Here is a 121,896-nt window from a genome sequence, read left to right on the forward strand (position 1 = left end):
GAACTGCTGTAAGAAGACTGAGTAAAAGCTGTTCCTTCAATGCTGCTTCTGGCTCCTTGAAGAGGAAATAGAGAGAGGCCAAGGAGCCAGGTAACGGCAAAGGCCAAGAGCTGCACTGCAGCAGCTGAGAGATGTGAAGGGGGCATGTATGTGCCCTGTTGTGCCAAATGACTCCCCAAAATGGCAGCCTCACAGGAGAACCATGGCTGCAAAGGAGCTGCCAAAGAAAGGATGAAAAAAGGTAGGCAACAAATCCAACCTGGACTGTGCCTTCGTCCCCACCAGCCATCCAGGCCTGGCAGGCAGCAATGAAGACATTGGTGCGATTCAAGCAGCACTCCAGCAAATGGCTTCACACTTTCAAGGCTGAGTGGCATGCAGTGGCAAATGATGCCATGACTGAGGCTGTGCGTGGAGTTGTTACATACATGGCTGGTTTGGCATGAAAATTTGTCATTTAAACTAACAAGTAATGACTGCATTTAGTAGATACTGCTTCTTTCCTTTAGATGAACATCTGACGCTTGGCAAGTTTGCATGAAGCTCAAGGATGGCCAGCAATGAGCACACACAGAGGCTGTTTCCTGCACACCTCTGCCATGGTTAATCTCTCTGCAGGTCCACCAAGGCTTTATCAGAGGCTTTCTTTCACTTTATTCTCAAAGGATGTTTTTATTAGGTTTCTGATAAAAATATTGAGCTGTGAGAAATTAGAGAATGAAAAGGCAGTTTCAAGAAAATCAACCTGGCTTGCACTGCCAGCTAGCCTGTTAGTGAGTGATTGAAAATAACCCAAACAACAGCAGGGGAAAAAACCCAAACAAACCAAAAACAGAAGGAAAAAGGAAGGTAACAGTGAGAGGAAAGTCCATGGGAGACTTCATGAGCTCTGTTCCCAGACACCTGTCATGAATGTGAGCAGGCTCAGGTTGGTCTCAGGAATGAAACCCTGCAGGTCTGTGGTGATGACAAACCCCCTGCTACGGGCCAGAAGATGATACTGACACAACTCATTACATTTCTGCTTCTCAGTAAGTCCATTGTTGGCTTTAATGAATAAGTGATGTTTTGAAATGATAAACACTGGGCAGCAAACTTCCCATTTTATGGTGTGATGAACAAGCCAAGGTTTCAGGCAAGCAGTAAAAGGCCTGTAACACATTGTTTCAGATTTCATTCGAGTGGGAGGCACTTCTCAGAACCAGCTTGAAAGTTTCTTTCACCTCCACCCCCAAAATGGAGATAAGGTTTCCACAGACTAAGCAGTATTATCTCTAAAGCAAGACAGTGCCTGCTGCATTGTTGGTAGTTTATTATCACAGGGAAATAGTGTGTGTTAGGAAATGTAAAAACACCTATGAACTTTTTCACTGCTAATCCAGCTAGACACAAAGTATTCCTTTGCATGTTTATCCTGCAGTGTGTGTCTTTACTCTCCCTTCTCCTCCCTGAGTACCAAAGTCTTATCTGCCCACACTTGCTTATGTTTCCAGGCAGGACCCTCGCATCTTTGAACATGCAATTATGAGCTTCCCATAGGAAACCAAAACCAGGGAGTGAGACCAGCATAAAATAAGTTTAATCTCAAAATATATCTTTCTAGGGACTGCCACAAAATAGTGCAATTATTTTTTGCGTTGAATTCAAGTCTCCCATCAAAAGATAAATGAAGCTGCCACAAAATTTCTCTTCTAACGTAGCAGAATGACATCAAAGACTGTCAGGACTTTGTTGCACAGTATGGTTGGCCTTGCGGGAGATTACACAGCAACATGGTAGAGTTAGAAAAACTTAGGTTTGAAAGCACTTACTAGTTCCTACTTGACAATGTTAATTTTTTTTCAAAGGCTTGACAGTTGGTGCTCTTTTCTGTGCCTCAGAGACAAAGAAAATTGAAGGTTTAACAGCCCTCAGCCAGGCTTTTATGAGTCTAAAGGCCGAAAGTAATGTCTGGCACAGATTATTTAACTAGACTAAAAGGGAAATGAATTCCCTCTGAGACAGGGAATTTGATTTACTATTTCCTTAGGGCTGTTGGTAGAATTGTGATCATGAGAGCCTGCTCTGATATGTGATGCCACAGGAGGCATTGCCAGTCTTGCATCTTGGTAGAGCAGACTGATAGTCACGGATAGTGCTTTTCCTGCCTGTCAGAAGGAACAGAAAGGACACAAAGGACTTTTTTCCCTAGAGGACTTTTCCAAGGCTTCAGTCACAGCTTGGTGTCTCTATCTCTCTTTTATGGAATCTGTTTTCCCAAGGTGAAGCCAAGCCTTTGAAAAGGAGCAGAAACCAAGAATAATTCAGACAAGGTGTGAGTGATGCTAGTAGGTTCTGGGAAGGCTCTGGAGGGCAGGAAGCCTTTCTCTATTCCCAAAGAAACATATCCATGCTGAAGAAAAGTACTTATGAATCCAGGTTGCTTCTGAAGTCCTCAAAGATTCATCATTTTGCCTTCTCCTATTGCACATCTCCTTTCCTGTAACTGTGATCTTCCTACAGCCCCTCTTGTTATCCTGACTTGCAACTCCAAGGGAATTTACAGGGTGCTAACATTAATGTCTATGTGCAACACCCCAGTTAGATACCGATGGGAACACCCATATGAAATAAGTAACTGCTTCTGAGGGTAACAACATCTGTGTGTGGTTATTTGTTTGGCTGCACTGGCTGAAGCTTCAGCTGCTAACTCAGCAGGCTGTACACAGCATTGTCTTTTCAGTTTGTGCTAGCTGCAATTCAGGCTGTTCATAATCTAGTGAGCTATATGAGGCTTGAATCATGGCTATTTGGAACCACCTCTCTCTCCACATACTGTTACAGGAGATAAGGGGAGATGATCTTGCTGACAGTTCCCTTATTTAGTAATGAGTGGCAGGGATTTGCAGTGGAGACTTGTACCAAATCCATTATTTATTAAGCTATTACTTAGGATCCAGAATGGGTGTATTTATTTGTAGACAAGTTTGTGAACATCATAATTGCTGTTCTAACATATGCTGGTGCATCAAAGTCAATGCTAGCGGGATTCTTTGGTTTTAAATTAGGAACAAAATGTCCCCTAAAAGCTAAGCAGTGAGCCATCTTATTATCCTCTTTCCTCAATATGACAGCATTGAGAGAACACTCTGACCAAGCTGAGGGGCAGCCAAATATAATTTATGGCTTGTTTTAGACTGATTTGTTGACTTCATGAAAGGTCCTGTCAAAAAGAATAGTCCCTTGAGTCCTAACAATGATAACAGTTGCGTCAGTGCTGAAAAACTCTTGGATAACAGTAAGCCTATCCTGTGAAATCTTTAAGTGCCTGAACACTCCCTACATCTGTATAGTGAAACTGGGGTTGGGCTCTCCTTGGCCCAGAGAAACTGAAGTCCAGTGAATCTAGCTCTGCAGCCTGGCATCGGTATGCAGCCGGAGCCCTTTGCAGGCTTCACAATCATGCTGGACTAGAAAAGACCTGGCCCTTAAGAAGAAGGTCTTTAGCAAAACTCAAAATGAATCAGGGGAGGAGGAGAAAGTCTTACAAACTGCTGGGACTGCAGGTCTGGGAGATTAGACCAAGGTCCTGATACAAGCTCAGACAAAGTAGATCAACAGCCTCATGTCCTTCACAACAGTATTTTCTTGATCAAGGTCTGGGTTTTTGTGAAACCAAGAGGAAATAATTGTATTAAAAAATAGTGTCTTGTTCCTTCCTTTTAACATAGAACAGGAATTCAATCTATTTTGTAGAGATAAAAAAAAAGAAAATGAAGTACTTTAAGCTACAGTATCTGTTTGGTACATTTTTTTGTGGAGAAGTTGTACCAAGTATTAACAAGCTGAAACTAGAGCCATTAAAACAAGAGAAATCTCTGTCATTTGCATCAGGCTGAGTGCATTTTGACACACATCCTCAACAACGACCAGAGTTTCTTTTCACCACCTAAACAGTAATAATGCAGTGCAAGCCACACAGTCAGGTTCTGTGAACAAAGCAGATCTCACTTATTTCATGGTAGGTACATCTGGGCAGAAGATGCAGTGCATAGTTTGGTCTATTTGTTGAACCAGAACAGAAGACTGGATTTTAGTCCCATTAAAACTACTCATTGTTGAACTGCTTTTTCCTCTTGGAGATAAAACTATTCTGTTTATAGTTGTGGGTGTGTGTTTTGGTATTTTTTTAATCTAAAGGTTATTTCTTTATAGTGCACATTCCACAGATAACAGGAAGGGAGAGTGGTTACCATGTGGTTGCAGTTCTGGAAACTGGCAATACAAACTGCAACTGAGGATTCTACATTTTATTGTCTCCCATCAGTCTTTGTGTTACACCTGCATGGACTGGAAGATACTGCAACAAATTTAAAAAATATTTCTATTATTTATCAGTTACATAAACTTGGTTGACCTCAGGAATCATAGAGTGCAGTGGTTTGGAAAGGACCTCTAGAGGTCAGTTAGTCCAACCCTACCCTGCAGTCAGCAGGGACATCCCCAACTAGCTCAGGTTGCTCAGAACCCCATCAACCCTGACTTTGAATGTCTCCAGGGATGGGCCCTCCACCACCTCCCTGGGCAACCTGTTCCAGTGTGATACTAAAGACCACCTTTGTAATGTCCAGTTTAAAACCATTGTCCTTTGTCCTATTGCTACATGCCTTGTAAACAATTCCCCTTCAAATTTCTTGTTGGCCCCCTTCAGGTACTGGAAGGTGATTATCAAGATCTCCTCAAAGCCTTCTCTTCTCCACAGCAGACAACCCCAATGCTCTGAACCTGTTTTCACAGGAGTAGTGCTCTAACTCTCTGATCATTTTTGTGACTCTCCTCTGGACCCTCTCCATCAAGTCCATGTCCTTCTTGTGTTGAGGGCCCCAGAGCCGAACACAGTACTTGAGGTGAGGTCTCACCAGAGCAGAGTGTCAGAATCACCTGTTTCAATCTGCTGGTCATGCTTCTTTTGGTATAATCCAGGATGCAATTTGCCTTCTGGGCTGCAAGTATGCATTGTTGGCTTATACCAAGCTTTTCATCCACTAGCGCCTCCAAGTCCTTTTCTACAGGGCTGCTCTTTATCTCATCACCTGCCCGTATTCATGAGGATTGTCCTCATCCAGGTGAAAGACTTTGCACTTGGCCTTGCTGAACCTCATCAAGTTCACCTGGGCCCACTTCTCCAGCTTGTTCAGGTCCCTCTGGATGACATGCCACCCCTCTGCCACACTGATCGCACCATTAAACTTGGAGTCATCTACAAACTTGCTGAAGGTACATTCAATCCCACTATGCTGTTGAAGAAGACATTAAACAGCACTGCTCACAGTATAGACCCCTGAGGGACAACACTTGTCACCCATCTCCATCTGGACATCGAGCCATTAACCGCTACTCACTGTATGTGACCATACAGCCAATGCATCAAACAGTCCACCCATCAAATCTCTATCTTTCAACATCACAGAGAAGGATGTTGTAGAAGCCTGTGTTAAAGGTGAACTATGTCTCTAGCCAAAGCACCACAATGATAACAATCCTATTAGAATTTGTTTTAATGATTCTCTTGATGGTACGAGAACCAGATTACCCCTATCTCACCTGCTACAGCTTGTGAAAAGGAACAGTTATGGAGAAATCTTTTATTATTGTTAAAATCATATCTCTGAACTGTAACTGTATCACTTTATGTAGTAGCATTTAATAATTCAATATGTGAACTTTGAATCTGTATTCCTTTTATACTAGGTCTTGAAACTAGTGTAATTAATTAAGGCACAGGAAAGCATTTTCCATAATCAACCCTTTGGACAAACCTAGGTATGAATGTGCCTTCTGTATGCAGAATGTTTTCAACAACCTTTTTCTAGAGTACACTTAGTGCAACTTGCTTGTAAGAGCCTTGCTAGGCCAGAACATTAGGCACTGCATTCCAGTCACACTTCCCCCATCACCGCTGCCTTCAATGAATTATTTGGTTCTGTGCAACAGAGCAAAAGGCTAAAGCATACAAACAGTTCTGCAAGTTGTTGTTACCTTTGTTTTGAAATCACAAAATCTCTTTAAGAGGCAGGTTCTGATGTTCCTTGGGAGAGTTAGGTGGCTGAGGCCGCATGAGCAGGGCGGACTTGTCTGGGTTCACAGGGGAGAAAGGAGTAGGTAGTACTAGCAGAGCTTGTTGTGGAGCCCAACGTGGGCTTGGAGTAGAGAACAAAGCAGGAGTTCTGGAGTCTTTAAAAAGGACGCCAGGGAGTCCAAAGCTGATGCCGCCTTAGGGACTGCAAGGTTTTCTGTTAAACGCAGGGTTTTTTATTCTTGGGCTCACGTTTCCTAGCCGAGAGGCTCTCGCTTTTCCTGCAGGCAGTCTGGGGGCGGCCGCCTGCCCCACCGCGGCCTTCCGAGGAAGGTCTGTCGGAGCCTTCACCAGGGCCTATCTCACAAAGCTACCCCTTGCCGCCGGAGGTGCCAGGAGCACAGCGGCCGCACCGACCGCGGCAGCTCCCCACAACATGGCGGAGCAGGCTGCCCTGTCGGCCCATCGCTCACGGGCACCGCCCGCCCCCTGCCTCAGCGAGCCCCTCTCTACCTGCTCGGAGGCCGCCTCTATGATCAGGGGCGAGGCGGCAGGGGCGGGCGGGGCCGCGCCAGGCCACGCTACTGACGGAGGCCGCGGGGCGTGGCCGAGCCGGCGGAGGGGGGCGTGGCGTGGCGGGCAGGGCGCTCCGGCTGGCAGTTGGAGACTCCCCTTTGTGTCTGGAGCCGGGAGCGGCGCTGGTGCCGTGGGGCTGGGCGGGAGGGGGCGCGAGCCGCGGCGGCCCCGCGGCCCTCGCCCGCAGCTGGCGGCAGGCAGGGGAAGGAGGCGGAGCGGCGTAGAGCTGCGGGGAAGGCGCTGGCAGCGTGGAGAGGTTGAGCCGTTCCCCGGCCGTGATCGGAGACCTGAAGGATAAGGCCAGACCAAGCAGGGGCTGCTGGCGCTGTGGAAAGTTAGGGAGGAAGGCGGAGGAGGGGGGAGCACCTTTCCCCCCGTGTGGGGAAGGGCCTCCGCCGTGCTCTCGCCCGCGGAGCGGAGCCGGCTGCCCTCGTAGCTGAAGCCGCCGAGGAGGGGCCTCGCCTCCCGCCGCCCCGCGCTCCGGGCTCCACCTTTGTCGGGGTGGCCTGGGGTGGTGTCGCTTCTGTGGTGGGGGGCGGGAGGCTGGGGGTGCGCGATTGAGACCGCCCGGCGGGGGAGACAGATGGGCCGACATGCAGCCGCAGCCCTCGCCGTGAGAGCAGACGGGGTCGCGTCTCGCCGCGGTGGAACTGAGGGGATCGCCGTCGCCTTCCTGAGTGCATGAGGCAGCGAGGAGGGGCGACGAGAACACAGAGACCTTTAACGGGATGGGACGCGGCTCTTCACTAAGCCCGTAGAGATCGATATTCGTGCTGCGGTCAGCCGGCGGGGCTGCTCTGACTGACGTTGCTGTAGACGCGCACTCGCGTCTGGATATGTTTCCTTCTCACCCGGGTTGTTTCTTCGATATCGTGAAGCTGCGTGGGAAATAAGCTTGGTTCCCAGCTCAGTCGGGAGCGTGCCGCCGTTCCCCGCAGGGGGGAGATGCCTCGGGGCTGGGAAGCAGGAGCAGACGCTTCCCCGGTGTCCGCGGAGCGCTGCCGGCTCCCGAGACATGAAGGCAGGCGGGTGTAATGGAGTAAGAGCGAAGACGGCTCCTCTCATCTACCATTTGCCCTTCCAGACGGGATTGTAAACCGAGAGAGCAGAGGAAGGCTGTGCGAAAGAAGGAAGAAATTCCCCTCGTCGGTCTTTTCTTTTTTTTTCTCCTCCTCTTGCCTCGATCCTTGGCTTCCCCAGGTATGACTGCCTCACTGCAGCACCTTGTGCTGGTGCTCTTGCTCTCCAGTGCCACCCTGCTGCTCAGCACTGCGGCTGGTAAGTAGCCAGTGGGTGTAACGAACTAGCCATTTTGGCACAGGGAAAGGGGGTGGGGTCCGCTGGTATTTGGGCACATCTGTGTCTTCTTAAAAAGTGGTGTGCGTCTGCTTCAGCGGTGAAGCCCGATAAAAGTTATGAAATCCCGATACGTTAAGCATATCGGAGAATAAAATCTGCTTTATTGTGTAAATGAGCTTGACCTGCATTCACGATTTATGCTTTGCCGTGCTCTACTTCTCTTGTCTAATTTATTTCAGTTTTGGAAAAATATATAATCTTTCTATTTTGCATACCTCGCCCTTCGTAAGGTAATGCAGGGATTTTTAATATATATTTTAATTGTCAGCAAAGCTATGCCTGTTTTGCTGTGGGATCTTTGGGCACAGCCATTTTTAATTCTATCAGCATCAGTGCTTTTAGGGGCCTGAAACATGCACTGCAGTTTTATATCAGTCTGACTATAATGTGTATTTTTTTTTTCGTGGAGGGGAGATCTGAAGCAAAAAGACTCAGCTATTGTCACTTGAGATTATAGCACAGTAACAGCAGTGTTCAGGAGTACCAGAAGATCTCGAAGAGTACTTATTTTTTCTTTTTTTTAAACAAGAAGTTGGAAATATATTTAAGAGCATTTTTACTCATATTTTAGAACACCGTAGACCTTTTTTAAATTGTGCTTGGGAGCTCTGTGTCAGACACATAGAATGTTTGGCCATGATGTTGGAAGAGAGATGTGTATTGTTCTGGCATCCTTTGGTTTTCTGTCATGGTGACAGATTAGCATGTTGGAGCCTTCTAAGTGTTACCCAGCTTTGTTAGGCACTAATACCAATTTTTGCAGTGTACATTTTTCAGCGGTTTTGGATGGCTCTGGTCTCTTTTTTTTTTTTTTAATTAATCAGGATCAAATTTGCCATGCTTCTTGTTTTTTAGTGTTGTTTTGTACCCACGTGTATAATTCATAAATGAATCTTTGTAAGAAAGAGGCTGCATTGTGCTAAGATGACCTAAAAAAGCTGATGGTAGTTTTCATATTACATTTCAGTAGGGTCTTATAATTGTATTGTTTGTCAAAGTTGAAGATGCTTGCTGTAATTACTAGGAAATTCCATTAAATTATGCATGTTTAGGCAGTTTCTTCATCACTCTGACTGCACAGTCCCTGATTTTCTCGTTTCTGCTTCTTAAGAGGTCTCTTTCACGAATATATTTAAATGAAAAGATTGATGTCGCCTATATCATTCTGACCTTTGACTGCCATTATTTTAGATTGATGCCTGCAACGTGTCTCTCTGGTAGTTTCTGAGGAGTGGGTTTGGTTTTTTTTTCTTATCTTTTTTTTTTTCCTGGAAGAAGGGACTTCTGAAGGTCAGAAATCTTTGTGTTAAAGCACACAGGAATCAAGAATCCTTAGCATCTCAACTTTTCTTTCAAATACAATTCTTTTTTGGAAGTATAGGGTTTTTTTGTCTCCTTTTGTGAAAACTTCAGTAGACTGGTATTTTCTCTACCCAAATGAAGAAGGGTTGCTGAAGGAGTAAGTACAGATTTAAACCAGGCCAGGGGCCGGGCAGGTGCCATGCAAGCCCATTTGCACCGTTTTGCCAATTCACCCCAATCCAGACTTGGCAACAGCATTCCCAGTATTTCAGTTCTGGTTGTGCCTTGTTAAAAGGGTTTTAATAACGCCAGCTTGTTTGGTCGGTTTGTGAATTAGAACCTATTTTCCAGTCATTATTTATTTCTTATTTGTGAAATTTTAACAATCCATGCTTTAAAAAACCTTGGTCATAATCGTCTGTAAAACTGATTTAGACGTTTAAGCTGGAGTTAATGTAATGGTTGATTTTAGTTTTACACTGCTTTTCAGTAAAAAAAAAAGTCTATACATGGGGAAGCTACACTAATGTGTAATTCTGCCCTTTTATGTTCATGAAAGAACCAACACTCTTTCTTCTTTTCCCCTCCCCCAAAGCATGAACTGTACACTCCCATCAGAGTGCAAATGCTGCCTTTATATCTTTGAAATCCCCTATTAATTCTTACATTTGATTAGTGAATGGAAACTATATCTCAGCAGTGTGTAGAATTGTGTGTTTATAAATTCACAGTCGTGACATCAGAGGCAGATACTTCCACAGCAAGTTTGTAAGTTTCAGTCTGGAGGAGAATATGTGGACCTTCTTAGAGCTCCACAAAGAGGAGGATACTGAATGGGCAGGAAAGATGTAAAAATGTATAAAGGTGATCACAAAAAAAATCTTACAGTGGGGTTAAAGATGAGAATTTCCCTCATAATCTGGAATACAAATGAAGGTGTTTTTTTCCTTTGTTTTTATGATGGAATATGTAAAAATGATTCAGCCTCCCTAGATTGAGAATTATTTGCTGATTATTTAGGAGAAAATATTACTTCCTCCTGAAAGTCCAGATCTTAACAAGTAACTGGCAACTCTATATTTAAACCATATATTGGTCCTTGGACACCAAGGACATTTGACCAATACTAGTATTAGCTAAAAATATGAGGTATTGGAAAATAATGGTTTATGCTACTTTCTTCTTTATTTCTCAAGTAACTTGAAATACCTCTTTTTATATCTTCCATTTAAAAGAAATTTGCCTGTTTGGTGAAACTTTGAGGTATTTGCTAATATTGATAAAGAATTTTGGGTATTCATACTGATTTTAAAGATAGAATCTTTACTCATTTCACTTGCTTGCTTTCTGTGATATGCCATACTAAATCACTTCTCCCTCTTTATACATATTGAGGGTAGACAGCATTCCATTGTCTAATGTGTAAATTATTTGCAGAAACCATAAAGTGAAAATTAAAGTGAGCAATAACCATTTTTTAAGGAGTCTTTCCATTAGTCAGTATCTGTGTGGTTCAGCAGGACTGCTGTGTGAATGGAATTGGATAGAGACTGAAGAATTTGTTTTTAATGATTGTGTGAATTATTAACTAAAATGAGTGAACCAAATTATCTTTTTCCAGTTCTGTATTGCCAGTTAAAGTTACTTTTTAATGTCTCAATGTAGTTTGTTTGAAATATGAATTGTGACATGAAAGAGGCCTCTTAAGGCCTCTTTTGGCTATCCAACTCAATTCAGTGTTTTAAATTAGTAACAGTGTCTTGCATATTAAACAGGCTTTATAAAACCCATCTGCACCCCAATTTATGCTTCTTTACTAGAGCTATACCAATTCTTTATGTAATCTAAAAATACAATTTAGTTTTCTGTCTGAGAGCTGTCTCAGAAATACTAGCCTAGCAGATGGAAAGAGACTGTGGGCTTGAGGGGCATGATTGGTATGCTTGATGGATAACCACACATACAAGTGCAGCCTGTATGCCAGACCAGGGCTTCCTTAACTGTCTAGTTATGTAAAGAAATAATGTAGCTGTTAAAGCACCAGATCCTGCACAGACCCTGCTGAGAAGAGTCTTTTTTTCCATTAGGTAAATCAGCCTGCATGAACCTCTGTGATATTTCAGCAAAGGTTCCAGTTTCCAAACATACTTCAGTATTTCTGTACTGCACTGTATGGTGTAGACATGACCTGGTAGGAAATGGAAGCTGAACTCGTCTGGTGGCCGAGGAGTCCAAATTTCAAGCCCTGAGACATTACACAGATACCTTGTTTCAGTATGAAATGGTTTCTTATAATTATTCCTAGGATAAACTTGTATAAAGTGGTTGTTTTGACAGCTCTGTAACACACATTATGAAATTCTTTAAAAATTAATTTCTTCTTGTTCCCTCCACCTTTTTCTATTCCATGAAGTATTTCTCACTAGTCTGTGTAGTCAGCGTCATTGTTTTCTTGACAGATTGCACCTTCTCCTGCCATTCTCAGCAGATGGATGAGAAAGTTGATATATCAGGTTCTTCTGAAATGTTTTATTCTTAACAAAAGAGCGCATGGCTTACTGTCACTTAGGTTAAATTTTGTTTGAACTCAGTCTAGCTGTGCCATGAACATGTGCTGTCCTTTTCTGAGCAGAATCTAACTTTCCCAGCCAGGGTGGTGTGTAAACAGTGTGTCAGGTTTCATTTGGAACAAAATGTTTATGTCCTGAATAAAACAAGCTTGATGATGCTTTGTATTGGGTAGGACAGGAATCTGTGCAGCTTACAGGCAGTGTTAAGCATTGCTTTTATTAAGTCTGTAGACTTAGTGGAGCTGCTTCACTGCTTGAGTTTGTATTTTAAAATAAGTGAAATAGAAGAACTGTTCTCCAAAACAGCAACATTTCAGTATTCAAACTGATTTGTGGCTCTTTTTGTTTTTTCTCTCTCTTCTGAAGCATAAGTTCACAGAACTGTGGTGCTGGAAATGACTTGTCTTCTGTTTCCTTTGTGGTCCGGTTGTATAAGTACAGTGAGCAATCTTTGTCTAACATCTCTGAACTTTCCAGTGAAGAGAGAGTTCACAACCTGTCTAGGTAGTCCATCCTGTTACAGTGATTTAATTAGAATCTTTTTCATAATGCAACAGTAGTATTTTTTATTTATTTAAATTTCTGTTCTAATGCAAGATTGTTTAAGATATGCCTTAATTAATATGTGGCAATTCAGCTGAATGTAGAGGATGGAGAGTTTCAAGCTTGGCTGCAGTAGTTTGCAGTGGGAAGTTTGAGATTATGATCAATGTTTTCAGAAATGAAAAAATATTATTTGAAAAAACTGGCTTTGAAAACTTTTATGTGCTTCCTAATATTTTAATTTCTGATGATGCTCTCTTGACTTGAGGGGTCTGTTAATTGCAAAGCTGGGCTGAGCAGCAGGAGCGGAATCTGATAGGAGGGTTCAGTCTGAGTGTGTGACCATGAGGAAGAAAGGCCAATAGGATGGGAGAGTTTTGAAAGGATGAATGATTCAATCTGATTTGCAGTGAGATGAGATCCAAGGCATGTTAGACAGCCAGACAGAGATGGTGTCTTAACATTTGTCAGACTTGTTTGGAGAGTAAGTGCTTGTGTGGTGGAATGAACTTGCACTGGGAGAGAGAAAGAAAGCATAGTTTGTAAGTAGTAGTTTTGAATACTTCTGTTTTTTTTCGCGTGAGAACCTGAGAGCTCTATGCATTTAGATAATGCCTTTACCTTCTTCCTCCCTGTCCTTGCATCTCCTAAGTTTGGAAACCACAAGGTTTTTGGGTAATGATGGTGTTTAAGTCTTTGAGATGTGTTAGTTTTGTCAGTTGCCTTCTTGAATATGCATCAAATAATGTTTTTTCCTTTGAACTTTAAAGGTGTCTACCTTCTGCATCTCTCCACTTTCTATTTTCTCTTTTGTTTCCTCTTTCCGTGAGAGATGGAGTGAAAAATAGGCTCTATGGATTCCTACTGCTTTCTGTGAACACTTAAGTCTCCACCATGAAATTTCTGAAACTGCTGGTCTGCATCAACCACATCTATGACAATGACAAAAGTCTCAAGAAATACTAATGTGCTACTGTTTCCGTGAAAATTAGGAACTGAATAGAGGAGAAAATTCCAAGGTAGAGATATCCCAAGGGGAAAGTGGTGCAAAACTCGGCCCAAGTAATGATCTTTGCTTAAAACTGTCTGCCCAGTCAGTGCAGAGATGCTGGCAAATGTGTTGGTGTCTATGCTGTTCTGGACAAAACACAATATATTTTGTCTTCTGTTCACTTGGCATGCTGTAGGAGATCTGGGGGAGAATTTGGAATCCCTTTTGTGGAAAGGATGGGAGCAGAGTAAGAAATGTGAGAGAAAGGGCATGTTTATGGACAATTACCTTGCTGCTTGGGGAACAACTTGTGTTTCTAAAAACATGTAGTAAGCATTTTTTATAGTTTCTTTAACTGAACTTTCAAAACAGTGCCCCAATCACTTTACCAAATGGCTGTCATCCATTTACAGTTTCAGTGTATATGAGTAGCGTATACTTTATGATATGCCTTGTTTTTCCTTGCTTTCAAAGCTGAATTTCATGGAATATCTCCAGGGAGATGAGGCCCTAACACGTCCCTGGGCACCCTCTTCCAGTGTTCCACCACCCTCATAGTAATGAACCTGTTCCTAACATCTGGTCTACTCTTCCCTAGTTTGAAGCCATCATCCCTCCTTCTATTGCCACAGGTCTTTGTGAACAGTCTCTCACCATCCTTCTTGTAGGCCCCCTTCAGGTACTGGAAGGCTGCAATTAGATCTCCCTGGAGCCTCCTCTTCTCCAGGCTGAACAACTCTTAACTCCCTCAGCCTGTCATTGTAGCAGAGGTGCTCCAATCCCCTGATCATTTTTGTGGAGCTCCTTTGGACCCACTGTCCTGTGTATACACTTAGCTTTAGTTCAGAAATTCTACACATTAAAAATTCTGTATTATCTTTTGTAAGTGGTGCTGAAACCTGCACTTTTCCTGTGCATTAGATGTGCATGAATTCCAAGATGTAACTCTTTTTGTTACATCTTGGAATTCATGCACATCTAATGAAATGCATGTGTGGTGGGTTGGAAACTTCTCTCCCTCCCTTCAATCCTCCCCTCACCCCAATAACATTTACCAGACCAGCTCAAATGGTTTGAAAGTGAGATAAAGCTATATTTTATAGCAAACTAAATGTACAATCATATATACAAAATATATTTACATGTATTTACAGTTATATATAATTTAGAAGTTAGAGAGAAATCCACTCTCCCCCACACCCCAGACAAAGAGAAAGCCCAGAAGGGGTAAACACCCCACCTTCTTCTCTCCTCCCAGATAGAAAACCAGCAAGATCTTGAGTGCTATCTGGTCAGTCAAGGTTACCCTTCAGTCGTGCACAGAGAAGCAGTGGAGGAGGTGGAAGGCAGACCAATGAATGATACAGACTTTATCATTATTTTTCTTTCACAACTGATGCTATAACATATTTACATTCTGCACTGAATTTTCAGGAAAGTCCCAGTTTCTCTTAGTGGAATTTTCCAATAAGTCTCAAACTACTATGGCATGAGAAGTAGTTTCATTATTTGTATTAAGCAGGAGTAATGGAAAGACATGTACTGTCATCTTCTGAGTTGAAGTGGCAGACAGTGAGAGCTAGTGATGTAGTGAACTTCCAAGCTGCTGTACTGACTTGTTATAGGGAAGTGGTCTAGCTAAACTCTTACGTGTAGCTGATACTGATAAAGCTGATGCTATGTTTATGTTCCTTTGTCCTACAACATGTACTTTTTCTGGTTTAAGTTTTAAGCAGGATATATGTAAGAAAATATGGGTAAGAGGTGCCTTTTTTTTTTTTTTTTTTTTTTGAGGAACATGACTGAAAGTATAATCACAGGTCATGTATGTTAATTGGGCTCCCTAATTCATGCAGTAGAGAATGCTGCACTCAATATCAAAGTATTGGGCGTTGGCAGTGGCATCTCTCAAGCTCGTCATTCTTGGTGTGAATTACATTTCCCTCTGCATAAGTCACAAAGGTCAGTTTCACCTGGTGTGAAAAGCTTTGGCGTAGTTCAGTGACAAGGACTGACTAAATAGGCTGTACTGCTCTTTCCTTATCAGACTTAGTCAGTTTGGCATGGTTTCTATTAAAAAGTTTTATTTCTGCAGCTAAAGCAGTGTGGGTATAGACACTTAGTTACAGAACTCCTAGACCATTCATAGTAGAGAACCTTCATTAGATTTTCTGAGAATTCAAGCTAATCTGCAATCCTTTGGTTTTCCCAAATATGTTAGACTTGGCAAACATGTATCAGGAAAAATAATGGGTCATGTCACTGTCAAGCTATTTTCTGTACTAATGGTTGCATTAAACCATCTCATGGAGTATGTTTAGTTGTCCACTGCTAAAAAGTGTTTGCTTCTTTTTAGTCATTGAGTGCTTCTGTTGTAGTTAGTTTGCTACTGAAGCTACTTGAAAATTAATCCTTCCTTCTGTTGCTATCTTTCAGAGAGAAGTCAGTAAAACCTATGTAGTTGTGAGGGCTTTGTGTTCCTATGCCTTCTAAGTTGCAAAAAATCTTGGTGCAGACATACTATACACTGTAGATACGTGCTGTGTGCAGTGAAGTTTGCCAGTCCTTTTATTTGTTTAAAACCTAAACACTAGAAACTATTTTTCTATATTTGTTTACAGAGAAGGGATGCTCTTACCTGAGGATTAGGATTTTTTTTCTGATTACAGATTCTTAAATATAAATTTTCATTATATTTAGCTTTCTGAGCTATAAATGATATGTAGAGCCAATACAGTAAGCTGAGAAAAAATAAACTCGTAGCAGAATTGTAGAACCTTTCTTTTCAGTTAATCTGTGGCACCACCATATATATGCAAAGCAGGCACTTAGTCCAAGAACAATCTTCTTGTATTAAAATAATTTCAACTGCAATCAGAGAAGGATAAAAGGAAACATGTAATGAAGTTTGTCTGGATGCCACCATGGTGCTGACTTCTTATGTTTGCATGTTTAAAGTTCTTTTCCTTTATTTTCGTCTGCAGTGGCCCAGACCAGGGAGCTGTAGCTGAAGCAGCTGCCATGATTCAAATAGTCACACAGGCCTGGGCTTTGCCAGCTGTAACAGGAGACAAGTGCTGGGTCAGGGCACACACTCCTGTCTCACAGGGCTTGCTGCTGGTATTTGAGTAGGACTCAGCTGAGAAGTGGAAGAACTTGTTCTAGCCTTTTGTGCTGTTCTTTCTCTGTGTTGTGGACTGGGATGAATGACTCTGTGAATCTAAATGAGTGAAAAAAAAAGATGTAGAAGCAATAAAGTAAATAATTTCTTATGCCCACTGCAGCAATATTTGGATGTCTCTGAAGACTTTTAAAAATCATTTGTAGAGTGTATGCAAATCCCTGATCCTAGCATGAATTGCATAGATACAATGAAAATTATTCGTAATGTATGTATATATATATGTGTGTGTGTGTGTGTATCTGTCTGTGCATATATCCTGATGTACTTGATATGTTACCAAAATTGAAGCTTATCAATCTGCTTACCTGTTACAACCTGGTATTTTAATATTAGCACATTGGATGGGCTTAATTTCAAAAAAGACCTTAGAAACAGCTTATTCTACGTGACAGGTAAACCTTGCACTTCTGACTTGCATCCAGGTTCTACTAGGACCTGTTAAATGATTTCTCTTACACTGAGATGGATCTGATCCCATTAAGTTTTGAGTTAAATTTACACTGTAGCAGTTAATACTGTTGCAGCAGAACACAGTTTGGCCACAGTTGTTTGGTGCTATTTTAGCTAAGAATTTGATATCTAGTAAATATTTTTTTTCCTGAACTTCTCAGTACAAACATACAAATATCTTAAATGGCAAATAGAGGGACTTTCTTTGCTTTCATTGTTTCCTTTTGCAGAAGTAATACCTTTAATGAAGCTGTCAGAAAATTTTACTTCCCTTATTTTAAGTAGAGGAATAGGATGTTTTTGTACAAACCAAACAAAGCCCTAATTATGATTTCGCTAATCTGCATGAAGATTATATAGTACTACTTAAAACTGAAAATGTGGCCTTTGGGCACAGGAATATGCAGTCCAGATGTGGCATAATATAGTTAATGAATTAAAAAAAGAAGGGGGCAAGGTGTGTAAAATAAGAAAGACTTAGTGATATAATAATCCAAACAGTTTAATAGTCTCACTTTAGGAATGCAAGAGTGTTTTCTTCTTCCTTTGTGCAGGGAATAAAAAATGCCAGTCAAAGCAGTGAAGTCTTAAGAGACTTAAGTAATAAGTGGTGTTGTAATGTATGAGGTTGGTAGGTACATTCTGAGCAGAATTCACTTCACTGGAGAAAACTAGAGGCATTTAAGAGGGAATGCAGTAAAAGGGGTGTTTAATGGGTCCTACGAAGTAGTGTAAGAGTTATATGTGAAAGCAACAGTTCACAAGTCTTGTATTTTGAAGCAATCTTCAAAATCAAGTCTTTCATCTTGGGACCAGTGAAGGCCTACAAAGGGAAACAGATAAAGTGTTACCGCGCACAGCAACTTGATTTTCTCAGCTTGTTTTGGAAGGGTGGTAAAAGGGTTGGTAACAAAAGAGCAGAGTTGTGAAGAAGTAAGGCATGCAGAAAAACAAATAAAGTTTGGGGTTTGCATTTCGACACAATGATAAAAACCAGGAGTGTGAACAGAGCTGGTGATCCTACAGTAAAGGCTAAGAAGACAGGTGGGAAAGAAGACAAGTGGAAAAGACAAAAAGCTCCACAGTTAATATTCTTGTTAAAAACTGAGGGACCTATTGGGAAGAACGGTGAATTGTGTCTAGTATGGGGACAATGTGTGTTACACTCTTCCTCCTTTTGTATGTCCTACTACAGAAAGAAGCTTGCACTAGCTGAGTAAGAAAGTATCTGAAATTGCCAGTAAATCCAGAGTATGTCCCCCAGAATTGTCTCAGCTGCACTGTGCATTGCTAGTACCCATCAAAACAGCTGAAATAAATTTTTGTTTGAACTGCTGAGTGTAAAAAAAACAGATGAGAACTAAAATTCTAACTTCTAAATAACATTTTGGTGTGGCAGATAATGCCACACAAATATTTTTATACAAAGAACATAATGAAATAAAAATTTACGTAAAATCTCAGTCCTTATGCCTTTACCTGCTTGCATTTGCCTAGGACTAATCTTCAGTAAAATTTTTGCTAAATGTTTGTGAAAGTCATTGCAGTGTCTTAGGTAATGCTTAATTTAATAATGGAATGGTTGTGGAGATTTCAAAGTAGTGCTTAGGTTTTAGTGTTGCCTTACTACTAACAGGAGGAGACATAGCTCTTCTTTGCTGGCAGGTTGCATGTATTTGTTATGCATATGATATCTCTTCTGCCAACTTCAAATCTTAAAAGGTAGTTAAGTCTATAATTTCAGACATCAGGATCCGACAGTGCTGTTACATCACTTCCAGTCTCCCTGCAATATATTTGTATGTGTAACACAAAAAAAAATCAAACTGAAGACATCATCAGCCCTTAGCCAGGCTTCCAATAGAATTTAGTCAAGATAACTGTAATTAATTAATTTCTTACTGTATCGGCCAACTTTTCTGCATCTAATCATTGAATGCAAAGTGAACAGTTTTGTGAATGTTCTGTATTTAAATGGAAATTTAAACCAATAACTTTTTTTTCTGTGCTAAAGTGATGCCAGCTTTGAGATTCTCAACATTAATAGATTGATTTCCTCCCCCCAGTGTTTTTGTGTTCATGCTCTGTACTTAAAACCAGAGTCACTTTGGGAAGATGAAGTCAGTACAGTTATATTCACTTTTCAGATGATTAATATACAAGATGCTGGTGTAATCCCACCGCCTTTCTAGTCTTCCAATGTTCTGAGTTCTTTATTCATTTATACAAACTTACAGTTCTTTGAAATTGACACAGATTTTGGAGGTGTGGCATTGCAGTGAGTCTATAAGGAAACACTGAGAAGTAAGCCTATTGCAGTATCCTTGCCTGTGCAGATAAAAATGGACATCCTGGTTGGATGTTTACCAGTGTTATTATAGGACAAAGTATTTGTTATTTCCTAGGTTTGCCCATCCTTCTCTACCCTTGGTTTTTAAGATGTTTAGAATAATCATGTAATGAATTTACCTTTTACATTACTGACATGAAGTTTCAACATATAATTGCAACTAAATAAGTTAAAATAATTTAGGAATGCCACATGCAAACACTTACTACTTTTAGCTGAAATACATAATAACAAATGAGGATGATGTATGCAATAGAATCTGGTAGTAAATTCCTTTGTGGTAATTATATAAAGCGTTTAGTTTCAGTGCTTAATTGATAATAGTGGCACTTGCATCAGTTCTGCGAGGTGTGGGGATATGAAGTGCAGAGGTAACTGCATTCCATCAAGTTTCAGTTCGGACAGGCAGGAAAGCATCATTCATCCAGTACCAAATAAGGCTAATCACCTTAAAAGTGACCTTACAGCTAAAGAATGTGATGTGGTGGGCACACAAAAAGGCAAGCCAAGCTCTTGGTATGATCATCAGCAATATTCTTCCTAGAGTTAAGGATCTTGACTAAAAAGGATGCTGAATGGATTGCAGAATGTTGTTTTCTTCTCATTTTATAGGGGGTGGTACTTTTTGAAATAAATGGTTGAATTAAGTGCAAGTTACTTTTAATTGAAGGAAAAACTTGTTACCTAATTGAGGTGGGAGGAAGTTTGAAGTACTCTCTTATAGCAAAAATTATTATTGTTCATCTCCCTCTTTTAGCTGAAGAGTAGTAGAGTGAGCTTTGACTTTTTCAAACAAGGTTTCCAAGGAAAAGACTGCTTTTTTTTTTTTTCCTTAAAGAGGATGTCTGCTTTGTAAGGTATACCAGTATTCAAAAGTAAAGTGATGTAGCACAAGCACAGTACAGTTTAATTCTTCTGCACTTATTAGCTTGATTTATATGTAAAAACTGCAAGAGTTAGTTGGGAAGGGTTGCTAAGGGGAAAACCAGCAGAGCTACTGAGGGAAGTGTTGAAAAGTATTTTCATTTTTTTTTTGTTGATTTGTGGCACAAGCAGTGAGATCTACCTTGACAGCTTCAGGATAAATGTTAAGGACTCATGATCAAAGAGGTGTAAAGGAACAGGACTAGTTCAGATTGAAACTAGTTTGCCAACGGCTTTGCTTTGATTGCCTATGTCTATGCTCCTAACCTACCAGAGGTGTAGGTTAACTCTTGGAAAGAAGTGGTGACCATGTACATGAAAAGTTGCTGCAGGATAAATTAAGGAAGTTCCCATTGTAGTGTCATACTATGGTTATCATTCTCTCTCCGTTGTCAGTTGTTCTGCCTGATGAGAATCTTCCCACAGTTTAAGATCTGAGTGGAGCACTTAAGGGAAGCTGCAAGTGGGTGGAATTATGGTTGGGTTTTTTTTTTTTCACTAGCAGAACCGGAATTACCTAAAAGCAGAGCATTAAAATAAATATTAAAGCAGTCATATTAATCTCTAAATGTCACTATTATAACTATCTGTCTGACCTTAATTCAGTTGCTTTGTGCGTAACTGTGACAGTGTTATAAATTGTTTTCCTTTGCAGGATCTCTGCCTTATTTGCCAGAAAAAGGAGTAGTTTCAAGGTCTTGCAGAGTACAGACTTCTGCAGTTGCAGACTTTCCTCCTACTCTCTTCTTCTTCTTGGATGCTATATCCCCCAAACTGGATATTCTCTCTTCTTAATTTTCACTTCCCTTATTTCAGTTACTACAAAAGACATAATTTCAGCTTGAACATTGCTATTTTATGCATTTATTTGCCTTAAGAAAAAGACATGAATTGTATCATGTTACTAAAAAGGGTTTTTTGATAAGTGCATGGATCAAATGAGATGCATAAAGGAAGTGCAAAAGACTGAAGTTTATTCTTCCCTAAAGGAAGGCTTACCTTCCCTGACTCATCTGGTATGCTCTCTAAAAGTGAGGCTTTTTTATTTTTATACTTTTATTGTTTTGCAGAACACAAACTCTGAGGATCTTGACTGACAGATGGCAGATCCTCTATGAATGTATAATTTGCTCTGGGGAAAATTCAGTGAGGCAATATTGCAGGCAGTATAGGATAGTTATTGCCTGTTTAAATTTAGCTCAGTATAGCCCATGAGAGGTGGCTCATCTAGTAAACTTTTAAACAGGCATAGGCTTGAGTGAGAAATTAAGTGATTTCGTTTATATCTCTGTGTGTATATGTAATTATTTTGGAAGAATCACTTGAAACTTTGATTAGGATTTGGGGAGGGAGATCAGCTAGATAATTTTTTTGTGAAGGGCTATTTCAATCCTTGGGAAATATGTAAGTTCCATGCCACAGATTTCTGAACTATTTCTCCTGTAGTGCATTTTATTATAGGGTTTCAGGACTTCTGAAGTCTATTTCCTCAGTATGTGTAGAAGAAAACCAAAATTATTCTCAGTGTTGTCATCTGCTGTATGGTGGGAGAGAGAGGGTGTGACAGTTCATAAAGAAAGTCATCATGCTCTCCTGGAGGTCTCTGTCTAGTCATTAGTGTGATAGCAGATACCTTTCCTCCTTCTGATAGAATTATTTTGAATTGTTTAGAGTTGCATTGTGCAAGGCTGATGACATTAGGCCTTGGAAGTTAGCTAAGAACTACTGCAGCCTTTGCTTGCTTTGCCCTTCCTATCCTTCCGGGTTTTATTCACCAAATGTATACAAATGTGAATACAAAGACTGTCCTCAACTCCAATGTCTGATTTGAGGAAAAAGATAAGAGTTCCTCTCTCTTCTCCCATACCTGGCATGTGGTAGCATTTTTCCAGCTCTGTTAAGGAGTGCGGGAGACTTGTAGCATGTGCTAATAAACCTCTCACAGCTTTAAAATAAACACAATTTCGAGTCAGAGTTAAGTAGGTTTTTAGCAAGGATACTTATAGAAATTTCTCTTCATTGGTCCACCAAATATTTGCTTTTGGTCATCAGCAGCTGGTAAACCATACAATACTGTCTGTCATTACAGATGCCTGTGCTTGAGTTAAATTGTCTCAAGTGCAAATGATTACACCAAGTAGCAGCGCTTAAGCAGCACAATCGAACTGTTGGGGTGAGAGCTGTGCAAGCTTCGCATTTGGGAGCACCAGCCCCAGCAGCATTCAAACGCCAGCAGCTTAAACGTGGATTTTCTGACTGGCCTGCTGGTTCGTGTTCAGGGCCTTACCTAATTCAGGCTTGCTATTTCTGTGTGAAGCAGAAATAAATTCATTCAAAGGTAAGGTTGCCTGCTGCCCTTCAGGGCAGAGGTTGGCTTGAGAGCAGTATAGGAAGCAGTATCTACCTTTGAACCTGTGCTGGAGACAGTGTTGTTGCGTGCTGCAAGCCCAGAGTTTTTGTCAAAGCAGCTGGGGGAAAAGGAAATAGTAGTTATGGCTGCTACGTAAGATGAAGAAAGGAAATGGGAGCCTCCCTCCAGTGCAGCCACTAAGCAATATAGTTAAAAATAGCCACTTTTCCCTTGTAAGCAGTTGTCTAAGTTGCCTTAAATGTTGTTGTTTCTTGGGAGCTGGAGACAAGTATTTAAGTCCCCGGATTTTCTGTTCTGAGGCACCAGTTGTGTTTTGAGAACTTGTGCTGTGCCACTGACTGCTTCAGTACAGATGCTGAGAAGGAGAGGGGAAAAAAAAAGGCGAAAAGAAGAAAGCATTGAGTCCTAACTGTAGTGAGGGAAAGCATCAGGGTACTTAGCAATTACATAGACAACGGATGGAAGAAGCTGTTGCTTAGCATGCCACCAGAAAAGAGGAGCAGATCTCTGGTTTGCTGACTCCTGCTCCGTTGTTGTCCACTTCACCATTTTGTGTTTCTTTCGTTACAATCACAGAGTTTTTCTGAGACATCTAATAACTGAGAGCTGCTTGGAAAAGCATTGTACTTATTAAAAATACACTCGTGCAGAGAAGTTCCAAGCAGCAGTGATTTTATTGCAAAATACACAACTATTAGAGGTACCAGTTGTTTTTTTTTTAATGAAATTTTGTTTTCAGAAGGTTTAGAAATGTGTTTTTTAATTTCTTACCATTGTTAGCTGCTCTGTTGCAACTCTGTGCAAATAGTTCAAAAGAAGCAGCATTTGCATTTGAAGTATATTTCGGAGTGGTTTACCTTGTTTTTTACCCTGCAGCTTTTTGAATTCTGCTCTAGTTCAGTGTTTTGGCTTTTTTTTAAATAATTATGCCCGACCTCTCAATTTCTTCAACTATAACCTCAGGCAGGCCACAGATTCCAAATATCTATTGTTTTGTCTCCTCCTCTTTGACCTGCAAGCTTAATTAACAGCTACGACAGCTCAGCAACTGATTTTTTCTGTTAGGGTGTACAATTGGCCAACTACATGAATATATTTTAGTGATTGAGTAAAGATGTGCTTATCTTCATAGGCACATGGTGGATCTTCCTTATTTTAGATGAAAGTGAATTTCTAATCTTAAAATATATCTTTCTCTAAATTAGCAAATCCAAATGTCTATATTCTGACATGCCTTTGTTGCAGTTCTTGGAAACAGCAGGAAACTAGAACATTCTCAAGGTAATGTGGCTGCTTGCTTTTAAAAAAATGTATCTATTTCCCATATTTAAAAAGTGTAGGGACTTGAGAACACTGCAGAAATTCCATTACCCTTTTTTCCGTCTTTGTGTTGCTGTTTTTTCACCTTTTTTTTTTCTCTTTCATCTTTCAAATGTTCTCCACATACCTGTTTTACCTGTGTAGGAGAGAAGAAGTAATTTGAGCCATAGCATTATCCAATTATGTTGCTGGAATGTTTTGGTGAATTATACTAGTATATGTAAAATTACTCTGAGCCCTGCCTTGTGTGTAGATTGTAAGAAACTCCTACACAAAGGACATACAAAGGAGCATATGAAACTCAGAGCATTTTCTGTGAATCCTTTCTGAAGCTATTAATTTTTCACATCTCATGTAGAGAGTTTAGTGTGAGGAAATCCAGTGGGCTGCTACCTGAGAATCAAAAAAAGTGGATTCTATCAATTTACTGAGATACTGCAAGTTTGCTAGCCCACTTCAATAAATAAGCTATACCTACTGTGAAGGATCTTTAAGATAGCTGTGCCTCCTTTTTTCTTGCAATAACTTACTTCCATTCCATTCCTATTTCTAACAATCATTATTTTTGCTAATAGTGAGTCAAGAAAAGACTGGATGGGGCACTTAGTGCCATGGTCTAGTTGATTGGATAGGGCTGGGTGCTAGGTTGGACTGGATGATCTTGGAGGTCTCTTCCAACCTGGTTGATTCTATGATTCTTTGTAAGTTTTGTTAAGGCTTATTGTGAGAGAAAGAGAGAGAAGGTTGATTATGATCTTAAATTTGGTAACTTGGGGATTAGGAGGCAACATTTTAAGTCCTCTTTGGACAGCTGTAACTTTTTAGCATCCAAGTTTCAAAAAGGGGGATGTAGTGTTATTAAATTCCTGAATTAAAATAGGCTAGTTGCCAAACCATACACTTACTGCCATGTTAAAATCACTATGAATGGACCATATGCTGAACTACAGTTTCCTTACTGAGGGAGAAATATACTAAGGAGGTGCAGATTTCAAACTGTATTAATGAAAAGGAGTAGAATTAGAAGTGTCTCAATCTGTTGTGGCATACAGATGAAACAGAGGAATGCTATAGTATTGGTTTATACCTGAAAAGATCTGTAACAGAAAAAGTTGAGTAATTTACTGCTTGAAAGCAGTGAAGAAGTGCTAGTGAGATGCAAGAATGCTGATAACATTTCTTTTTTCTTTCCTAATTTTCCTCCTTTGCTAAATGACTGAAGTTCTAGGTACTAGATTGATGTGGAGAATGAATCCTTCTCACAAGAACTGTGTAACGAAGACCTCTTTAAGCATACAAAAATAAAGACAAAATCAAGCAAACAAAAAAAGCCCAAATTAGTTGCTGGATAAGGTTGAGAAGAGGAGTTTTCTGCTTAAAGACTTTGTAGATTTCGTAGTAAATCTCAGTAGTTGGCTTTGGATATTAGCCTGACACATGCACACAGTTTGCGTCTCTGACATGGTACGAATAGATTCCTTCTCTCAGGTTTGTTTCCCTTGTGTGTACTTCTGTTTGCTACCAAACACAGAAGAATCTGCAGAGAAACGATTAATCTTACAATTTTTGTTTGTTGGTGTAATTCTCTGAATATTACTGAATGCAAATATAATCTAGGCTATTGAAGTAGCTGAACTGTCTCTTAAAACCTGACGTTTGAAGCATTGGAATCTCTCTGTTCAGTTAAATAGCATACTCTACATAGATCTCCATGTAGTCCTTTCTCCTATGAAAGGTTAACTCTTTCCAAGGATAGGCACTTTCTTTACTGAGCTGTCTGCAAGCTTTAGCTTTCTTTAGTATACACATTCCCAGCTTCTGATATCCTCATGAATGCTAAAGAGTAACAGAATTCTTAGTCAGTCTTACTCTGAGTCCCAGATAACATGCAGGGAATATATCCTGTGCAAACTGGAATGTGTTACTAATTTTTCTGATGAGGAATTAAGGCATGGAGTGGCTTGCCTGAAGTCAGATTTGATCATCTTTGGTGGAATACTGCTTGATTTCTGCACTTGTAGACTTACCCTGTAGCCACTGGATTTTTTTTTCTTTTTAAATAATTTCTGCCCAAGTAATTTAATCCTATAGGACAAGAATTTATTTCAGCTTCATTTTTGAAATTGTTGCTTGTCTTGCTGGGAGATCAGTTCCATAAATGTGTGTTGCTACCAATTTTAGAATCTGTCTGGGTTTGCATAGACTTTCTCTCTTAAAGTGTTGAGCTTTCTACTGTGATGCTGATTTTTCTTAGACCACGTGGCATATATTACCAGTATTTTGGGGCAAATAAGAAGAGCATTTGGAGACATTCTTAGAATTTTGAGATTTAATTCCAGTGATTACTAGGAAAGACACTGTAAAGAGTCCAGAGGAACAAGGGAGAAAACATTGAAAAATCAGTCTCACAGGCTGTCTTACATCCAGATGCCCTGATTAGAGCTGCCTACAATAAAGATTTGGAAACAGTAAATTAAAAAAAATCCCCTGAACCTCAAACTCAAAACTATATATAGAAAACATGATGTAAAAAAAAAATATAATCTTGCTGTAGGCTTAGAACCTAGCAGTTTATTTCCTACTGTTTCTTACTACAAGAATATATATATATTTTAAAGTACAACATTATGACAGGAATCATAGAATAAATGCCAGGTACATAGAGGAAGAACAAAAAACAAACGGTGGTGGTGGTGGTGAGGACGACTCCCTACCAACCTGCTTCTATAAAGCAGAGTTAATCTTTATTGGAGACTACAAGCACTTGGAGTCTCTCTTTTCTGTTTCAGTTGCATCTTCTTCCTGGCTTTTGGTCTTACCATTTGGTTTTGTCCTCCTTTGCTGTTGTCTGTTTCTCGGAGCAGTGGCATCACTGCTGTTTTCTCCGCTAGCCTGTGTTCTGTCTTCTCTCTGCTTATCACATAGTACTTTGGCTTCTCTCTATTTTGTGTGTTTCTAAGCAAGGAGCTTAGGAAAGAGTCGTGGTTTTAATTCCAGTTTTAGCAGAGTGGAAAGGAGGAGAAGAAACTGAAGGTAAGTTCTCTCAGCTCATTCATAAAGCAGTGGAAGCACGTTTGTACCTGCCTATGGAAGCAGCATGTGCATCAATCTAATGTCATGGAGGGACTGTAGAGCATGTTAAGTGCCGCTGGTCTGTGAAAACTTGAGTTTCCAAAAAATCTCTTCTGAAGTGTTTCAGAGGCCTATAATTTTGGTACTTTGTCAAGAAAATGAGCAATCCTCCCTCTATTCCTCTTCCACTTCCCCAGAAGAAAAAAAAAGAGCTAGCCACAAACCACCCAAAAGCCACGCCCTTGGGATGAGGCAGCCTGTCTGCCACATCTTAAATTCGTCTTCTTCCAGTTTTAGAATTTGTCAACAGAATACTTTCAAAAACTATTTTAATATAGACTTCAAAAGCTGTTTTTTTCTGGTTTTACTCTCGGGCATGACAGCAGCATTTTAGCAGAATCTAGGTTTCACTTCGAAGTGAAACGGGAGAAAAAAATACTTGCTCTATGAAGTCTGTTACCACACTGATAGTTTGGCAGATGCCTTAAACAACTGAAAATAAAGTTGTTCTAAAGTGTGTCAGGTCCTTAATTACATGCAAAGTTCCAGGCTTGGTTATAATAAATGTAATTATTCTCTCCCCTCTCAATTTAAAAGTAAATATAAATAATGTCAACCTAAATGTCCCTCAGTGCTGTCCTTAATTGGCTAGCATTGAAAAGATGGCTAACAATCCAATTAGTTTAGAAGAGGTTCTATAACTTGAATTTCAAGTTATGTGTATGAACATACTGAGCTGAAATAATGTAAAGATAAACTAGAACTTGTGGTGGTGATCAATTTAACAAAGCCAAATTGTGATAAAAAGCCACTGATAAATGAGACCTACTGTGCTAATGCAAATATTTATAACCTGTTTGACCTGAATTGCCATTGTGTCTTCCACTCTTGCAATTTTGATGAAATTTTTGCTTCTGATCAGGTTTGTCTTGTAACATTATTAATGGACATTTTAAAATAAACACCATGCTCTGTAAAATAATTTCATGGGATTTGCAGGGAAACATCTGTAACTCCTTGCAAAAGTGTTTTGGAGAAGGTAAGCAATCCAATGATGCAGTGAGTGTTCACATCACTGCTCTTGTGCAGTTTGTCCACACTCCTAATACTTCTCAAAGAGGCTGCTGGCTGTCGAGGACAGTGTTGTAGTGACTTTGTGCTTTCTGCTCTATAATCAGAAGAGCTTGTATTCAGATGAGTGTTTTTAATGACTCATTCACAAGTCGCATGTCTTCATGCAGAGCATAAACTTCACAGCTGCACGTGCTCTGGGTTTTACAGTTGTGCTTTCAAATAACAAAACCTCACATCCCTGTGGAGAGAGTATTTTCGTGTTCTCTCTTTGGGACTGCCCTAGTGGCACAAGCTGTGTGTCTGACAATTAGTTTTACATATGAAACATAATTCTAAAGGCCTTTACAGGAAGAGTAAAAGTTTATCATCCTTCCTTTTGTGAAGATAGCAGTACAGTTTCTAATAACTCAGACAGGTGAAGGGGTGCAGTTGGCTAGTGGGGATGAGGTACTTCCTTGCCTCCTCCATGTTTTTAACGGTCTGCATGAGGCAGTTTAGCTTTCCAAGAGACCCAGCATGAGGTTTGATGTTCCTTTATTGGCTTGAGACAGTTTTCTTTGGATATGAGATGTGACGAGTCTCAAAAGGATTATGAAAGATTGGCTCAAGACATGAAACAGGAAAGAATGTCCCCTCTCCTTGCTTTATTGGCATATCCCATTTGCAGCTTACATTTGCAGTGGCTGTGAAGTAAGTTAACCCTTCTGGAAGTTTCACCTCCATCTTGATGAAACATTCGGTGGTTCCTGCAGCAAGCGGAGACCTGCTCCAGATCTGCCAGACGTTGCCTCAGGGCCACTGATAGGGCTCTGACTGTTGTGAGGGATTCTGGTTAAGTGGACGTTTTGACACACATGTGTTAAATTCCCTGATGCTACAGCTCCAGTCACTATTTATGATGAAATCATGTAACCAGTAAATTATTTACAGAGGCAGAGCTAGACTGGCAGAGATGCCCTCATTGTGAAGTGAGAGCTCCCTAAAGCAAGGAAACAATAGGGAGCAGAATTAGAGCAGAATTTAAATGAAGTAAAGATTTTGTGGCAGCCAGCTGGAAGGCCAGATCGGCTTTTCTGAAGTACTGCTGTGTTTGCCTTCCAGGGCTACAGTACCAGATAATGAAGCTTGCAGAGCTTTCTGGTTTTGTCTATAAGGTGACTGAAATGCATGATCAATACAACATCTTCTAGTAATTGCAAGTATACTTTTCCTTATCAAGAACTTGGAATAGATTTACAGATCCCCTTCTCAAGTGTTATTAACAAGGCCATGGAGGGAAGGCCACTTCTGTTCAAGTGGAGTTCATTTAGAAAGGGAGTATGCTGATCACACTTGGAGTGGCCGAAATACTGTATTTAAAACAACAGCAACAAAATTGCAGTTCTCTCTCTCTACTTTCAAAACGTACTCCCACCCCAGACAAAAACCTGTGGACAGACTTGTTAGCAGACTAAGAAGTTCTGCTTTGACTCTGATGCATGGATTATACAGACCTCCCAGGTGCCTGCTCAGTCTGAGCAGAACCTGGAGCAGAGCTATCTGTCTTGGATGGGTATACAGGAGAGACCTAGCAGAAAGCAGTAACTATTTTAAAGAGAAATGTCAGATTTTTTATTTCAGTTTTCTGTGTATTCTTCTTTTCAGTAACCACAAACTTGAATTTAATATCTAGTATCCTTACTGGCTTTAGGTTATGTCAGTACATCTTTGTAAACAGTCTGTGGAAGTTTTTAGGTGTGCAGCTGAAGTTAACTTTGATATCACATATTTAATAATATTTATTGCTGTAACTGAGTTGCTTGTTTTTATAAGGTTTACAGTGGTTATGGACATGATACATTTTTCAAAGGTTTTGTGAACTGAGATTTTTTTAAATTTCTTTTTTCACCTTCCTCTGTAATGGCTACTGAAACGTGCAGACAAACTCTTCTGTACCTTTCTAAATATTCTTCATAAATGATATTTATGAAGCTTGCCTTATTTTCCTAATCTGTAACTCTTTACTGTGATGTCTTTGTGATTTCATTAAAAGCAAGCCATTCTTGCACAGGATGAGCTGGTTTCAGAGTTAATACATACCACAACAAGAAATAATGGGGTTTTTTTCTGACTTTTTGTGGCTTATGTTTCGGGTAAGACTAGTTAGTCAGTTTGTAACAGATCTGTGTGAATTACCATTTTGTGAGTGAATTTCCTGTCTGTAGAATTTTTAACAGCTGCAGGTGAACAGTTTTCATTGATTATCGTGAAAGGCCTGGAACACAAACCCTATGAGGAGAGGCTGAGGGAGCTGGGGTTGTTTAGCCTAGAGAAAAGGAGGCTCAGGGGTGACCTCACTGCTGTCTACAACTACCTGAAGGGACATTGTAGCCAGGTAGGGGGTGGCCTCTTCTCCCAGGCAACCAGCAATAGAACAAAGGGACACAGTCTCAAGTTGTGCCAGGGAAAGTATAGGCTGGATGTTAGGAGGAAGTTCTTCACAGAGAGAGTGATTTCCCATTGGAATGGGCTGCCCAGGGAGGTGGTGGAGGCACCGTCCCTGGGGGTCTTCCAAAAAAAGGCTGGATGAGGCACTTAGTGCCATGGTCTAGTTGACTGGATGGGGCTGGGGGATAGGTTGGACTGGATGATCTTGGAGGTCTCTTCCAACCTGGTTGATTCTATGATTATAGACAATGCTATTTCATCATAGCCAGAAAGTACTTTTTAAATACTTTCCTTTATAGATAGTCATCTGATGGAGCAGAGTTTCCGTCATTTCAGTAGCTAAGAAATGTAATCTCAGTTTCTGATGCTCTTGTAACAGGTAGGGCAGAGTGAAAATTTCAGAACTGGTATGTAAGCTAGACAGCTAATTAGAGGCAAAGGTTAATTTTCCACTGGCATTAACTTGATGTGGAATGGTGTTTGACAGTGTCAGTGCTGGCATACTGGTTTGGGAATTGTGTTCCTCTGATACCATTAGTACCTTTTTTGTTTTAGTGAGCAGTTTGTCTTGGTAGAACAGGTACATTGTTAACTTGAGTAGCCCATGAGATGGTCTGTTATCCTATTCCAGAAGGTTTAATATACAATTTTGGCTTCACTACTTCTGGATAGAATAAATACATTCTTGCTGTCTTCTCTCTCTCTCCCTACCCCAAAACTCTTTCCCCCCTCCCCTTTTTTTTTTTTTCTTCTAATTTCAAGTAGAAGTAATTTCTCTGTGGAGATGGTATTTAATGTGATTTTAAAGATGCAAACCATGGATACAGAATGATTTTTCACAGGCTTGCTTTTTATGAAAAGTCTGCAAGTAATGATATTTGAGGTTTGGTCAGTGGATGTTCTTGGAGGTAGGGAGAAGCAGATTAGGGATCTTTTTGTACTTGTCTTCAGTTATTTGTCACATTCCCACAAGTATCTTAAGGTGGCAGGCAGGGGATTGCAGTTAGTAGGGCTGATGATTTAGACATCCTTCTATAGAACCAATCCATTAGGATATCTCTCTTCCAGTTTCTGTCCTGCTCCTAGCTATGTATTCTTTCCTCTCCTGTGTACTCATCTGGAACTCCTCATTAAGCATCTTTAATAACCTGGCAGCAATTTAAATTTGTGGAGCTGCTGACCTAGTTTTCTGCCAGACTAGTGAGTTATAGCAGCTTGTGGGGGCTCATGCTGTGGGTCAGCTCCAATACTTGTTAATAGTAGGAGTATGCAGCACTTCTGTACTGTGCTTTGAACCTTTACCACAGAGCTCAAGGCTAGACCATGGCACCAAGTGCCACGTCCAACCTTGCCTTAAAGTGCCCCAGGGACGGCGACTCCACCACCTCTCCGGGCAGCCCATTCCAGTGTCCAATGACTCTCTCAGTGAAGAACTTTCCCCTCAACTCAAGCCTAAATCTCCCCTGGTGCAGCCTGAGGCTGTCCCCTCTTGTTCTGGTGCTGGCCACCTGAGAGAAGAGAGCAACCTCCTCCTGGCCACAACCACCCCTCAGGTAGTTGTAGACAGCAATAAGGTCACCCCTGAGCCTCCTCTTCTCCAGGCTAAACAATCCCAGCTCCCTCAGCCTCTCCTCGTAGGGCTGTGCTCAAGGCCTCTCCCCAGCCTCGTCGCCCTTCTCTGGACACGCTCAACCATCTCAATGTCCCTCCTAAACTGGGGGGCCCAGCACTGAACACAGTACTCAAGGTGTGGTCTAACCAGTGCAGAGTACAGGGGCAGAATGACCTCCCTACACACTGAAGTGCCAGTGACCGTCCTGCTAGCCAGCTGGCCTTGCTTTCGCTCCCTGGCCAGCACCAGTATGCAGAGAGATCCTGTGGAGGGCTGTCTTCTAAACTAACCTCCCCTCTGCTCTCCAAGTTTTTGGGTTTGTTTTTCTCCCCCGCCCCAGATAGTCTCTCCGAATTGGGTTGCTGTGAAGTTTCACGAGTGTCAGCTCTGGCTCAAGTGAAACAGCAGTAAGTAGGGGAGGGGAAAAGGCAAAATGGTGCTAATCCTACTTCAGTGTGGTTTAAGAGGCAATGTAATGGCCTCGGGAGAGAAAGAGATAATTATTCTTGGGTTACTGAATAACAGGGTTGTCTAGAGTTATTGAGCAGCTGATTAGAAAAAAATCTTTGTCTAACCACAAGTGGTCCATGGAGCATGAGAGAGTGAGTAGTTCACAACTGATGTGTAAAAACCATATTAAACAATTTAAAACTGCATTGCCTCAATTAAAAAGCTTGGCTTAAGGGCTGATGTTTGGGGAACTTCTTGTCTGAAGAGAGAGAAATTTCTTTTTCATCCTCTATTCCCAATGGTAGTTTCCTTGATTTACAGAAGGAGGCTTGTTTAGTGCATGATTATATTGTGTTTTTTTGGTGAGTTTTAGGCAGACTTTCTGCAAAGAGAAATGAACTGAATAGGTTTGAGCTGATTGTGACACTCACTGACTTTCATTATCATCTTGATCTTTAGCAGTGATTTTTATTTTTCTTCATTTTTGTCATTTGGTAAATAGCAAGCAGTGTGAGTGCCTAAGTGTTGGGGTGGTTTTGTTTGCTTGTTTTATTTTTTTGTTGGTTGTTTTTTTAATTATTTTGAAGGACTCATTTCTACTTGAGAAACATTGCTTTGTGGTGCTTCCCAGCCCTTGTCTTTTGTTTCATGTGAGCCTCCCTAGAATGCTTCATTATGCTAATCCGTGGCAGCAGGAGGGTGAAGGCTTTTTAAACTTTTTGGTTTTGTGAGCCTTCTGTTACTTAAGAAAACGTAAATAGTAAAGATATGTAAATGATGTGCATAATTATTTGGTAAGAAGTATACTGCAGACATAGATTGCTTTCCAAAGACTTAAAGAATAAGGTGGGAGAGACAGTAAGAGATAGTAGGAGAGATTGTGACTGTAAACTTGCAGAGTTGATCAATTCGTACCATTATATATAAACTTATGTGGTGGAGGCACTGCCCCTGGAGGTCTTCAAGAAAAGCCTGGATGAGGCACTTAGTGCCATGGTCTAGTTGACTGGACAGGGGTGGGGGATAGGTTGGACTGGATGATCTTGGAGGTCTCTTCCCACCTGGTTGATTCTCTGATTCTATCAATAATTCAGAGATTTTGTACTGAAGAGGGTTTTTTTGTTGTTGTATTTTTGGGTTTTCTTCCCTGCCATTTCTTCTTGCTCCTTTTTACGTTACTTGGTGAAGTGATAAGTGCCTTATGGAAATGAGCTGTTGTTCTGAGGGTTTGCATCATGTTTGGATAAGCTGTAAATGTTGCATACAGAAGAATGTGCAAGTAATATCTTAAACTTGAGATTTTAAGAAAGCCATTTGCTTTTATGAAACTAAGGAACTGACACAAGCTTGATGAGATGGGGAAAAAATGAAGGTAATAAGGACTACTGTCTGTATTTATGGTCTATTGCAAACTTGCTAAATAACAGGTTCAAAGTCAATTCTTTTGGGCACATACAATGGAAAATTAACAAATCCTTAGTGCTCAGCACAAAGTTAAAGATGTACTTATGTTCTGCTGAATATTGGTCTTGAGTGTTAAGCCAAACCAAGGCATTTATGTTGCATTAATAGTGAATGGCTGGATTTACATGAAGTCATATTTTTCTTGGTGCTTAATTGCTTTCGTATAAAGTACTGCTTTATGATGGACTTTTATACAGTTCACAGGATGTCAGGGGTTGGAAGGGACCCAAAGAGAGTCCAATCTCCCTGCCAGAGCAGGACCATAATCTAGCTCAGGTCACAGAGGAATGCATCCAGATGGGCCTTGAAAGTCTCCAGGGAAGGAGACTGCGCAGCTTGTCTGGGAAGCCCGTTCCAGTGTACTGTGACCCTTACAGTAAAGAAGTCCTCCTTGTGTTCAGGTGGAACCTCTTGTGGTGCAGCTTGCATTCATTGCTCCTTGTCCTATCACAGGGAGCAAGTGAGAAGAACTTGTCCCCCTCCTGACACCCAGCCCTCAGATATTTATAGACATTTATTAAATCTGCTCTTGTTCACCTCTTCTCCAGACTAAAAAGCCCCAGGTCCCTAAACTTCTCATAAGGCAGTACTCCAGTCCCTTAATCATCCTTGTAGCCCTCCACTGGACCTTCTCCAGCAGATCCCTGTCCCTCTTGAACTGGGGAGCCCAAAACTGAATGCAGTACTCGAGGTTTCACTAGGGTGGAGTAGAGGGGGAGGAGACCCTTCCTTGATCTGCTGGACACACGCTTTTCCTAATACACCCCAGGATCCCATTGGCCTTCTTAGACACAAGGGTACATTGCTGTCCCATGGATAACTTGTTATCCACCAGGACTCCCAGGTCCCTCTCCATGGGGCTGCTCTCCTCCTTGCCTGTACTGGTGCAGTTTATTATTCCTCCCCAGAAGCAGAACTCTGCATTTGTCTTTGCTAAACCTCATTTGGTTCCTCTGTGCCCAGCTCTCCAGTCTGTCCAAGTCTCACTGGATGGCCACACAGCCTTCAGCTGTATCAGCCAAGCCTCCCAGTTCAGTGTCATCAGCAAATTTGCTGAGCAGACACTCTGTGCCCTCCTCAGTGTCATTGATGAAGATGTTGAACAGGACCAGACCCAGCACTGATCCCTGGGGGACTCCACTAGTTACAGCTCTCCAGCTGGACTTGGCACCATTGATCACCACTCTTTGAACTCTGTCTTGTAAACAGTTCTTAATCCACCTGACTGTCCGCTTGTCCATCCCACACTTCCTCATCTTGCGCACTAGGATGTCTTGGGAGACGGTGTCAAAGGCCTTGCTAAGGTCAAGGTAGACTACATCCACTGGTCTCCCTGAATCTACCCATTCAGTTATGGCATCATAGAACGCTGTCAGGTTAATCAAGCATGGCTTCCCCTTGGTAAATCCATGCTGACTACTCCTGATAAACTTCTTTTCTTCCAAGTGCCTTGAGATGCCCTCCAGAAGGAGCCACTCCATCATTTTTCTAGGAATGGAGGTGAGGCTCAGTTGGATTTTTTTTTATTTTTTAATCAACATGACCTAATAAGTGTTTTTGCTAGTGGATTATAAATATTTTTGTACAGGAGCTTACATGTACTGTCACTGCAGTTGTCTAATACAATCCTAGAGAAAGACATTGGTCATGTCAAGATTGAAGTGGGTTATTGATAGCAAAATGTTTTGTTGTTGTCGGTTTTAATGCAAGCTATTTCATGCCATTGCCTTCCTGAAAAGAATATTGATTAATGACATTAAGGGATATTGAATTGCATTTAAAATGTCCAATTGCTTGATATCCATATGAAGTCCATTGTTGGCTTTCTGTGAAAGTTGTGATTTGTTACAGTTACTTTTCAAGACAGTTGATACAGATGTGATAGGATGATGAAAAAAGGAGAAATACTTAGTGCATATTTGTAGAAGGAGAATTTTTGGAGATTTTTTTTACACGCAATGCTGCAATCTCTGACCTGGGTAATCCTAATGATACATGGAAGGCAGAAAATTGTACTGGAAAATAATATATGTTTGACTAACATCTGAAACTGGCCTGCGTTGGAAATCATCCAAAAAACACATGCAACCTGAGTGTAGTGTTTCAAAAATGAGCTACTCTACTACCCAGCACCAAGTGAATAGCTGGAGGGAAACTAATGTAACAGCCTGAAACCTTTTCATACCCTGGGCAGTCAGCTAGCTGAAATGTCTTTTAAGCAGCAGGATAATCCTTGTAATGATGTGCTTTGGGTCATTGGAAAAAACCTTTTGTCTCATACTGAAAATAAAGGTCTTCTGATCATTTTGCCCATATGTTAAGAGTGCCAAGAGGTCAGTATTGTGCGTTTTCCCTGTCTTCATGTTAAGCACTACACAGTGGGTTTGTGCTGCTAAAGGGTGGTTGGTATAAAAAACTAAAAAGAGCAACTTTCAAAAGCACACAGTTGCCGTGTGAAGAAGGAAGACGTGGCAGCTGAATGGCCTTAACCTGAAGACTCACCCGTACAGCATGGTTTTTCGTCCTGTTGTCACGTAGGCACTGAGCTCCATCCTGCCTTCAGTGGGGGAGGTCCAGTTCCCTCACAGCTCCTTCTCTCTGCTGCTGCTGCTGATCCTGCTGCTTTTCTACTTCATTACCCTTAAGTGGGCACTATTGATGCCTTTTCACTCCCGGTCCCTCAGTCTGATTCAAAGGTTACTTTCGTATATCTAAAGGAAAAGGTCTTTCACCTCCTCCTCTTTCAAAATATAGCCTGTATAGCAAATATTCCATGGTGTGATTATGGAACTGTGTGATTATGGAACCGTTGCAGAGGCAGATTTAAATGAAATCCAGACTAAAATCTTAGTCCAGTTTTGGTGAGAAAATGATAAATGGAATAACAGGTTTTTCATGATAGTAGCCTGTTAAATTACAGGTTGTTGGATATTAAAAGCAAGCATTTCCATCTACTCTGTGCTGTTTATGCAGAATCAGTGTCTCTTCTCAAATATCCTTGTTTATAAATCATTTTTGCATTTAACAGGTGTTAATTTGTATACATTTCACAGTCTGAAATTCACAAGAGTGAGATGGTGATGTTAGTGCAAACCCTTTTCTTCAGCACCATACAGTGAATTGCAAATTCAATTAAAAATCAGTGATATCTAATACAGAAATAATTATTTAGTTCTAAATCAGGTTTTACCTTTCAGCTGATAGCAGTGTTGTGCATAAACTGAAATAAACTTTGTGATTAATGCAGGAATGGATTGTCACAGTAGTGGTAAGGTAGGCAGTGCTTGACCACTTTTGGGCAAATAGACTTCTTCATCTGCTGCCTTCTGCTATCTTTTCTCTTGAACCCTTTGTGCCCTCTCTAATACTCATGTGTTTGCTGTTCTACTGTCCCACACAGTGTTTGTGCTGTTACTACTGTATTAATTGAACATTTTGGTTTTGCAAAATTACCTGAACACAGTGCTTCATTGAATAACATGCTATGAAATGCCTTTTAGAAGAAGCAAAGTCGTTGTGCCAGATGTTAGCTGAAGAGACCTGCACACTTCTTGTCTCAGTCAGCAATAGGGAGGCATTAGGTGTTTTCTATAACATTTATTGACTCCACTTGACTTGTTAAAGCTCATCCATGTTTTAATACTAGGTACAGTCTCTTCCTGTATTTTTTTAATAACAATATGAGACACAGGAATCTGATTACTCTGATGAATTATATATGATCAAGCAGTAACCTTCTGCCCTACCTTTGGCAAAAGTTTACTCCACTTTGACAAAGCTTACCTGGGTGGAGAGAGCAAAAGGCTGTCTAAACTTAGGGTTTACTTGATATCTAAATATTCAATGTAAGGTGTAAAGAGTGCAGGCTGTTGATGAATCCTGTGTGCTTACTGTCTGTATATAATTCATGTGTGTACAACAGAAGACTTGAGCTGAGAACTGCTTTCAGCATGGGAGAATAAAGGGAAGTATCAGTAGTAAAGAGAGTGGACAGTGCTAGCATCGAGTCGGAGGAGATGAGATTCTTCATTGGTTCATTGCCGACAATTTCCTGAAGTTACACTTTTCAGATGGAATGTGACTGCCAGTGGGATCTGAATATATGGTTTTATGCAGAGTATCTCCTGATTGTGAGTGATAGCTTTGAAAAAGAAAGGTTTTGTCCTTGTTAAGGATTTTCGTACCCTGTAATATTATAGCAGATCAAATACAATTAAATAGAAATGTTAATAAACTTTGCAAATTATTTTAGAGAAAACTGATATTTCTTTCTGAATAAATAACCCTCTAACCCAAACAGGAAAATCTCACTCCATAACTAGATAAGAGAGAGCACTTTCTGTGCACAGTAGGTTATATTCTACTTTCATGGTGTAGTGGTGTTTTGTGTGTTGCTTTTTTTGGTTTTTTTTTTTGTGTGTGTTTTTATTTTTTTTTTACTTTAAGGCAGCTGGAAAGCAGAGAAACTGCTTTTATGTAGTTAGCTTGTACTGCAATTTAATTTAAAATAAAACTAAGCTTGTCAGAAAAGGAAAAATATGGATATGAAGATTACTGTAATTTTAAAAACGTGGAAGTATGAGTGGACGTTACATTCTTGAGCAAATTCACAGTATCATCAGGGTTGGAAGAGACCTCACAGATCATCAAGTCCAACCCTTTACCACAGAGCTCAAGGCTAGACCATGGCACCAAGTGCCACATCCAATCTTGCATTGAACAGCTCCAGGGACGGCGACTCCACCACCTCCCCGGGCAGCCCATTCCAGTGTCCAATGACTCTCTCAGTGAAGAACTTTCTCCTCACCTCCAGCCTAAATTTCCCCTGGCGCAGCCTGAGGCTGTGTCCTCTCGTTCTGGTGCTGGCCACCTGAGAGAAGAGAGCAACCTCCTCCTGGCCACAACCACCCCTCAGGTAGTTGTAGACAGCAATAAGGTCACCCCTGAGCCTCCTCTTCTCCAGGCTAAACAATCGCAGCTCCCTCAGTCTCTCCTCGTAGGGCTGTGCTCAAGGCCTCTCCCCAGCCTCGTCGCCCTTCTCTGGACACGCTGAAGCATCTCAATGTCCCTCCTAAACTGGGAGGCCCAGAACTGAACACAGTACTCAAGGTGTGGTCTAACCAGTGCAGAGTACAGGGGCAGAATGACCTCCCTGCTCCTGCTGACCACACCATTCCTGATGCAGGCCAGGATGCCACTGGCTCTCTTGGCCACCTGGGCACACTGCTGGCTCATGTTCAGGCGGGTATCAATCAGCACCCCCAGATCCCTCTCTGTCTGGCTGCTCTTCAGCCACTCCGACCCCAGCCTGTATCTCTGCATGGGGTTGTTGTGGCCAAAGTGCAGCACCCTGCACTTGGAGCTATTGAACACCATCCCATTGGACTCTGCCCATCTGTCCAGGCGGTCAAGGTCCCACTGCAGAGCCCTTCTGCCCTATTCTATTGAGTAGTGTCAGCAATGTGTTTTTGTGTTGTTTCTTTAGTTGAGAACTTGAGCACTTGCTTATAGGAAAAATCTGCTGTGTTACAGAGTTTGCTTCCTGTTGTAGTGATTTGTCCTGTAAGTGATGCTCAGAAAATGAATCAAAACTACCGCTTTAAAATCTGGTTTTATTTCCAAGTATTAAGTAGGTAGCTGGATTTCTAACAATGTAAATTAGAAGCAGTAAGGCTTTTTTTTTTCTCATCAGATTTTAGCTGACTTGAATAGCGCTATGTGTAAACTATGTTAATTGTTGTAATGCATTAGCGCTTGCCTTTCTTGGAGAAAGGCTGAAGTGACATTGGATTAGCTCAGATAAAGTCTGGGGTATACGATATTCTAGAACGTCTGTTTATCTCTTTATTTTGGAAGTAAAAGCCCTGCTGTCAGGCGCAGCTTTGCCCGCTGTTCTTGTCTATTTGATGAAGGCCGTTTGTGGTGCTGGAGAGGCGTCTGCAGTGCCGGGGAGTTGCCAGCACCTCATTAAGTGCAGCTTGGACCAAAGCCAGGCATTCAGGGCAGGAGAGCCTCAGCGTTTTCTCTCCCAGCGAGGAGAAGCAGTTTGAAAGAGGAGGAGAGAAAGCAAAGACTGCTTTGCGCGTCAACTGCTGTATTTGATTGTGCTAAAGGGGTTAGAGTCCTTAAAAGTAAATTTAGTTAGGCTGTAACTTCTGCTAGTTGTTGTAAAAGTTGAATGTGCTCCATCCTGTCCCTCGCCTTTTTCCTTTGCGTGAGACAGTAACTGTTACAGAACGTTCAAAGGTCTTCCTGTACTCTAAAATTGACTTCTCTTATGCTTTCTAAATCAAATGAGAAATAACATATGTTAAAGATGGAAACCTTAGGAAAAATGTGGTCTAGTTTTCACATTTCCCATTCTTTGTGAGCTGTAAATGATTTCCTAAAGACAAGTATTTCAATGTATTCATTTCCTTATATTATAAATAATAATTTCTATAAGGCGTAAAGCTGTTTTTTTCCCCCTTAGTAGTAAAAGTATATTCTCTGTATCAGTTATGGGGGAAAATTAAGATAATTTGTAATTTTTCTGAAGCATTCTGTAACTGAGGGAACTGTGTTTTAAGATATATTAAAAAAATGCTTTCTGAAATTAACTTCTATTAGACAATAGAATTTTCATCTCTGTTGCCGCTGTTTTCCTTCTATTTTTTAACCTATGATTTTGATCTGGATAAAGTTTAACACTTTCTGAAAAAGAACACAGTGGCTCTGAGAAACACTAATATAAAAAGCTTTTCATTTCATTGCTACCCTGCTGAATGGTCTGTACATCTAAGATGTAAAACTGTACCCTGAGCTATCTGTGAGAAGACAACCCAGGATAATTCATTGTAGCTGAGCCATTGTAATGTGAATTGGTTCTAGCAATGAAGTGGATGAGTGTGTTACACGGATCTGGCTCTTCTGTCTCTCTCATTTTTTACCCAAGTGTCCAAAAAAGTTGCAGGGTGGGGGAAGTGTGTTGGGGAGGGGTGGGGGTTTTGTGATGGAACAGCAAGAGGAAGCATGAAAATGAGTTACAACCTGCTGCCAGCCAGGGCTGTCAGCTGTGAGTGGTACTATTTTCTCCTGTTAGCTGACTTGTTTGGCAAAAACTCTTTTCTAGACTTTTCTTTAGAAATTACAGTCTCCTCATCAGTTTAATGGTTTATTTAGGAAAATTACGGCATTCCTAGCACAGCTGGGAAAACCTCTTCTACCTGAAACTATAAATAGTGGCTTTTGTTGCTGATTGTACCAAGTATATGGCAAAACTTATACAGCGCTGCTTTCTGTTTTGAGAACAGGACCTGATAATTAGTCCAAATATTCATAAACCTAACACATGGCCCCTCAGACTCCTCAGGACTTGCAGTTTCAGCAAAACCTCTTTGTGAAGATGCAGTGGTCAAATGATCATGTAGTTTACCATTTAAGACCTGTAGTTATCTTTTTGTGTAGGCAGGGAGTATGTCTTGAAGGTATTACTGTTTTTCACATGCTAGGCTTATTTAAGCTCGTGGAAATGCTATTTAATGAGATAAATTGTTCTGAAGGAGACTGTATGCTGGAGAAACACTGCTGTTTGTACAGCTGCGATAGAGACATAAAGAAGCAGGCCAGAATGGGGATCTAAACAGTCTATACTGGCTGAAAACTATGCACATCCTTAATTAGCTGGGTTGACTGTGAAGCAGCCTGACCCATACTATGTTGTTAATCATTTTCTGGGATCAGAGCAGTGCAAACAGCAGTACTGCTGAGTGGTTACAGTTAGCTTTAAAAACAACATTTGTTTTGCAATGCAGATAAATTGTCTCTGTTGTCTGAACAGAAGTGTCCTTTTTTGTTTTATCAAAGGAATTTAGAATTTCTGTAAGGATTGCAAAAACTGATGATGAGTCAGTGCAATAGTGCTGTCTGTTGGTAGTAACTCTTAAGGAAATGTGGAGGAAGAAGAGTAGAGGGGTGAATACTGAGCAGTCAGCTGGCACGTAACATACAGTTGATACAGAGCTGGAGGGAGTTAATTACCGTTTCTTGTAGAATATTGCTTTAATTTTTCGAGGGTGCTAGCCTCAGGCAGGGGAGCATGTACTGATGGCCATTACTCTCTGTAGATTTCTTTTACAAGAAATGGTAGTTCTGCAAGTATTTAAAGCAACATAGTAAAAAGCTAAAAATTGGAAGTATTCCTGACCAAGCTGAAGATCTCAGGTTCTTACTTCTGGTTTAAAAAGGTCAGTTGGTTTGAAAAATTAGTATATTGATACTACACACGTAGGAAAATCATCACAAACTGCTGCAGGTTATTTGTTTAGTAAGGCTGGGATTGGCAAAGTACAAACTAAAGTAAGAAATCCTCACAGGAGTTTTTGTTCTTAATTTTAGTACTTTGTTTTTTCCTAAGGTTGGAAAAAAAATAGGTGTCTTTCACACTTACCTCACAATGCTTGTTTGATATTTTTAGAAGGTTGTAGGTTTTCTTGATTTCATCTAAAACATGCTCCAGGTCCTTACAGACACTTTTTGTGACCCAAAAATACGCATGTCATATTTATACCTGGTGAGATAGACAGGAGGAAACTTTATTGCAGTTTTGCTTTTTTCCACAAAATGTCCACAGGTTCCTTGAACTTGTTTAGATCACACATCACCACCACCCCCAAAAAAAAAAAGGAAGTTTTAAAGATGCTGAATAATTATAAGCTGAATCATCTCTATTTAAAGTTAGGCAGACAAGTATATGTGGCATTTTTCTGTGCCTTGATGGCATGCCAGAAATGTGTAATCAAATTTGCAAGCCTGGATTTGCATTTAGTAGCTACAGATCCTTGTGTATAATTTAGAAAATAACTTCTGTTTGGATATTTGATTTAAGAATTCAGACAACAATTTAAGGCATATTTCCGGTTGTTATTACTGTTGATTCTAAGTCTCTCTTAATTGCTTGAAGGTTAGATATTGTTCAAACTTCTTTACAGACCTGAGCTCCATATTGTAGAAACTGCAGACGTTCCCTCACTTAAGATGTTTAAAAAGGAAAAATTATAATTTGCAAAAAAGAATTAAAGTAACTTCTTGCACATTTGTCAAACAATAATGGCAGTTGAAACCTTAGCCCAAGTATTTGGACTCAGCAAGGAAATTATTTTTCTTCCACTCATATGAACCAAACCATCTCTCAGCTGTAGCAGAAAAACTTGTAATGAGAATTGGAGGACAGTGTTCTTTGATGATTGGTATTTGTTTTCATATATGTGAACTGGAAGACAAAAGGTTGAATCTCCAGGGCACACCAGTGTTACTGGTACATAACCATATTGCTGTTTGAAAATCAAGGCTTTGAAAAGTCCTGTCAATGCTGGCATCTGTGCCTGCTGTAAACAATGGTAAAGTGCTTGTCTTTCCTTGCACCATGCTTCTGCCACTTCATTCAGGCCAGGAAGGTGCAATAAATATCAGATGTTCACCTTGGAACCGAGGGATGGCTTCTGCAAACTCAAAAAGGGATTAGACAAGAATCAGATGAATGTTGCCTTCAAATATTTTTCAGAGTAAGGGGCAAGCTGGAGGATCTATCAGGAATTTTCATTGTGTTTTCTTCTATATGTTTTTTTTTTGCAGTAGAAGTTCACTGGAGAATTGATGCATTTTGATGGGAGTGTTAATTTAAACTTGGATATTGTTATGGCACCTGAAATTTGTAGTGGCACCTGAAGTGATCTTTTAGTTGTTCTTGCTTCCGTAGTGCTGAATCTCATGTAGAACAGTGGAAACAAAGAAAGTTCACAATGGGTTGTCATTCATCCCTGAATGGCTGTATGAGAAAAAAAAACAAGGCAAATGATGATGTCTTTACTTCAGTCTTCTGCCTTTGCCTAGAGGTAGAACAGTCCTGGATTAAAACCCCAATGATTATCATTATTTTCCAAGGTTTTGGTTCAAGGTTACACAGGTGTTACTGTGAATTGCATCCAGGTAGTTAGATACTGGCAGCAGATGAACAGTGAAATGTTCTGAATGCAAAGAGTGAGTAAAAGAGCTGGGCTATCAGAGGAATCTCCTGTGAAAGATAGAATTCTGGCTCTGCTGAAATATGTGACAAAAGTGCCCTTGATTCGTATAAGGACTTAAATAGTTTACCTAGTTCTTCTAATGTTCTAGTGACATGTCAGACAGATGTCAGGGATGCAGATGCCATGGTGTTGGTTGTTTTATTTGTTTTCAGAACTGCAAAAATAGACAAATGTATCTGAGTCTGTGTGGTCTTTGCAAGAGCAAATTCTGTAACAGATGTCCCTGCTAGTCTTTGGAGGCTTTGCAGGAGAGAGAGGCACCTTATAAAAAGCAAGATAGACGTGGCATTTTGTTCCATCTGGAATCTAAGTGTGCTGCAACAAGGAAGCTTCAAGAGCTGCAGTTGCTATAGCGATACTTGCAATGATGATTTTCAGTACTTATTTTCTTTGAAAATACTTTTTTTCTTTGAGCTTATGAAAATAAAAATCGACACAGCCTCAGATTCATTTAGCTTTAAATAGTAGCTTGTGTAGAATCTTTTAAATCAATTTATGCATATCAAGAAAATGGTATAAAATGAGAGGAATGTCTGTTATGTTCATCCTACTGCCAAAGCAAGTTTTGTATTTTAATAGGGAGAAGTCTTGATTCTTTTAAGATACTGCTTGTGCCAGCACAAGATTAGTGCTGGTGTAGGCTTCAGCAGAAGGTGATGGGGGTGTGTGTGCAGAGCCCATGGGATTCAATTGTTTGTAATGCTTTATAAATGGACAGTGCTGTGAGTAGGTTATGTCTGATTTTAGATAAAAACACAGCGACACACTAATGTTGCACTTTCCATCTCATCCCCTGTTGCTTTGCAAGTGGTCTTGGTTGGAAAGCTGCTTGGCTGTAGTGATGAGTAGCAGAGACCTCCTCAGTGTTTCTTAGCTTCTGCCCTGACATCGTGTCCAACTTGAGCACTCAGCTGGCTATTTGACACTCAACTGGAATCTTAACCACTTCAGTGCAATTTAAGTGTAAATGGTTACATACGTATATTAAATAGTTATAGAAGTGAGAAATGTAGATTAGATCTGATGGTGGGACAAGCTGTAGCTGAATTTGGAGTGTCATGCTTGCCCAGAGGTCCTCTAATTGCTGCTGTGTTGGTATTAAGTAGGAGACACTTCAGATGTAAAATCTCTTCTGTCTAATAAGCATCTTTTCTTTCTGTTGGAGTGGTTCTGTTGTACCCCACCTCTACCTAGCATGCTTTTTTTGAACTGTTAATAAATGGTACCCATGAGGTTTTCATTTTTCTGTGAGATTTGGTTCTCTTTTTGGATATGGCTAGAAGGCTAAATGGGGTCTTGCTTAGTGGGTGTTTGTGCTAGTCACGTTACTGTAGCCCTGAGAGGTCTCTGGAATGCCTTTGCCTTCCTTCCTTCAATTCTGATGCTACACAAATGTTATCTCATGAAATGAGAGAATTAATTACTTCCACCGAATAGTGAGTTTGATAAGCACTTGGTAGTAGCAGGCAATGTGACAGTAGGTAGGACAGTTTTGATCTTTCTTATTGCAATGCTTTTGATACATACTTGGATGAAAGCATGAGTTGGTTCCTGTCTCGGTTTAGTTATAGTCAGAATAAAGACACAGCATAATGACTTAGGGCAAAAAATGCCAGAGTGTGAAGGGCCAGTCACAGGCTGAAGAATGTCCAAAGTAGAGGCAGTGTGAGGCATCTAATGCATATATTAGTGTGGGGAGATTGCTGATGCTTCTTTCATTGTGGGTTTAAATTGTGGTAAAAAATGATGTCAACACAAGTGTGGATGAAGAGAATGACTTTGTGTCTTGGAAGTTTCTTACAAGAACCATCCTGTATGTATAGAGAGTGAGCTAGAAAAGATATATTTGTTGGTGCTGATTGAAGAAACTGGCATCTGCTATCCAATGTATCACAGGGAGAGCAGGCAAGGAAATGATAAACAGATTGAAAGAAGTCAGTGAGAGACTGCATACTGTAGGACTTTGAAATGTAAGATGGGAAGTAGAGTGAAGTTAAGCATTAAGGGGAGAAATGGCAAGGCAGAACCTTACGCTTGAGGTGTGCAGAAGGGACATCAGAGGGAGCATTGCAATAATGAACTTTGCACTGGGGAAAACCTACCTACTACTTCAGATGTTGTGGGGCAGATTGTGCACTCACTGTTTCAGTAGCTTGTAGAGTCCGAATACTACAGTTAGAGTGATGGTATTTTATGAGTGAGCTCTACTTGGTGTATTTGGAGATTGTTGGATTTCATCATATATTGTATGTATTTTTCAGCTACAAGTGGGTAATTTTGGAAAGCCTGTGAACTGTTGTATCTTTTAAACATTCTTCTGTAATATTGAAAATAACCTCAAGCTTGATTTTCATATAGAAAAAAAGAATTATTTCTGTTTAGGACAATTTACATTTTTCATTTGCTTCCTTATTTGTGTTGAATCAAAAGATCTTCAGTTGAAGTGAATGATTTTTTTTTTCTGAAAGGTTTCTGTAGTTTATATACTCATTCATTGGGTAGAGAATGCCTAGTACTGACAGAATTAAATTCCTCTTTTTTTTCCATCTATGGAATGTTCCTTTCCTTCCATAACTGGCAATCACTGGCTTACTGTCACAGGTGAGACATGTAGGCTACTACCCTACAAAGACAACTTGGCCTGGATTTTTGTTTTCTTGTTTTGTGTTCTGTTGTGTTTTCAGAGAAGAGACTTGCATATTTGCCAACATTTTCATTATTTTACTTCCAATTTTCCATTAACCCCCATGTCATAAATCCTTATGGTCCAGTGTTCCCAGAGAGCTCTTACGTCATACTAATTAGAGTAGGAGAAGAGGGGGGGAGGATTAATGAAGCTAAGCATGAGCTGGCTTTTTGTGTGTGTGTGTGTGTGTGTGTTTGGTTGGTTGGTTTTTTTTGTTGTCTGTAAAATCCAGCTGATTCTGTTGCTGGGAGCTTCTTCACTTGAATTTCTGTTAGTGTTTTCCGTATCCTAAATAATAAAGTGTCTGGGTAGCATCAAAACCCACATCAATCAAAGGATTTCCTGTTTTCTCATCCTCATTGTCATTGCTGACGTGCAACTATACTTCATAAAACAGAACAACACAACCCAAGATGTAAAGGAAAATAAAGCATTTATAAATAAAGAAGCCAAAGACAGTGTGGGTGAACTTGTATGTAGACCCTCTTAGCAATCTTTACTTGGGTGGATGAACAGGGAGGAGGATTTCAAGAGCTTTTATATAAAGGTTGAAAAAGACTTCCAAATTTGAGAGGTTTAGCTTTCAGTATTATGGGGGAGAGAGAGACAGCAAGCAAGATTTGGAGGCTAACTATGGTGTAAACAAAGAAGCTGAGGATAAAACTCTGGTAAGCTTCTTTTCTTTAAGTACTCTGCCTCATTCAGACACAGCATTTGAAAACTGTGAATGGCTGTTATTTAATCTTCTGCAGAGGATGTACAAAGACAGACGGTGAGGGAAAGAAAAAAAACTAGAGAAGTAGGTAGGAGATGAATAATCTAATCTGAAAGCTTTCTGGAGAGCCATGCTTTGACTAACTTGTGCATATTTAAGCTTCTGTAGCTACCCCTAGGTATTTGGCCCTCTCTTGCCTATGAAATGCTGTCAAATTCTGACTTTGGCTTCCTCTACTTAGATATACAGAGAGCATATTAGCAGCTAGAAACAATGATCAAGATGATCCTGTTTTTCTGCCTGTACAGGAATCCTTAGATTCAATATATGGTTTCAAATGACATAGACCAAGACAGTGTTAATCAGTTCTGCAGCAAAAAATGCCACATCCGTATTTCTGATAATAAGATACAGTTTTATTCTGTTGGTCACTAATCTTGGGTTTGCTGCAGTGTAATCTGAAAGTAGTGGTTTTACTAGATGAATGAATCACTGTGATGATTTCCTTCGACATCTTCATTTTCTCTATAGTTAATAGACCCTGGGCTTCCTTTATAGCTGTGTCAAGTTGGAGTGATGCAAACATTCTCCCATTACCAGTAGTACGAGTCATGGAGATGTTGAAAGAGCATGATGCTGAAGTGTTAATAAGATGTTAGTAGAAAGCTAAAGATGTTCTCTGTTGGTTTGGGGTTTTTTGATAAGCAATGCTGTGAACACTTCAGTGTCTTGTTAAATGGTGGCTTCTGCTGCTTTCCTGTTTGGTAGTTCCTCAGTCTCCAACCAGAACAGTAATTATTTCTCATAGCCTTAAGGAGGGAAGTGTTTGGGAACAGCAAACAATTTGAACATTCATTAACAAAGACATTTCTTCTGTTGAGGACTATTGGCAGTTTATATTTTGCAAATTTTTCTGCATGTGAACTACTGAAAAGCTATTTTTAGATATCTTGGAGATAAAACTAATTTCCAAATTGCTTTCCTCTTTCTGTGCTTTTATCCTACCCTCTGATAAGGCATGAATTTTGATGTCAGTTTAGTTTTTAGCAAGATCTAGGGAGGAAGTCAAACCACCACTGCACAGCACCCTTTGCTCTGAATGGCAGTGTGCTGTAATTCTCTTCAGTTATTAATTTCAACAGAGTTTGCTGTAATTGCAGTTTATAGCTTAAGATTTTCCAAAACTACATGCAATTTCTATTTCATACATTTTTTTAAAATGTGTGATAAATAAAATAATGCTTTAATATCACATTATCCTGTTAAACCCTTCTCTCTGGCAAAAATGCAGAATTCCTGAAAGCACTTTCCAAGGAAGCAAGCTGTCTACAGTCTATGATAATCAGCTGTAATGGAACATAGGCAGCTGGTTTGCTAATCCTTTGATTGCAGTATTAGTTTGTCTCAGATTCTGAAAACCTGTCTGATCCTGTAAATGTGTGTTAGTGAACATTGAGAATAAATTATGCCTTGCATTAAGACTCTACAATAGATATGCAGTGTATGAGCTGTGTGTTTTTGCTGTGTTCCTGTTTTTTTCCATTTTGTGATAGCTCTGTCAAAAAGAGGGATGAAAAAGAAAAGACATGTCATCTCGAAAACTGTTTAGCAAAAAAAATAACCTTAAATTCATTTAGTCTTACCTGGCTTTTCACCAATTCAGACTTGGATCAGTTTTCTTTAGAGAAACATTCCATTGTAAAAACTTACTTTTTATAAGTTTATATGGCTTATTTAAAATACCTACTATTCTGTACAACACTGGCTTTTTCATGAAGAAACACAAGCCTAGTAACAAATGTACAAACATGAGCATTATTCCATGTCATACTTTAATTTTCATAAGTTAGAGCTGGTTTGCTAGAAAATAAGCAAATATTCATAAACCTGGCCTGAATTTTTTTTAAAGCTGCTTTTTAAATGTTTACTGCAAGTAATATTGCTTCTAATATTTCTAGAGGAAAAAAAAAAAGAAAAACTTACTTTAATCAGTTCATAAACAATAACACTGTGAGTAGTGGCTAACAAAGTGCTTGATCATGGTTTGTTTTTTTCTCTAGGGACACCTAAACCAACTAACATGTTCCATATCCCTGTAATAAATGTGTATACCACTTGGTGCTCTTGAGAGACAAATAAAGTTAAAATATAGAGGGGGAAAAAACCACTTTGCTGTTAAATTCTGCCATTGTGAGGCCTCTTTTTGTTTTTTGTTTTTTTTTTCTTTGTTAGATGAGGCTTGTCCTTGTTCCTTCCTTATTAGACCCAAATGCCAAGATGCTATTTTTGCTTATTTCCTGCCCTTAAAACATACTGTATTGAAAAGACAACAAAAAAAAAAGTGTGAACTCTAAAAAATTAATCATAGTCTGAAATGCTTATTGTATCTGTATTGTAGAGAGATACACTGTCCATGGGGAAGCCTCTGTGCAGCCTGGTTCTGTGCTCACCCCTGAAACAGCTGGTTGCTGAGTTAGGCTTGCTAGTGACCTGAAAAATCTGGTGGTTTCTGCTCACAATACCTGTTGTGTCTTGTGAGATGATTTAACCTGTGCTACCTGGGGTATATTTATAGGGTGAGGAGTTAAGATTTTTTTGAGCATAATTGTTGTCATCATCCTCAGGTGTGTAATGCTAAATGTTAAGTTGATTACAGTCTTTCGGTTGAGCGTGTTTGGGACTACCCTTTTACGTATCTCCTGTCATTAGCATCAAGAAAGATAATTAAAAATCATCATCTACTGTTTAAAACTATATTTTATTTTGTTTGTTTCTTTTTTTGTCCCTGGAAGTTTGTTTCTTTGGTGTGACACACTGTACTTAGAACATGAAAACCAGTCCTTGAAACCAAAGTGTGTTGAATAATGTTCCAACCTTTTTAACTGCAGAAGATGAGAAACCAGAAGTTAATGAAGCACTTGTCTTGACTAGATACTGATTTTTCTGACTCTGGAAAGTTTGCAAAAGCTAGTTTAATAGGAACTTTTAGGTGATGAAGTTGTTATTGGTACAGCACAGATTTGTACCCAGAAATGTCTAACAATTTAAACACTGAAATACCAAGAAGAATATGAATTGGAACCTCTGTTAACCTTCGAGTCTAACAGAAGCAGAAGTCGGTATTTTCCAGTTTTGCCCAGTTTAACTAATGCCCATAAATACCTTTAGGTCACAATTACTTCTATATCTTCTCTCAGTCAAAGAATCATATCATAGAATCAACCAGGTTGGAAGAGACCTCCAAGATCATCCAGTCCAACCTACCCCCCAGCCCTATCCAGTCAACTACACCATGGCACTAAGTGCTTCATCCAGGCTTTTCTTGGAGACCTCCAGGGACGGTGCCTCCACCACCTCCCTGGGCAGCCCATTCCAATGCCAATCACTCTCTGTGAAGAACTTCCTCCTAACATCCAGCCTATACTTTCCCTGGTGCAACTTGAGACATGGAGTAAGAGCTTTTGGAGTAGGGTCCCACATTTCTGCTGCAGCTCACAATCTTACCAGTCCTTGATAATAATACTCTGTCCTCTGCATGAATTCGCTTTCACCTTACATTGCCTAAATTAAAGTGCCTATGGAGCTGTCATGCTGACTGTGCTCTTGACTCAAGATGACAGTGGTTTGTGGGATATGCTGTGGCATACCATTAAATGCCTTGAAGATAAAGGGATGTTTTTGAACTTAAGCATACATTCTTTGAGAAATTCTGAAAAGGTGAGAGGTTTGATACCCTCCAAAGCATGCCAGAATGGAAACCAGATTCTGCCTTTTGCTCCTTATGTGACCTCTGTTTTTTAGAATTTAATATTTCACAGCCAAATAGATTATGCTTCTGTAGTCAGTAAAAGTATGATAATATGTATATTACAGAGGGAACAAATACAGTCTTGGAACTTCTTTTTTTTTTTGTAGCTTCAGATTACAGAATGTTTACTAGTTTTCAAATGTTTCAGTGTCTTTCCAGCAGTATAGCTTCCTAAAAGTGTTCATAGGAAGAATTTTTGTAGTAGGCTGCAAGACAGGCTGCATGGGTACTATCTTTCTCCAAATGTAAGCTACTGAAAAGTATTCAGTAGGATATTTTAGTAATACATGCCGTAGAAACTGCATCCCCCACTTGCTAGGAAAGTAAGTATACATGTATTAGAGAAATACCCAAGAACAGATTCCTTCCCCCCCACCAAGGGAATCTAAAGTAGACTCTGAAATAATCCATTTTGCTTTGGGAACTTTATTGTATCTGAGTTTGAGGGAGAAATACCACATCATTAGTTTGCTTTACTGTGGCTTTTGCTGCAGAGTTTCCTGTGTTATTTCATGCAGATACTTCACTTTGACAGCCCAGATAAACAAAAGCCAGACACTCAAGAAAAAAAAATCCCTGAACTCCAGTCTAGGGCAAAGATAAAGAATTTGGTCTTTTCCAGTTCTGTGAATAGACACTGGCCAGTGGAAAAGATTATGTGTGACTAAGACTCTGATGATTTGTATTCTGACTTAATTGCTGAACAGTAACGTGAAGACACTTATTTTTTCTCTGAATGGAGGCATAGTCATTTAAGAAATTAATAATTAAAAAAAGGAAAAATACTAGGTTTGTTTAAATCCTGTAATACACACAGTCATGCTTTCAGAAGATTAAATGTAGGCTGAGATCCCATCGAATCAGTGAAAGCCAGCTACTTCTTAGGTTTTCCCAGAAATCTGGGCTTAAATGACCTTTAGCTTCAGTTGAAATACTGCTTAGTGGAAGGTATATATTAAAGCTAACTTACCTTTTCAATAGTAAGTTCAATTTTATATCGCTTTCTTTTGCCCAGCATCAGGAGTCTGTGAGCAGATTCTTTCTGAGTTGATTCAACTGCATGTTAAGACTGGAATTCCTGTTTATTCATTGGGCAAAGTAAGCAATCATTTCGTCTTGAGACAAGAAGGCAGTGTAATTTGTAGCCACAGAGATCCTTTCTGCCCTGTGAATCTCCATAGAAAACTGTCTTCTTCAACTTTATTAAATTACAGAAGCTCTAAGATGATTGCAAAAAACTCTGGAAGTCAAGAGTAAATGTTTTTATGCTTTGTGCTCTGCTAATGTGTTTAGATGAGATTCTCCTTTAAGTGAATGTTAACCATACTCCATAATTTGCCACTTTTATGGAATTTAATGGTTTAATCATGTAAGTTTTATGCTAATTCACTTCTGATTTCCAGCATTTGATATCTTTCTCAGAAAGCTTTTTGAATATGCTTGGACCCTTGCATTTCCACACAGAACAGGCTGGCTGGATTTTGCTTTAATTTGGAATGTGAAGTTTTTGGACATGCCTATAAGCTGGCTATAAGCTGAAGTCTGATGACAAAGATGAGTATTTTAAAACTCATGAAATGAATGCAAAGATGCCATGGCATTTTATTCTTTTTGCAACATTAAAAAACCTATGCCCAAACTTCCTGTAATCTTTTGCTGCAAAGCCTTTAGATTTTCCTTAAGTGAAAAGTTGTGCAATCAAATACTGTCAGTCCTATGTAATCATGAACATACTAGAGCAGGTTTTTCACTGGTGATAGGTGATATATTTAGAAATATCATACTGAACAGATTGATAAACTTCCTACACTACCTGTTTGTTGCATATATTTAGTTTAATTCTTACTAAAAATCAATGGTACTTTGACATAGAGGAAAAAAATGGAAGGGAGAAACCTGCTGAAGTAGACAGTCTTACTCAATGAAAACAAATGTCCTAAGTGTGTGCCAGCTGAACACAGCTATAAAACCGCCCTAAGGAAAATGCTGCATTATTGAGGGAGGTCAGTTCTGGTGTTTTGACATAGGCATATACATTCTGGAGGGAATCTGGTAAAGCAGGGAAAGCTCCAAGGAGCGGTCAAAATAGAGGTAGTCAAAGGTCAACTTTTTATGGCTCTAGTTGAGACTTCAGTACATTTGGTGTTAATTCTGTAGTTTGTCCTTCTCTGACCCTGTCTGAGTCAGTGAGATACATCCTCATTACACACTCAGCTTGAATCTCTTCTCCTATCAGCTGAAGAATGCCTCAGCTCCTTGATGTGAAGCATGAACTAGTATTAGTTCTCTTGGTTCAAATTTGCTTGGCATTCTTCAATTTTGTCATGGCAGATTTTTATGCCATGTCTCAGGTGTTGTTAGCTTTCTTGCCACTGTATCTTGTGCTCTTACAGAACGGATAAAATGTTGATTCTGTGGTTTGGATGAGTTTTGCACAGTGAAGATGGTCTGATTATCATCAGGCAAAATAAGGCAATGATACAGTTTATGGGCAGTGAGTATCTCTGCATAAAATCTGCCAGTGTTTGGGGCCACATAATTTGTCAGCTGTCAGTGATAAATCTCAGTCATACTGTTGTTTTCCTGCATTGCTCCTGTTGCTTAAGCTGGGTTCTTCTAAGGTAACACTTCCTTTAAGAGTAAATTTGGGGAAAGGACAACAGGGTCATCATTAAGGAATCTGAGTTGACTGTTTACTTTTTGGACATTGTGTACCTTTCTGCTTACATCAAGTATTTCAACTCACTAACTTTGTAGTATGGTGGATATATCTGGGCAGAGGCATACAATGGTAGTAGGCTGCAAGGTGGGAATGTGTTGGTGGGTCTGTGACAGTAAAACTGTACTAGGAGGTTTGGCACCTCCCAGCTCAGGCTGAGGCCATGGACTGTGTACTAGAGTGGTGCAAGACCGCTATGCCTGAGTGGCAAGCAAAGTGTGAACCTCGTGTGCAGCATGTGAGATAGAGCACAGCTGCCACATGGTCTAGTTCTTCTGGAGCCAGACCACTCCAGAATGAAGCTGAAACATCAACAGACCCAAGTATTGTTGAGCACATAACAGTAAAAGGTTGATATCTCTTGCTGCTTGTAGTGCTTATCAGCAGACAGCACTGTTAGAAAAGGAGCAAGGGGAGAAAAGATTTCAGATTTGCTTGTTTGAAAGTTGGACTGAGAAGAAGTAAAGACTGATGTATATTGGTGTGTAGAAAAGAAGACATTTGAATTTTCTAGGCCTAGGTTATTTTAATGGAAAAGGGTCTTGTACTGAGCATAAATGATGTAGTCATCTTGTGTGCAGCTTGTGTCTCGCATATAAATGGCTATCAGTATGCAATCGTAACATGGTTTACATTGGAAGGGATATTAATGATCATCTACTTCCAAAATCCCCCATCACGAGCAGGAACACCTTCCACTAGACCAAATTGCTCAAGGCCCTATTTAACCTGGCTTTGAACATCTCCAGGGAGGGGGCATCCATGACTTCCCTGGGTAACCTGTTCCAGCATCTCACCATCCTCACTGAAAAGAATTTCTTCCCAGTACCCAGTCGAAATCTACTCTCTTCCAGCTTAAATCCATTCCTGCTGGAAGAGGAGTACTGTAGAGCTAGCAGTCATTCTAGTTTTGGCACTGGTTCTTAGTTAAAGCCTAGCTCTGTGTGATTGCCAGCATTTGAAACTGCGATGTCACACAGCAAAAGCAGACAAAACAAAAATAACTTTCATCAATGAAGGCTAAGGACATGCAGTACTGTGAACAGATTATTCCAGATTTTAACTAAGTATAAACTGTAAGGGGTTTATTTTCAAAATATGTTCAGTATATCTTGAGTTGCATATGTCCTATGAAATGCAGGAGCTTGGATGGTTTTGATGCAGAGTGAGTGATTTGCCATTGGAATGGGCTGCCCAGGGAGGTGGTGGAGGCACCGTCCCTGGGGGTCTTCAAGAAAAGACTGGATGAGGCACTTAGTGCCATGGTCTAGTTGATTGGTTAGGGCTGGGTGATAGGTTGGACTGGATGATCTTGGAGGTCTCTTCCAACCTGGTTGATTCTGTGATTCTATTCTATGATTCTATGATGTTTATTTCCTCTTTTTTTGCTTGGAGGAAACCTTATGACCACAGATGTAAATTTCTGAAGTATTTTACTTTCCTGCCTCTGCCCTGGAAGTTCCTACAGCATCCTTTCATGCAAATTTCCATTCTTTCCTATTCATGTCTTGAAAATATTAATCTAGTGGCTGCATTTGTGGAGCTCACCTAGAGGACATCTGACCTAGAAGTTTGATGTGAAGCAATAGGCTGTGTGATCTGTCCAACTAAGTGCTCCCTAAGTGTTATTGTACTGTGCTGTTCCTGATCTCTTGCTCAAAAAATCCCTAGGTCATTTGTGGTTGGTTTAGACCTTCATGCACCCATGCCCATTCGTCCAGCAGACAATTTATTAATCTCCCTGACCAGTCAGTGCAGATGTCTGCTGTGCAATTTGTCAAACACATTATAAAGCAGAGTCCTGGAAGTGTAAATATGTGGATGATTAGCAGCAGTTTAGCTTTCTTCCTCCCACTCTGAGTTAGCATTAATGATGGTCTGTCTGTAGAGGAGTGACTTACAAAAGATATCTGCTTGTGATGTACTTTATATAACGTATACAGATACAGAAATATTTACAATTAAAACCCTGGAGGAGACAAAGCTTTAAAAAGCAACAGCAGAGTGCTTACTGTGTGATGATTTCTTCAAGATTCTGCCTGTGTACCTTATGCCAGAATTCAGCTATCGGTAGTTGAAAGGAGGTACTCACAGGAATCTCTGGATGCGTTTTAATCGACCTTCTTTTAATGTTTTGCATGCTGAAGATACGTGCTATCTCATAACCTTGCCTCAAGGGTGATGATGTTTCTGCATATTATGTAAATAAAAGAACTCCACAGAAAGCTGACAGGGCCAAAAGAAAACCGGTTTTGTGGGTGTGGCTGTTCTGGTGAAAATCTCACTAATTCAAAAGACAAGTTGCAGGGGGAAAAAAAGCATTCATCTGTAAAAACAGTCTGTTGCAGCCTAATGAGATTCCGGTTGAATGTATGGTGGCTTGTGTTTAAAGAAATCCCATGACAGGTACACAAATGCTTAGAAACCATTTGGGGGTTTTGTCTTTTTTTTTTTAAGTGTTCAGCTATTATGGCCCTGAAGGCCATAATTACTGTCAGGTTACTCATGGATGCGGTCTGTGACACTGGCAAGTCTATTGTAGGTTATGTGCAAGCTTTATCTTCCGACTGTTCTCTCAGATTCTGGTATTGGAGACTGTTGTGTCACAGAACGTGCTCTCTGGCATTAATTGTGAAGCAGTAAATGTTTATTTACAGTCCCAACAAATAGAACATTGAGTGGAATAGCTGTAACAGTTTAGTAATGTTTAAATTCTTTTTCCTTCCTTTCCCCCTTTCTTTGCACTTGATGCAACATCCATGTACTACATTGAATAGATTTAAGATCAGGAAGTGTCGATTAAGCTCTAATGAAACCGACTTCCGTTGCTATTAATGAAAGCATGACTCATGTTCTAAGGATTTGCATTAGAATTCCTGTAGCTTTTAGTATTTCTCTTGTCATTGTTTTCCATAATTATGTCTTCCTAGAACACAAAGTGATTGCGAAAGAATTGGTATGTTAAAAGCAATAACAGCAGATTCATTTGTTTTAATTCATGCTAATACAGATAAGTCACAGCACACAAGATTTCTGACACACATGGTAGATGCACTTTTAGCTTTAATTTGATCTTAGCTATCCAGAAATACCTTCAACGGGGAGTGAAGGCAAATACTCAAATAGTAAATATTTCCAGGGGTGTTTTTGTAGCAAACCACTACAAACATCCAGTATTCATTTATCTGTGTGAATCACATCTCTGTGCCTAAGCAGATGGAAATAGCAGTATAGTTGCAGAGAGGAAATACCAAAACCATCAATATAATGTTTTGCCTATCAGGTTTTTTCCCCAGCTTTTTTGTTGATGCTTATGAATGCTAAGATAGTAATAATATGCCAAAAGAAAATTCCTGAAACCTTGATTCTTCTTCTTGAGGCTGTGTAGCGGCATGGCAATGAACACCATATCCTCTAAAGCACTTCATTAGTAAGAGTGAGCCACAGGATGGACTTGGGAAACTGTGGGCATTTCCCAATTCCTTTATGATTTCAGGAAGGTAATTTAATATACTCTGTTTCTCCATTCTCCTTTCAGAATAAGACAAGGTTTCACAATCTCCTCCAAGTCTGCTAATGTGCTTGTGGTGACAAGGTGCACTAGTGATGGCAGCCAAGCAGGAAAGCTTACAACAGTTAGTGTTTCTTGAATGACTTCTTGAAGCATCCCTTTTCAGTTGTAATGCTGCTCATGTTTTAAGCATATTTTTGAAACTGGATGATAATGTGTTTTGGGTTTGTTTTGATGATGTTGTTTTGTTGTTTGGGGCCTTTTAAAACATACAAATATAGAAGTAAAATGGGCTGGTGAACAATGAAACTAATTTTGAGTATGGCTTTGTTTTTTTTCTGGTTTATGACAGGGAGGTGAAGAGCATAGCAAGCCCCTGCTCCTGGTGATTGTTATTCCTTGGTAGAGCTTGAGGTGTCTTTCCTTCTTATATTTGTTGGAAATCTCTGCTGGATGAGAGAATGGAAGTTTGAGTTATTTTATTCTCAATAAACTATTTTGACATAATTTGTCTGTTACACAAATTCAAGAGGAATGGGAAATAGATGTATTGGTATAAATCAAGATTTGTTCAGGGTCTACTTTTTGTCTCTTTCAGTGTCAGCCCATCTGTTGCTGCTAGCTTTCTGTAGCAGCAAATTTTTGAGCATTAGATGACATGTAAGCCTTCAATTGCTATTTGTTTGTTTCAAAATCTTTTTCATAGCCTTAAATTAAAGGTGAATTAGAAGGGACCTGAATGGATAATGAGTACTATGTGATGAACAAATACAGTTTACTATGAAATTCACCATATAATAAAAGTACCAAAATTCCTCCTTTTTTTTTTTCATATTGTGAAAGAAATAAAAAACAGATGTTTTCCAGTTTTGGAAGTAGCCTTCAATATGACTTTCTCCTTTATGTAGTCATAATTGCTGCATTTATGAAATTATGGTTTTGGCATCGACCGATTTAATCAGATAATTTAAAGTGCAGTGAACACTCCAGAGCTGTTCACCTTTCTAGGGGAAAAAAGGCAACCAAACACAAAAAAACAACTCAAACCTAGCCAATAGTTGCTTATTTGATTCAGTAGATTTATAATCTTTGAGGGAATACATGTCTTTGGTTTTTTTTCCTGTTTGTTGTGCTTTAGTCCTAAAGAGTTATTGTAGACATATCCATTTATAGACAAACTGCAGTCCAGATTAATTGTAATGATTTTACTGCAGTTAATTTTTATGCTGCTTACCTTGTGCAGTGTTAATGAGGTAGCCTAAAAGGGCCTGTAGAAGAGTTGAAGCACCAAGTTCTCTTTTAGTAAGAAAAGGGCTCTGAAAGGTGACTTCAGCTTTGCAGCAGATGTCCTGTGAAACCTGCCTGCCACCTATTGTGGTGCTAGGACTTTGTTTTATTTGTATGCTAGGATGTTTAATGTCTGAGTGCATATTCACAGATTAAGCTGTATAATATGGCTTCTGTATTTTGCCAGTTTGAGGATACACTGCTGGTGCATCTTGAGTCTGAAATCTGCAAGTGTCCTTAATGTCTGTTGAGCACACCTGCCTGCAGGGGGTTTGCCCTTCATTTTTCTTAGAGAGCAAAAAATCTGGATGTACCAAATGGATCAGTTTGAGAGCCTCAGTCTTCACAGGATGAAAGAGTTACTCATTTTAGGTGCTTCTGCTGGTTAATAAAGATCATAATGTTAAAGTATTTCCTTTGGTTTGGCTCTATTTCAACTGAAATCAAACAAGAGAATCCAGTAGTTCTAGTCTCTTGCTGTACCATTTTGCCTGCCTTGGCGATAAAAAACAGAGAGCCCAGATGAGGAATATCAGTTTTCTGTCAATCTAGAGATTGTTGTTGCCTGCAACAATCCCAGAATGATTGAGAATGAATGACCTTAGCCGGGAGTACATCAACCACTGGAGGTTACCTCGTCCAAGTTGCTGCTCAGGCAGGGTCACCTAGAGCCAATTGCACAGAACTGTATCCATTCAGGGTTTGAATATCTCTAACAGTGGAGTTTTGGAAGAAGCAGCTTTGGAATTGTTTACAGCTAAACTACTGTAGAGAGCATTAGTAGCTGTCCTTTCACATTGCAGGCGCAGAGCTCCCAGGGGGCAAGTAGGTGTGTTTCAGCTCTGAATTCACCATGCATAGCTCCCATAATTGGCTACCATGGTGACTGAAACCAGAAATAAGAGGTTATCTAGGAGGAAAACACATAACAGTATTTGAACTTGAAGGGTAAGCTTTCAGCTGAAATAGGTAAAATTTAGAACAAGTATCTTACCACTTCTGTGTGTGTTTGTAGTAGTATCTCCATTTCTTTTGAGGAAGGTTTAAAGCATAGTCAACTAGGTTTGGAGGTTGCTTTCAAGGCAGATATTCCACTACTGAAAGTTTTTAGAGCTGAGTAGCTTCCACTCTCTGGAAGAAGGAAACCTTACTGCCAAATGTCCCAGAGCAGGAGTGTGCCAAAGTCACGTGGAGAAATTGAAGTGGCTCATCTATTTTGTTCCTCTTCAGAAGTATTTTCTGGGGCATCTGAATGCCCTACCCAATATTCTTCAGCATTACAGCTTCAACAGTGAACCTGCAGAGGCCACAGAGGAAAATAAAGTTGCTTTTGTCATATGTCCCCTGTTCTCCAGATGTTCCGTGCCATCAGGGAAGGAGCAAGGGTCAGCAAAGTATTGCAGTCAGTACTGCTCCCACGAGGGTTGTACTACTCTAAGTTATAGTCAAAGCAGGAATGTGCAGTGATCAGCATGAAAACTCCGGTTTTGGGACCAGTAACCTTTATTTTTTGTTGGAGAAGTTTCCCACTGAGATCATCTGACATGAAATTGTGGCAAGATAACTTGTATTTTTATTAGTTTGCTGGAAAAGTGATAGACACGGGTTGCTAGCAGTGGATGTTGTGTATTTTCTCATGCTTGCCCCTTCCTCCCCTCTGCATTTTTATAGGGTAACATTAAAAAAAAAAAAAAAAGTATTTATTTTTTAAAATCAGAAAAGTTTTTAACCTATTGAGGTATTATGGAAGTGGATTTCCGTGGAATTACTTTAACTGTGGGGTTTCCAACTGTGGGAAACCAAATCTGTGTGGCTGGTTTTTAAAATTCTGTTATTTAAGATTTCTTTTTCATGATAAAGATAAATTATGAAAGGGCTTATCTTGCAGCAATTTGAGCAATCCTGTAAATAACCAAGATCTCAGATGACCTTCATTCCACTGACAAAGTCACAAACAACTGATTTTGAAACCTCCTTAGTGTGTCTAGGAGCAGATACATCATATTTCACAGGGCCATATAATTCTGTCACGTTCCCTCTTGAAAGTTTTAGTTCCATGATGATTTTATCTCCTTTTGATTTTCAAAAAGTTAGCCAGCTCCAGTTCCCCAATGGCAGCAGAATACTGTCTTCCCATATATTATTTTTTGGCCAGTCTCATGTCATGGAGCAGAGAATGCAGGACAGATGCTTCACGCCTGGCATACTCAGCTGTTACTGAGAATAAAACTACTACGTGCACCCGGCAAGTACTGCTTGAGGCAGCATATGTTAGATGTTAATGTGTGACGTTTTTGTCCTCGGTTACTTGACTGACTCTACTTGTTTATGAAGGGGGGAAAAAGTAGGAAACTTAGACAACTTAGTTTCTGAATATCAAACTGCTGCTTTATAATGACTGTATTTATCACTTCAAAACTCTGCTTCCATGTGTAAAGTGTTAATTGTACACTGGTTAGTGTACACAGAGGTGGGTGAGGAGCGTGGACTGCCAGCCAGGTTATTAGAGTACATGAAGCTGCAAGTAATTGAGTTGCAGTGGCTTAAGAAGTTCCTGTCTCCTCAGCTGAGAGTTTTACTGCCACTGAGATGACATGCAGCAAAACTGATCATACATACCCCACCAGAGCACTAAAAATATGCTAAGTTGTGCTCTTTTAATTACTGCAGCTACAGGATAAAAGGGCAATCACTGACAGACTCCTTTTCTGGATGGTGCAGCCAGTTGTGGTTGTATAGCATAAGAGAATTATGAATTTTGATTCCTTAATGAATAGTAATGGTCTTAGAAGTAAAACATGTGAGTCTCTTTGGTTTCTTTATTACCAGTTCAGCTCTGCTGATCACATAATGCAACAGCATTTTGCACTAAGTCTGCCCTGCTGAAACATGGCTTCTTTGGGGCCGAAGGTGCAGGATGATCAAATATATTCTCAGTGGGGAGATATTTTATGCATCTACAGTACCTTTTAATAATTTACAATTACATAAGCTGTATTTTTTATTGTAACTTCAAAATCTGTCTTCCCTAAAGACTATTCTATTTCACTTTGCATCTTTACTGGAACTGGATGTTTATTGAGCGGTGCTACTAAACAATACTTAAGTGCCTTGTAATTGCACACCTAGGTTTTTATACAATCATTCCAGGGAAGAATGACAATGTTCTAAATAACATGCTCACTACAAAGGCAGGATTTATTTATCTTGAATTTGATGCATTTCTGAAGAAATCTGTTTTTTTCAAATGTGTTTACTTTTCATAAAGAAAGGATGACACAGGCACGTCATCATGATTGACTCCTCTCATTGAGGTGATATAAACCAAAAAGCAGTCAGCATATTGGTAAAACGAGAAGATACTGAATTGTTGAAGTTAGATCAAATATTCATGTAGAAATAAATATGCTTTTTGTGCATGGTTTTGTTTTAATAATAACTCTTTTTACGTTTTATGGTGATTCTTCTGAATGTTCTACAGGCAGACTTTACGTTCAGTGTTGTTCCTGTTTACAGGCAGCATTTCATTGAACTGATGGTCAGTTGTATAGGCTTTACTGCCATTAGTATTTTGTTGGGTAGTCACTAATGAAGCTCTGTGAAAGGACCCAAATTCATAGATTACCAAGCATGGCTGGATAATACACAGGAAAAAGAGATCAATAGAAAGAGTGGAAAAAAACTTCTTAATTAGGTAGGCACTGAGATGCATGGAAGTCTGGAAATTATCACCTTGATTTAGGATATGGAAGCAATTAAGTAACGTGATTGCCAAAGAAACCAGCTAACAGTTGTGTAACTTATGCTTGAGGACACATGGTGCAGACTATGCAATGCAATTCTTATTCTGCACCTGTGAACTTCAAACATACACATTCATTTTGAAACATCTGCTGAGGTGTTTTCGTGCTTTACAAAGCTAACTTCAGGATAGACCTCATCTGTGTTCCTGACTGCTGAAGTAGTTTCAAGAATGGATATGTATATAGGATGTTTTTGAATATATGTATCCAGGAGACCTTAATCATCCTTTTATTAAATATTTTATGCTTAAAACCACTGACAAAAATTATATTCTCTTCTTTGTTTAAAGCTACCCAGAGTGAGGAGCGGCTGTGTGCCTTTAAGGACCCCTATCAGCAGGACCATGGAATCAGTGAGAGCCGAATCTCCCAGGAGAATGGCACAGTTTTGTGCATGAAAGGTAGTACTTGCTATGGACTTTGGGAAAAAACACGAGAAGGAGATGTGCATCTTGTAAAACAAGGTATGTCATATTCCAGTGTGAAGTGCAGCAGCTTTGCTACTCTCTTTGTTTCTTTGTGAGCCAGCCAGCAGATAGGAAAGTGTGCAGCTGCAAAGCTGGACAGTTTGTTTGTGTGCTGTGCAAATGCATTGTTTTAAACTTCCCATTTGGCAATCTTAGATGTGAAAAGAAAGTTTGTCTGAAATAAATGCCTTGTGAAAGAAAAAACACAAAGATGTCAATGCACAGCTGAAGGACAAAACACACAATTGCTTGTTACTTAGGACATCCAGAGGAAGATGGCTTTCTTGCATGCATCTCAGTATATGTATTAATCATAAAACAATAGAATGCTTTAGGTTGGAAGGGTCCTTTAAAGATCATCTATTCTAACCTCCCTACAGTGTCCAGGGACATCTTTAGCTACATCAGGTTGCTCAGTGCCTGATTCCACCTGACCTGGAATGTCTCCAAGGATGGGTCTTCTGCCATATCTCTGCACAAACTGTTGCTGTGCTTCATCACCCTCATTGTAAAGAAAATTCTTCCTTGTATCTAGTTTAAATCTACTCTCTTTTAGTTTAAAACCATTACTGTTTGTCCTGTCGTGACAGACCCTGCTAGAAAGATTGTACCCATCTTTCTTACAGGCCCTTTTTATGTACTTAAAGCCTGCAGTAAGCACCCCCTGCAACCTTCTTCAAGGTGGATAACCCCAACTCTCTCAGCCTGTCCTCACAGGAGAGGTGCTTCAGCCCTTGGATCATTTTTGCAGTCCTCCTCTGGGGGTACTGTGACACGTCCATGTCCTTCTTGTGCTGAGGGTTCCAAAGCTGGATGCAGAACTTCAGTCAAGGACTCATCAGAGCAGAGTAGAAGGGCAGAATCATCTCCCTTGTTGTGCTGGTCATGCTTCTTTTGATGCAGCCCAAAATGCGATTGGCTTTCTGTTCTTCTCTGTAGAGCTGCTCTTTACTACATCATGCCCCAGCCTGAACTGGTACTGAGGATTGTCCTGATCCAGGTGCAAGACCTTTTATTTGTCTTTGTCAAACCTCATGAGGTTCACACACCCTCATTTCTCAAGCCTATTAAAGTCCCTCTGAATGGCATCCTGTACCTATGGACCTGAGCAAGGCCTTTGACACTGTCCTGCACCACATCCTGGTCTCCAAGCTGGTGAAACATGGGTTTGATGGGTTAGATGGATAAAGAACTGGCTTGATGGCTGCACCCAAAGAGTGGCTGTCAGTGGGTCCATATACATGTGGAGTCCTTCAGGGATCAGTCCTGGGACCAGTCTTGTTCAGTGTCTTTGTTGGTGACATGGACAGTGGCATTGAGTGCACCTTCAGCAGGTTTGCTGATGGCACCAAGCTGTGTGGTGCAGCAGACACGCTGGAGGGAAGGGATGGCATCCAGAGGGACCTGGGGAGGCTGGAGAGGTGGGCACAAGCCAACCTTATGAGGTTCAACAGGACCGGGTGCAAGGTCCTGCATCTGGGTCAAGGCAATCCCAAGCACAAGTACAGGCTGGGCAGTGACTGGCTGGAGAGCAGCAATGAGGAGAGGGACTTGGGGCGTGCTGGTGGATGAGAAGCTCAATATGAGCCAGCAGTGTGCACTTGCAGCCCAGAGGGCCAACCAAATCCTGGGCTGCATCAGAAGTGTGGCCAGCAGGTCAAGGGAGGTGATTCTCCCCCTCTACTCTACTCTGGTGAGACCCCACCTGGAGTACTGCATCCAGTTCTGGAGCCCCTATTACAAGAGGGATGTGGAGATGCTGGAGCATGTCTAGAGAAGGGCCACGAGGGTGGTCAGAGGGCTGGAGCACCTCTGCTATGAGGACAGACTGAAAGAGTTGGGGTCTTCAATCTGGAGAAGAGGATGCTCTGAAGTGACCTTTTTGTGGCCTTCCACTATCTGAAGGGAGCCTACAAGAAAGCTGGGGAGGGATTTTTTGGGCTATCAGGTAGTGAGAGGACTAGGGGGAATGGAGCAAAACTGGAGGTGGGTAGATTCAGACTGAATGTGATGAGGAAGTTGTTCAGCATGAGAGTGGTGAGAGCCTGGAATGGATTGCTCAGGGAGGTGGTTGAGGCTCCATGCCTGGAGATGTTTAAGGCCAGGCTGGATGAATCTCTGGCCGGCATGACCTAGGGTAGGGTGTCCCTGCACATGGCAGGGGGGTTGAATCCTTGTGGTCCCTTCCAGCCCTGACTGATTCTATGATTCTATGTCAGCTGCACCACTCAGCTTGATGTCATCTGCAAACTTGCTGAGTATTCACTCGCTGCCACTGTGCCATTGATGAAGCATTGGTCATCAATTAAAGAGCACTGGTCCTAGTACAGGCCCCTGAGGGACACCACTTGTCACTAGTTTCCATCTGGACATTGATCTGATGACCACTATTTTCTAGATGTAACTATCCAACCAGTGCATTATCCACCGAACAGTTCACCCATCAAGTCCATATCCTCCAGTTTACAGAGAAAAATCTTGTGGGATGACCATGCCAAAGATTCTACATAAATCCAGATAGATGATGTCCATAGCTCTTCCCTTGTCCCCTGATAGAGTCACTCCATCATAGGAAGCCCCCAGGTTGATCAGGCAGGACCTGACCTTGGTAAAGCCATGCTGACTGTCTCTGATACAATGATAAACTTAATAAGTGTCTAATTAAGTAAGAATGTGTATTCACACTGGTTGGATGTTTCCTCACAAAGGAAGTTGGAGCTGTAGCACACAACTGTCAGATATTGCTATCAGTCTGCTGCTGCTCTGCAGGGAGAGTGATGATGGAGAAGAGTGCAGGGACTTGTGGCTGCAGGAGAAAATTTTGGTTATTGTTTTCAGGGACTCTACTCTTGGTTACTTAGATACAAGTTGATGTAGTATAAGTCTGAATGTGAACTTGTATTTACAGATATCCTCTGCAGTAGTACTCAATGTTGTTTCATGTTCTCGATCTGGTTGTCTGCTGAACAAAGCAATCTGTTTTTCTTCAGGCATTTGTGCATAAACAAAGTTTAGCTGCCACTGACTGTACTTGGGAAGGAGCAGTTGCTGCAGGGAGAAAGGGCCTGCGTGAATCAAGAAATAAAATGTGATCCTGTAGCAGAGTCCATTGATAATGGGGAAGGATGGAATTTTTAGAAATTGCACAAGGAGCAGTGACCTGTAGAGGCAGTCTTGTAGTCTGCCTTTAGGGCAAGGACTAGGTCACAATTTCATCTAGATTGTGGGCCAGAGGGTGATAATCTCGTGTCTGGTATCAGAGAAGTGGGGAGTGGGATACTTCTGCTTAGAAGGCTCAAGTGTTCAGGTTGTGTCATATTAAGATTTACAGCTGGACACCTCTGATGTTGGCCTTCATCACTGCCCATGTTTCTTCTCCTTGGCTGAGGTGAAGTCTGAAAGAAATTTTTCAAGTTTTGATACAGAAGATCAGTGAAGTCAGACAAGACAACGATGATAATTATTTTCATCCCATTCTGTAATATTTTAATTACTACATGTATGGATTTCTGTGTGTTTAATTGTCTGTGCAATAGAAAGAATGTTATGCATCCTCTGGAAAGAGTTCTTTAATTCATCTCTTTTTACAGGTTGCTGGTCTCGTATAGGAGACCCACAGGACTGTCACTTAGAAGAGTGCATAGTTACAACTACCCCTTCCTTGATTCAGAATGGAACATATCGCTTCTGCTGCTGTAGTACAGACTTGTGTAATGTCAACTTCACAGAAAATTTTCCACCTCCTGATCCTACTGACACAACCCCTTACAGTAAGTCTCTAGACTTTTTTAAACCGTGAAATGACAGAGCGAAGATCCTTCTTTCCTATAAAATGTGGAATCTGTGACACTTCTGTTTATGTGCAACTGAAACGGCAAACAGAAAAGAGCTTTCACACACTCATTTATCACATTTAGATATTCCACAGTGCTCTGCAAAGAATGCGTTAGATGCTTACAAGAGAATTGTTCCTATAGGCAACTGTTGAATGCAGATTGCATTTTCCAGGATGGTTTCCAATCTTGGGTGCTTTGGTATTTGGATGCCTAATTTCAGAAGCCTGTAGGGGATATTCAGGAAGATTCTCTTCTGTTAAAAGCAGGCCAGTAAGTTCATTAGCATTATCGTACCTTTGAAAAGGCTGCCCTATCTCTTTAGTCATGGTTCACAGATAGCTGTCAGTGGTAGAACTGGTCTTGCATCAGGCTGTTGAGATTCTCTCCAACAGTCTTGCAGTGCCCTGAAATCTGACTTCTTTCTTTTTCATATCTCTGGTAGAGATTAGCTTTGGTAAAATGTTCAAAGAGTAGTTGGAGCAATGTGGGTTTCTTGCAGATTAGATGATCTGTTATTTATTATAAAATCAGCATAACATACGGATTCAAACGAAGGAATCAGCTTCCCTAACCACCTGTGGCACAAGCAAGATTATAATTAGCAGACACACTGTTATGCTGTGTTCCAAGAATTTAAGAACTTGTAAAGAATTTTGGAGGAGAACTTGACTAGAGGCAGGTATGTAAGTAGAGGTGGAGGTACAGCTATTTCTGTGTGCCAAGAGCTGTCGATGACAAGTGTTCCATGAACTGAAGATGTCTTTGAGTAGTATTTACATCTATAGGATGCAAAAAGAATAGTTTGTTTAATAATCATGTTATTGGAATTAACTTTCAAATGAAGATGCTGATGCTTTCAAAAGTAGCTGTAGGATGGAGTCTTTTTAAGCAATTTTGGTCAAAATGAGAGCTTGGTGTGCCAAAAAAAGGTCATAGGCTTTTACTGGGCAAGTGCATATGGTATAAATAAGTGAAGAAAGTTGGGAAGACCTGGTGCCTTTGGGCTGATAATACTATTTGTAAAAACAGTATACAATCACCATTTGGAATTGGTGATGAGCTCAGCACTGTGCAGTGCAGAACTTGCAATGCTACTTGATTCTGGCACTGGTCATCTGCTTGGGCTCCCTAAATATGACTGGAGTTAGTTCTCTGCAAGTGATTTAGACTGGAGGGAAAAAAGTGGTAAAGATAATTCCTTTGTATCCCTTCAAAATAGGAAGACAAGATTGCTACTAAATGACTTGTACTTCTCCAAGGGTAGAAATTCTAAGCTGAGTTAATTCAATTATTGGATTATAAGATTTTCAAATATTTATTAAGTGGAATTTTTAATACTTAAAGTTCTAGCTTAACTTGCAAAATGGGAGGGAAAATAAAGAAAATCAAATTTGCAACACAGTCCTTAATTCTCCCAGCTCTAATTGAGTGCTGCAGTGTGCATTTCTACTGTCTCAAACTGGTTTGTGCTATTATGTCACCTTCCATTTTAATAATAATGCACATTTGGCTTTAGGCATAGGCAAGATAGGTTGCAGCCTAGCATGATTGTCTGTCCCCTTCACCTAGGTTCAGAGATGGAGACTGGCCACTCTGGCAGTGAGGATGGCCTCATTTGCCACTCCAGTGGTTTATTTGTAAAGCTGCATTACTGCTGCATCCAAAAGAGATGGGGCTTCTGCTGGTGCTGCAAACCCCATATTACCTGCAGCATTCTGGAAGCTGGATAGGTACAAAAAGAGGGAGGCTGCAGGATGCAGACCCCTGCAGAAGTACTGACCTACTGTTCCAGACTGTGGAACCTCCACGGTCATTTTTCTCTGCCTCATGACTCCTAGAACCCAACATTGAGGGCTGAATTCTTCCTTTGGCAATGTTCAATTTGTATGTAATTGTTTAGAAGCTTTGAGATACTGCTAGATACCTTACTTGGGCACTCTTTCAACCTTTCTATTGATGTTATCAGAATACTTTAAGGACATTAGTAAGTTCAGCTGCACAGGCTGAGACAATACCTTTTAGATTATTGAATTGAACACATCACTGCCACATAGACTTTGCAGTCTCATGTAAGTTGCGTCCGTAGTTCAGCACAGTGGAACTGAGCCTCCTCAGAGGAGACTGAAAGTCCAGGCAGATGATGAAAAGCTGTTGACTCTTCAGAACCGGTCATAGAATCACAGAATCAACCAGGTTGAAAGAGACCTCTGAGATCATCCAGTCCAACCTATCCCCCAACCCTATCCAGTCAACTAGACCATGGCGCTAAGTGCCTCATCCAGTCTTTGCTTGAACACCTCCAGGGACAGTGACTCCACCACCTCCCTGGGCAGCCCATTCCAATGGCAATCACTCTCTCTTGCAAGAACTTCCTCCTAACATCCAGCCTATACCTCCCCCGGCACAACTTGAGACTGTGTCCCCTTGTTCCGTTGCTGGTTGCCTGGGAGAAGAGGCCAACCTCCACCTGGCTACAGCCTCCCTTCAGGTAGTTGTAGACAGCAATAAGGTCACCCCTGAGCCTTCTCTTCTCCAGGCTAAACAACCCCAGCTCCCTCAGCCTCTCCTCATAGGGTTTGTGCACGAGGAATCTTGTGCAGAAGAACTAGCCCATGAACTGTCAGAGCAGCATTTCATCTGTGGTTTTGATAAGCATTAAAAACGCTGTGCATTGAATAGCTCTTGAATGACAGAAAGTAACGTATGTAGCCTCCTGTAACTGTATTTGTGATCCTGTAAATTTCAAAGCAGGTGTGACTAGTGTATGGTTAATTATGTGAAGCCTGATCGATTCAGCCAACAATTAACTAAATGTTTGTAAATGTTTTTCTGCTGATTTCCAGGAGCATCACCCAGAATAAATTGTTCCTGGAATAGAGAGCTGAAATTCAGCTAAGTTTAAAAAGTAACAAGATAGGAAAACATTACTGATGATCCTAGTCAGATTAAAACATTATTGAGGAACATTGAGGATGTGTTTTTTACACATTTCCTTGCAGCTATATGAAGGATCTGTGGAAACAGCAGAACAGTGTTAGGTTCTTCAGCTAAATCTGTCCTGAAAAATAATGGAGGAATAAATGATTAGGCAACACGATCTTTTGGTTGCAGTTTTTTGTAGGATAGTTTCCAGTCTGTGTCTTGCAATATGCTATTGTTAATGATTCAAAAAGACTAAAAGGAGAAGAAGTGAAGATCTTAATATGTTTTAGGTACAACAAAATATTGTTGTCATAAAATACAGTAATTATTCTCTTGAATATTAGGCTCAGTTTTTATGTCATAGTTGTCTTACACATATACAACTACCTGAGGGGAGGTCGTAGCCAGGAGGAGGTTGCTCTCTTCTCTCAGGTGGCCAGCACCAGAACAAGAGGACACAGCCTCAAGCTACGCCAGGGTAAATTTAGGCTGGAGGTGAGGAGAAAGTTCTTCACTGAGAGAGTCATTGGACACTGGAATGGGCTGCCCGGGGAGGTGGTGGAGTCGCCGTCCCTGGAGCTGTTCAAGGCAGGATTGGATGTGGCACTTGGTGCCATGGTCTAGCCTTGAGCTCTGTGGTAAAGGGTTGGACTTGATGATCTATGAGGTCTCTTCCAACCTTGGTGACACTGTGATACTGTGATATCTTGCAACCATATCCTGTGTACAATGGAGTATCTTTTTTATTTGTTTTGGTTTTGGCTAGAGCATAAATGTAAAAAAAAATGTAAAACTCTAACAAAGATGAAAAAAAAGAAAAGTATGATTAAGGACAAACAGGTTCTTTAATCCTTACTGCTTCTTAATGTGGGCCTGATAATTGAAAACTGTCATATATGAATATGTGATAATGTTCTTCTCTTCCATTTTAAAGACAATCCTGGCGGATTTGAATGGCTACTGACTGCTAGCTCCCCCAGACAGAATTTTGTAAATGCTGTAGGGTGCAGAGTATCTGGAGGTATTGGAAGTTCAAATAGCTTTTTCCTGATGCCAGGAGATGTAGAGGTTGGAGAATGGTGCTTATTTCAGGTTTGAAGATTTGCCTCTGAAGTTTGAGGCTACTGCAGTGCAGAAGTTCAAAAACAATTTCTAATCCTCAACCTAAGTGTACACTTTTGGGGGAGAATACACTTTCACTTCCATCTTCTAACAAAAAATTCAAAACCAAAACAACAACCAACCAAACACCCAAAAAAACCCAACCCAACAAAAACCCAACCCAAACAAACCACAACCCAACAAAAAAAACCCTTCACTTGAGCCATTGTGTATATATATGCCTTTTAACCTAACCTCAAAAGGGCCAACTACAGCTTCTGGGGTAAGTGTTTTGAGATGCACGTTTATTCTGTTTGCTTTGTCAAATACTTGTTTTGAGAATTTTTAAATATCTGCATCTTATCTAGAAAATGCTTCCTAAATTCTGAGGCTATTTTCAAGACCAATTAACTAGTCCTGCAATCATTCATAATAGCCACTTAAATAGAGTTTAGGTAGCTAAAGAGGTAAATGGTCTTGCTTATTGGCCATAGATACATTGCTGTAATGAAACATTCACCTTAAAGTTAAAATAACATTAAGATGAAAGCAACAAAGCCATTTTAAATTGTTTTTTTTCCTCAAGGCTGCATTCCTGGCACTGCAAATAAATTAATCTCACAGCAAGTGAGCTTTAAGAATACATTTCTGCATGACAGGTGATGCATTTGCATGATATATGGAAAAATTCCCTGGCAGCAACAGCTGAGCATTAGTAGTACATGTTATTGTTGAAATGCTGTAGGGTTTTCTCCTCATAACAACAAATGATGGCTGCAACTTTTTGGAAGGTTAAGGAACACATTAAATAAGAGCACTGAAACTGGGATATAAAGAAGCTGCCTCTCACGGTGAAGGAGGTTGGTATTTCTTTGTTCTAAAGCACTGACAGGTTTATCCTTCTGGTGTGTCAGCCTGACCTCTCTTTGTTGGCTTTCTTCTACATATATAAAATACATATGTAAAAGCATCTTAAAGTGCTCACAGAATTCTGTGGAAACTTTGAAGAAAACTACCTTTTGGGGAAATATATATTTTTTTAAGTAATTATTCGTGTATGTGGCTGGGTCAGGTTAATTAAGGTAGGAATAGACAGTTTTCACATAGCTATTGCTTTTGAGAGGTAGCGGTTAGACACATGTTGCTGTGGGCACATGGCCCAACTCCCACTGAAGTGGAATTAGATCATGTCAGGCTAATTTTGGAACAACTGCTCACTCTTAGTTGTTATCTTGAACTGCTTTTTTCCAGAGCGCAGCATCCAATATTAATTTATAATTGAAGTGCACTTACTTCAGCTACATTCTGCTTGTAGTACCTGGTCAGCTAGGTTTCTGGCCAGTGTTGGAGTTCATCTCTCATTTCTGATCTGCCTAATCTAAGAAAACACTCTGTAAATAAGTACTTCTTACACTGTATGTTTTTTTCAGATGATCTGGATGTATAGCAAAGAAAATCTGCAAGGTGGCAGATCTTCTGCCTTGAAAGATGGCAGCAGGACTGATTACACCAGGATTAAAACTTGTACCCTTGAAATGATAGGGAGTCAATCAGGCACATCTTCCCTTCAGTGAAGAGATAAAGCATAGTATGTTGTTAATGTACTGTCACTGTTTTGTAAGGCAGAGGAGGAAATATCAAGACAGTAATAAGGGCCTCTGTCTCCCAGGAATTTATTTTGGGGCACTATAAAAGTGAAAATGCTGAACTACCAGAGGTGATACAGATGAACGTGCATGGAGATTTATAAATAGGTGTCTGTGTGAAAGAGATCATATGTGGAGTAGCTAAGAGCAGGGAAAAACATAAAGTGTTCTTTTTCTTGTGAATATTTATTTTAAGATACTGAAACAATTATGAAATACTTTGGATTTTTGGCCAGTTATTGATGAGTGTGTATTTCCCTGAACTTTGAGCTGCCTTTCTGTCTGAAATTCAATGCATGTTTGAAAAGAGTTCTTGTATTATTTATCTTTGCTGTTTATTTGGTTGCAGGAAATTAATTAACCATGGAAGGGTTGTGACACAGAGTGCACATTGCTTACAAATACTTGGTGATAATGTTTTGGAAGTGTGCTAATTAAGACTGTTTGTTGTGTTGTCACAACTGAGGTGATAGCGTTGTGGATTAATGTAGGGGAGAAAAAGTAGAAGTGAAATGAAATATTAAAGCAATTAATATATTAAGAAATTCAGATGAAAGTCTTAGTTTCTGTAGAATCAGTGAAAGGTTTTGCAAGTCACCCAGGAAAACTGGTACTACTTGTTGAGTAAATTCTGTTCAGTGATCCTTATTAGAAATGGATATATCAAAAGCAAAATCTCTTCAAGATTGTTGGTAGCAGCACTTAATGTTTTCCCTTCTAAGACATCATAGTCTCCTGAGATTGCTTCTTTACTGAATTTAAAAGTAAAGCTTTGATGTGCAATTGGACTCTCAATATGAAATGTTAACTGTGGAGGCAAAGCCTACTTAGACATAAAACTGTACACATCATTTTTTTTTCTCTTACACAACCATGTAACCAGGAAGATGAAATTGGAGTGTTTTATTTGCACTGAGATTGAAATTCTTTGGAAATGTTTATATATTTCTGTTATGCACCAAACCCACAAAATCCTAAAACCAGTGTTAAAGAAAATAAGAACAAATGTAGTTATTTGAAAAAGGAAGAACATTTCAAAGACTACTTAAAAAAAAAACAAAACAAACCAACTGGTGGTTGGTTGGGGAGTTTTTGATTATGTTCCATATTGCTTTGTCAAACTGCTCTTGGCAGAGCTGTACAAAATTAATTGCAGAGCTGTAGCAACAGAAATTAGGACTGTATGCTGACCTGGAGGTCTGAGAACGAGGATCTTTGCAAAGTTCTTTACCAAAAATCTGTTGAAATCTAAGAGAGAGCTTTTTGGATGTAAGGTGGGATTTTCTCTTTATCTTGACATTGCAGTAGTGTGTTTATGGACTACAGCTATAACCACACTTAATTGGAGAGGGCTAGAAATAGCTAGAGGTTTCAATTCAAGTGTACATGATTGTATCAAAAGAATAAGCTAAAAGTTATGTTCATCTGATCTACATTTTTGTAGTGTCCTGTATATTTTCAGCAGTACACAGCACGTACATAATTCAAGTTTAAGGTTGAGAATGAAGAAAGGAAACATCAGCTTTTTGAAATATAATCTGTGATATTTGCTGCTTCAAATAATAGTAAAAAGCCAACTACGATCTGTAAATAGGTCATTCACAAGTCTTTTATAATGTGCAGTTCTTGAGGCACTAATTTGCATCTCTGCTGGAAATAATTTCCTTATAGTTAGTATGTTTTATGCCCTTCTAAAAGCCTAAATATTTGCAAACATCTTTGGTTAATACAAATACAGTAAATATATTATCTTGGTTTACCAGGAATGATGAATATTGTCTGACTTTCGTATTGTTGTATAATAAATTCAATGTCATAATTAGGTATCTGTGGTGATAATGCAGTGAGCCTTTATTGTGAATGCCTTATAGACATAAGGCAAAAGTAGATATGGCTCATAAGAATGGGACTCTTGCAGAATGCATTAGTGGAAAACGGGACTGTGAATGAAAAGATAGTAGATAAGGAATTGGTTTTCCTCATCTCGAGGCAAAACAGAGAACAGGCAAGGATAGTATGCTTTTTACTTCTTTATTCAGATGCCACAATATGCAGTGTCATACAAGGCATGCAATATCACCATTATTTTAAGCTGGAAGCAGACCAACATATCAGTATGCTTTCTGGGGACATTCTAGACTGACAGGCTTTCTGATGTGAAAGTAGTAATAGGCTTCTAATTCCACTCACCCCTAAAATTTTAAGACTGAGTGCTGTGACTTGTAGCACTTCGGCATGGGTTAAGACTACATTGCCATGGCACTATGTGTCCTTTGGAGGCTTGCAAATGTGGTTAAGTAATTCTACACAGAGTATACTAACGGTAGTAGCAAAGGTAACGTACATTGTAGTTATTACCAAGGAAAATTAAAACACTGTTTATGTTTTGTGGCTGTTCAACTTGTCTATGTCCCTGTGCTTTTTCAAGCAATATTTATTTTCCTATCAGCTTTGTTGATAATGCCTCCCTTCCTGCTGTGTTGTGCTAAAGGCTTCTTGCTGTGAGCAGGAGTGGTAGAACTGGTTGTGTGCAGGTTTCTCCACCACTGCAGCTCCTGACAAAGGGCATTAGCTTCAAAATGCTACAGTTGTATCTCTCTGGGCATGCTGGAGCTGCTAGGCTTGCTGAGAATGCTGCCCATCATAATTCCCTTTATCCTGACGTGTTACCCTAGTAGCGTTCCTCATATTTGATTGTTAGCATGGCTCCGCTCTTCTTTATCAGTGTTGAAATGACTGAAGATAAGATTAAAAGGGACAAGAACTATGAAAAGTACAGTTATAAAGCACTGCTAGGTGCTGGCCAGCTGCTGCTAATGAATTCCCACCCCCATCTCATCACTGTTTTTGTCTGTACAGTAATGGTGAGAAGGGTCTTTGTCTGCAGGCTGCTGACACAGTAAGAGGCAGACTTGGGACTGGAACTGGGACACGCAGACCAGAAGATCTTTTATAAATATTGGTTCTGTTACTTACTGTTCAATATTATTAAGCTCATCTCTTCTGAATAGTGTTTAGATCATGAAAAACCTTTCATGTTGAGGGCTTGGTTTTTTTTTTTGCTCCATAATCAGACATTTTTTATGTGCCTCAGTTGTTTCTGGCCCATGTACTAGGCTTCCTGACAGAAATCCAATCTTATATCATGGTTTTGTCCAACACATTTTGCCTCCTTGATTTTGGAATGAATACAACTTAGAAAGCTTTAGGTTCTTGGCATTTGACATACATTTAGAATAGGTCTGTTAGCCCAGCTGCTTTGCAGTCTCATGTAAGTTGTGTCTGTAGTTCAGCACAGTGGAACTGAGGCTCCTCAGAGTAGACTGAAAGTCCAGGCAGATGATGAAAAGCTGTTGACTCTTCAGAACTGGTCATAGAATCATAGAGTCAGCCAGGTTGGAAGAGACCTCCAAGATCATACAGTCCAACCTATCCCCCAGCCCCATCCAGTCAACTAGACCATGGCACTAAGTGCCTCATCCAGTCTTTTCTTGAACACCTCCAGGGACGGTGACTCCACCACCTTCCAGGGATGGTGACTCCACCACCTCCCTGGACAGCCCATTCCAATGGGAAATCACTCTCTCTGTGAAGAACTTCCTCCTAACATCCAGCCTATACTTCCCCTGGCACAACTTGAGACTGTGTCCCCTTGTTCTATTGCTGGTTGCCTGGGAGAAGAGACCAACCCCACCTGCACCTGGCTACAGCCTCCCTTCAGGTAGCTGTAGACAGCAATGAAGTCACCCCTGAGCCTCCTCTTCTCCAGGCTAAACAACCCCATCTCCCTCAGCCTCTTCTTATAGGGTTTGTGTCATTAATCACTGGTCCTTTTTGAGCCTTTTTGGGGCAATTTTTTTCTTTATCTGCAAAATACTGTGATCCTGAAAATCCAGAACATTACTTTATGTTGATTTCTCACTGCTTTATGATGCAGCATACAGAGCATCCTCAAAAAGGAGCCTATCTGGAGGTAAAACACAAATTATGTTTCTATCTGGCATAATCGTTTGAGCTGTGGGTAAAACAAAGCATTTGGTTTTTTAACAATGTAATAAGTTGCATCTCAGAACACTTGAAATGCTTTTAGACAAAGCATTTAACGCGGGTGACATTGCATCAATTAGATGTCAGGCAGCTCCTGCAGAGGCTGGTGCAGCGCATTCTGTAAGTGGAGCCACACTGCCCCTAAGCCAGGGAGCAAAAGGTGCAGGGCAGGACCATGCCAGTCCAGCTGCTGGGTCAGGTCTGGCTTGCAGGCACTGCAGTCAAAACATGAACTCAGGACTGTCTGTGCTTGTCTTTGTAGTATGCACTATATGCATACGGTTTATTTTTACTGCTTTCACAGCTGTGCTGTTGGAGCATCCTCTGTTGGGAGTATAAAAATGGTTGGGAGCTGTACTGAGAGAAGCTACAGTTTGTCCCTTTCTCTACCAAATCAGACAAAATCTCTGCATGTGGGTGAATACTGAGGATCAGGGTTTAAAAATAAAATACAATTGAAGACTTAGATCTCTTTTTAAAATTAATAAATTCAGTGGCAAATTCAGATAAATGCCTCTGGTGTTTGAATTGTGAACCTATGGTGAACTCCTAACATTCAATGTGATGTTTCATAACTGGGCATCTAGCTCCTGATGTGTTATCCTGGCTGTAGCTGTCTCCATTATTTCTGAAGAAGTAAGCTATCAAGGGTGTTGTGAAGTCACCCTGATCTTTTGGCTTTCTGGCTAACAGAATCTATGTGTTTGAAAAACACAGGGGAACCAACACAAACAGGAAAGTGTTGCATCTGCGTGTTCCTGGACATGTCACTGCTGATAGTTGCAGGCTTTTTCCAAGCTGTTGCTTTCAAGACCAAGTAACTGCTATTGTTGCTGTCCAAACAGGAGGTGATTACAGTTTATTCACTCAAATCTGGATGAAGATTCCCATGACTATATTTGTACTATTGAAAGGCCTTCAAGCAAACAGATTCAAGTTGATAACAAAAGTCTACTTACATTTGTGTTGGTTCTATAACACAGAAAGCTTACTGTTGTTAATAGGGCAGATAAGAGGGAAGAGAATTCCTGAAAGTAAAGGAGACACATAAGGAGTAGATTTCCTCAGTCCATAATCACATTTTGGACCTAGCTATTCAGCCATTTTTTACCCAGCTAAGTGACTATCCAAGCCATAAGCAGCCATTTTCTCCAAGAGGATGCTGGGGGAGACTGTGTAAAATGCTTTAGTAAAGTCCAGGTAAACAACACCCACAGCCTTTCCTTCACCCACTAAGTGGGTCAACTTGTCTTAGAAGGAGATCAGGTTTGTCAAGCAGGACCTGCCCTTCATGAACCCATGCTGAGTGGACATGATCAACCTGGTTATGCTGCATGTACTGCTCAGTGGCACTCAAGATGATCTGTTGTATGACTTTTCCTGGTCAGACTGCCAGGTCTGTAGTTCCCCAGATCCTCTTTCTGGCCCTTCCTGTAGATGAGCATCACATTTGCCAATCTTCAGTCACTTGAGACCTCCCTGGTTAGCTAGGACTGCTGATATACGATGGAAAGTGCCACCAACTCTCTTAGTAATGAGGGCTTCTCTCAGAGAAGAGCAAAAGAGAAAACAAACAAACAAAAAAAAACCTCTCCCACTCAAAAGGTAGACAAAGTGCAGCACACACAAATTGGTTGTATTCTAACTGCTGTTCCATTTTTCTCCTTTTATGTTCTCTGAGGATATAATTGCAGTGAGTAAGGCAAAATAAATGAAGCTGAGCCACAGTGAGTTACATTTGCAACATTCTTCCTCTGAATGCAGGTCCAGACACTGCTGCTCTGCAATGTTATGTGAAAGCAGAGAAAACTTGGTGAAAACTTGCTGTGGAATAAAGCATGGAAAATCACCCTAAGTTACTGATAAATCATCATATGGCAAATACTTAAACTATTTGTTGGAAAAAGTTTTATAATGACCCTGAAGAGTTACTGCAACTTCTCTGCCTTTGCAGATCAATCATGTACTTGTTAGAGCTGGGAAGTGCCCAACATCACACATAGCCTGGAGTGAGCAGAGCACCGTACACACCTACGTCAGGCACTCCCAGCTGTGGAGCCATTCATAGCATCTTTGGAGCAAACTAAAAATGCATGTGGGTGAAACAAATATAGACTGTAAACCAAAAGCATTACACATCTCCTGAGCTCTCTGCCAGGAGCTCTGGGAGGGACACTGTCCACAGGCTTCACAGCTCATGCAGACTGCTTGAACAGGCACACCCTTTGGAGGGTTACATAGCAGACCTTCGTATGCCCAGTACTAAGGAATAGTTAGTGTCTTGTGGCAGTGGGAGAGAGTGCATTAAGGGAAAAGTTTTAAACTGATTTGGCTGTATAGCTCAGATAATGCAAACTTTATGTTTCCTGATTTCATACAGATGAGTTAAAGAGATGAGTTAAGAAAACAAAACACAAACGACCTTTTATTTTAATTAGAAAACATGAAGCTTTACTGTGAGAAAGTTTTCATAATAGTCTAGGGGTGTTAGATACTTGTTATGAAGACAATACTAAGGAAATTTTGCCAATAGGGAGAACTCACAAATTTTGAATCCTAAATTGCACTGAATATTTCTGAATAGACCAAGTGAATAAGGTACCAAAGACGTGAGGTCTGGATACTTTCTCCCAACTGGAGGTGGGAGACTACACTGAGCTAGTGTGTAGTGTTATAATCTATAGGGGGCTACACAGAACAAGGAGTGGGGGTGAGCACAGCATTTAGTAAGAGCCTGATTGTGTGGCCAACATCTTATATTTGGTGTGGAACAGAAGTTTCCTGTAATAGGAAGGAGTGCAGTGCTAAATATTTCATTAGCTGAGTTCATATGCCACCTAAGTGTTCATCAAAGACATCTTCATTTTATGCCTGCACATTTACCTCCTATCTTCCAAGTAAGTTGGTAGGTGAGCACTGACTGGTAAATGTGGAGATTTTTCTGCTTAAGGCAGGACCTGATGAACAGCCCAGCACCTTCAGTGCCACAGTGGTGCCAAAAGCACACAGTGGATTTGTTCACTGCATTAAAGTATTTGTAAGAGTTGCAATGGATTATGTCAGTGTCTTATTCCCAGAAGCGCTATTGGCATGATCCCGGCCTGTGTTATGCTGGAGCCCTGGAAATGAGATTGTAAGACAGACTTTCCCATTGATCCTAGATTATTGTAAAATGAAATAGTTACCAGGTAGGTGCTGTTAGCTGCAGGTTTTTTTCTTCTCCAGAAGCAAATACGTACTTGCAAATGCCTTTTGGAGTTTGAATGTTGGCTTACAGCTGTAATGTGGCTGTTTTTTAATAATTTGATAGAAATGTGTCCAGGTACTTGTCAGCTTGCTATTTTATTGCAGTGAACTGGGCTCCTGACATCTTTCCTGGATTTGAGGTCTGACAGCAAAGGGAAGTTTAGAAAGTAAAATAGAAAGCATGTTTTTTAAGCCTAATTGAACTCATGGAATGCTTGGGTTTCCTTTTTGAAGGGAAATATAGAGAAGCAGAACTTTTGTCTAAAACAATGCTAGGACAGTAACTGCTCAAAGGTGTAACTGATATGATTACCAGCAAATTGTTAGAAGGGATAAGCAAGGAAAACAAGCAAAAACCCAAACACCAAACCATAGTGCAGGCTGAAAATGTAAAGTTGGTTGAAGTCTTCCTATTCAATTGGCAATCATAAAGCCTTATTTGTGTCCTGGTTATGTATTTTCACTTTAATGGAGCTTAAAGGGTTGCATATTCCTAAGTCTGATTTCTTGTAAGAGTAGCATGAGACTAATGGGTAAAAAATAAATCAGAATACTGATGATGAAGAATATCTTAAATTTTGGATGACCGAACAAGTGTGCATTAAAAGTGGGCAAGCTTCACAGTGTCTTCAATGAAAACTATAAATGTTCTGATGGTGCCCAGTTGGGAACCAGAAGAGTCATTTGAAAACCTTGGCTGTGACTGGTTCTGTTCTGTGATCCATTAAATCAGGAACACCTGTCAGAAAGCAGGCTCCAGCTTAACTTTATTCTGTTGTTTCACAAAAAACCCTATTGTTTGTTTAATGAGACTTGAGATTTTTGCCATTCATTTAACAGGATTTCATGGTATGTTCAGGATTTGAGTAAATCAGATTGACAGAAGACTTCTTTGTATTCATTTTTTTAAAGGCTGCTTTCCCCATTCTAATTTCCATATTTGTTTAAATAAGTGTTTTGTGAAGGCATCTCAGTCTTGCAGTTTAGTTGCAGAGTGTCATTAAACTAGCTGAAGCTAGTTAATACAGCTGAAGCTAGTTATCATAGCTAGGGCTGTGATAACTTCAGGGACTGGTTTAAGAAAGGTTTTGATTACATTAAAAATAGGTTAAAAGTAGAACAGTTACAGAAGTGGTATCATTCAATATGTAAAAATTTTACTCAGTCTGTGAAATTAATCCAGCGACTGTGCAGGTTCTAACATCGTTAGAAATCAGTTCCAAGGGATTATGGAATGTCTCCCTGTAATCTATTCAGATTTGTGTTGAAATATTTAATCCTGATTAGAAACAAGTTTTTAACTGTGGGGCAGACAGAACGTGTTCTACAGGTGCAGTCAGCTGTAATTCTCGTATACCCACAGTGTAACACAAATTGATAGCTTTGATACCAGCCTCCATACTTGATTGATGTATGTTTTGGCAGAGTGGTGCCTTAGATATCATCCTTCTTTCCCTCCCGTGGTCTCTCTCATTGGCTTTCATACTCAGTTCCCTGTTCAGCATAACCACAGTTGTACAGTACAGCTGTCAGGGCACTGCTGGGCTGGAACAGCACCTGGGAGTAGGAGGCAGGGGATGCTTGAGCTTGTGCTGTGAGAAACGAACATCAAACGATGTCTGTATTTTATCTGAAATCAAGTACTTAGATCTGTAGAAGGATTTTGCATAAGTGCAAACTAAGGATTGCTAGTTATCATTCTTGCTTTTTTCATCTTCATGCTATTTTAAAATAATCAGAATAACCTTTGAAGTCAGGGAAGGTGCTGTTTTTCCCATTATATAACTGCTAACATAAAGCACAGAGAAACAAAGCAACTTACCTAAGGTCAGGCTATTGATACCAGAGCCAGAAACAGAACCTGAGTTTCTCTTTGCTTTGAAGCTCTTAATAATTGTTCTTTTACGGAGGATAAAAAAGCATTTGCACATGTCTAACACGTGAACTTGTGTGTCCTCATACAAGATGCAGTTTTGTGTTTGGAGAAGGTGACTCCAGCTGATGCCTCAGAAACAGAAGCTGCACGTCAGTGGAGACAGTTGATCTTGCTATGGTCCTCCTGAGATCAAAGTCTTTCTCATCAACCAGGCTATTCTCACTGTTTCCGCTTCCATCTCACTGAGTGCTCACTGTGCCTCCTGTCTGCTCCTGACTCTCTGTTGGGTTTGTCAGATTTCCTCAGCCTTCTCTGTCCTCTATTTCCTTCTGCTTAAGTGTGTCCCTAAATAGCTCTGTGAAGTAAATTGAGAAGGAGGTTCTTCCTGCCCAGAAGCCTGCTGAATCTCCTTTTAAACAAGGGTGGAGATAGAGAAAAATAGCCCTTGCTAAAGTCTCTTAGCTGATGAGCAGGGACAGCTTTCAGCAGGAACCAAGACAGTTTTCAGCTGCACTGTTGGCTTCCTCCATTTGCTGGCATGGACACAGTGGGTTGCAGCAGAGGAAGAAGAGTGTCTTCCGTGATGGCACTGTGCTGTATGGGAGCTGAACAAGAAGGGGGAGTGGGAGAAAGAGATGCTGGTGCTGGCTGAATGAGAATACCTAAGGTCTGAAGGAAGAGAAGGGAAGGTATTGTTCACTGTGTTTCTCAGGGAACCTGGAGTAAGATAAGAGTTTTTTTTGGCTGGCCCATGCTTTCTGTGTTGTCACCCAGTTCATACTAACAGTGATTTAATCTGGGAAATTCCTGGTAAGACCAACCAGTGCTGTGTTAGAGGATGGGAAACCATGATTATTCTTATCTTAAAGTTGTAAAGGACTTAAAATATTTTTTTTTAATTCTAAAAGGATGTTGAAAATTAGAAATTATATGGCTGTGTAGAGAAGACAGCTGGGAAAAGCAGGAGAGGATGAGGGGGGATTACTGTGAAAATAGGATGTGTGCTTTCGTGTTAGACTTTGTTTAGAGGGACAATGATAGTAAGAGCTGGAGCAGATGCATACCTTTTGGAATACCATGGGTGTTACTTGAATTGGCCTTGGCCAGACAGACACAATCTCTTAAAAGACACGAACGTTTCTGAAGTGTCAGACAGGTTTAACTTGTATCTCTGTAGTACATGCCTTCAGATTTTATGTACGGGAACATAGAATATACTGAGTTGTACTCGAAGTATAGAAGAATGTTCTTGAATTCAAGTAGGAAGGGCTAAGTTTTAGTAATAAGGTATTTGCTGTGCTCAAGGATTACAGCTGTGGATTACAGTATTAAGCTGATTTAGGACATGAATTCTGAAGTAATAGGACATAAACCAGAAGTGTAAAGAAAAAAGGTTTTGTCAGAATTCATTCGCCCTGTCTGTGTTGATCGTGGGTTTTTCCTTGAGAAGGTGAGTTGCCCAAAACTGCACTGTAATTCAGATTTTGTGGCGTGGATAGGGAAATTGTGTGGAGTGACACCCCCCCCACCCCATACAGTCGGGTCCATTACAGTCTTTCATTTTTCACTGCTGAGGTGGAAAGGAAAAAAACACTCCTGAACCTCAGTCAGGGGTGTGCAGCTTTGTTGAGAGCACACTGGATCCCCGTGTGCCTCCCGGCGCGGCATGCTGCAGGCGGGAGCAGCGCCGTTGGCCTCTGCGGGGCTGCTGTCTCCGTGCCCAGGCGCAGGCAGCCGCCGCTGCTGCCGGGCGCACCCCGCGGGCGCCTGCTGGGGCAGGCCCGGGCGCCCTGCGCTGCTGGGGCTTGGCTTCGCCGCCACACTGCGGGTTGCTGGCGAGCGTGGGACGGGGCTGTATAGGAGCGAGTGCAGCATGGCATTGCTCGGCGTGGGAGCTCGGGAAGGCAGGGAAATGCAGGCACGGGCTGCAGAGCTGCCTTTTGGGGAAGATCTGGAGGGGTTGGTTTGTTTGCTCACCCGCGTACAAATAGGTGTTTTAGTGTTTTGATGCCTTTAGGGATCCACTTTTAGTGTCTGGGATGATTGCAAACATGAAATAGTTGAGCCCGTTCATTTTAAAATAACTTAAAATAGCTTTAAAGAGACTTTCTGAAGTATTTATTCTTTTCCATTGCAACACATGCACTTTTTCACCCAGTGTTTTTACAGAGGCTGGGAGACTGCTGTTGTGTTAAAGCTGGTGCTAACCTTTTGGTGTGGTGAGGAGAAAGTCCTGTTGGTGCAAGATCAAAAGAAGAGGATAATGTACTCCTTTTTTGTCTTTTTTTTTTTTTTTTTAAAGTTTTTCTGACTCTTACTTCAATATAGAAGATATTCCCATTGGAATGGGCTGCCCAGGGAGGTGGTGGTGGTACCGTCCCTGGGGGTCTTCAAGAAAAGACTGGATGAGGCACTTAGTGCCATGGTCTAGTTGATTGGCTAGGGCAGGGTGATAGGTTGGACTGGATGATCTTGGAAGTCTCTTCCAACCTGGTTGATTCTATGATTCTATGATTCAATATGTACTTAAGTGCCCAAGTTTGCTTTGCATTGAGCTTGAAAGTAAGGTTGAAGTGTACTCCAGTGCAGTTGACCTATAGATAGTTTGCCTGTTATCTCTGTAGTAACCAAGTATTGTGGGGATCTTCAGAAAGATTATACAATTCTGGGGGTTTTGAATTGCTATTCATTTTACATACATCATAGAATCAACCAGGTTGGAAGAGACCTCCAAGATCATCCAGTCCAACCCATCCGCCAGCCCTAGCCAGTCTACTAGATCATGGCACTAAGTGCCTCATCCAGTTTCTTCTTGAAGACCTCCAGGGACGGTGCCTCCACCACCTCCCTGGGCAGCCCATTCCAATGCCAATCACTCTCTCTGTGAAGAACTTCCTCCTAACATCCAGCCTATCATTTCCCCAGCACAACTTGAGACTGTGTCCCCTTGTTCTATTGCTGGTTGCCTGGGAGAAGAGGCCAACCCCCACCTGGCTACAGTGTCCCTTCAGGTAGTTGTAGACAGCAATGAAGTCACCCCTGAGCCTCCTCTTCTCTAGGCTAAACAACCCCAGCTCCCTCAGCCTCTCCTCATAGGGTTTGTGTTCCATCATGACTCTAGGGGTCTATTCAGTAGAGCTAGAATTTACCCTGAAGATGCCCAAACTCACAGTAGAAAAGCTAGAAAGAGAAGCTGTTGGGTTTTTTTCAGCTCAGGAATTCCTTTTTTGTGAAAGTGACAGGCTGCCAGTTTACCTCTCTGGATCAAGTAATCAAGGAGAGAGCTGTTAGGGATTGCATAATCCACTTCTCTGCCAAATAAATCACCACACATGATTAATTTTGGAAGTTTCGTGTATTAGTGCTGCCTTCTGCTTTCATCACAAACAAAAAAACCCCAAATGTAATACCCACTGGCTGGTTCTTGATTAGGTGTTTGGTGGCAGCCAGTGCCCCAGCAGAGGGCAGAGGCACCAGAAGGGATTCCACCCATTAGACCAACTTGGCCATGGGGGCCGTGACTGGAGCCCTCCTCTTCAAGAAAAAGTGCAGAAAGCTCAAATCCAAACGGTGTTTTCTGACAGCAGGTTTTTAAAGAGGCATCTTTCTGCTGAAACTCTGCCTCACTTCTAGCTGTAGCAGGACTCTTCTGGAGCGTGTTTTGGAAAATAACTTTTACAGCCCAAGCTGGAGAATATTTTAAGTGTTTTTTGAGGAGGAGGATGGGATCTGTGATGCATCTTTGGCAGGTTATGATGTTACTGCATTAGTCTGGTGCTTTCTTGCAGCCCAGGTTCCATACAGCCATGTGATTATATGAAAAATGAAATAACATTTAATCTCTTCTGATGAGAAAAACCTTAGAAATGATCTCTTAAAAGACACTTAATGACAATAAGTATAGAAGATTTTATGTTAAAAGTTAAAATGGATTAAATGTGATGATAAGTGCAAAGTGGAAACATACTGGTGACTGTTTAAATCTTTCCTTCAAATAATGGAATGACTGGAACTAAGTGCAAATTTTCTGATTCATCTAAACCAGCAGACTAGAAGCTAGGGTTTTGCTCTTAAGTCCAGGGAAAACATCCATTTTCAGTTATGAAAGAAATTTGCTTTAGGGTTACTTGTTGGCAGGATTATTTTGTTAAAGAAAGTTGCACCCTCTCCTACAAAAAATACAATTCCCATTGTGTTTTTCATCTGCATGAGTAACAAGTACTCAGTCTTCTTTAGCAGAAGTTCTCTTAATAACTTTATTGTGCATTTAAGTGTCTCTAAAAGTTCTATATGAAACAATATTCCTTAACTTTGATTTAAGTATTGAAGGTGGTCATACTGGAAGGTATCAGACTTTTTACACTTTATACTATCTTACTACAAAATTCAAACATGAATTTTAATTTCATTAGTAAGGATGCAGCCTTACTTCAAATGTACAAGCTCATAAATCAGGGTTAGGTTAGCAATTGTTTTAAAACATGCACCTACAACTCTTGTGTGAATGGCGAAAGTTGTTCAGGAAATGCTGTTTTTCTCCTTTCATCATTCTCAGCTCTGCATAGGTTTAATGGAAAACTGAAATAGTTCCTGCTAGAGTTAGAATAGAATAGAATCAACCAGGTTGGAAGAGACCTCCAAGATCATCCAGTCCAACCTATCCCCCAGCCCTATCCAGTCAACTAGACCATGGCACTAAGTGCCTCATCCAGTCTTTTCTTGAACACCTCCAGGGACGGTGCCTCCACCTGGGCCACCCTGGGCAGCCCAATCCAATGGCAAGTTCACTGGAAAGGTCTAGAGAATATAATTTTAAGGTATTCCAACCTTGTACTTCCATCTTTACTGAAAAGGTGGGTTTAAATGCATTTAAACTGGTGTAGAAGGCTGTGTGATTGGGATTCTTGTTTGCTGTATATGAAAATCTGATCTATGATCATGGTATCTAAATGCCTATTAACACACTTCTTTAATCTCTTATTTTTCCTTTAATGTGTTTTTCCCTGCAATTAATCAATTTAAGATTTGCTTATAATAGTTTTAGTCTTTGTATTGGATGCTTTCTTGTAATTTGCTCTGTCCTGGTGAAGATTAAACTCTGTTGCTGCAGGATACTGGATCAGGAATGAGGTAGTAATCAGTTGGAAAGAGATTTTGATTACTGTCTGGGAAAGAGAAGAAAAAAGACCTGGTGAAGTGTTTTGGTTTGTTTGGAATGTGCTGTTAGAATGCCCTAAGGGATGAAGGCTTATTTTACACTTTATGGAAGATTCCTAGACCATGTTTGATAGAAGATATATGTGGCTGGAATAGATAACCAGATTGTGATTGAGACTTGTGGGCCCTTGGAAAAGATTGCTAATTTTAAGTTTTTTAAAAGGACTGAGATTTTATTGCTGTCATGAAAGTGGTTCGGGGCTGCTACAGAAAGAAATCCAACTTTGAAAGCAAGTAAAATTAATTGTACTTGAAAAATCTCTCTTGCAATCTGCAGAGCACGTTTGCAGTCATCTGCTGCTGAAAGCCATATTGCCCCCATGCCTCAGCCTTCATCTTGTAGGGCGTTGGTGACTGAACCATGAGGTTTCCCTCGTGCTTCTGTTCTCATCCTCATGCTTCTGTTCTCATCTTCCATATCATTAAGATTTCTTAATGGAAAAGCGACTTGTGCAACAGATTGACAATGAACGTATTGAATCTATCACATCAAAGAAATAGCTGTAGGATGGCATGAAGACTCTGCCTATTTTAAAGTCATCTGTATGGGCAGATCTTTGAGTTTCTGTGTAATTTTACTTTGATCAGAGTCCATACAGCTGTAGTTGTTTTGAAGAATCAGATGTTCAACAGCCCCATGCAGAGATACAAGCTGGGGTCAGAGTGGCTGAAGAGCAGCCAAACAGAGAGGGATCTGGGGGTACTGATTGATGCCCGCCTGAACATGAGCCAGCAGTGTGCCCAGGTGGCCAAGAGAGCCAGTGGCATCCTGGCCTGCATCAGGAATGGTGTGGCCAGCAGGAGCAGGGAGGTCATTCTGCCCCTGTACTCTGCACTGGTTAGACCACACCTTGAGTACTGTGTTCAGTTCTGGGCCCCCCAGTTTAGGAGGGACATTGAGATGCTTGAGCGTGTCCAGAGAAGGGTGACGAGGCTGGGGAGAGGCCTTGAGCACAGCCCTACGAGGAGAGGCTGAGGGAGCTGGGATTGTTTAGCCTGGAGAAGAGGAGGCTCGGGGTGACCTTATTGCTGTCTACAACTACCTGAGGGGTGGTTGTGGCCAGGAGGAGGTTGCTCTCTTCTCTCAGGTGGCCAGCACCAGAACGAGAGGACACAGCCTCAGGCTGCACCAGGGGAGATTTAGGCTGGAGGTGAGGAGAAAGTTCTTCACTGAGAGAGTCATTGGACACTGGAATGGGCTGCCCGGGGAGGTGGTGGAGTCGCCGTCCCTGGAGCTGTTCAAGGCAAGATTGGATGTGGCACTTGGTGCCATGGTCTAGCCTTGAGCTCTGTGGTAAAGGGTTGGACTTGATGATCTGTGAGGTCTCTTCCAACCCTGATGATACTGTGTGATACTGTGATACTGTGATGTTACGATTGTCCTGTGAAGGTTAAAGGATGGTGTTTTCTTGACTGTTGTAAACTAACATTACTTAGTGATATGGCAATGAAAATATTAATATATTGGCACCTTTCAGCTGTAAGGCCACGTGGCTTCTGATATATTGATACTAAAATTCAGTGAGAATATAGGTGCTTTTAAAAATTTTTGTTACATAGAATAGTAGTATGTTTCTCTAGAATGTTTGTGTGCAATGCTTATCTAAACTTAAATACACACATACTTTCTAGCATTATTTACTACTGGGTAACAGATACACAGCTGTGAGTAATTTACATGAGGAGTAGACATTTCTAAGAATGGAGTGAAAAGCTTTAATAACCATGTAGAGATCTGGTGGAAATTGATGTAGGATGGGGGGGTAGTTGTCTGTAGGTTTTGCAGTATTTGCTGATGGGAAAGAAGATAGAGCAATCAAGCATCCTCTTTCTGGCTCCCACAGAGAGTTCTGTATGTTTACAGATTCCTTTGCCATTGGCCATTTTTTCCTGAGTTTGTCTCAGTTTTCTCTGATATCTTAAAATGTTGTTTGCTAAAAGCATAAATGCTAGAAATATGGAAACAGGGAGCATAGAAGAGAGGCTTTCATTTTTGAAACTTAGATTACAGATAAAGTTATTTTGGTTTTTTTTTCTTTTCAAGCATAGACACAAATTGGGATACTTCTGCATTAATTAATATTGCAAGTTTATGGTGGAAGAATTAATTTGAAAGAAAAATATTATTCCCCCTAATGCCATTATCACTGTCAACATTTTTCACTCTGTGTCATTCCTGAGGAAAGTTAGGAAGGCAGCGTTAGACAACCTCCATGTGTGGGAAAATGGAAGATTATTAAAGAAAAAAAGCATTTACCAAAGATACTGTATAAATGTTTGGAAGCTATTACGGCAGTGATGCCTAAGAGAAGAGATGAATCCCTAATGTGGGAGAGGTGCCTGCAGGCACTATCCAAAGTGCAGGGGTGGGTTCAGCCAAATGGCTCTCTTTTACTAGTTGCCCTTCACAGTTTGCTTTGTGTGCACCTTTGACGAAGTTCTCTCCCTACACAGGTAGTGTTGTACTTGGATCTTTCAAACTCAAACCTAAGATTTTTATTGACTACGGGGTCAGGATGCTTCTGAGAGCTGTGACTGATTACCAGCTGCTTCTCAGCCAGAAGCAGGTTGTTAGCTTTAATGCATCATGCTTTGTTTCTTTTTCTCACTAAAATCCCCTGACAACTTGTATACTACTTGCTGTGATATTTCTTTATGATGGAATGAGTAGACTTCTGAAAAAGCTTGACTAGTTCCAAATTACTGGCAGAAGTGTTTCAAGATAAAAGTGTGTTTGTGCTGGGTTTCTTCTACATGGCATCTTCATACTGTTGCTTGAAGTACTGGTAGTCTTGTGAGTGGTGCTCTCTTTTTCCCATCCATATGGGATAAGAAGTTGGGTCTTAAGGTGTTTTGGGCCTTATAAAAGTTTCTGTTGATTTCTCTCTTAGTTTTGGCAGATTTTGTTTCAGAGGGGGGAGCCTAAGTGGAAGTTGGAAATAAAAACCTCACATCCAAATAGCAGTGAAACAAGCAACTGTGCTAACCTCTGCTTTCAGTTACCATAGTGTAAACCCAAGGAAGGTTTGATGGTTATCTTCCGTATACTACTACTGGTTCAGTGATCAGCTCCTTGACCACTAATTCTGCTTGTCATATGCTATTGCTTTGTTCAGTGCTATACCTTTATTAGTGTATAGTCCTGAGGTACCAGTGTTACTGGTCTGAAATTTGAAGCCACTATGGGACAGTATGGGGTTTGTTCAGTTTGTATTTGTCACTAATGTGATACACAAATATGAACATTTGTCTGAGAAACTCAAATGAGATTGTTAAATAGCAGCTAAGCGTGTTCAAAGTCAGTTTGTACTATGACATGACCAAAAAATACTGAAGCTCTTGGGCAGATGTCTTGTCATGGTAAATATACTTCAAAAGCAGAGTCCACTGATTTGGGAATAGAGTTGTTAACAGGTTTAGACCAACAGAGTCTTACTTCAGAAAATGTTGTTTGTGCTCTGTGATGCATCTGCAGCTACCAATAGGAAATGTAATATCAAATAAACTTAATATTGAATGTCCTAATCTTCAGGAGTCATGGTTGTTTCAGGCATCTCTAAGTTCATGAAAGAAAACTAGCAAAGAAATTTGTATATGTGTGTATTTTACATTCTTCATTTTCAAGTGCCTTGCTTAAAGGTCAGTAATTATTTTATTTATTGACTCACACTGATAAGCCTTTTGGTGAGTTAGGTAAAATGCATCTCCTAATAATAACCAAGAGAAATATGGCTCATGTGCATACATACATATGAAATCTCTATTATTTTACTTAGAAGTAAATAAAAAGAAGAAATGTGAATTCCTGCAGATGCTTTGAGAGGTCCTTTCTGGTTTTGGCTCTGCTAGTGTTTCTCATCTGGGCATTTAAAGGCAAGTCAGCAGCTGATGTAAAAAGCTAAAGATGAAATATGCCCAAAGAAAGAGATGGATTGAAAGAATGAGTTAGTTATTGAGAGTAGTGTTAAGCTTTGGAAGGTTTTAAAACCGGGTTGGTGAGCGACATATACTTTTCATTCTACTTAAGAAAGATTGATAATCTGACAACATCAGAAGTCGTTAATCATACAAAGCAGTTAAAGGACAGGTAGAAGTAATAACCTTTGTGGAGGTTTGTTTGTTTGTTTGTGGGTTTATGCCGTTCTTTTTTATGTAGATTTACAAGGAAAAGATAGTTAAATTATCCTGTCTGGGAAATGAATGTCCCATGGCAATTCAGCCTTTTACTCATACTGTGTTGAGCTGCACCCTACTACTCAACTGAGATGTTCAGTTACCCTTATTGAGAAATTGCTATTTATTCTTAAATTTACAAATGTTGCTTAACAACCTGAGAATAGTATCTCACATTGTGGGACTCATTTGGATTTGGCTGTTGGAATGTAGACAGCTTTTTCTTAAAATGTTTGTAAGAATTAAAAATTGATTTAAGATAAACCAATCTAAGATTTGTTAAGAAACAGCTCTACTTAAAACACAAAAAATCCCCAAACAACAAACATTCCAAGGAAGCTGAGGTTACCTTGCAGGCTGCATGGCTATCTACTAGAGAGAAAAAGCCCCCAGAAAGCAATGATCCTTCTTTGCGTGTTTTTCTACTGCTGATCAGCACAAAATGTGGATATTGGAGATTTTCTAGTACTCTCCAGCCTGCATAATGCCACCATTCAGAAGCTTCTAAGAGGAGAAAGAGCAAGTGTGCCAGTACAGCCAGAGCTGCTAAATAACCCTTGCCCTGGGCCATGCTATGAGTGGAGAGAACAGGGAAATCTTTTTCCAGTGTAGAGGAGGGCCCTCATGATGGAGACTCGTTGTTAACTGTTTGAGTGTAAGAAGAACTAAAGTGGAGCAATTAAACTTAGGCGCTACACAGCCATTTGACAAGCAATTACTGTGTATTTAGCAATGGAAAGGTTGTAAATGGTTGCAGCCTAGTTGAGTGTTCAAAGCAAATACAACTATGATTATAGCAAGAAGTTCAACCCCTCAACCCCCACAGTACCTGCTAAGCACTACCTTCAACTGATGCAAACCCCACACACTGGATACATATATTCTACAAGATGAGCCAATAAAATGTAAATTCCATTCACAAACATTTGAAAGTCAAAAAGGTGATTTCCCTCCCAGCAATAATTCAGCTTTTTACATTGTGTACTGTTTCATTAGTTTTGCATGAATTCAGTTTCCTTTCTGATGTATTCTATAAAGTACATGTGTGTATACATTTTGAGTAACTCAGATGAGAACTGTGCTGTGTATCTTTTAATGTCCTCGCACTGGAGGTCACAACTCTTACTTCACAGTGTGTGGCAACAGCTTATTTTCTTAGTGTAACTCTTCTTCTGAACCCCAGAAGTGGTGTTTTGTTGTGTTTTTCATGGAAAAAAATACATTTGATGTTACTGTGATTATCACAAGCTCTTGCTGAACAGCTTTATGTGCTGTATGCTGTTTTTTTTTGGTGGGTGATTTCTCACATACTTCTGTTCCTGCTGAAACTGATACTTTGTTTTAATAACTTTTTGTTATGTCCTCTTACCATTATGGTTATGTTAAAATGGAAGCCGTTGTCCTTTAAAATCGCTTTGACTTCTTACCAGGCTCTTCTTTGTCTATCCACACTGGGAACTGGAACAAGTGCATCGTGTTTTATTTCTTTTTAATTAATTTCAAGTGAATTTGTCAGTTTATTCAGATAGTGTAGGCTGGAATAAAATGTAATTCAGACTCACCTAAAATTTTACCCAAAGTTTAAGCCTTGTGTGTATTTTATGTTATGTGGGTTTTGCATAGTTAGGTCTTATTACAGTCTTCTAAGTAGTACTTTCAGTAATATATAAGGCAAGTTTAAACATAGTTCCCCAACTTGGTTTTGAAGCCAAAGTAAATGAGGTCTTGTAGTGCCACATTCCAGTGATTCTGACATCAGAGGATCTGCAGTAACACACTGTGATATTAAAGTGGCTGAATTTTTACATGCCTGCAAGAAGCAAGACTGGCTTCTAACATGGAGAAGCGTTAAGCTAAACATTCAAGACACTAACAATTTTTTTCCTTTTTTCCCCCATCCGGAGGGGAAAAAGAGTAAGATATTTACATCTTAACAAAAATGTCTCAATACAAATAGTTGTATTTGGGTTTGTTCAGTCTTTTAATTGTTGTCTCAGGTTTTCTGATATTCTGCTGAGGTCTGTGGAGATGTCTTCGACTTTTTGTGAATTAAGGAGCGAGAAATAGCTACAAATTATCTGAGTGCTTACACAAAGCAAATCAAAACCCCAAAGTACTTTGAAATACAAGAATGTGGACTTGTATCTGATGCATCTTGTAGATTCCTAACACAAAACATTCAGTACTCAGCACATTGACAGCATTATTGGCAAACTTTTTTTAGATTTTCACTCTGGGGGGAAAAAAAAAACCCAACAACAAACTTGCAAAGATTACAAACCAGATTCATACCAGAGACCTGTACTAAGGCACAGATGGTAGAGCAGGACTGCATCAGTCTGGCCCTGTATGGCTGGACTGAACTTTGCCAGCCAGAAAGAAGATTCACTTTTTGCCCTTGGTGCCTTTCTCTGTGGTGCAAGGGATGACTGGGAAAAGAATGTGCACTCGACTGTATTTGAGCTGCTCAGTTTTTTTGCCATTCCTAGATTTTTAGTTTAGTGCAGTGCCTTGCAATCCAGAACACAATTTCTTTTCCTCATTGTTGCAATAACAATTGCTTGTTTCATAGTGCTGATTCTTTCCAAATTGCAATTAAAGGGTCTTCATCTTGTCTTTTTCTCAGATTCTTCTCATTCTTTTCATCGAGATGAGACAATAGTTATTGCCCTGGCATCAGTGTCTGTTCTGGCTGTTCTGATTGCTGCTCTGTACTTCGGATACAGGATGCTTGCAGGTAGAGTTTGGTGATCCTTTGGGTTTTTTTCTGATTGCTCCTTTGACCTTTCTCAGTTATACTCATGTCTTATGTTCTCAACAGTGCCTTTCATATGTTTGTACATAATGCTCCTTTTTCTTCTCTCTGACACTTTATAGTCATATCCCTTTCACAGCAGTCCAGAGAATTTTATGATTTCTCCAAGCTGTCATTTGGGACCCATTTTTCTTTGAAAAAAAAATCCTCTGCTCAGCACAGTTTAAGTGAGGTTGTGAATATTGTTTATAGTTATTGACAGTGACATTTAGTTATCAAAATGGTTGTGTAGTGGATAACCTTGTTCATAAACATGGGCACCTTCACTGCTGATTTATTTATTTTCTGACTCTAAGAAGATTTTACAGAATTCATTTTTACTGATGTCCTTGCCTACAGTATGTATTTCTGCCCAGGTAAAGTCTATTGTTTTCACTTGTAACTGGTATAAAAAGGATACTGTCTGATTCCCTCCCTACCTCCTCCCACAGGAGACCGTAAACAAGGTTTGCACAGTATGAACATGATGGAGGCAGCAGCATCAGAGCCCTCTTTGGATCTGGATAATCTAAAGTTGTTGGAGGTAAATGTTCAGCTTGGATTCTTATCTTCATTTTTATTCAGTGTAATGTGGTTCTGTCACTTCCCAACTACAGTTACAGAAATAAATATAAGACAGCCTCTCTAAGTTTTTTTAAGTCACAGTTTAAAGAAGAAATTAAAAGGAAAAAAGGCTATTGCTGTTATATTTTTGTCTGGTTTGGTTAGTAATATTGTTGGTATTAGCTAGAATATGTTCTGCCTTGAGAAGAAAACACTAAACACTGGGAGTTAATGGGAGAAACTGAAATGTGCATTACTGAAATACAGAATTTACTGCAGATAGGGCAGTGTATTTTAGTAGTAGTGCATTTATGTATAGCCGTTCTTCACAGTGGGGTACTCTATCTCCATGGCAACTTGAGGCCAACCAGAACTTTCTGCTCAGCTTAGTATTAGATATACCATCAGAAAATTGCAAAAATGTTATGTTTTCAGTTGGTAGGCTTGATGGAACTTTTGGAATTTTGAAAACCTTTTGGCTGAAAATAAATCAGTAGAATGACTCAGATTCAGAGTGTTGGTGCTTTTCTTTGGTTTGCCCATTAGAAATCACATCTAGAGATGCAGACTGCAGACATGCCATGTAGTCTGGGCTACTGGTGACAGCAGACTAATCAGCAAGGAAGTCTGGGTTCCTTCTGCCAACACAAAAATACTTCACACAGAGTTTACAAGACTATGAGGATACATATTGCAGAAGTGTGCAAAGCCCCAGATGAAATTAGTCATATTGATCTGCAGACTTGGAAAAAAACAGGCACTTTTTGGGTGGAAAGATCTGCTATGGTGTCTTCTTCCTCTTTATTAAATTCTGGGGAGCTACCTCCTCCCTCTCATAGAATCATAGAATCAACCAGGTTGGAAGAGGCCTCCAAGATCATCCAGTCCAACCTAGCACCCAGCCCTATCCAGTTAACTAGACCAGGGTAGCAAGTGTCTCATCCAGTCTTTTCTTGAACACTTCCAGGGATGGTGACTCCACCACCTCCCTGGGCAGCCCATTCCAATGCCAATCACTCTCTCTGGGAAGAACTTCCTCCTAACATCCAGCCTATACTTCCCCTGGCACAACTTGAGACTCTGTCCCCAGCTTATTCTTAAACCTGTACATGCCTTTTCACATCTCTGTGGGCAGAATACCTTCCAGATTTGTACCTTGAAGTGACTCAATGACACTGCAATCCATGGAAGAACTGAGAAACAGCAAATCTGTCTTCTGTTGAAGGATACTGTATTGTTAGAAACTTTGCTGCTAGACAATTTTATGTTCTTGAGAAGCATTACTTCTGTAATGCCTTCTGCTTTCTGTCCCTCATGCACTTCTAAGTATTCAGAAAGTAAAAGTATACTGGTCCATTCAACCCTTACAGCTTCATGTCTTGGTCTTCCTTATAGGAATTAAAAAATTATTATGTAGTTAGAATTTTCTGAGCTTTAGAAACCAGGACCCTTCCCGAAGGCGGCTTAGTGTTTTGGTTTAGAGCAGAGATCTCATCATTCTTCAGTTGCCATGGAAATAGGGAAAGCTGTTTTGTGAAGACCATCTAGCATAGTGGGGGCTAGAATAAAGATTTAGAGGTGGTAAGGTTGAGCTGCTTTGATATTTATTTTGCAATATGAATGCATACATTGTTACTGCTAAGCTAAAAGGTACAGCTTATAAAGCTGCCCTAAACGTAAAATGTTTAACTTAGTGCCTGTGATCTCTGAGATAATTGAAATTGATCACATAAAATCTGTAGAAGTTTAGGAGTAGGGTGTAGTTTAATAAAAGAATTAGTAGCAAGAGACACTTAGGTTGTATTGATTCCATATATAAAAGTGTTGAATAGATTATTTATCATTTATTTGCTGGGTATTCAGACTACAGATCAATTTAGTGAGATCTAAACTGGCCTATGGTGAGGTTTCCAGCTCCAAAACAGCTTTTATGTCAGCATCCCAATTGCAGTTTTCAACACGAAATGTTCACTATTTTTTATAGTGCATAGAATAGAAGTTGGTGTACAAGCTTTGTAGAGTGAAAACTTGGATTTTGTCTTCATTTATTCTTTTGTGACCCTAATTATTTGCACTTCTTTCGCAGCTGATTGGTCGGGGAAGATACGGAGCAGTGTATAAAGGCTCCCTAGATGAGCGCCCAGTGGCTGTGAAAGTATTTTCTTTTGCTAACCGTCAGAACTTTGTCAACGAGAGGAACATTTACAGGATTCCACTGATGGAGCATGACAACATTGCCCGCTTCATTGTGGGAGATGAGAGGTTCACTGCAGATGGCCGCATGGAATATTTATTGGTGATGGAATATTACCCCAATGTAAGTCTTTCCAAGAAATTAATCAGATTGATGTAGATTTCTAAGAATAGCCACATAGAAATGGTGTACTTAAGTATTTGTCAGTGATTTTCATTGCTGCTTCTTCACAGTAATGTAAAGATCATCCATATAAATCATAGAATCATAGAATCAGTCAGGTTGGAAGAGACCTTCAAGATCATCCAGTCCAACCTATCCCCCAGCCCTATTCAGTCAACTAGACCATGGCACTAAATGCCTCATTCAGTCTTTTCTTGAAGACCTCCAGGGACAGTGCCTCCACCACCTCCCTGGGCAGCCCATTCCAATGCCAATCTCTGTGAAGAACTCGCTCCTAACATCCAGCCTATACTTCCCCTGGCACAACTTGAGACTGTGTCCCCTTGTTCTATTGCTGGTTGCCTGGGAGAAGAGGCCAACCCCCACCTGGCTACAATCTCCCTTAATGAAATGAAAATTATAAATTACAATTTTAGTATGTCTTACTCTAATACCCTTTGAGATTTCCCAGTTAGTGCTACCAGTCTTAGGAATTCTTAGCTGCAGTATTTGCTTTTGGTTATGGTGCAGGTTTTTGAGTGAGCAGAGCAATATTCAAGGACAGACTTTGAAGAGTTGTTTTTACTTAAGAAGTTTAAAATATTTTATTATTAAGACATTATGACCTCGCTCCATAGCTGCAAATGGAGATTTTTTACAATGAAATAGATCTTATTTTCAAATGAGTTTGTGATATAATAAATCATGTTGACGTCTTATATTGTTATCTTCCTTAAAAATTCTGTGGCATATCATATTTATTTTGCTGTGCCATATATTGATGATGTAGGACAAGTCTTAAGAAGGTATCTTTACCTTCCAGAAACATATCTTCATATCTCCTTAGGCAACCAAATGTTTACATCTCTAAGATTAATTTATTTGAGTTTCTAATCCTTTGTGTGTGTACAAAGGCATAAAACCAAAAGTGTTTTAAAAATACACAGCATAAATATCAATTGTTTTCATGATAAATCATAAAGTATAATGCATATGGAGGTTATATATATATATAAAAAGGAAAAAAAGTTTCATAATTTATCTTGGGGTTTGGGTTTTTTTTGCTTATGTATGGCAAACAACTTTTAATTGGTCAGTTAAATATTTTTTAATGGTCTTTCTGGTCTCAAGTGAACTCATATTGTAGTTCCTCCAGTGTGTAAAGGTGATGGCTGAAGCCTGATTTGTTATGGGAATAGTAAGACAAAAGCTTCTTATTCAAGAAGCAAAAATATACAGAACTAAATAGCAGGAATGACAGCCTGTCTTAGGGTGTTTTAGGCTCTATGTGTGTGCTTCTGTGAAAGCTAAATGCACAGAAATGTCAGTATATATGCAAATTTAAGACTACACAGCACTTCACAAATATTTTGTAGAGAGTATCTTTACCAAAACATTTAAGTTGGAACATGCTTGATCAAGTCAGCTTAGAGATGGGCATCCAAGAAGAAATTGGAGCCTATAAATGACCAAAGAAAAATGTCAGTCATGCCTGTACCAGATGGACAGTGGCAAAGCACATCAGCTCTGGCCTGCTCTGGCAAAGTAGGCTTATTTTCAACTAAGTGAGTTAAGTAAATTTGAGTATTGTACTCCTGGGAGGGCACAGCATAACTGTCTTAAGAAGTGATCTGGTTTTACTGGTTTCTTGAATGACAGAATTTTCATCTGAGATGTAATTTGATTGAAAATTGTCTTGTTGCTTAAATAAACAGGATCTGTTCATAATCTTAGTATATGTGTAGATGAGCATTATGACATCATATCATCTGATTCTTTCTGAATATGGTATTAAGAACAACAAAATTAGTCTAAAACCAATCCACTGGTGGTTTGGAAGTCACTGGAAAAAGTGCACAGCAGGTGTAATTAATGCACAGTATGATCCTTAATTTAGTGAGCAGATGTTCTGCTATATGAGGAGCTAAGAGCAGGGAAGGAAGCCTGTTGTGGCAGCCCTGCTAAAAGGGAATTGCACTGTTCAAAATGGAGGCATAAATCTTATTTCAATAAGGAGTAACCCATAAAAGGTGCGCAGATGAAATACTCCCCATCCAAAAAAACAATTCTTCCTTAAAATACTTTCCTTCTTGCAAAGAGGAATGCACAGACCAGAATGTTTTCGCACAGAAAATTGTTGTTGATGTTACTTAAGTGAAAGAAAGATTGATAGGTTTGAGTCAAATTATGTTATCATTGAAACATGCCTTCAGATCATAGAAAGCAGGTGAGCAAGTAGTAAAAGGACAGATATGTGTATTTATCAATCAGCATGCACTCAGTAAGTTGCAAAGTAGTAGGAAATGCCTAATAGTCACGGAATTGTTTCCCCAGTAGTCAGGCATTCATGTCTTTTTGGACCAGAAATATAAATTTTGTTGTAAAACACAAATATAATCTTAGGATTGCACAGACAAAAACATCAGATTAAAGATAATTGGAACAGATACCCCAGATTTAACATGTCACTCTTGGCTCTGACAAGAATAATCTTAATGACAAATACATATCTCTCTAAATCTTGGCTAAAACTACTCCTGCTTGTCATTTATATTAAACTTCACTTAGAAGCTTATAAAAGGGGAACGTGGCATTCTTTTTCTGCTGTTTCTTCAGTGTGTGTGGGCTCACTCCTATTCTGAACTGCCTTTGGGTTTATTTTTTGTTTGGATAAATAAACGATTATAGCAGGGGAGATGTGGGTTCGAAATGTTGAGTGTTCTTCTGTCAATGCTAATGGCTTAAAGATCCCTGTTTGGTAACCCAGGCTGCTATGTCTGCAGTTACTTCTATTTTCCTGTTGTACAACCAGACTTTTTCAGCAAAACAAATCAAGTGCATGCTTTGCTTCTGTTTTGCAATAAATGTTGTTATTCCTAACCTCTGTTGCTTTGAGATAAGTTTTCTGTTCCACTTCTTCAAGTAAGATGAATGGCAGCTTGAGAAACCAGTGAAACTTTGCTCCAGTCTTGCGTTTTAGAACGTCTAAGTAAACACAGAAGCAGTTGCAGGGTTCCACCTTTCAGAGACCACAGAATAAAACTGACTGTCCTAAAAATCTTGTGTTATTCACCTGGACAATGATTTTAATCCAGTATTTCTTACTGTTTTTTTTGTAGGGTTCTTTGTGCAAATATTTGAATCTTCACACGAGTGATTGGGTGAGCTCTTGTCGTTTGGCCCACTCTATAACTAGAGGCTTGGCGTACCTTCACACAGAGCTACCTCGAGGAGGTAAGGCCCGAGAAGGGTGCCCAGATACTCTTATTTCTATCAGATAGTAGGTTCCTGCCCTTCAATTTTCTATGTGACTCTGCAAGAAGTAAGAAATTATGAATGCAAATAGAGATTGCTTGGAACATCTAATATATTCTTGACTTCGGAACAGTCCGGTGCTGTGGGCTGCATCTGTAGCACTTATATGAAAACATGGAGTAGGAGCCAGCAGAGCCTCAGTAAAAGGCAGAAGGAGGAGGCAGAGTTGTGCAGTGTGCTGTATCATGGCAACAGATTACAGAAGACATGGAGCACTAGATGTCTGTCTAGCAGAGAGCAAACAGATGGGGTGTTCCATTTGTTTTTAGAGTTCAGACACAAATCACCAAAGCAATTTTTAGTGTCTGTGAACTGTATACACAAATTAATCTTCTAACTCCGTTGTAATTTTATCATATCTCCTGATTTTTGTCTAAAGGTGTGGGTCTGGTCTTTGCTATCTGCAAATGACACTGCTGGGCTTGGAATGTTTTATTGGAGCACCAGATGTGACAACACAGTGATTTATATCTTTAGATCTCTGCTTGCATGCTTCAGCCAGTATTTCAGCAGCTGAAGTAGCATGGTTATAAAGCAGATATTCTGAGACCTGTGATGTATCAAGCTGCAGAATATGGCCTGCCACTGAAGCATTAGCTTTTTGGCAGTAAATAAAGGGATGGTATCACAAATTCTTTGTAAAGGTGATAATGTTTTGATTAAAATTCCAAACTCTCTCTATATATATCTCTCAAATTTTGATCATCAACCCTGGCAAAGAAAATGCTGTTAAAAATGCAAGGCTAAAAATGCCTAAATCAGTACTTCTGTGTGCCAAGGAAACTGCAGCTATCAACTTCATCATTTTGAAATGTGCAGACAGGTGTGTCCTGTATCAGGCAGAAAACATGTAAACCTTTCATCATAAAGAAGAGACAGACATAGGTTGGGGCTATCAATGGTAGGAAGTAGAGTAGAATAAATTCTGCCATAAAACCAGTTCAGTAGTGCTGGTTGCTTTATTAACAGAATTAATTGCATATGAAGCAGGAACAACTGAGACTGTTCTTTAGAAAAGATTAAATTCCCTGCAGGATGAGTTATGTCCAGACTCTCTGGAGTAATATTACCTACATGTCTTCAGAATAGGCACTAATTCCAATCATAACAGAAACAACTGGTGCTGTATTTGACACATGAGTGTGGAGATGAGAGAGGGCATTTAGAATGGCTGTTAGCAGTACGTTAGCAGTACATGGAGTCTCCTCTGCCAAAATAATTCTGAAGTATCACTTGGAAAGAAGATTATTGGCAAACAGAACTGTATACAGCAGTAGCCTAATACGTTGTCTAGATTCAGTGAAACTCTGAACACCAGTCAGTGTTCTGTAGATAGGATACTGTGGAGCTCATTAGGAGCAAAAATGTTAGCTTTCTGAAAAATAAGATGATTTTCTGTCTGTGATAGCTGAGCAAACACAGTGAGGTTCTTTCATTTTGCCAAACAGTAGAGCTTCTAAAATAGTAACAAGCACTTCCACATGTCCAAACAGACCATTACAAACCTGCAATATCCCATCGTGACCTAAACAGCCGCAATGTACTGGTAAAGAATGATGGAACATGTGTAATTAGTGATTTTGGGCTCTCCATGAAGTTAACTGGAAACAGACTGGTACGTCCAGGTGAGGAAGATAATGCAGCTATTAGCGAGGTAAGTGCAAATGAAGGGTAAACCAGTCAAGGAAAACAAATAAGCAGGGAAGTAACCCTGAGAGGCAGCTGTTTCTGTTCTTACAAGGTCAATGCCCTAGTATGGGCTGGGAGGTGATCTGCTGGATATCAGACCTCTGGAGAGGGACCTGGGGGTCCTGGTGGATAACAAGTTAACCATGGCACAGCAATGTGCTCTTGTGGCCTGGAAGGCCAATGGGATCTTGGGGTGTATTAGGAAGAGTGTGTCCAGCAGACCAAGGGAGGTTCTCCCCCTCTACTCTGCCCTGGTGAGACCTCATCTTGAATACTGTGTTCAGTTTAAGAGGGATAGGGATCTGCTGGAGAGGGTCCAGTGGAGGGCTACAAGGATGATTAGGGGACTGGAGGGCATGGCTTACGAGGAGAGGCTGAGGGACCTGGGGCTCTTTAGTCTGGAGGAAAGAAGACTTTGAGGGGATTTGATAATGTTTATAAGTATCTGAGGGCTGGCCAGGAGTGGGAGGACAGGCCCTGCTCACTTGCTCCCTGGGATAGGACAAGGAGCAATGGGTGTAAGTTGCAGCAAAGGAGCTTGTGCCTCAACACGAGGGGGAACTTCTTTACTGTAAGGGTCACAGAGCACTGGAACGGGCTTCCCAGGGAGGTTGTGGATTCTCCTTCTCTGGAGACTTTCCAGGCCTGTCTGGATGTGTTCCTCTGTGATCTGTGTTAGATTGTATTGTCCTGCTCTGGCAGGGGGTTGCACTCGATGATCTCCTTGGTTCCTTTCCAACCCCTAATATCCTGTGATCCTCTGTGTGTGTTATTCAGTTCCTGTAAGGGGGAATTGCTGCAGCATAGGTGAGAAGTGGCTGGTGCCTTGATAGGAAAAATCTGGTTTTATTCTCAAAACACTCAAAATACTAGTTTTGGTTTTGAGTTGCATCCCTGGAGACTGAAGTTTTCTGTGTGAGGTAGGAGAAGATGCAAGGCAGGATTGCTTGCCACACTGTTTGCTGTGATGTGGTACTGGTCTCTCCAGTCTTGTGCTGCAAGTACTAAAGGAAGACCAAACATTCTTTGGTGGTTTTGGTGTTAATTTTTCTGAAATGGCAACAGACTGAATTCTGCATTGTACAACCATTTCTCTGTCATCTGCAGTTTTCTGAACTTTAAATGGATACATCTGGGAGAGCAAGTAGAAAGACATGGCCCAGCTGAGAAAGAACAGAGACAAAATAACAGGCAGTACTTGAAAGAGCACCTTATGGGAGAAGATTAAAGAATGAGGGTTGTTTAGGGAAGTAAAGCCTGAGACAGACCTTAAAACATGTAAACAGCTGCTACAAAGAGAAAGGAATAAACCGTTTGCATTGAGTGCAGATAGGACAAGAGGTAACTGGATTACACTGTAGGAGGAAAACTTAGTTACGAAGAAACCTTTCTAATCTGTAGAAGGCAGCCAAGGTCTAGAATGTACTGCCTAGCAAGGCTATGTAGAACTTGCATCATTTTATGAATTTAAGGAGCAGATGGAGAAAATACCTGCTAGGAGTGGGTTAGAATGGATTCTGGGCAGAAAAGAGAAACTGATTTCTCAAGCTTTCTCTTTCATGATGCTGTGATTCAGGGAGTGATTTTTGTTGTTTTCTGTTTGTGTAACCATAAATACACTGACACCTGAATATAGGCTACTGAAATACAGTAAGTCTGTTTCAGATAAAAGAGTGTAAGTGCCTAATATATATACTATATATATACACACAGTGTATTTGCTGTCTTTCTGCTTTTAGAGGAAAATCTTTACATTTCATTCAAAGAATGTGTTTTGCAGTGCTAATCACTTTCCCTTAGAAAGCAAGTGCTGCATTGATAACATCTAATTCTTCTAGTTCTTCTTTTTAGATCTGCCCTTACTGAAAAGGGAAACAGGGAAACCACTGCTTAAAATTTAGGGATATGGAATAGTCCTCTGACAAAATACTGTCCTACAAGCACTGATGATTGATTTCTTTACTCTTATTTCTTAGGGGAAATTAATACATTTCTTCCAAGGCTGTTGATAACCTTTAACCATGGAATATGTAAAGGAAGAGCCTTGCTTAGAGTCCAGAAATAAAAAGAACAAGTTCCTTGTTAATCAGCAGCCTCTTCCATTATGATACATACCTTGGTGTTTAAAAGAGTAATTTCAGGAAAAAGAAACATTTCTCTTACATCACATGTATGTACATTGAATAAAGGACAAAATTATTTTGTTTTGGTATATACAAAAATGTGGCAGAGTAGGGGAGGGATTTTTTTATGACTAGAATCCTGGTAAGAGTCTAGAAGTTGAGGGCATTGCTTAATGAGAACTGCATTTTTCTTAACTGTAGAAAATATCAAAGTAGGCTATTAGGAACCCCCAAAATTTTCATAATAAGTAGGATTTGGAAAGTACTTCCTGATTTGAAACTTTGATTTTCTGTTTTTCCAGGTTGGTACAATCCGCTATATGGCCCCAGAAGTGCTTGAAGGAGCAGTCAACTTGAGGGACTGTGAGTCTGCTTTGAAACAAGTGGATATGTATGCCCTAGGCCTTATCTACTGGGAGATATTTATGAGATGTACAGACCTCTTCCCAGGTAACTAATACACCTAGAAAAAACAGAATAGTAGAAAGTGGTACCGGCAACCAAAGGTACTTCTTAGCCATAGCTTTTTTAAGTGAAAAGGGAAATAATTTTCTGAATGGATTTTGCCATTAAGTCGGTGCCATCTAGTGTTCAAGATGATTGTTGTCAGTAGTGTATTTGTAAAGCATGGTTCATGCTGAAAGGCTTTAAGTTACCCGTTTAAGCATTTTTCAGGCCTCATGGTTAAGTGCAATTTGAGCATTGTTATTATTGTCCAGAGCTAACAATGAGAGTTGGGATGATGGCCAAGGCAGTGCTTTCAGTTCTTAGAACTGATTAAAGTACTTGAAGTGTCTTTCACTTTCCTTGTGAAATAATGGATGGTAAAGTGCTGTGATATAATGTAGCTTTGAGTTAGTGGTACTTTCATTTAACCTAGTGACACTGAAAATTCAGGGAAGTCCTCCATACCTGTAACATGAAACAAGAGGAAGTGGACTTCTAAAATGTAACTTCTGAGATTGTCACAACCACCATCTACTTGCTGAGATAAAGCATGTAGAGTTAATCATAGAATGGTTTAGGTTGGAAGGGGCTTCAAGCATCATCCAGTTCCATCCCCCTGCCATAGGCAGGGACACCTCCCACTAGAACAGGTTGCTCAAGGCCTCATCCAGCCTGGCATTGAACACCTCCAGGGGGGAGCATCCACAACCTCCCTGGGCAACCTGGGCATTCTCTCTGCAGTATTCTCTCTGTAGTTAAACAGCTGCACTCTGTGCGAAGACTTGTAATCTTGCAGGGCTTCCTCCCAGATGCAGTACATTGATATATGTCAGTCAGTGTTGTTTCATAGAAATGTGATGTCATCCTTAGGCTCTAAGACATTCTCAAAGTGCCACTCAACCAACACAGCTTGATGATGTTGTCCTTTGAAAGATTACTAAACAACACACATGTCCAGAGAAGGGCAACAAAGCTGGTGAGGGGCCTGGAGCACAAATCCTATGAGGAGAGGTTGAGGGAGCTGGGCCTGTTTAGCCTGGAGAAGAGGAGGCTCAGGGGTGATCTTATTACTGTCTACAACTACCTGAAGGGGCATTGTAGTCAGGTGGGGGGTGGCCTCTTCTCCCAGGCAACCAGCAATAGAACAAGGGGACACAGTCTCAAGTTGTGCCAGGGTAGGTATAGGCTGGATGTTAGGAGGAAGTTCTTCACAGAGAGAGTGATTGGCATTGGAATGGGCTGCCCAGGGAGGTGGTGGAGGCACCGTCCCTGGGGGTCTTCAAGAAAAGACTGGATGAGGCACTTAGTGCCATGGTCTAGTTGACTGGATAGGGCTGGGTGCTAGGTTGGACTGGATGATCTTGGAGGTCTCTTCCAACCTGGTTGATTCTATGATTCATTCATTTGCAGTTAATTCAGCTGGGTTTTGTGGAGTTACACTTTAGGGAAAAAGTGGAGAACATCTCAGTAGACAGCAACCTTAATACTATTTTTCATCATCTGAAAGCCCTTCCTGTGCTTTTAAATCTGTGATTGTTACTGTTTTATTTCTTTCACTAACAGGGGAGTCTGTGCCAGAGTATCAGATGGCTTTCCAGACAGAAGTCGGGAATCATCCCACCTTTGAAGATATGCAAGTCTTGGTGTCTAGAGAGAAGCAAAGACCAAAATTTCCAGAGGCATGGAAGGAGAACAGCCTGGTGAGATACAGTATTTTCAAAGAAACAATCATTTTACCAACTATACAGTGTGCTTACTTCATAAATGAATATGTTCTTTTTAGGGTTTAAATTCTTGTTAATATTTAAGTCTGGATTTCTTAAATACTGAATTCAATTTGTAAAAAGCCATTGATGTGAAAGCTTTTTAAGGAGAAATACTATGATTATTATCAGATGTTGAAATGTGATACACAGAAGATCATTTGTTATATTAAGGCATTTTCTGTCTTATGACGTCTCAGGGGTTAGTAATGCACTAAAATAGTTGGCAAAACTATATTATAGTCTCCCAAAATGAAAAACTATAAACATTGTAACAGACTTTTCCTAAAGTTGTGTAGTCCTCAGAACTCCCAGAGGCTACAGCTTCTAGCAATCAGTTCATGGTAATGACATTAGAAATGTTATATGGCTGTACTTGGTCTGCAATTTTTGCTGTCAAGACTATAAACACAGTAATGATGTTTGTTGTTCTGCATTAGTATAGTTATGGCTTACAGCCTTGCTTGCTGCTGCAGGCCAACGAGTTACAGCAAGTCAGCTGAACTCTGGAAAGAGTCTGTGTGCTTGTTTTCATCTGCAGCAAAGGTGAGGTAATGCAAATGCGTATCTTAGGGGTTTGTTTGTCTTTTACTACCGGCAAAGTGAAATGTAAGCAGTGACTGGGTTCCACCTGACAGATGGTAACTTTTTTAAGCTAAAATAGCTCGATTACAAGTGTGAAAATAATGTGTTTGACTCGTACTTTAAAAGACATTTCTAGTTATTCCTGTACTGAGACTGTGCCCTTCGATCTTCAGAAACTTTGCTGGTTGATAATTATGTAGTTACTGTGCAGATAGACAATGGAGAGCCTAAGGCCTCCTCTGTGCTGGTGCTTGTAAATATACATGAAACCATTTTCAGAGAGGAGCGTAGCCTCCAGTATTAACACTGTTGTAAAACGTGTTGTAACTGAGTTGAGAGCTTCATAGAGATGTTCTTTTATTACAGTTTTGACCAGACAATCTTGGAAGGGGGCATTGAGGGAGAGAAGAGTTAGAAAAATCCATGCCAGAACTCTATAGGAAATAAAGCAGTGACTGCTTTAATGAGAGCCATGCTGGCAAACGCAGTGTTGGAAGAACCAGGCTTAACAACTGGTTTTGAAAACACTTATAACTAAAACAATTCAAGAAGAGTTGTTTTGCTTTGCAGAGTATCATTTTACATGTTAATTCTGTTATAACAAGCTGATAGACTCCAGCACTATCAGACCCCGAGCTAGTAATTGCCTAAGACATGCTTTGTGTTGACAATTCTTTTTGCAAAAGTACAAAATAATCATGGATCATGGTAAGTCCAGCTTTAAGGATGGATCAGCACCATTGCTTTAAGAGAAAAGAACAACAGATACACGATCTGTGGTTCTTTCACGAAGATCAAACAATCTACTCCATCCTATGGCAGTCTTGGATAACATTTGAATGAGTATCCTAGGGGAGATACTGTAGAAAAGTAAGCTCCACGAAACTTCACTCATGACCTTGGTCCTAACTTTTTGTATCTAATGCATGGGCTAAAAGACTTTGGTCCATTATTTAAAACTATGCCAGGATGTTGGCTTATTACACTTCGATGCAAATTAACCTACTAATGTATTTGTCCTTTTTATTTGAGAAATACAAATTAAAAGCAATTTTTAAAGCAACGGTTTATTTTTTTAGGTGCTCAAAAGATAGATACCTAAATTTATCTCAGACTGCTTCTTGAACATATATGTTAAGATACAGATCTGGATTAGCAAGATCTAATTGTTTTTCACAGTATAAACCAACAGTGTGAGGAGATGATGTGCAGAAAAGGGTTATAAACTTAAGGTGAGATAGTCAGGAGCACTTGCATCATTTGCCAAAGCAAGGTGCAAGGCTGACTTCAGAGGTCAGGAGTGAAAAGTGCTAATAGAATAATACAGATTTTTCTGGTTCTTCGACCTTTTTAATGAGTGCTAGAACTTCTAGATAGTGCATTTTAGTATAGATCTCTCTGAAATGATTAGAAAACACATTGCTCTGGTAAATGAAGGTCTAGAACTTCAGTTTTCTTAATTGTCTATATAATCATCACTGTGGTCCTTTCATGATTCATAAAACATCAAAAGGAAGGGATCTGCTAGAATAGGACACCAGTTAAATTTACTGCTGGTGAAACCTGCAGGGGAAAGTCTTATGAGGCCAAACAGGAGATTAGGGTGTCCACTGACATTGATGCATCTAAATTGTGACTAAATCAAGTCCTAAAACTCAAATGAAAGCTTTATCCTGGGAGAAAAAACAGATCCGGTACACTATTACTGTCCCTGAGGGTGCTTTTTAGACCCATGTCCCTCAGATTAAAAAGGGTGTAGTTGCTCAGCCACTGTGCTGTGGGAAGGGAGATTAAAGGTTTGCTTGTGTGGCAGCCCTTCCCAACCTGTGCAGCCACAGTTGCATCACTAAGCAGCAGTGACTTGCCAGATGAAAGCGATGCCAGGAGCTTACTCTGTGGGTGAGGAGCTCTTGGCTAGCATGCAGAGCTGGTTTTGGTTTTCACTCCCAGAGTGACAAGGCAGTTCTGGCACAGAGGCAGTCAGCAGGACCCAGCTGGGACTATGTAATCATTGGTGCTGGAGAGATAAAGCTGAAAGAGGGCCAACCAGATCCTGAGCTGCGTCAGAAGTGTGGCCAGCAGGTCGAGGGAGGTGATTCTCTCCTTGTACCCTGCTCTAGTGAGACCCAAAGCTGGAGTACAGCCTCCAGTTCTGGAGCCCCTATTACAAGAGGGATGTGGAGATGCAGGAGCGTGTCCAGAGAAGGGCCATGAGGATGATCAGAGGGCTGAAGCACCTCTCCAGACTGAAAGAGTTGGGGCTATTCAGTCTGGAGGAGGCGCTGAGGCGACCTTCTTGTGGTCTTCCAGTATCTGAAGGAGGCCTACAAGAAAGCTGGGGAGAGACTTTTTAGCCTATCAGGTAGTGACAGGACTAGGGGGAATGGAGCAAAGCTGGAGGTGGGGAGATTCAGACTGGACATGAGGAGGAAGGTCTTCAGCATGAGAGCAGGGAGGTGGTTGAGGCTCCATGCCTGGAGGTGTTTAAGGCCAGGCTGGATGAGGCTGTGGCCAGCCTTTTCTAGGGTAGAGTGTCCCTGCCCATGTCAGGGGGGTTGGAACTAGATGATCCTTGTGGTCTCTTCCAACCCTGACTCATTCTATGATTCTAAGGTGGGAGATATTCTGGCAAGCCATATCCTATCTATAGGATGTAGGTTCACAGCAGGGGCCAATAAATGTCTGTCTGCTTTTTGTACTCTGTATGCAGTGGAAGAAGCAGGTTTTGATGCTCATAATTTCAGTTGTCTCCTCTCAAGTGTTTTTGACCACATGGCAGCATGTTTTGGAGGTTGTGAACTCTAATTCTACCTGCACTATTCACCCCACAGAGTGATCCCAGGAAAGGGTGTTTCTTTTGTTTTACAGATGGAGAAACAGACGCTCAAAGCACAAACAAGTTCATTGTATTTAGGAGGTGTTTGGATGTTACACTAGTGAACAGAGGATCGTAAGGTGGAGAGAGTGAGCTCAACATGCATGTATGAGAGAGGTCTGGCTGAAGGCTGTGCAGACACTGGTGAATGGAGCTTTTCTAAACTAATTGTCTTCATAGTTGGTGTGAGTGTGAGGTATGATAAGACTAGTCCTGCATATTGCTGAGTTTAAGGTAAACCAGCTTTGAATGAAATTGTGTATCTTCCATCCCTCTTTCTCACCAGCTTGTGACTATTTTAATTCACACAGAATGCTGACATAAAACAGTCAATTAGAAGCACAATACAAAGAGAAAATTGTTTGTGATGAAGTGGGTTTGTCTGTTTGTCTCCTGGCAGGCTGTGAGGTCACTTAAAGAGACAATTGAAGACTGCTGGGATCAAGATGCTGAAGCTCGGCTAACAGCGCAGTGTGCTGAGGAGAGGATGGCAGAACTCATGATGATTTGGGAGAGAAACAAATCAGTTAGTCCAACGGTCAACCCTATGTCAACTGCCATGCAAAATGAGAGGTAAGAAGAAGAAACATTTGGCTTTAGTCAGCAGCAAATGCCCAGTGCAACGCTCAGCTCACTCCAGGAAGATAGAGCACACTATTAACATAATGTTTCTGCACCCGTGAAGTGGGTGTTATGTGAGCTGGTCTGCTGAAGGTCCTGATTGCTTGTGTTCTTCAGATCCCCTTTGTGTCCCCAGAATTCAGGCACAACTGTACCTCTCACAGAGGAGCCTTTTAAACTGGGCTTAGGCAAACTGTCCAAACAGGCTTGCAAAGATATGAAGGGATTATGACCTTTCTTAAGGACTTTTGCTCAATGATGGATAAAACCTCTGTTTGAAGTGTTTTGCTAAAAACTAGATTTGCAGATAATACAAGTTCATGAAATTGCTGGATCTCAAACCTGTAGCTTTTCAGTTTAAGAACCACAGGGCTGCTGTTTAAGTCATCATTATTCTGACCCCAGGGAGAGAAATGCTGCATGTTCTCTGCTTATATATGATTCAGAGAGGGTGAGAATTTGCAGAACTGATGCTAGTGCTTAATAGTATATACTAGAGGTCTGAATTTGGCAGTGATTATTGTCATTAAAAAAATATGTTCAAATCATAGAACACCAAAATTGTTAAAATAATAGATTTTTCATGGTTTAGGACCTTGTGACTTTCCCAGCATCACTTTCTCCATCTTGAATGCTGAGTTCTCATGGCCACTTCTCTGCAGCTAGAACAGTACCTTTGCAGTGAAAGGGACAGACAGCATACTGGAAAAGTAGAAGAAAATTACTGTTACCCATTTGGATAAATACCATCCATGACAAAATTGGCGTCCTAACAAACCAAGCTTTCCCTCACCTAGCATATTTGAAGAAAGTTACTGAAGGATCTCAGTTTGTACTATGTGCGTCCTTAGTTTATGCATGAAAAGAAACAGAAAGACATCCAGCTCTCTTCAGCGAGATGCTTTGTAATATGAGGTGGTTTTACATATATGATCTTAATATATGATCTTAATATTTTTTCTTAAAGGAATTTGTCACACCATAGACGTGTATCAAAGATAAGACCATATCCAGATTACTCTTCCTCTTCCTACATTGAAGATTCAATCCACCACACTGACAGCATAGTGAAGAACATTTCTTCTGAACATTCAATGTCCACTACACCACTGACTTCAGGGGAGAAGAACAGAAACTCCATTAACTATGAGCGACAACAAGCGCAAGCTCGCATCCCCAGTCCTGAGACGAGTGTCACCAGTTTGTCCACCAATACTACCACCACCAACACAACTGGCCTCACTCCCAGCACTGGCATGACCACCATATCTGAAATGCCTTATTTGGATGAAACAAACTTACATACTACAAATGTCATGCAGCCAGGTGGACCCACCCCTGTTTGTCTGCAGCTAACAGAGGAGGACTTAGAGACAAATAAATTGGATCCAAAAGAAGTGGATAAGAACCTGAAAGAAAGCTCTGATGAGAATCTGATGGAACATTCACTTAAGCAGTTTAGTGGGCCAGATCCACTTAGCAGCACTAGTTCCAGCTTGCTTTATCCTCTCATAAAACTTGCAGTAGAGGTGACAGGACAGCAGGACTTCACACAAGCTGGCAATGGTCAAGCATGTTTGATTCCGGATGTCCCATCTGCTCAGGTCTATCCTCTGCCCAAGCAACAGAACCTTCCCAAGAGGCCTACTAGCCTCCCCCTAAACACCAAAAATTCAACAAAGGAGCCACGGTTAAAATTTGGTGGCAAGCACAAATCAAATCTGAAACAAGTGGAAACAGGTGTTGCCAAGATGAACACTATCAATGCTGCAGAACCTCATGTTGTCACAGTTACCATGAACGGAGTGGCTGGGAGAGGCCACAGCATAAACTCTCATGCTGGCACAACCCAGTACACCAATGGCACAGTGCCATCTGTCCAGACAACCAGTTCAGTTGCACAGAGGGCCCAGGAAATGCTTCAGAACCAGTTCAGTGGAGAGGATAGTCGACTGAATATTAATTCCAGCCCTGATGAGCATGAACCCTTACTGAGGCGGGAGCAGCAAGTTGGCCACGATGAAGGTGTCCTAGACCGCCTAGTAGACAGGAGAGAGCGACCACTGGATAACGGCCGAACAAATGCCAATAACAACAACAGTAATCCATGTCCAGTGCAAGACACAGCCACAGCCAGTATCCAGAATGTAGTGAGAAATCCTGGGCAGACCCAGACTAGAAGAGCGCAGAGGCCTAATTCGCTGGATCTGTCAGCCACAAATAGTTTGGATAGCAGTAGTATGCAGTGTAAGTGCCTGCAGGACTTGAACACTCTCCTTGACACTGTCACTTAACCGTGTCTATCTGCTTGAACAGAAAACTCTTCTGTCTCTCCTGTGCCTCCTTAGAGCATACTTACTAAATCCCATGTAAATTTTAATTCCTATCAGTACGATTTTGGTCTTCTATATAAAGTCCTGTGTCCATCAACTCCAGCACATCTTCCTTCCACATACATGGGATAAATCCGTCCCTTTATAACCTCTACTCTGACTTCAGGAAGGGAATAATTCCTAACTTTCATTATTTCATTGTTCCTTGGAAGGCAGCTTGAAAAAGCTTCCTGATTCTTCCTTTGGGGACATATTATACTTTGTTTTCCTTACTTGTCCTCATTCTCGTAAAAGTAGCTGTCTCTAAGATGCACTGATTAAAATAATCATAATAGCCAACTACATGCTTCATTACTTTTAGAGCAGCTCAATTTATTGTATTAGCCCAGCCTAGATGGAAGGTCAAGCATTCTCTGCTTTGTCTGAGCTCCAGTAATTATAGCAATCTGTCCATTTACCATGTACGTATTAGAACCTAATCAGTAGATTCATTAAATTAAGTAGGTAGAGCAGGAATTGTTTTTTAATAGACTTCTTCAGAATAACTGCCTTAAGAGTTCTACAGCCAAAGATCTACAGGATTACAATGAAGCTCGCCTTCTTACAGTAAGAATGCAATCTGTAGTTTTACTTAAAATAGGTACATCTTCTGAGTTTGATTTTAGGCCTGTTGGAGCTGTTGGAAAGGTCTCCTGCTGTGCATTTTTAAGATAACATATTTCCAGCATACAGTGTTTTCTTTGAAAGGTGCTTGCAAACCTCTCTTTAGACAGATGCTGCAGTACTAATGAAATAATCTGAGATTCCAGACATCTTTGGGAAGAAAAGGTTTAGAAACAAACCAGAACAGATCTTTCAAGAAGTGTAGTTGACTGTTCAGTAGTGGAATGTATAAGCCTTCCTTTTAATTTTTTTGTTTTAACATGTTGACTTGAGTGAAAATCTTAGGAATAAGAAGATTATTGCAATAACTTTCTTTAATTAAAGGTTAAGGAGTTTGAATATTATATAAAGTGAAAGTGCTGAAATTTTATGATTGAAGTTGGGTTTGCCAGAGTTACAAACCAACATCCTAAATCCTGACTTAACAGAGAATGGAACATTTTGTCTTCAGGCAAAATGTTTTGCCAGGTAAAGTAGGATACGGGGACCTATGTTTTAATCATGCTATCAGAAGTTTAGCCTTTGCTGTCCTGTAATAGCAACAGTTGTTTGTACCTCCCTTTATAGGTAATATAAGGTACTGTGATTGCAAAAGCTCCACAAATGTCAAATGCTGATTCTGCTGTTTGATGCCAATGCGCATTCAAGGTAACACAGATTACTTTACTGAAGTAATTTCTGGTAGAGAACAGAATCTGAGCACTTGTTTAGCGGCAGCTGCTGTAGTTGACACACCTGTCGTGCCTCTGCCGCAGTTGCTTTTGCGTATAAGGTTTTGTTCTTCTGTTCTGTTTTGCATGAGTGACAACTTGGGACTCTCCAGTCTTGTCTTGCCTTCCTCGTAATACTCTTTTCTACTCTGTTTATTTGTTTTGTTCTGTTTGTGTTTGTCTTCAGTAGGTGACTCCTCACAGGACGGCAAATCGGGCTCAGGAGAGAAGATCAAGAAACGCGTGAAAACTCCATACTCCCTGAAGCGGTGGCGTCCTTCAACGTGGGTCATCTCCACAGAGCCGCTGCACTGCGAGGTCAACAACAACGGCAGCGACCGAGCAGTTCACTCCAAATCCAGCACTGCCGTTTACCTCGCGGAAGGAGGCACTGCCACCACCATGGTGTCTAAGGACGCAGGAGTGAACTGCCTGTGAAGTACTTCTAAAGCCTACAAATCACCTGAGTTTCGCATTATTTGAAATAAACCTGCAGAAGACATTTAAAAAAAACTGCTTTCTCCTCCTGTCAGCAACCCCTACCAAGGACTTGCTTTAAATAGATTTCAGCTATGCAGAACAATTTTTAGCTTATGCTTCCATATTTTTTGATTTAGTTTTCTTTTTTGAACGTTTTTGCACTTTTCTTTCGTCTCGCTCGAGTTAAGTCTGTCTGTTTTGACCACGGAATATATATATGTGTATCGGAAAGGTGGTCTCAAAATATTTTTTTAAAAAAAAAAAGGAACGAAAAAAGTGTTGCTGATAATCAGTTTGGACCAGGTTCTTAACGGTCACTAAGATCAGGAGCAGACTATAAGACAGGTTTGACTGCAGTGGTGTCTCGTAACCATGTTTTCATTTCTGTGCACAAGCTAGTCTGTGTATTTCTATGTTACAAAGTGTTTTCTTTCTTTAAACCCCCTTTTTTTTCTTGTGTCATGTTGAAATGTGCAATAGTCTATAGTTCACAGTATGCTTTATTGAAAAGTGGGTTTTGTTTTTTAAACTGCCACATGTTCCCCTTTTTGTATGTGTTAATTTTCCCCTGACAGTTGAGCAGTTCAGCCGGTCACAACAGTGAACTTTGCACACTGTAGCCAGCTTGGAGCAGCTGCCTCTTCACATTGTGCTCTGAGGTGACAATGCATGAATTTTCCCTGACTCGAAAGGGCTTTAAAAAAGGAACAAAAAAGACAACCTGAGCTCAGTACCTTTCCTTTGATCCTTCCAAATCAAAATGTGTTTCTTTATAGCAGTAGACGCCAACTTGTGAAGTTCTGAGTAACAAAACATTGAACAAATGTAAGGAAACAATGTCAGCCATTTTTTTCCATTTCATTTCGTGTGCAGTTTCACCCTTCTGTATTTATGTAAAACTTATTTAGATCACTAATGAAGTACATTAAAAACCTGCATTTTATTCAGAAACCTTAGTAACTGTCATACTTAAAAGCTCTAGTGAAGATAGGTTGTGAATGTATTTTGTTTACACAGTGGAAAAATTACAAGTCTTATTTGGCATATAGCAGCTTTGTGATGATTCACAAATCTTTTCTGATTTACCTCCTTAGAGGCAGTCTGGGGTAAAATCACCCTGATTACTTATGCAGGTAGGTGCATCCTAGTTGACTGATGTTACTAGGTAAAGCTTATTTGCCTTTCAGAGTTTTTAGAGGTCCTCATTCATCTTGCTAAAATGTACTGCGTGCTTTTAAAATTCATGGTTGTGAGTGTTTGCAGAAGAGGGTTGGATTTTGAGTCCCTCTGCTTAGACCCTTCTATCAGTTTGTATGCACATTTTAGGTGTCTATGAACATGAATGTAGTATATACTGAGATAAATTTGTTTTTTCACCATCACAAGTAAACCTTACCCTTTTTTAGGGTCCACTGAAGTCTACTGAAAGAAAATTCAATTCTGTATTGGTCAGGGCCTCTTTCCACCTAAGAAATATCTTACACCTAAGCAATACTCTTTCTGATTGAAAACACTTCAGTAAAAGCTGTTTAGATAAAAGACATCTCACCTGCCAGTTTTTGGTACTGAATAAAGTACCAAAACTTTATCACTTTGCCTAAAAACTGGTGATGTTCAAAGAAAGGAAATTATTCAGTCAGCCTGCCAAACTCCAGTGGCAGGATGCTGTCAGCAAACAATTGTCTCCCCCAGCCTGTCTCATTTTGGCTGACTGAGACAGATGCTCTGTGCTTTGAAGCTCATTTGTTTCCTTGCTACTATATTATTCCCCCCCCCCCCCCCCCCCAATATAAACTTTGCTAGCCCTGTTCTTCTGTATCTTATGATGCAACGAGTATAAAATATGCCTTGCTACATCTGATTCTTGGTATTTCCCAAACTCTGTCTTGTTCATGCTTGATTGCTATGATTTTTCTCTTGTCATGCTTCTTAATGTTTCTTAGATTTTCCTTGATACCTCCAAGAGATAACTCTATAAATCCCAAATTTGGTGAAATGTAGTTGTAGAAATACAAGCCACTAGACACATCTTGAGCACCCTGTGCTCTTTAAGCACCAGTTCAAGTAGAACCTTTCTTCTGTCATCTGCCTGGATAAATACAGTTACATCTCCTCTCTTCAAAAATACAGCCTTTCTCTGGTTTTACTTCTAATTCACTCTCCAGCTTCCCATCTGCTCCAGTCTTGCATCCCAGATGTTGAAAACCTGCCAGTTACTCAGCTGGGTTTCAAGACCCAAATCAAAATTTTTGGCATTCTGTCCAAAATGCTAGTTGTGGTTTTCTTCTTTTTTTGGCCTTTGAGTCTTCCTTTGAAGTACAGTATGTTGCGTTGTGATGATGTATATCAAAGATTCTTCACTTATTGCCCAATGACTTTTTTTCTTTGCTTTGGCTTGTGTGTATTATCTATTAGCATTTCATAATGTGGGCTGAAAAGCATGTTTAGGACACTCTGACTGAACTTGCAACACTCTGCAGAGAGAAAAGTTACTTGCTCTGACTGCTGCATCTTTCTGCTGTCTGTACCAGACTTCTAGCCTTTCTTTTCAGGCCAGCACTTTGTATGAAATCCAACTTTTTTTATGAGCAATGCAATCAAAATAATTCTAAGACCAGATGAAAATGTCGTTTTTCTGTAGTTTTAAACATTCCTAAAGTAACCACAGTAGTATTTTTTTTTCCTTTATCAATTCTATCACTTGGTAGAAGGCCTCTGGAATGAATAATAATTAGTAGAAAGTATTTGTTTTGTATTCTCCCATGGATAATTTGTAACATGACAGAAATGTGTACTTTATCACAAAACACTCTATAGATTAACTGGGGAAGAACTCTCATTTTTAAAGGTCAGTGAAAACAAACTCTTAAGTAGTACCAAAAGACTAACTCTGCACAGCTCAATGAGATCAGGATGGCAGTCTGGCTTTAATGCTTCATTTGGCAATGCTTTTTTTTGCCCACAGCATCTAATCAAATCTCCACAGAAGACTTTTGCAGTAAATTAATGATACTGAATTGTATCTCATACCATGAGGAATCATCTTTCACCAGATAAAATATATGTAAGAGAGAGAATTCTACAGATCAGACACAGGGGATAGGTGATAAATGTATTATAATCAGAGGAGACAAATTTGTATGTGTTTTGTTTTGGGTTTTTTTACTTTTGTGGTTTGTTTTTGGTTTTGTAAGTAAAAAGGATAATTATTGTTTTCTCCTGTATATTGCCGACAGGATAAATAGAGCAAAATGGACTAGAATGATAGTGTAAATACCTATGAATTGTGCCACAGTCAAATAGGCAGAAGTAGAATATTTGCTCTGGTAATTTATAATGTATAATTCAAGTAAAATGTTAGAGCAAACATTTGTGATGTTTGTGTAAATAAGCCAAAATCCCAGATCTTACTGGTTTTAAAAAATGGTGTGCTAGTAGAAGCCAGAAGAGTTTCTATAGGTAAATGCTTTGTCTCTTTTTCTGTTTCCTGTTATAAAGATACTCTCCAACATAACATGGGTTTTAAAATGTGAATTCTAGCCATTTGAATGGACGTGCCTCATGGTCAGATTTATTTTCTTCTAAAATTGCTATGTACCAGTCAGATTAACTGCAACAATTCTCCTCCACTTATAATGCTCTACGGCTTTGTGTACTAAACAATTAAACACTCCAAGATGCACTTAAATTGCACACTGAAGGTAAAGGAACTCCTAATTTAAAAGAAAACCAACTGATATCATTAGAATATTCTCAGAAACAAAGAATGTTTCTGTTTGTATTTTGCTTTCTTACTGCCATTCTCTTGTGTCTTGTTTCTATATAGAAAATCACCTAATTTTCTAGGGCAATGCAGTTTCATTTATTCCAGTGCACTGAGGGACAAAAAACCAGCACAAGATGCTGGCAGGATTCAGGAAACAAACAACAAAGCCCTCCCACCCCTTATAAATACATTTAGAAAGTAAATATCTTTCTACTTTTCAGCTTTCTCTGAAAGAAATCTTTAATCTAGCCTGCCTCAGAAAGGAGAATAAGGAAGTTCTGTAGTGGTATAGAATAGAATATTGGGCCAAATTTAATTAGAATGCATTGTCAGTTTGAAAATATGTATGTCTACATTGCATATGCCATTGTGTCTGTTCAGTGCATTTTGCTCCTTTTTTAAAAATTAAAATCCACTAATACAACATCACTAAATTTGTGTTCAGATTATCATTTTCTTTCATGAAAAATATTCAAAAGATCATAGCCATTCTGCTACAGAAACATTATTATGGAAACTTTCAGCCTAATGAGGGTGAATTTAGTCTATACTGGAAAAAAACAGTTATGCTGTAATTGTCACTTGTGTAAAAGTCATGGCAGTTTACATTGCTGAAACAGGATGGGTTTAAGTCAGAAAAATATGATAATTGCTGAGCATGTTACTTTATATGTGAACTGGTGCAGCTTATCAAGGAAAAGTGAAATAGGATTGATTAGCCTATGCCAGCTGGGTTATAGCCTGGACAATTTAGTATTTTGCATAAATTTGGATTACTTCAGTTTTTCCATCTGGTCTCCCATTACCCATTTTAACAAGTAAATGTATTGGCCTCCTGTTTTTCCTGTGCTTACTACTTTTTTTGTTCATCTTGAAGCCTTTTCTCCAGTGAAAAAGCAATACCGATTGCAGTGAAGGCCACAGTATTTATTTAATGTAAGCTCTATATGCATTTAGGTGCATATGTATGTTGTGCATAAATTCCAGGAGCAAATTCTGTGAGTTACAGCATCAGATGGAGCACTGGCAGCAAGTATAATGTCATTTTGCATATGCCCTTTTCCAAGTTGTCTTTAGCACACCACTTTAAAGATGAGATCAGACTATGCCATATAGTCCGGTTGTGCAGAGAAAGATGGAAATGCACATGACAAACTCTCCAAAGCTAAGGAATTTAAGGTATCTTACAGATCAAAAATATTTAATACATGGTAATTTTTATAAGACTGTTTTATATAGTACCTATAGTTACGTTTGTGGTTGTCATTTAAACAGAGTCTTTTAGACCATTGAATCCAATTCTATTTTAGGCTCCTGTATTGTCATATAAAACACTAACTGTAGAAATACATCCCTATTTTGACCCCACCCTTCCAGTAGGTTCACTTTTGAAGTGAAATAATAACAACTCAGATTTCCCATTTTGAGGTTTCTTCTGTAGAAACTAAAACAGGTTGCAGAACTTCCACTTCTGCAAATAACAGATTTAGGCACTCTGAATCAAAAGGGGGCTTATGATACACACTAGTGTGTCTGAGCAAGTCAACATCTGATCCAGTAGTGCTTGAGCAGATTGCTGTTGAAATCAAAGAGGAGTCTGCCATTGACGGGGCAAAGGAGGCTTGGATGCTGCTAGCAGTGGTTTTAAAAGTTAAGATAAGCCCTGAGAAAGCTAAAGTGGAATGTGGGACTGCACCAGTGGGAGTGGTAGTGGAAGGTTTCAAGCTAAATCCTCATTTGCACCAAAGTCCTTTAATGCTTATCTGGATTTCATGCCAGTTTGACTTAGTGGCTTCTGTGATGCGTTCCTAACATGAATTACTTCTTATGAGCATTTCTCTTTGTTTCATTGTGGTTTACTATATGTAATGTCCACAGTAAGCAGAACTAGTCCAGAGTTATGCTAATTTATCATCTAATTGTCAGATGTTTTTAAAGCCTTTTGATCAGTAATTGTGTACATTTGCAATTCATTCAGTTGGTTTAATACATCATGTTTCAACAGATGCATCAACTGTCACAGTAAGGAAGGATTTCTTCAAAGTTACTTCTGGCTTCTGCAGGTACATTACAGGAGCACACATCTGTCAGGGCATAGCATCATGCCAGGTAACAGTTTTAAAGCAGAAGTAATTAGCCTCTGTAATTTCCTACTTTCAAGGTCTCCCAAGAATCAATTTTTGGTAGTCTAGTCACTTGTTTTTAAGACAGAGCAAAAATGTGTGAGGTTTATTTCTAGAGCACTTGATTCACTTTTTTTTTTTTGGTGTGCTTCAGAACTGTATCATGAAGTCTAATACTTCAGTCTTCTTCAAAAGGAAATAAAATAGCTAATGTTTCTGTAGTTTGTAAAAAGTCACAAGAACAGAAAATAGGCAAGTACAAGTTATAGCTGACTTTCATTTGTCACTTTTGAATTTCCTGATTTGTGACCCTTCTCTCTCTTTCACACTGTTGAAATGTATTTTAAAGAGTTTGTATGTAATGTTTCTTGTCTGCTTTTTGTCTCTAGAGGAAAGTGTGCTCTATTCACATTTATATAAGCTGGAATCATATTTTACAATCGCTGTTGATTATTTTTCTCCCAAATGCAGTACAAGAGGAAAATGAACGTGGTAAAGACTGGTTTTCTAGAGTTTGGTCTTCTGTAGAAGCTGAAATAAGGAGATGTGAAACTGCCATTTTCCTTATGAATGACTGTAAAGAGAGCATTACTTTCTGAGTGAGCTTTTCTGGGGAAGAGGGGGAGAAACCCTAGAATATGGAGGCTCATCGGAACCCTTTTGCTAACGGGTATTTTTGGTTTTCTCTCATGACTGAGGAAATATCATGTATGAATTTATAAATAATTGCTTTCAGTTACTTCTTTTGTATAAGCTGCCCAATACCCTTGCTGTGCTGTATAAGTTGTGTTTCATGGAATAGTGTGAGTATGAAATAAAAAGCTAATTTTTGATTTTTATTCATCTGTGGATGCCACTATGAAAGCTGACATTGTTAAAGCCACTACAGAGTTTTCTATGAATACTTGTAAGAATTGCTTTGTTATATATAAACCTAAATAAAGAGATTGTATTGATACAGAGACATTGGATAAGAACGTTTAAAAGGCTATTCCTTAGGTCTAAAAGAAAAGGCTTGCTGTAAAATGGTGCATTATTCCATTTATTAAAGATCATATTAATGACAAAAAAAGCATGGCCTTCTGTGGGTTTTTCATGGTACTGCTGGCCATGAGCAATAAGAGATTCCCAGGAATAACAGGAAAACCCATTGCAGCTATGTTTTGTTAGTTGAAGGATAAGGCACTGCTTCATTATTGACAGCTGAACAGGACTTCCAGACACCTTAGACATGTGACAGATTGCACAAAGCACTCTAATAGCAGTGTGAAATAATAAGGGCTTGACAGTGCTACCTTAGTGCAGTGCCTCTGCTTGGGTTTTTTGCCCCTTCTCACCAGTCAGCTATTATGCTTGTACTGACAACAACATTCAGTTTTGTACGTGTTCCAAAGCAATAGGCCTTATATAGCCTCTTGTCACACCTTGTCTGTCTGCTAAGTGTTTAAACACAGGAAAACACAAGGGGGGA

At 40.1% G+C, this 121,896-nt stretch overlaps 1 protein-coding gene across 2 annotated transcripts; it reads left to right on the forward strand.

Moving 5' to 3' along the window:
• The first annotated feature begins 6,749 nt into the window (after positions 1-6,749).
• Positions 6,750-121,497, forward strand: BMPR2 (bone morphogenetic protein receptor type 2). 2 transcript variants are annotated; one of them, XM_064160906.1, is made up of 13 exons: positions 6,750-7,909; positions 62,978-63,151; positions 66,745-66,924; positions 93,845-93,955; positions 94,465-94,556; positions 96,663-96,893; positions 100,052-100,166; positions 101,741-101,901; positions 104,362-104,509; positions 106,070-106,206; positions 110,130-110,302; positions 111,318-112,597; positions 114,247-121,497. In XM_064160906.1, exons 1-13 carry the CDS (start codon positions 7,834-7,836, stop codon positions 114,492-114,494), a joined length of 3,126 nt encoding a protein of 1,041 aa, XP_064016976.1. In that variant the 5' UTR covers positions 6,750-7,833; the 3' UTR covers positions 114,495-121,497. The 2 variants fall into 2 exon arrangements, with proteins under 2 accessions (XP_064016976.1, XP_064016967.1); XM_064160897.1 differs by having other exon boundaries at positions 6,753-7,909; positions 114,244-121,497.
• Positions 121,498-121,896: the final 399 nt, after the last annotated feature.

This window comes from Pogoniulus pusillus, chromosome 2 (assembly GCF_015220805.1).
Source record: "Pogoniulus pusillus isolate bPogPus1 chromosome 2, bPogPus1.pri, whole genome shotgun sequence".
NCBI classification, from domain to species: domain Eukaryota; kingdom Metazoa; phylum Chordata; class Aves; order Piciformes; family Lybiidae; genus Pogoniulus; species Pogoniulus pusillus.

Bases quoted from the DNA above. Each gene is read 5' to 3' on its own strand.
- BMPR2 (XM_064160897.1), top strand. From the start codon at position 7,834: ATGACTGCCTCACTGCAGCACCTTGTGCTGGTGCTCTTGCTCTCCAGT. The intron at 63,152-66,744 runs GTATGTCATATT...CTCTTTTTACAG, and splicing joins TGTGCATCTTGTAAAACAAG to GTTGCTGGTCTCGTATAGGA. The intron at 110,303-111,317 runs GTAAGAAGAAGA...TTTTTCTTAAAG, and splicing joins ACTGCCATGCAAAATGAGAG to GAATTTGTCACACCATAGAC.